The sequence below is a fragment of the Petromyzon marinus genome, chromosome 1 (assembly GCF_048934315.1).
Source record: "Petromyzon marinus isolate PM22_M1 ecotype Great Lakes invasive population chromosome 1, UKy_Petmar_22M1.pri1.0, whole genome shotgun sequence".
Lineage (NCBI taxonomy): Eukaryota > Metazoa > Chordata > Hyperoartia > Petromyzontiformes > Petromyzontidae > Petromyzon > Petromyzon marinus.
Window position 1 is genome coordinate 35,649,051 of NC_133667.1, and position 143,200 is coordinate 35,792,250.

General features: G+C 51.6%; 3 protein-coding genes and 1 non-coding gene across 9 annotated transcripts; 1 reads left to right on the forward strand and 3 right to left on the reverse strand.

The window, feature by feature from the left end:
• Positions 1 to 736: 736 nt before the first annotated feature.
• Positions 737 to 21,798, reverse strand: TRIP4 (thyroid hormone receptor interactor 4). Of its 2 annotated transcripts, none has more exons than XM_032950754.2 (13): positions 21,586 to 21,798; positions 19,960 to 20,123; positions 15,454 to 15,593; positions 12,164 to 12,397; positions 11,048 to 11,126; positions 9,366 to 9,468; positions 9,052 to 9,264; positions 7,018 to 7,147; positions 6,068 to 6,285; positions 5,088 to 5,209; positions 3,879 to 3,976; positions 2,663 to 2,759; positions 737 to 1,467 (listed from the first exon to the last, which is right to left on the reverse strand). In XM_032950754.2, exons 1-13 carry the CDS (start codon positions 21,663 to 21,665, stop codon positions 1,397 to 1,399), a joined length of 1,749 nt encoding a protein of 582 aa, XP_032806645.1. In that variant the 5' UTR covers positions 21,666 to 21,798; the 3' UTR covers positions 737 to 1,396. The 2 variants fall into 2 exon arrangements, with proteins under 2 accessions (XP_032806645.1, XP_032806636.1); XM_032950745.2 differs by having other exon boundaries at positions 19,948 to 20,123.
• Positions 13,912 to 13,983, reverse strand: TRNAQ-UUG (transfer RNA glutamine (anticodon UUG)). The gene has a single exon. It is a non-coding gene; the product is annotated as a tRNA-Gln (tRNA).
• Positions 21,799 to 24,960: 3,162 nt separating the features above from the next.
• On the reverse strand, positions 24,961 to 69,319 carry LOC116940748 (casein kinase I-like). Of its 4 annotated transcripts, none has more exons than XM_032950935.2 (13): positions 69,123 to 69,319; positions 62,744 to 63,306; positions 59,083 to 59,123; positions 58,467 to 58,536; positions 41,277 to 41,425; positions 38,908 to 39,142; positions 36,151 to 36,236; positions 34,805 to 34,889; positions 33,692 to 33,840; positions 32,994 to 33,074; positions 31,612 to 31,716; positions 28,851 to 28,957; positions 24,961 to 27,793 (listed from the first exon to the last, which is right to left on the reverse strand). In XM_032950935.2, the coding sequence occupies exons 2-13, from the start codon at positions 62,937 to 62,939 to the stop codon at positions 27,739 to 27,741; spliced, it is 1,359 nt and encodes a 452-aa protein (XP_032806826.1). In that variant the 5' UTR covers positions 62,940 to 63,306; positions 69,123 to 69,319; the 3' UTR covers positions 24,961 to 27,738. The 4 variants fall into 4 exon arrangements, with proteins under 4 accessions (XP_032806826.1, XP_032806833.1, XP_075923701.1 ...); XM_032950942.2 differs by having other exon boundaries at positions 69,008 to 69,319; XM_076067586.1 differs by lacking the exon at positions 69,123 to 69,319 and adding an exon at positions 68,897 to 68,919.
• A 31,645-nt stretch (positions 69,320 to 100,964) lies between these two features.
• On the forward strand, positions 100,965 to 138,785 carry LOC116940774 (lamin-B2-like). 2 transcript variants are annotated; one of them, XM_032950957.2, is made up of 12 exons: positions 100,965 to 101,417; positions 114,143 to 114,354; positions 120,581 to 120,737; positions 124,562 to 124,687; positions 126,062 to 126,232; positions 126,661 to 126,786; positions 127,410 to 127,630; positions 128,081 to 128,471; positions 129,845 to 129,952; positions 131,165 to 131,284; positions 131,985 to 132,089; positions 135,624 to 138,785. In XM_032950957.2, exons 1-12 carry the CDS (start codon positions 101,259 to 101,261, stop codon positions 136,077 to 136,079), a joined length of 2,352 nt encoding a protein of 783 aa, XP_032806848.1. In that variant the 5' UTR covers positions 100,965 to 101,258; the 3' UTR covers positions 136,080 to 138,785. The 2 variants fall into 2 exon arrangements, with proteins under 2 accessions (XP_032806848.1, XP_032806857.1); XM_032950966.2 differs by having other exon boundaries at positions 135,627 to 138,785.
• The last annotated feature ends 4,415 nt before the right edge of the window (positions 138,786 to 143,200 follow it).

The following is a 143,200-nucleotide window of genomic DNA, read 5'->3' on the forward strand; positions in this document are numbered from 1 at the left end:
AGCGTGCCGGGTTAGCGTGCCGGGTAAGCGTGCCGGGTTAGCGTGCCGGGTTAGCGTGCCGGGTTAGCGTGCCGGGTTAGCGTGCCGGGTAAGCGTGCCGGGTTAGCGTGCCGGGTTAGCGTGCCGGGTTAGCGTGCCGGGTAAGCGTGCCGGGTTAGCGTGCTGGGTTAGCGTGCCGGGTTAGCGCGCTGCGCGACTAACCCGAGGCAGTCCCCACCAACCCCAGTAAAGATTAGCCGAACTGGTCCTGGGCCTCCCCTAGGTCGACTCAGCCTCAAATGAGTACCTTGTGCGGTGTGTGAACATCGCCACTGTGGAGACAAAGGCGGCCGGGCGTGGTGTTGGCCACGCCACCCCCTCGTGTGTTGTGGCGGCCTTCGTAGGCGCCACTCGCCAACAGCACTTGCCCTGACAGTCTGTTAAAGGCTTGCACGGGGGAACTTTGCCTTTGTATCTGCGGACATGGGTCGCCGCAGGACGAAGCGGGTTTCACGCCTTCGCTTGTCCGGCTCCCCGCCGCCCAGCGGTGAGACGCCACACGCTTGACCTGGGAAATACTCGGGCGAGCAGCTGCTTCTCAGCGCTCAGGAGAACCCTGCTCGTGGATGTTTGGGCGCTAAATTAGATTTTGTTTTTGTTTGCGATCCTCCAAGCCAGACCAAAAAAAAAAAACACAATTTCTTTCTGGCGCCAACAATTTTCCACACTTTCAGCACAACACAAACCAGCTTCCAGCAGCATTTTCAAGTCAATTTTATTTTAATAGCGGGCGTCTGTATGATGGTGTCGCTAAACCAAGTCATTTCTTTTTTTACAGATCCAACCGTTTTTTTTAATGCCGTGACCAGAATATTTTCTATTGCATAATCATAGAATGTGAAAGGGCTAGATATTTGATTTTCCGAGTGGCAATTGCCATTTCCATTTGCAGATTTAATCCCTGCAGCAGAATTTGCAGATACTTTTGCGAGCCACACCACAACGTTGTACACGATGCTTCTGACAACGGAGCTGCTTGTGGCTGGTAGGGCTGGACAGATTTTGCGATAATCTTTCTCCGCTATAAAACTAATGCAAGTGAATGCATTCTATTGCGTCAGCTTTAACCAATAACTTCATTGAATTACAGGTTTATTTTCTATATATATTACTGTGGTTCTTCCGAGACGTCTGCCCAGCTTGGCAGGGAATGCAAAACACCTTCTTGGTGGCGCTCTCCCAAGAGCTCCCTCTAACGGAGCGCAAGCAAACCAATTATTGCAGCGCTGCTTCTTTACCTTTTTACCCTCTACGGCATCTGAGATTTCCGCAGCCGCCGCGGGTAAATCGGACAAGCGTGGTCCCCTGCGGGCGGGCGGGCGGGCAGAGCGGAGTGGAGCGGTCACCGACTCCCCCATCAGTAGTCCCTCTGCATTTGCCTCATGAGGCCCTTCTGGGCTCCCTGGTGGACGTGGGTCTCCAGTTTCCCTGCGACACAGATTTCAAACGCCCGTGAGCACCGCACGGCGAAAAAAAACCACGTCGGCAGGGGGACGAAACGTTGCCGGTCCCGCCGGGATCTGCACGCTTGTTCACTCGGTCCGTCTTCGTGGGGGGGGGGGGGGTGGGGCGTGACATTAACCGACGATGTGAGAACACACACACGGTTTCTTTTTTCAAATTTAATAAGCGTCGACCACATTGAACGGTGAATTAATACGGTCGCAAATGCCAATAAGGGCGAGTAAAAACACACACGTGCTATTTCAAATTATAAATCTATGAAAATAGAATTATAACATTGGGGCAAGGAAAGTAGAGGTGGCGGAACACATTGCACAACATATGATGAAAAGTAAATCGAATGGCTTAGGAAGTTAAAGAAAACGTGACAGTCAATCAAAACATGACTGTCCTGACTGACTGTTCTGATTGACAAAGTCCGATGTCCCGATTGACTGTTGCTATGGTTCCCGATATCCACCCCCGAAAACAAATGAACGCATTTGTTTTTAAATATTGCGACAACTGCAGCTTGATATTCTTGGTTCTTTCGGTCAAGTCACGTAGAAGGGAAACAATAAAATAATAAAAAAAAATTCTATTTTTATTATGCCATATTTATATTTTTATTATTTTATTGTTTCCCTTCTACGTTACTTTACCGAAAGAACCAAGAATATGAATCCCTGCAGCCACGAAAGCTTTAAATCAAAATTTAACTGCAGCTTGGGTTGTGAAACGTTAAAGAGGCTGTGATCCCGAAGCCAACAATGTCCGTCAGCGAAACGTCTCAAACAAAGAGCACGCAGTCAACACAAGGGCTGAGAGAGTGAGACACTCAGACTCTGAGACATAACCGCCATGCAGACACACAGGTAGACACAGGGACTAGATGCAGTCAACACAAGGGCTGAGAGGTCACTCCCACTGAGACTCAGTGACATAAACACACAACAGTCACGTAGACACACTCACGCAGATACATACATACAGTTAGATGTGCAAACGTGCGGTCTTTAACGGTCAATGTAACGTTGAGGGGGATAACTGTGGAATTAACGACAGGCTAATTCACAACACGCTAACGGAGTTGTGAGAAACGCCGAGGTGCGACTGCCATAGTCGTCCGAGAGGAGTCGCCGGGGGGGGGGGGGGGGGGGGGGTGCAGGGGCGGACTCACAGATTTTGTGGCGTCCCTTGATGGGGACCTTGACAAGCAGCTCCTGCGGGCGCTCGCACACGAAGACGAATGGAGACCCCGACTCCCCCTCGGGAAACTGGGAGTTACGATCGTAGGGGAGGGGGGGGGAGATTGGGGGTGGTGGGGGGGGGGGCGAAGTAAGGAAATGTGGAATCTCGCTGCGGTGGTGTTGGCGGTTATGCTGCACGGCTCTCCGTTGTGTCATCTCCGGTTGTGGCGATCGCCGTTCGGCACGCTGGGCGACGTTTTGCCCCGCGCGCCTGGGAGCTTTTTCTCAAAATGAACGCGAATCGGGTATCCCGAAGAAGCTCCCCCCGCACGCGGGGCGAAACGTCGGACGCCGTGCCGATCAACGTGCGACAATGCGACCCGAAAGCAGGCGAGGGCGCTGAGCAGTCGAACCTCCTGCAGGAGACTCCTCTGCCTCGCGCGGGCTCGTGCGTGCCAAAAATGGAAATCAACATAAAGGACGAGCACCGACGTTCTCAATGTCACTCACAAGCAAACGAGGCGCGTATTTATTTTTTTGCATTCGTGCCGCGTTCAATCCGAAATCGCATTGTGGAAAATTGCACCACTTGGTTTACCTTTGCGTACGTTTGTTTGGGGGAAGCTACCGAACGGTGTGGGACGTGGGAGTGTGCAGTGTGAGCTCCGTTCCAGTGGAGACCGGAATACCGGGTTGTACGCCACTCTGGCAGTTCCGCGCGAGTTGCTTTTAAGCGTCGCCTCGAGGCCACTCGTTTAGCTCAAATGCAACCCAGGCCAACGGTGCTCACTTCTAACCTATCTGGCACTGGCAGCCAAAGGAGGAAAAAAAAAATCTCCACCGTTCGCGACATTATGCGTGCCACAGCCTCGCGGCGATCCTCACGAGACCGCGAAAACATTCTGCCGTCGAGCTGAAAACACGACAGACTGCTGCACGCGGACACTTTAAAACGGCCACGAGCCGTTGCTACGCCTCGCCGGTCGCGACCCACAGGGACGTCGATTAAAGCGCTAAATGACTCGTTTCCTATCGCGTGGGAAGGCACCGCCTGCCCGTCTGCCCGTCTGCCCGCCCGCCCACGTCCCCCACAAGCGCGCGAGCCGCGACCTGAAACCCGATCTCCTGGAACGCGGCCTCGGGCAACGCAACAGTCCCTCCTCTCCCCACCCCCCACCCCCCTCCCCCGTAGCGAGCGAGCGCCACCTGCTCTCGGTACTGCTCCTGCGGGAGGCAGTCGATGACGTCCACGCAGCCCAGGAGGCAGGCCGTCGGGTAATCGGCGGGGAACTCCACTCGCTCGCCTGGGGCGGGCGACGGGGGTGGGGGGTTGGGGAGGGGCGGGGGGTGACAAACAGGGGTGGGCAGGATGGCGCGCGAGTGGGTTGACTGGTGGGCGGGGTGACGCGCGGGTGGGTGGGTGGTTTGACGGGATGGCGTGTGGGTGGGTGGGCGGGATGGCGCGGACGGGTGGGTGGATTGACAGGATGGCGCGTGCGTGGGTGGGTGGGCGGGATGGCACGTGGGTGGGTGAGCAGAGGGTGGAAGAGGGAACGGGGAGAGACAGACGCGAGGAGGTGTGGACGGGAGGCAGAGCGCGAGAGAAGGCGTGAGCGGTGACATTGCGATGAGAGTGTGAGCGTGTGCACTGTGCTTGTGAGCTAAGCAATAGGAAGGATAACTGGAACTCAAAGGGGCAGTACATTGTTTAGATGACTGACAAACTATTGCAATTTCATATAATAATAATAATAATAGGGTTTTTCCCCTTTTTTCTGGCAACAAAACTGAAACCTTTTTACAAGGATTCATGCCTGCATTAACCACAACACCTGCAGTCAAAATACAAACAAAAAACATACTATGATAATATATGCATTGTCCTTGAAACTGATTGGTGTGGACCAATCAGTTTCAAGGACAATGCATATATTATTATTACATTTTGGTACTGGCAAAGGAGGCCTAGTGATGATATTGCAATTTCAGTGATTGCTCACAAGATGATTTAATTAAATGTCTAAAACCTACCGTCTTTAAAAACAACGAAGTAAACCAAATTGTCAATTTCATTCATGACACTTAATCGAGCAGAATGCACGCGATTTATGTCGTGAATTGCTTTACAGTAAAATAAAGTCCAAAGCAACGATATCAACAACGCATGCCGGGGCGACCTTTTGACTTGCGACCCATCTCCCGACTAAAATGGGGTGCGGACTCATCGACTCATCCCTGCTGTTAGGGACCCTGAACCGACAGTGGATATTCCACAGTGCCTTGAGAGGGGCCAGTCTATCCAGACATCCGCCACACTTTAGTCCAGCGAGCGGCAAGCGGGAGCCCACTGTACAGGGCGAGGTTTTGTGTGCCGTGACGATCGATGGGCGGTGTTGGCGGCGCCGGCGTTCGCACCGTGCTTGAGGGTGCGGTGCGTCTCCTCCACCTCGGCGACCTCCTGCGACGTCGGCTGCTTTGAGCCGGCGGCAATCCAGAGCCGGCCACGGTGCGACGTGTACCACGTGCGGCCCTCGCTCCTGCAAAGACAAAGGTCCCGCGTGTAGCCTGTAACGAACCGATGGTGGGCCAAGCGCCGTTAGAGAGTCGCACCTGTGAAGGCTGGCACGGCGCACGAGGGGGTGGGTGGTCAGTGGCGTGATTGCACGTCGCACCAGGTACTCATTTGAAGTCGACCTAGGGGATGCCCAGGACGACCGGTTCAGATAATCGTCACGGGTGTTGGCCGCCAGCAGAAATCGAACTCGGGTTGGCGAGTTTGTAGCGCAGTGCCCTAACCGATACACTACCACTCCTAAACGCTCACACAAGACACAGGCTGTTGGTGCACGTGCCATCAGCGAGCACTTTATGTAGGCCGGCACGGTGCACGAGGGGTTGGTGTGGCTCAACACCAAGCCTGGCCATCTTAGTCTCCCACCAGTGCTGATAGTTACACACCGCAGAAGGTTGCGGTTAGTGCACCACACTAACAAACGATGTAACCGGAGCGTCATTTCCGGCCGCGATAACATCGGAGCTGTGCGATACGTGAACCGTTTACCGCCAGGGCCACCCAACCCTTCACCAACCCTCATCGCTGATAGAGCAAGGGGAGGCCTTCACCACCCAGCAGTGGAATCACAAAGGGGCTGTGAATTACCACGTAGGCTGCGAGCCGTGGGCTCACGACACGAGACGCCATCGGCACTTGACGGTGCTCCGTAAGCGTTCGTGATGGATGCGTTTTACGACTTCTCGTCAAAATCAAAGAGCATCGTCCGCATTCGTGTGCATGCACAGAGATGCTAGGGGTGGGGGGGAAGGGGTGGGGAGCTGCCCTGCCGTTTCCTGCCCCCACCCTGACCCCCGACCCCCAGCTCTCAGCTGCCCCTCACTTCTTGATGCCCTTGACGAGCAGAGAGGCCCAGGGCTGGTGCATGCTCAGGCACATCCCCGAGTCCGACATTTCCATCAGCTCCCGATCCTGGATCCGGATCCGGCTCCGCTCCGGGTCCGCCTGCGTCCCGGGCGCACGCCCGCCGCCCGCCGCCACGGGGTCCTTCCGGCGGGCTTTGCCGCCGTCCCTTCCCCCCCTCTCATCCTCCTGCACCCACTGGGCAATGGGGGCGGGGGGGGAGGGGAGCGCTCGCGTTACAGGAGGATCTCGGGGATGCAACGTGGACACGACAGCCAAGCTGGCTCAGCACTCGGTCGACGGTGATGTCCTTCGTCAGACGGGGAAGGGGGGGGCAAAGTCATCCGTGTTCAAGGAGAGTTCGCTGCATCACGAGAGATAATTTCCATTGCGATTAATCTCAGATTACACGATACGTAATATTGAAGAAAGGAAGGCGTCAGCTTCGTGTGCCATTCGACTTTTTGACGGCCGTACGAGCAGATCTCATCACTCCCCGGGCGTCCTCTCGGTCGCGCTACCTTCGTTCGGGGCCACGCGCTCTCTTTTCCAAATCGCACAGAACGCACCCAACGTCGCCATAACTCGGAAGCCAAGCAGGGATTAAGGCCTGGATACAGCCGAGTGACCACCACACACGCCGGGTCGCCAAAGGCAGCAGCGGGGCTGTGCTGCGTGGTGGGGTCAGCAGAGGTTGGTGCGGCATTGTCCAAAGTGGTGAAGTATGGACGACTCCGACAGGCACGCAAATGTGTGGGAGCGAGGGGGAGCGGCCACGCCGGTTGCGGATGGCGGTCCACGGAGCAGCAGCAGCAGTAGCAGCAGCAGTAGCAGCAGCAGCAGCAGCAGTAGCAGCTGCAGCAGCAGTAGCAGCAGCAGTAGCAGGAGCAGCAGCAGCAGCAGTAGCAGCAGCAGTCCGAGCAGCCTCACCACGGGCGCTGGCTGGCAGATGTTGGGGTTGACGAGTTCTCCGAGCGGGGGGTCGTCGCGCGGGGCGCCCACCTGCCCCTTGGGGCGCCCCGCTCGGCCGTGGCTGACTTCCTGCACCACGGCGTCCTCCCTGCGGGGGAGGTGGCGCGACGCCGGCGGTGGCGGCCGGGGAGGGGGGCGGGGGGGAGGGTGAAGGCAAACGTCTCAAGGTCGTCGGGGCAAACGCAGTTAACGCCACCCGCACCTCGCCGATGCTTCCTTCCGTCTGCCACATCCCGCGGCCGCTTCACGGCCGACGCCCATCCTTCCTTCAAGGCCCACGAGTAACGGTCACCACCGCCGCCTGCCTCCGGGGCCCTCCGTTGTTGCGGAGTCGACGCCGTCCTACCCGAGGACTCGTCACCGCCGCCATCTGGCTTGAGCTCTTCCGCTCGGTTACCCACTCCTGGGTGCCACTCCTCGGCAATTTCTGTTTGGCAGTGATGGATCGTGGCCGATGATCGTAAAGTGCAACGCCTGTACCCGTCTCGGTAACCCTGCCCTTCTCCATTCTTCGCACATGCCCCACCCACCGCAACCTGCTTTTCAGTCATGCCTAATATACCTTCCTGGCATGCTCCATGCCAAATGTGCAAGCTGCCTGTGCTATCCTGCCATTACACCCCGAGCATCCTACACACAAATCTCGATTCGAAGGCCAAGAGCTTCACTTGGAGTTACATCATCCAAGTCCTACCGTGGCCGTTCAAGACTTTGTTTTCGCTCTAATCCAAACCTCGCCCTAATTTGCCAATAACGAACTCAAAACCAACCCATAAAGCAGTGATGATCTCTGGTTGATGGCGTTTGTCTTTGCTAAGCCATACAGGGGAAGAGAACTTGCAAGCGACCTTACAAGAGAAGTAAGAAACACAAATTAGTGAACTTTAACATTCACTCATCATTCACCACCCTCTGTGCATGCGAGTTGATTTGACTGCTCCATCGCCATGGAGGAGTTAACTTCTGGTGTGTCCTACTTTGGCCGTCACTGGATGGCGAGTCCAGACCACCGACTATCGTCCCCTCGTCCTGTTAAAGCCCCACTCACTTAAGAATCGTATAGTTTGCACACAGGAATGCGCCGCTAAGCGGACCATGCCGGGCGCTCACGAGAACAACTCTTCCCACAATGCAACGTGCCAGCAATATTACTTATTGTAAGGGGTTGTCTGTTACTCAGTGGCTACTATTGGGCAACTATTCATAAGCCAATAAAAACAAATTGGTTATCAGAAATGTTTTTAATGGTTTCATTCTCCCCAGGCCCCATGGCGTAAACTGCACTCCGCGAATCTTATCCACCCCGTCTCTTTGGCCTCTCGAGGTGGTATGAAGAAGGGTCATTTCCCGAAACGTTGCCTATCATCTACTCTCCCTTTGAAGGCCACAGTATTATTGACGAATGTGTTGCGTTTTCTTCAATATACACACAGGGTGTTTCCCAGGCTTAATAGTTTTGAGTGTTGTAAAAAATATGTTCTTGGAGTGACACCTAGTGGTATTTGGCTCAACATGCAGCAATTGTAATGGCTACAAATCGTGTGCAGACACACGATTTGTCTATGCGTGTGCGCGAGTTTATACGGGTTGTATAAACTCTCATTAACAGGCTGAAACAATATATCGGGTATCACAGAGCTGGGGAAATTGTGGAAGTTGGCCAACCTGCATGAGTTTGCAGTCCTGAAACATTTTAAAAATGATAGCCCCTTGTGAACAAAGAATAAATTAAACATACATCGACTAAGCGTCAACAAAACAACAAGTTTGAGGGTCGCAAGGCGAGGGGGCTATCGTCCGCCCATCGCCACCCCCATTGGATCCGCCACTGTGGCTGAGATCGTGTACGTGCTGGTGCGTGCGCGCGTACGTAGGTACGTGCGTGTGTGCTCGTGCGTGTTTGTGCGTGTGTGCATGCGTGTTTGTGTGCTCGTGTGTGCTCGTGCGTGTTTGTGCGTGTTTGTGCGTGCTCGTGCGTGTGCGCGGCCGCACCGGTCGTAGACGTTGACGGGCGAGTCGTCCTCCGTGATGCGTCGCCCCGCAAAGTCGAACGTCACCTTGAGCTGCGTGCGCGACGCGTGGCGCGCCTCCCGCAGCTCCTCCTCGCGCCGCCGCAGCTTCTCGCGCTCCTCCGCGCTCAGCCACTGGTTCGAGTCCGTGGCGAAGTAGTCGGACTCGTCGTCGATCACCTGCGTGCGGCGCACGCTGCAACGCGCGGGACCAACGACAACGACGCCCGATATCAGGTGGTGAGGCGCGGTGGTGGTGGTGGTGGCGGTGCGGGTGGTGGTGCGAGTGCTGCCCACCTGTTCTTGTCGTACTCTAGCAGCTTGTCGCGGTGCTGCTGCGCCTGCTCCAGGCCTTCCCGGCAGCGCGCCTCCTCGCCTGGTAGCAGCTCTCGCCCGTGGTCTGCCGGGACGCCCGGCCGCGGAGAGGTCGCGCGCCACGCACGACCCACGGCCAGTTGGTCAGGGAATGGGGTTTGGGTCCTCACCAGTTTGCAGTAATTACAGGTTAACAATAATGTTTATGATTCAAATCCTTTGTTTTTCTAAAGCACGTTAGCTGTAGCTCTAGAGCTTGTGCTTTTTGTAAGGTCGTCGAGCGCTTTGTAAGGTTGATATTATTACGATAACCAATGCCTTGCCTTTAACCAAACTACCCAGAGTGAGGCCAATCTACTCAGATCTCGGGAGCTAGGCAGGGCTGAGCCTGGATAGCGCTTGGATGGGTGAGCCCCACGCACAAACAGGCTGTCATATGCGCCTGCCATGCTACGTTGTGTACGGGCAGCAAAGGGCAGTGCCGCAAAAACGGCATCGCTCAACTGAACTTCTACACTCCCACATCCATCCTCTCCGCCTTCACCAACCGGCATTGACCAGCACGGTGAAGTATGGTCAAACGACTGCAATGACCCATGAGATGGTGTGGAAGGGCTCTGATACAGCAGCGGATAGAGAAAAGCGCCGCTTCCGTGACCGCTTTTATTACCGATGCCTCACGGATGTCGCCCTGACCATATTTCCCAACTTCATGCATGGCGTACTGAGATCCCTGGATGACTTGCGCCTTATAAGTGTAAACTATTATTATTTGATCGGTGTTCCACCGACCGTTTGGGTTGCCAACGAGACCTTGTTTTGAAGTCCCTTGCACATGGCCCCCCCCCTTTCCCAACCCCACACACAGGCCCAAAAACCGAACGTCTCAGCGGTGGGTGCTGCCTAAAAGCGTTCTGACAAGGGGCAGGCACCCCTTCCGAGCCACGTGACCACCCCGCCAAGTTCGCCTGTGCCACAATTCCTCGCGTTCTTTTGCCGTTTCGAGACACTCCGGTCTACGTTATAAACCGGCTGGTGGCAGTAGCAGCGGGGGCGGCAGTGGCAGCAGCAGTGGTAGTGACAGCAGTGGCAGCAGCAGTGGTAGTGACAGCAGTGGCAGCAGTAGTAGCAGCAGCGGTGGCTAGCAGCAGTGGAGGCAGCGGCAGTAGCAGCATTGGCAGCAGTAATAGCAGCAGCAGTGGTAGTGACAGCAGTGGCAGCAGTGGTAGTGACAGCATTGGCTGCAGTAATAGCAGCAGCAGTGGCAGCAGTGGTAGTGACAGCATTGGCAGCAGTGGTAGTGACAGCAGTGGCAGCAGTGGTAGTGACAGCATTGGCAGCAGTAATAGCAGCAGCAGTGGCAGCAGTGGTAGTGACAGCATTGGCAGCAGTGGTAGTGACAGCAGTGGCAGCAGTGGTAGTGACAGCATTGGCAGCAGTAATAGCAGCAGCAGTGGCAGCAGTGGTAGTGACAGCATTGGCAGCAGTAATAGCAGCAGCAGTGGCAGCGGAGGCGGCAGCTGCAGTGGCAGCGGCAGAAGTGGCCGCAGTGGCAGCAGCGGCGGTGGCAGCAGCGGCAGCTTATCTCGCGTTTCGCTTTCGTCGACGGGGCGAGAGAAACGGCGCGTTTGGGAAACGCGGTGCGTTCAGGAAGCAAGCGGTACCGGTCATCAGCTTCTTGAGGAGCTTGTCGCTCTTGTTGGATTTCCGCGACAGCACCTCTTGCTCCTCTTTCGTGCACACCTGGCGGCGGCCGCACAGAACGGACGGACAGAGGGACAGCTTAGCGGAGTGTTCTGAACGTCGTGCGCGCCTTCAAGATGTTTGGGAAAGTGGCAACTTCAGAGCGGCGCTGATGACGTGGGCGGCGGCAACGGCAGCAGCAGGAGACCTCCGGATGGCTGAATCCGTTGCTGCGCTGTACTTTTCTTCGACGTACACGGCGCTTCCCACCTACCCCCACTCGGAATGACCGGAGTGGTAAAGTATGGTCGAATAACCCCCTGCCACCTGCACGGCGTGGGGAGGCCCTCGTCCGGCAATGGATTGGCATAAAGGGCTGTATAAGTGCAACTCTGAAGCATTATTCCGTGAAATAAGCTCACGGTAGATTATTTTATGATGTTTACACCGCACGTGAAATCAGTTGGCCCTGGTGGCCCGGTTATCATCTTTGTGGTCGTGATGGATTCCTTCTGCTACTAACTGGCAATCCTACAGAACAGTCCACATCACTTCACATGCTCTACACGGTCAAACATAATGTGCGCTCACCTTAACAACCATAGCAATCGTATTTTAAGACTAAACCTTAACCACATTGCTAACTGTAAGGCAAACCCAAGCCTTATTCAGAACCCCGACAACTAAAACCCAACACGAACCCGAATAGCAGCTCTCATCCTAACTCCAGCACTCATCATAAACCTCACGTTGAGCCTTATCATAACTCTCACCTGAACCAAAATTTGAACCATTACACGAACTCTAATTGTAATTTTACGATACCGCCAACAACCATAACCAGACCACTTACCCCTAATCCCCATTGTGACCCTCACGATTACCCTAAACGTAACTCGAACCTTAGCCATGATTTACACCATAACACCATTAACTCTAACCCCCAACCCTAATCCTAACCGCAACTATAACCAAACACTAAACCCAACCTCTACCTCTTCCCCAACAACACCGACGGGAACTCTCTCCCACGAATCCCCGTTGCTGACCCGCTCGCTCACTCGCTCGCACCCTCACACGCTCTGGCTCGCACTCACCAGGTTCCCGCAGAAGAGGCAGGGCCCCGAGGCCTCCTGCTCGCACACGATGCGGCCGCACGACAGGCAGTTGTTGACGAGGCCGTGCTTCTGGGCCAGACAGTCACAGGGGTGGCGTCCGGGCAGGCGCACGGTCAGGCGGTCCTCGCCCGCCTTTGTGTACAGGGACACGAACTTTGCCGATTTCTTCTTGCCGGCGGTGGCCGCAGCCTCCTCCTGCTGCTGCTGCTGCAGCTGCGCACGTCAAACGATGAAAATTGAATTCGGCGACAAGACGACTCACGGGTTTGCACGCACAATCGGCGGTGGACGCCGTTTTATTCATTTATTTAACTTATTCAACAATATCCGGCCGGGTGGCTGTAGGCGGCAGAGCGAGCGACTCGCGGTCGGAGTTCAACTCCTGGTGGCGGGCACTGACTCAGTCCAACGTGTGGCTGGGCTCGTTGAAATGAGTACTGCTTTGAAAGTTGACAGTGGTCGTCCTTTGGATAGACTCGCCCCCACCATAGAAATGTACTATTTCCACCACTACCTTACGGCTGTAGAAAGCAGATGAGAACCAACGTCTCGATGCACTTTTGGGAAGGAAACAACTCTGGAGAATTTATCAACAATAAATAATTTAGAGAACAACAAAAACAATCATTGTCCGCGTCATTCCTTGCTACATTCCCGAGGGCAATGGACGAACAAAAGAATAGAAAAATGCAAAAGCAAAATGTAACTCAAGCAACAGGGGCCCCAATCGCAAAGATCCCATTGATTATCTGAAGAAGCGGAAGCCGACGCCAATCAGCCGTCACGACGAGCGATCCAATGTCCCGTCGCGGATCGACAACTTACGAACGGTAAAATGCGACCGCCTTTAGAAAGCACCGGCAACTTCGGTCAGGTTAACCTCCAACTCGTGTGCCAAGTCAGTACGCCTACAGGACCCTCCTGATATTTGTCTCAACAAACACTGTAGGTATGCAAGGCCCGCGTAGCTAGCGTGGATGAGTAGGCCAAGCACCCGCTCTCTGGAGTGGCTGTCTAGAAGCTCCCTCTAGCGGAGACCCCTTCTGCTAGCAGTGGCGTGGTCAGGCACTTGCAAGGCTGCGCCTTTTACATTTTACAACAAAGCAGCTGTTTTTTTTTTTGTTACTATGGGCAGATTCATAACAAAGGTTTTTGTGTGAGATCGCGCAAATATAAATGTGTTGTTAAACCCGCGACCACCCGACACAGCCAACCAGTAAGGGTTGTCACGTAAACAATCCGTGGCAATTAGTTACCAGTTCAGCCCACCGGCGTGTTGAATAATACTGGTCGCAAGAAAAGCCCACATGGTGATCCGGCTCTCGGCAGGTGTTTACATCCCTCTCCTGAAACGAAGGCACGAGGATGCCTTCTCGTTCATTATCCAATGTACGTAACCAATGCCTTCCTTTCGTAGAAAAAAAAAATGACTTGGAACAAGGTACAAGGTTAAAAACGAATATTTAAGGCGGCGCGGCATTCCCCACGGTGTCAAAGTTATGAGGCCACGTGCTATAACATCCCGCGAGTGGCCACCAGAGGGCACTCGCGGGACGCGCGTCGGACCACGCACGGCAATGGAACGCGCCGGATCCGCGAACGGCAGCCTGAATGTGGGGGGGGGGGGAGTAAAAAAAAAGCCACTTATAATTTTTATCACGCGATACACACTCGTGTCCCCGGATTAAATCTCAAACGTGGATTTCAAAATGACCCGCGTCAAAGTGAGGTCCCACCGAGATTTGAACTCGGATCGCTGGATTCAAAGTCCAGAGTGCTAACCATTACACCATGGGACCGCCCAGGAAATGCCAGGGAGCTACGTGGCTAAAGACCTCAAGGCCGCTCGCGCGACTGTCGCTGTTTTATTATTTAATTAGTGATGCTGCAGCACTGGCGGGGGTCGTACCCTACCACACACAACTACACCACAAACTCAACACATTTGTCAACACTGTGGCTTTAAAAAAGAAAACGTATATGGAAGGCAACGTTATATGCAATGAACCTTCTTTTCAGCATTTGGTACAAACTCGACCTCTCTGGCCTCTCCGTGTGCTGCGCAGAAGGGCCATGGCCCGAAACGTCGGTTATTTAAAAAAATATATTTTTTCTGTTTGAGGCCACTGTTATTGACACACGTATTGAGTATTTTTGTGTATAATATTCACACTGAATTAGCAAATCCTGACACCCCGCTTGTTTGGGGCATCCAAATGCTTCTGGATTGAACTACTTTACGAGTTAAATATTTATAAAAACACAAAACAAATTATCAAAAGATGCATACGTATTTATCCAACAGTCATTACGCGTGTTAAAAACTAAATCACTTTGAAATGTATTTGTTTTGGGTACCGAACAAAGTGCTGTAATATCTATGTTTGCACGCCCAGATATCCCCCATGAACAGCTCTTTTTACTGGTAGAAACCTCCTGGTTACACCAGCCCACAGCGGATTATTGTGTCCGTCCGTCGTGCATCTAAAAATGGGAGGGGTGGGGCTGGGTGGAGAGGGGAGGGTGGGGAGGGGCTGGGTGGGGAGGGGAGGGTGGGGAGGGTGGGGAGGGTGGGGAGGGGAGGGGAGGGTGGGGAGGGTGGGTAGGGGCTGGGTGGGGAGGGTGGGGAGGGGCTGGGTGGGGAGGGTGGGGAGGGGCTGGGTGGGGAGGGTGGGGAGGGGCTGGGTGGGGGGTGGGAGGGTGGGGAGGGGCTGGGTGGGGAGGGGAGGATGGGGAGGGGCTGGGTGGGGAGGGTGGGGCTGGGTGGGGAGGGGAAGGTGGGAAGGGTGGGGAGGGGCTGGGTGGGGAGGGTGGGGCTGGGTGGAGGGTGGGAGGGGTGGGGCTGGGTGGGGAGGGGCTGGTCACCCCGTGGTGCCCTTATAAAACTCAACGTTTAACCTACTCACGCCGGCTTGTGCCCGCCCTCAAAGTCGGGCATATTTGCGGAATACACCACGCCGCCGTTGACCCTGGCCATTTACCGAGCAACCCAACGTTCCTACCAGCTCCTTCTGCAGGAATGTGTTTGTCAATCCATTGCTGGATGACAGCCTCCGCACGCCTGTGCAAAATATGGGGGTTGATTGAATATACTTCACGGCACTGGTCCATACGGGTTGAAGGTGGAAGGAGCATAGACAATTATTTTGCTACAATGCCCTGTTCTAAATGTGGTGAGGAGGCCTTGGTCCAGTAGTGGCTGACACACGGGCGCGCTATTCGTTTGTAAACATCTCACGAGCCACCGGTGCTATCCGGATGCTGCTCACCTTGGCCAAGTCGGCGGGCGTCTTGACCTGGCTCTCTGGGGTCACCTCTTCGGGAACCAGGCTATGCAGCTCCACCTTGTTCCTCCCCTTCTTCTTCCCCTTCTTCTGCTGCTCCCTGCCTGGCGGCTGCTCCTGCACCTCTGCACCGTGCCGACATCAGTGACATGCGAGACTTTGGTATAATTCAACTCTCTCTGCAGGAGAGTGCACTCTCCTGTACGATTAGCACGATGGCACCCTGGAAAATATTAAGGGAAATAACAATGAATCATATTCTTGGTTCTTTCGGTAAAGTCACGTAGAAGAGAAACAATAAAAAAATAAAAATATTGTTTTTTTTTAGTAATAAAAATATTGTTCTATATTTTTATTATTTTATTGTTTCCCTTCTACGTGGTGACTTTACCGAAAGAACCAAGAATATGAATCCCTGCAGTCACGAAAGCTTTAAATCAAAACAATGAATCACTCAAACGATCACAGCCGCGCCCGTTGCCATCTGCAATTGCACCGCTCGCGTGCATTATCACTCTTGTAGACAAGTCGCCGAAGGAAGACGCAACCCAAAACGCGGATTCGTCAGTTTTTATTTGGTTATTAAACCTACGTCTATCTACGACAATGCGACGGGGTTACATGTCCCGTAAACATAAATAACAGCTCTACCCCACAACCCGCTGCAAGAGCTGCAGTGCAAGCTTCCACAGCGCACCGCGTGCTACCATGTCCGTGGAATATTTTTTTTTTATGTGTGGCAGACAGTGTGTTCCTGTGACCTTTATTTGTAATCCCTCTCCCTCATCTATGAAGCTTCAAACCCGTGTTGGCAAGGCTGTAACAACCCATGGCGTAGGTATGCATTTACAAGAGCTGTTTTTATTCGTATCTCGTTTCTAAATAATCTCCAATGGAATCACTGCATCGAAACAAACGCACATCTCCACCACGCCTATTACCACTATTTCTTACTTTTCAGTGCCACTTTGTCAACAGTGGATTCCCGTGGAGATGCAGGTACACCAATGGAATGTGGAATTTCCACCATTGGCTCGAAGTTACCGATGGAGATGCTCACCACCCCATGCTCATTTGAGCAGGCAGCCACCCGGAATATTAAATCTTCATTTCATTAAGTTTCACTGTACTCTTAATTAAATTATGCAGCTCGTCGCTGGCTTGTATAATGGACGTTGAAGACCTTATTGCATCGTCATTTTCAAGGGCAGGACATCGTGTTCTGAATCATGTCCACATTTCCAAACTTTTAAACTGCCGGTCAACTGGCATTTCATAACTCGCATAACTCAACTCGAATATAATTATAAATATCCAAAACAAGTCTCCTTTTCTCGGGACTCAAGCATCTCAATGAGTTCTGGCGTGGTTAAATAAGGGATATCTATCAGGCATGGCTTTGGGGCATGATGTTACGTGTGTGCTCCATCCACACTGCTCACGACATGGGTGTCTGGTAATTTACTGTTAGCCTGGGTATCTACTGGCTAAATTAATAAACAAAGCACTCTTACATGCACATATTGTGAGTCATCCCAAAGTGCTTGACAATATAAAAAAAAACAACTACAACTGTTATCTAGAATGTATGAGATTAAAAGGAGGAACGTACCACATTAAAATGACAGTGTTAAAAAGCCAAACCCAGACCAATTAAGCAACTAAATGTGTGCTATGAAGAAGTGCCATTGCCCAACATGTCACTTATTTTAAAATTTTCCATTTAAGGCAGCGTCATTGCCGAATGTACCTCGTATTGTACCTTACCTAGAATCGGCACTCTCTCCGTCACATGGGGACCGTGTTCGACAATCGTCTGCCGTGGCGCCGTGCGCGCGTAACAACTTCGTTTGCATTTCAATCGAGAAAAAACCTGGAACGTGGATAGCCGCGCTGCAGCGGGTCGCAAGGAATAGCGTTTGAGAAAGCCTGGTTTTACTCAAGAGGCACGCGGCACAACGAAGACCACCAACAAGGACACCTGGGGCACCCTCTTCGCAAAGCTGGCGGAGTGCCATTCAAGCTGGGCTCAGCGCTCCACCGTCACGCACGTGGAACGCAGAAACGCGTGGACGGAGCGCTCCGCCACGCCTAAATGTCACCTCCGCCAACTTGTGGCCATGTCTCCCCCCCCCCCCCCCCCACATCGAGTTAACGGCTGCCTACAAACAACATATTTACGTTCTTCGTTTTTCCATGCGGAAATCTGCAGCTAGCAGTACATCACCCTGTGTCAGAGAATGACCCTGGAAGATGACATCAAATAACTATTTCTGATGTACCTTTAATTAGCCGACTTAATCCATACAAGTTTACCTTTTATATGCCTGACTACGAATGTCGTCAATCAAATCATTGTTTTAAGTCTTAGAACAGGAATTTAGTCAAATTAAGTGAATACCTGAATTCAATGTGATGCTTTTTGGTGTACTGCAAACGAGTCCATCAACTCACTACACTTGAGAACCTGGTTTGAGGTTTGAAGCTCAGACATGAACCCAGGATCTCAGCAGTACTCGCTCAGCATCTGTCCCAAGACACCTATTATTACAGGTGTTATAATAATAATGATACATGCAGTCAACTTCACAGTGGATGTTAAACATCCCCTGATGTAATTTGCAAGGTCCACATTTGCCACTTTCAAAAATTACCCATAAATTACTCAATTGGAGCTATATTCTGTCATTATATCCCCCTAACAGCAGACCATACATCAGCCACTCTTGCATATGAGAGTATTGTGGTCTCTTGAGAACTCCTCACCTGGATCAACAAAATAAACTTGAGACTTGGGTGCCATGGTGGCTAGGAGATGTTAACTACCTCACCCTGTAAAAAGGAGGTCGTAGGTTCGATCCCAACCCAGACGCCTGCTGTACATTTGGAGTTTGCGTGTTCTTCCTATGGTCGTGTGGATTTTTCTCCAGGTCCTCCGGTTTTCCCCTCCACATTTAGAATCAACATCACGCGTTTATCCATAAGAGGTTTTTTTGGGGTTAGATCACGTAAATATATAAAAGTGTCGTGAAAACCCACCACCATCTGACACAGCCGACTAGTAAGGGTTGTCACGTGAACAGAATATGCCAATTCGTCACTAGTACAGCACACCGGTGTGTTGGAGAGCCAAGCCACAACATTTACAATCTGAGTACGACGTTTCGCCAGTAATTAATAATTAGCCAGATTTGTGGAGAAGTCTGTTTCATTCTTTATATAGAGGCATATATGTGGTGACCACGCTTCTACGCTCTAGCGCCAAGTGTGGGGGGGGGGATTACTGAGTCAACGTACATTATGCATGTGCATTATGGAGTCCTTTGAACTTGTCCTTCCTATTTATTGCGTGTATTAAAATAGCTGTACCAACGGTAATCCTTATTGAAGTATGCTGCCCTATATAGGCATGCATTTGAATAATGTATTATTTGATGATTCGCTTCCACGCAGCACTAAGGCGGTAGCTATCCGAACTGTTAAAATAATTTGTATTTCTTTCAATTTCGACAGACTATCTAATTAGTCTTAGCCAGTAGTAGCTAGTTTTACAGAGAACTTCAACATTATCAAAATCAATTGAGTGTCCTTGTTGGCATGCGTGTTCTGCTACTGCTGACAGTTGTATTTGGGATAATTTAATATTTCTCTGATGTTCTTTTAGTCTCGTGATGATCATTTGTCCTGTTTGACCAACATAACATTTACCACACGTGCAGTTAATCCTGCACACACCTTCTGTTGATAGCTTCGGTAATACATCTTTTGTACCAAATATTAATTTCTGAATTTATGTACCGTGCCAAATCTAACTCGGATGTTTTGTTTTTCAAAACATCTGGCTAGTTTATCAGTTACGCCCGCAATGTACTGTATTTTGATCGTCTTAATTACTTGGGCAGTTTCAATGCTCTTGTTATTTTATTTGCTTTTGGCATTCAATGCCCTGTTGATTTGTGCATCATTGTAAGCGTTCATTTGCAGCACTTCTTTAACATGTTGAATTTCACTTCTCAGACTGTCACCATCTGACACTTTCTTAGCTCGATGAATGAGTGTCTTGATAAGAGCAGATTTCTGTGCGGGGTGATGGTGTGACTCTGCATTCAGATAGGCATTAGTATAAGTTTTCTTTCAGTAAACACTGTGTGTTATTTTTCCATTTCGACCCAATCCGAGCAGAATATCTAGAAATGGTAGCGTTTTGTCAGCTTTCACTTCCATGGAGAACTGGATAGATGGGTTTTGCGAGTTGAAATGATTGAGAAAAGCATTCAGCGTATCTTTGCGTGTGGCCCTAGACCACGCGTTTAGGGTATTTGGCTGCAATACCGTCCACGTGATGATAAGCCACTTCGTTGAGCTATCATTTGTTACAGCCAGGTCGCGTCTGAAAAAGAGCTACATATATCTCAGTGGGCCTTACCCTGGTAAAATAAAAAATAAAACGTTAGTACAGTTGAACAGCGCCGCACGTACCGTCGCTCTTACGGTAGACGGTGGCGACGGTGGCGACGCCGCTGGGGTCGGGCCTGCTTGGGCGCCTGCGGGCGAGCACGGCGCGGATGAAGCGTCGCTTCTTCTCGGCGTCGCCACACAGGAGGTCCTGCAGGTACTCCTCCAGCTCCTCGTCCTTCTCGATGGAGAGAATGTACCTGGACGCCACCGACCCCGCAGCGGAGGCTTACGGCGTGGACGGCTGTAAACGGCTCCCTCCAAATGTAATCGCAGCTCAAGAGTCAAAGCGATTTCTCCTCCTCAAATGAGCATTGACGCGGTAATCAATCTCCTTCGTGCAGTCCTGAGCCAGTAGTGGAAAATACACATTCCTGTGGCGGGGGTCTCTCCATGGGGCATTGCCACAAAGCGGTGCTAATTTTATCGACCCGAACAGGATGATGGGTTGAGTCAACCCCCAGCTAATATTTTAACTCGCAAACTTTCGATTTGCGAGCCGTTCCCTCTAGCGCTGTGCCATCTGGCCCGTTGTAATTACAGTTGCTAACTCCTGATCATCCGGGTGTGGGATATTCGGATTGCGAGTTAACAGGGCTATTTGCCGACTCTAGCGTTCCACACCAGTTTATTTTACTATTTACTAATTTAATTTTACCAGGTAAGGCTCACTGAGCTATAGAGCTCTCTTTCAGAAGCGACCTGGCCACAAATGATAGCTCAACGAAGTGGCTTGTCATGTAGAAAAACCAGAGGCCCCCGGAGAAAAATCCACGCTTCAACGGGGAGTGACATGCAAACTCAAAATATACAGCAGACATCTGGGTCGGGATCAAACCCACGACCTCCTGTTTCCTGGGCAAGGTAGTTAACATCTCCTAGCCACCGTGGTGATGAGAGAGAAAGACAAACTCCAAATATACAGGAAGTGGCAGGGTCGGGATCGAACCCACGACCTCCTGCATACCAGGCGAGGGAGTTAACATCTCATAGCCACCGTGGTGACGATGAGAGAGACGCAGACTCAAAATATACAGCAGACGTCAGGGTCGGGATCGAACCCACGACGTCCTGTATAACAGGAGAGGTAGTTAACATCTCCCCCTGCCCACGGCGCATGGAGATGGAGCGATGAAATCAAGCGTGGTGCGCCACGCTGGATCGTTCCCGTCGCGACACCGTACGAGGTAGCAAGACCGACTTGAGGAGGCTTTCATCTAGCAGTGGATTGATCGTGGCTGATGATGTCTATATAGATATGTTTGTATTCATGGGGGGGGGGGGGATCTTCAAATATATGACAGTGTCACAAACGCCACAGTTACAAGAGTGTCGTTAATGGGATTACAATTGCACGAGTCTCCTTTGAAGGGGACCCGAGGACACGTCCCTAGAAATGACGATGGCGGGTGCTTGAGGCTTAACGTTGATGTCATCGTGGGTGCTTGTGCCAGGCTAGGTGCACCCCGAGGGAACACGCCCGAGAGAATAACCACCGCGGAGACGGAGCGGTGAAATCGGCTCGTGCGTGCAGCAGCTGGACGGAATGCTCCGTGGCAAGGCCGCGAGAGGGCAGCAAAGCCCGGATTTCGGAGGCCTTCATCCAGCAGTGGATAAGATCGCGGCTGCTGGTGGTGGTGGTGGTTTCAAGGGGGCATTCACCTCAAGTCTTCCGTGCCGGTCTCAATGCCGAACTCATTCAGGAGCTGCTCCTGGCAGAACTGCGTCAACGCGGCGTCCATCGCGACCAATGCGCGCGAGTTTACAACTGTGATGGAACAGACAACAACAACACCACAAACAACAACACAAACAACAACGAATGCGAAACGCCCGCTCGAGCCAGGCGACGCCTTTAGCAGGCCTCAGCTGCGACCCCGGAAGTGGTTGAGTGGTGACCTTTCACCCCACACCCCGCGGTGGTGGTGGTGGGGGGGCGGGGCTCCAGACCGGAACACGTGGGCACGCCGGCCGGCCGGCGGCGCACGTGCTAACACGCTGGAGCATAATAAAGTATTACAGCATATTTGTTGCGCAACGGCTTCAGGTACATTTCGGGAATTCAGCTTGGTCCAATGTTGACAATTGCTTTTACTGCACCTCGCGGGCAGACAAAAGCGTGTCACCGGTACCGCGAGGCCTCCTACGCGTGCACGCGCGCGCGTAAACAAATTACCCCCCCCCAAAAAAAACAGCCGTTGCACCGATTGTTGCGTTGCTTTCGTGAGCCGTGTTACTCCGATGGAAATTATTGTGTGCTTGTCTTTCCCTAAAACGCAACACATTCGTCAATAACACTGCCTTAAAATAAAATCTACCAGTAGAATATATGCTGTTAAGGACCATTGCCCATCGCCTTTTTTATTGTTGCACCACTGCTAAATAATGTCAACACCATTGATCATAGGGGGGCACCATTTGGTGTCTCGGTTACCGACTCGCTCCACCACTTCTTGCCCGTCCTTCGCAGCCTTTTGTCACGTGCTTTACCGGGTCATCAGTCCCAGGTTATCTCATTTGTCATGCAGTTGATCTTGGGTCGCCCTCTCTGCCTACCACCATGTCCCTGTAATATGATCTTGTCACGTATCTAAATCATTGGGAGTTTTTCGGAGGTCGCTTCAGCGTCTGCTGTGAGCAGCTGCGGGATCTGGCGGAGCGCACAACGCGTGGGCGCGGTGCGATAATAGTGGTGGTGGCGGCAGGGCCGTATTATCAAATAGGGCACTGTGTCCAGGGCCTACTCATTCAACCACTCACCCAGCCACCCACTCACCCAGCCACCACCAGGGCCGTATGATTCAACAGGCCACAGTTGGCACTGTGCCAAGGGGCCTACGAAAAATAAAGGGCCTACGGAAAAAAATGTTTCGCCAACATATTCTTGAATAAATATATTTATATCACGTAGGCACATTGTATATACAAAGAATCAGTCATGTCAACCATAATAGAGGTTTTTGGGTTAGATCGCGTAAATATATAAATGTGTCGTTAAAACCCGCCACCACCCGACAGTCAACTAGTAATGGTTGTCACGGAAACAGAACAGATTGGTCGCGAAAGCCTACGTGTTAAAGTCATGTCGAATTTTAATCTTTTACTTCCCATAACGTGAGAGAAAATAACACCGGAGAGGAATTTTTCGAGATGTTTTTTCATTGCAAAATTAGCAATAACATCTTCAAATGGTGATTTTTCGCACAATCTCATTATCAATAGAGAGCAGTACAAGGGAAGACGGTCATTGTCATACGCGTGACGCAAGCGTGTGAAAGCGGCGGTAGTAGTAACATGGGGGGGTAGCAGTTGTCATTAAAGGCCTGGGGCTTACGAGAACCTTAATCCAGCCCTGGGTGGTGGTGGAGGCAACATCATCAGCACTGGGTTTGTGTTCTCACGCTTTTTTTTCTGAAAACGTATTAACCCCCACGATCTTGTTACGTTTTAATAGAGAACTTGTACAGTCGATTGACGAGGGAAGAGAACGATCCATCCGACAAACATTTTTACAACTTTATTTGTTGAAATAGGACACATCTAATAAAAAACGTGCCTTCAGGTGCAGTTTGCAGATTCTGCAATTTCAATTAAAGTGAAGCGTGTTCTTTGAGTTGTTTAAACAATTTAATTTAGGGACATGGCCTGTCTAAAATGTTGGATTTCCGATTTAAATAGCTTGAGCGTCATACTACTTAACTGCTGGTACCAAATGTATTCATATAACCCTTTGTCAAGTCACCGAGATGGATGAAAGCCTCCCCAAGCCACGTCAGTTATAGGGGTTGCTTGATCATACTTCCCTTCGCCGGTCAATGCTGGGTTGGCGATGGGACGCCAGTTCAGGTGTCACTCGCCACTGATGTTAGCCGGAGTTGACAAACTCAGGTCCCTGGATTCATAGGGCAGTGCGATGACCAATGTTCACCAGTGGTAACATTGCGGCACAATTTAGTTTGGATTAATAATGAAAATGTATGTACAGTTCTATTCGGTGAATTCACGTAGGTAAAAAACAAAACAAAAATCACGTTTCGGCCACAACACAAGTGGCCTTCATCAGGTGAAGGGGACCGTACTGTCACGAGGACAGCGTTGGAGTGAAGACAGTCCAGCCCAGGTCGCGTCCTTTTAAGCAACCTGGGCTGGACTGTCTTCACTCCAACGCTGTCCTCGTGACAGTACGGTCCCCTTCACCTGATGAAGGCCACTTGTGTTGTGACCGAAACGTCGTGATTTTTGTTGTATTTTTTACTTACGTGACTTTACCGAATAGAACCAAAGAGAATGTATGTACAGGTTTATGGATGAAAGGCTTTTCTGGTACTATTGAATTTTCGTTTTAAGTTTATTGAAAAAAATGCACGTTACCTTCGAATGCGTTTCCAAGGTGCTAAACGGACTGGCAGGATTGAGTCGTTTTTAATGAAGGTCGTGCTGCAACGCAACACACCATCTCCATCCAACTGTCCACATCCAGATGTTCAGGCACAGTTAAGGCTCTCCATGTACACATCAATATACAGGATCCTTGAAGACAGTAGGCCAAAACTGTCAAGGTCTGCCCTCTCATTGACAGTAACTAAAACCCTGTTGCTTTTAATAGCACCTCCGATTAGCACGGTTGGCTACGTACGGTGCGAAAGAAGTTTCAACGTGAATACAAGTAAAACCAAGGGGGAGTGGTCGAACAGCTGTTGGGAGCACCGCCCAATGAATCCAGCACGTCCTGGGTTGGATCACCAGTCTCGGCTTCACGTCAGTGGGAAACATCTGAACTAGTCCCCCGCCCTGCCATGCAAAGCAGCACCAATCAGTATGGTGCGGGTATGGTCAAACGACCGACATGGAATGAGGCCTTGATCAAGCAGAAGATTGACAATGGACCGAATATCATGGTTACTGCATACAGCTCTTAGTTTTGTACAAGTTGACTCAAGTTGTAAATTAACACCAAAAAATGAATTCTGTTGATACGCTGCACAAAGTGTAAACATTATACGGTGTGCGGATTAAAGTACAATGTGGACGAATGAGTAGTTTTATTGTAAACATCTTTTTTTAATTGATTTTAATGTAATGGAACAGTTCTACAGTATAATGCAACATCTTCGTATAGCAGCGCAATATACACACGTTTCCAAACGATTATAAAACCAAGAAAACAAACTTACCGTCTCTTGGCTACAATCAGAAATATGTCGCACCCCCTGATTTGCTTGTTGGCCGAGTGCTCTGACTATTTACCAACCAAAATAGGAGAAAGAAAGAAAACCCAAAATAAATCATTTACATTTTTTAAACTACAGTGATGTTGAAAAGCCTTGGTTTTGTCTTCGTACGCCACAACCGACACACACAATGATCCGCCAATAAGCATATGTAACTTAAACATGCAGCCAAGTTCCATACGATGTTCGTTGTATACAGGGATTCAACAGCAGTCACTTACACCCCCCACCTCCCTTCCCATGTCACTGAGTCTCTCCCACACCACCAACAGCCGCCACGCTGCCCTGCGTGGAGACCCACAGAGACGTTTCCATCCCATTGTCTTCTTTCCCCCATTGTCTTGAAGTTGCCAGCCACTTTTTGTAAAGGAAGATGTGTGAAGAATGTTATGTTTAAATAAATTCAACGTGTATCTTGTATCGTGGACTTATCAAAGATAAACTTGGTAACGTACCTTTTGTTCAGCCAGTTTCAATTGTTATTTTATTTCTGCTTTTTCAAAATGTTACTTCTCGTTCATGCGACCCTAACATCATAATTCTCATGTCAATTTAGCCACTTTTTTTTTTACACCGTGAGCAAAGACATTTCAGCCGGAGACAATTTGCCCACTTTTATCTACACGACGTATTTGGTCAAAATGTTATTAAAATGACAAACTAAAAAAAATTACGGACACAAAATGCACAGCACAAAACTTCACTATCCAGAAACTAGGGTTGTTAAAAATTAACTGGTTAAGCAACTTCTAAATGCCACGCCCCTTTAACAACACATGTAACGGACGTGCCAGATGTACTGCAATTACTGAACACAACCATCCTAAAGTGTTCAACTTAGACATTTTTGCATTTCTCTTTTTTAAAAAATTCAACTTTATTAATGCAATGTGAATGACAGCCCACAGTAAAGTATCCTCCTGCAACGCCTCTACTGCTAACATAGTGCAACAAACTGGGTTTTAGTACTCGCGTTAAAACCCGGTTCTCATACGGTGGTCACCGACACCACCCCAACTTGGTGCAAATGAACTCGCTCCAACCTGCGCCGGGCACTCAGAAACTTTTACAATTTTTTTTAAGAGGGGGGGGGGGCTCTGCCCCCTTCCCCCTCAAGGAAACAGTGGCTGAGGGGTCACGCGGGAGAGCCGGAGCCCGAGGCCGGCACCAAGAGTTCAACTAATAAAATTGCCCGAGTGCTCGGCACGGGATCGAGTTCCTTTGTACCACCAAGCCGGAGTGTGCTGGTGACTCCAACGTATGAAGAATCAGCAATTTAAGACCAGCAGTAGACGGGGAGAACAAGAAGTTGGCTCTAGAACCGGCCGTAAACCGAGCCCGAGGTTGCACGGTGACGACCGTTGGTTGGAGCAAGGTCTGCCCGACTCTTTGAATATTTTACGCGGCATGAAAAAAAAGTCAAGAAAAACAGGCGGCGTGAAGATGACGCTGGGTTTTCTGCACCGCTTCACATGCATGCCAGGACGACAGTGCTGCCAGGCACATCGAAAAAAAAAACAGTTGCTTACAAACATCGCCGGGTGTGATTGCGTGTTCCACTATAACCCGAGCCGGAGGGAGGGGGCACGTTATACCCTTCTTTACACAACAAAAGGTTTAAATAAAACTGTGACAAGTTCGTGGTGTCCTCCGCCAACATCGTAATTTACTCTCGTGCTTTCTGCAGCCTGTACTTTTCGTCTTCAGTTCAGAAACAAATTTCAGGAAAACGGAACGGCACAGCCAACAACTATAACACATTTGAAAAAGATTAAAATTAACAAAGGGGTGATGGGGGGGGGGAGTAGGGGCTGGGTCAGTGGGGGTGAGGAGTGGTGGATGGTACGGCAAAAGCAAAGATCACAAACAAAAGTAATGCAGAACGCTAGAAATTAGCTCAAAAGACACAACCCGTGGATCTCGCGTCAAGTTTCGGGTTGCTCACACGATAGCGATGGTCTAAGGTCCTATGGAAGGAGGTCACAAGCTGCGGTCCCGAGTCGGCAGGGTTTGGCCGAACCCCTGAACGTGGGACCAAACGACGCCTTTTTTTTTCGCCATCTTAAAATTATTTCAGTCTCTCCGCGTCCGTTTTCCGAGGAGGAGGAGCAGTGCCGATCGCTCTTCAGCACAAGTTAACATCAACCCACACATTTTATTTTTTCCGCACGGGGGGAAAAATAAACGAGTCAACTTGGAGTTTTTCATTTTCCCTTTTGTCCTTTTCACTTTGCCGCCTTCTCCCGTTCGGCAGGTTGGTCTTGAAGGATTTTCTAAGGCGTCTCGAGTGCGGTCCGTAGGTTTATTCCTATGCCCTGGGTCGGTCAACGCCTTTAATTTCTCTTTCCCGCGTCGCGAGCAAACTCGTGCGTCCGAGCGTCGCGTACACAACACCACCCCCCCCCCTCCTTCCAAAAACGACGAGTGAGGAAGTTCCAGAACGGCAAAGTCCAGTCCGGTTCTTGAAGACGGCCCCGTAGGCCCCCCGCGAGCGGGGCTTGGGGGGGGGGATGAGATGGCCTGGGCTGGCGGACGGCGGTGAAAGTGAAACGCACGTCCCACGGTGCGGGGCCGATGTCCGCAATCACTTGACTCGCTGGATCGATTTCTTCTTTCGCCTCTTGAAGAAGCAACAGCACCTGGGGAAGGGGAACAAGACGCAACAGTGCGGTTCTTTGTAAGGAAGATGTTAAGCAAGCCACGAATATCTCGTACCTTTACTTTTGGTTAATCGAGTGAGAACTCGAGAGACAAGGCTAGTCCTAATTTGCAAGAGCGAACTGTATTTTTACAGACACGTGTCTAGCAGATGCAACGATTAAACTCCTCCAATGATTCTACGGATCGTCACGATTTTCTGTCTTGTTTATGACGAGAGCATTTCACCCCTGCAGCCACTAGAGGTGCCTCACGCACCATAATGGTAGAACATTTAATATAGAATCGTGACTTCACGACTGGCGGGGCGGGGGTACAATTAATTGAATCGCTCGGCAGGCGTACGTACTTGGCAGAACCAGGCCACCGCATCATTGTCGGCAGTGCCGAGTACTCTCTCCACGCAGTCTGCTCGGAGGGGAGTCCTCCAGATCGTGCGTTTCAGGCTGCACTTGTACACATTTACGGCTGTGCGGGGCTGCATCTTGTAATAAGTCATTCGTCATAACCAGGGTCTTAATTTATCACTGGATATTTTCCGGGTTGCTGGCAGACTGGAGCAGGCTCAAGAGGCGGGATGTGACCACAAGCGCAGCCATATAGGGCATTGGCGTGGCTTAGCGGTAGCAGGGTTCGCTCCTTTTCTGCAGAGGTTCACGGTTGGGAATCCAGCGGCAGCCCCGTGAATTACCGTGAGTGTCATAACCACAACAACGTACGCCACTGCTTCCTTCACGGTGGATAAAAACAAAATTAACTTAATTATACAAGCAAGATATACACAGTTGCTGTGGTGTACCGGGTGTGGAAATATTTGCTGGGTTGCCAAAGCGGGACAAATTGAAGCCTTGGTCATAAACATATTCCACAAAATAACAATTCTGGCATGGGTGGCACATCCCAGGTGGGAAAGGCTGATTGAGGGGCAGGCGGTAGAGGGAGAGCTGGAGGGAGGGGAGGGGAAGGAAATAGTAAAGGGGGGGAGGAAAGAGTATAGGGGAGGATGCAAAGCGGGGTGGAGATGGAGGGGGGGCCCACTTGGTCTCGTCCACCATCTCAGGCTCGGGCTGTGCGGTGATGGGCGCGTTGGAATGTCCCGCCGTCGGGTCGTCTGTATTCAGCTCCCCGTTCGTGGAGCTCACCACCTGCACCAGGGTCCAACCCGATGGGAATCGGGCAGGAAGGGTTGTTGGGAAGTGGATGGTGCGCGCGTGGGTATGCACGTGCGTGCGCACGTTTGAGTGCGTTCGTGTGTGTTTTTGTGCGAGTGTAGAGTTTGCGTGGTTGCACGCGTGCCCGCATGTGGGAGTGGATATTTGCGTGTGTTTATGTCGGTGGGTGGGTGCGTGAGCAGTAATGGCGAGAGAGGATCGAGGCACACCTTTGAGGAACAACATAAAACAACTGCTCGCCCAACAAAACGAGAACATTGCCCTGGGGGGGGGGGGGGGTGACAAACAGCTGCTCAACCAATCTGCAGGGCTTTTACCCAACGAGGAAACTTTACATTTCTTGTTGCCAAAAGGAAACGCGGTGGTCCACGGCTGTACGGCAACGAGTCGGGGGGGCCCGACTCGAGCCGCGAGCACATTTGTCACACACTGTACACAGAAACGGCGTGAACTTCCTCGTGGACGACTATTTTTAGCTACCTGTGTCTGCGATGCGGCGGCGACGCGCGCCCGAGACAAACCGGTTTTCCCGGAGACCTCCCCACCTGCACATCGCCCCCCCCCCCCCGCCACAAGCCCAATGGCAGGGCAAGTGCTGACGCAGGGCGCCACGCGACCCTGGGGGCGTTGCTGCTGTCGCTAAACTTGACCTCGCGGGCAGCTGGTTAGGAGAAGGGGAGGGGAAACCACCCGCTTTGTTTTGACGGCTGGCTGGAATTGTCGGAAATTTCTCCCGCTCGCCTCTGTAAAGTGACGTGAGCAAGGATCGATGGCGTTCGCGCCCTGGACGAACAACTCGTCGTCGACGTGACGTCGCGATGCAATGGACGGCGCGGCTGCCCTACGCCCGGGAAGGACGACGCCTCGAGCGCCTTGGCACCCAGATTATTATTTTTTTATTCATGCCGAGTTGCAGGTTCAACTTCATCGTGCCGAAGAGGCAAATTCGTGACAACTGACCGAATCCATATTTCATTATTTTACTGGTTTTGCCGCCGCAAGCTGAATACAATTACGAGAAATCCTTCTGCGGGCGTGGACCCCGTCATGAGACTCCCACCTGTGCAGGCCAGGCAGCTGAAACATCAACCGCCCTGACTTTCTCCCAGCGGCATTAAACTTAATACTCCCCCCCCCCCTCCACTGCCACCCCCTCCAATTCCTATCAGCTGTCACCACGGTCACTCTTCCATCACCCATGCCGATGATAGCGTAATCATTTAGCATCGCGGTTTTTAAAAGCAAGCGTGGGGCGAGATTAAACTTTCTGTGGGTGCTCGTAACCTTAACTCTGCACTTAAAAATAACACGAGGAGGAGGAGGTGGTGGCGGCGGCGGTGGGGGGACTCGTGTCTACGGCCCGGCGGTGGCTGCGCCCCACTAGCGCGGCGTTTATTCGCGGCCGCCCTCCCATTATAGCGCGGAGAGGACGCGAGAGCGGAGCCAGGCGCACACGCCGACACGCGTGCCCCGCCACGCTCGCGGCGCAGTGAGCACCACGTAAGCAGGTTACAGGATTAGCCACCGCGCACCGGGGGATTTCCCACTGGAGGGCCGCGAGAGGAGTGGGGGGAGGAGGAGTTTGGTTGGGGTGGGATAGAAATTGAAGGGAAAGGGTGGAGCAAATAATAGAATAAAATAAACGCCAGCTCAAAAAAAAGTGCGGCTGGCGTGGAGAGATGGGGGGGGGGGGGGTGGAGGCGCACGGACCCTCGAGGGGCAACCGCGTGAGCTCCGAGCCACCGCCGCGCGTGTCCTGTCCGCCCCCCCACCACCAACACCCCCAGTGTGCCGCCCGTGGCAGCTGCCATCGGCCGCCCGGCGCCTAAAACCGCAGCACCAGATTGGATCAAGCCTGGGCGTGAGAGGAGCTGCGTTGTCGGGCCGCGACATCTTATCGGCCAATTTAAATCAAAAGAGCCGCACAGAATTTAACATTTGAAATGTTTACCGACGTAATTGTGTTACGTTGTCAGTTGCTCGTATGACATTCATTTTCAAGTGCTACCCGAAGTTATCTTTACTTTTGCCGCACGGAATACTTCATGCCGAGTAATTCGAAGCCAAGAATATATTATGAGACACTGTGGTCATGGCTTTCACTCGGTCAGCACAGGGGTCGGTAACGAGCGGCACATTCGGTGGTGACCGACGCTCAGGGTCTCAGAACACTGGGATGCAGGGCGGTTTCATTTGCAGGCAAGGTCTAAGGCTTCATTATCAGCTGCTCAAAATACAGTTTTATAGACTCTTAGAATTCCTGGACAGAGCACGTCCGGGTCAAACCAACTTGGGTTACGTGGCCACACAGCAGCCCTCTGTCCGGTCCACCTGCAGCCGTGCGTTTTTGCACCTTCCCCCACTGCATGTACGTCCCCCCCCCCCCCCGCTGCTGCTGCGCTTTCCGGAACGGCAAACGCCGGCGCGCATCCCCAGTGTTCCACGACCCTCAACGCTCCCCTCCGGCGGCGCAGCGCAAAGCGATGGCATGCAGCAGCAGTGGCAGTAAGCGACAGCGGAGAGAGAGAGATGAGAGGATCCCCCGAGGTTTGAGCACGATGTGGGGGGGGGGGGTCAAGGGGAAGAGAGGCGAGGGTAAAAGCGGGGGAGGGAGGGGGGGCTGGTACCTGCGTGGAACCCCCGTGCCTGTCAGCTGCCAGCTGTGCAGCCAAGTGCAAAGTGTTTGACTGTCGGCTAGGCTGGGATTCTCGCGATCCCTTGTGCTCTGGGGGCTGGCGTTTTTTGCAAGCGTGCGAGAAGAGGAAGGGACAAAAAAAAAACAAGGAACAAAAAAAGATACGAGAAAAAAATAAAAAATAAAACAGGCGAGGTGCATCCGATGAGCTGTGAATGTCACTTTCATGCGAAGCAGCAAGTCGATTAGTGGCGTTGTTAGTGATCGTAAGTTGGCGCGAGAGCACACACGGGCCTGGAACGTAAAGTTGGCAGAGCAATCGTCTCTGACCAGTGGTGAGCTCGAGCGAAGCTCGCATGCAAAACTCAATCGCAAAGGAAACGCGAGCAAGCTGCCAAACTTGTTTTTGCAACCTGCGCATTATAAGGTTCCTATGTATAGGACGACCTATAGGCAACATTACCTTCACAAAAAATATACAATTTCAAAACAAATATTCACGCTAATACCCAGACTGACAACAAAAACAACCAACAAAAAGTATATGTAGATTCATACCCTGTACTATAAAGTCCAGAAATGGTCATTCCTGTTCGGCGTATTTATTTTCCGTAATGTGTTGATTACTGCACAGTATTATGACTGTCTAGGATGTACATTTCATAGCATTAATCCATTAAACCATTTGAAGTCACAAATTCCCTGTCATGGCCCCAAACAAAAACTCATCTGAAATTCGCCAAACGTCAGACCGTAAAACCCTCTGGTTATCTGGTACAAACTCATCGCTTCATCCAATTTGTGACGCAGCCATAATCCCCGCGGGACAATTAGTAAACGCTATTTATAATCCTTTTATAAAAACGCTGTTCGCAGGCAGTACGCCCCACACGTTTCTTAGCAAATTGACACCGGAATAATCAATATTTAATGTCATCGATAAATCAATAAGCTTTATTTAGAGCACGGCGACAAGCCCGCTGCCGACACTCGAGTCTCTTCGGCCTGGGTAACACACGCAGGAAGGCGATAACAGCTCCCGCAAGATGACCGGGAGCGTTGGCACGACAGCGGCGTGCATCTGCACTTCAAACACGTACACGTGTCCGGCCGAGGGCAGTGCGGAAAGATCCATTGTTCTACTGTGCTACATTCCAACGTCTATGCGTTCCAAGCCAGCCCCTGATATCTCCCGTCTATACGAACGACATTCACGGAAGCGACGACGCTACGACGATGAACCGTTTCCACGACAACGCAGCCATTGGCGGGCAACGGCGTGAGGCGGTGGTGAAATCTGTGGGGGGGGGGTGGCGGGCGGTGCGGGTGGTGGTGGTGAGGAGACGGCGGTGGAGGCGGTGCGGCACACGGTACCTGTGTCTTGGGCACGGGCTGCGGGCGGCTCGACGGGGGCACTGCCGATGGGTCCGCGTGGATGGAGGCGATGGGCGTGGGCTGTGCGGGACAGACACGCATGCACTTTCACATTCCTCGCTGTTCGCGAGCACCTACGACCCTGAAATATCGATTTTCGTAGCCAATACAGGATGATCCATATTTGTATTTGCGTTGGTAGTTTAATGCCCTCCACCACCCAACAAGAATGTCACGTTTACAAAGATATTGATAAGTGCCAATCTAATGATCAAACTATGACCAATAATGCATCTCCTCGTCACCGGTGGCTTAATACTTTCCATGAATGCAACTATAAAGCCCGACACGGCCCGCGAGGGGGTAGTGTAGCCAGCACCACACCTGACTGCATCAGTCTCCCCAGTGCTGTTCATTTCACAGCGCATTACGTGCACATTTAAGGCCGGGTCAATCTAGTGGAGGCTCAGGACCGGTTCAGACAACAGCCACCGATGTTGGCCGTAACTGGGAATCGAACTCAGGTTGCCAGCTTCGTAGTGCAAACAAAACCCCTGCGGGCCCGCCCGGCGAGGGGAGATCCTCATCCAGCAGTGGATAAACGACTGTACACGTGCAAACTATAACATAATCACCCATTCGCTCGCTCACTCACGGCTACACCCCAAACAAATAACCGACGCGTCCGCCGTCCTTACGAGCGTTTTGCCGGTCCAGTCGTAGTTGTAGTCGAACGTGTAGCCCTTGCGCTCAAACAGGTCCATGAACAGCTTGCGCAGATACTCGTAATCGGGCTTCTCGAAAAAGTCGAGCCTCCTTACGTACCGCAGGTACGTGGCCATCTCCTCTGTGGCACGCACACACACACACAAGTTGAGCGCGTGAGAATTACGCGGCGACGTGCGTATCCGTCGTGTTGCGCAAGCATCATTGCCGCCCGCTGTCCGTGATTTGTCTCCAACTCTCAACTGTTTGTGCGGTGTTCGACTCGAGACGGAAACGTTAAGTAACGACTGTAAGCATAACCATCATGTCTTCGTTGGAGCCTTTGCGCTGTAAAAACGGCGCGAACATCAAATGTACCGGCTGATATTATTTAGTTTGCAAGCACGTGTGCGTCGTGGACACTGTGTACACCTGTGCGTCATAAAGCTATGGCAATTCTGTAGGCATCGAACGGAATTGGCAATGTCGACGCGTATGACTAATACAAGTGCCCGTCATAGGACATCGATGCTGATGGCATGCGTCACGCCACACTGGCATTGTGTACGTGCCTCGCTGTGCAGTCGTCACTTTGTACACGTGAATTGCGTAATGTGAGAGTACAATGCAAATTTATTTATGCGGCGTCTAAATGCAACTGCAAATTAATATTTTTCTACAGTCATTACTATGTTTGTTTACCTGGGAAGGCCTCACCGAGTCTCAAGACTCTCTTAACAGGAGGATCCTGCAAGGTGTTCCCAGTAGGGGGTGATGTTGCAACGTGTAATCCAAATTGAGTAATTTGCAGGTAACGATTCAGTGTTGGGATGTTTGTGCAATACCAGCCACATTATACATATTCATATTTTATCTATGAAACCGGAGAAGCTGGTGGAAGACCATGCAGAACAGGGGGAAGAACATATGAACTCCAGAGTAAAGGCGCGAGAGTCGGGAATTGAACCCAGGACATTCTTGTTGCAAGGCACAAGTGCTACCGCTGGCGCCACCCTGCCACCAAACTCAGTGGGAAACGTTGTTTTTTTTTCTTCTTCTTCAAGGCAGCCGCCCAAATTCGGAGACTTCTCACTTGTGGGACTCACCGGGGAAGCTTTCGCAGAGGACCTCGATGGGAGTGGCTCGCTTGGTGTCGCCAATCTTCTGGTACCGCTCCTTCAGGGTGTCAGCCTGTGGGGCAGCAACAAAGATAAAGACCCCCCCGCCCCGTATAGCATTTAACAGACTCTGTTGGGGCAAGTGCTGTTTGCGAGTCGCACCTATGAAGACCGGCACAGCGCACGAGGGGGGTGGTGGTGTGGCTAGCACCACGCCCCGGCCACCTTGGTCTCCGCAGTGGCGATGTCATTTACACACCGCGCCAGGTACTCGTATATGGCCGAGTCGACGTAGGGCAGGCCCAGGACCGGTTCAGATATTCGTCACGCATGTTGGCCGTGAGCGGGAATCGAACTCGGCTCGCACCAGGTTCGTAGTGTAGCACGCTAACCGCTGCACTACCGCTGGGGAGCAATGCACATAACCACGTGGATTGCGGAGGGTTTGCGGAGGGACCGAACAGCGAAATTTCACAAACACCAACGGCAAATTGTCTCTTCTGTGCTCAAACTGACATAGGGAGGTGGCTCATCCGCATCGGCGGTTCCAAGAAAATGGTGGAAATTTCTAATTCCTATGGCTCGACCCAGACCCTCCCAAGGACAATCGCTGTTCATATATTTAATCAACTCTGGGATTTATGGGCTGTGATGGCAAGGGAACTCACAATCTTCCGATTGCCGTGTCGAGTACTATGCTGCTGCAGCACCACCCAGCTGAGAGAGATATAATACTTTATATGCCCAAGATAAACTCAGCGAGTCTCAAGGTTGGTTGCATTCTTACAAAAGCCATGTACATGAAGACCATTGCTCAAAGACTGTATATCTCCACCCCTTATTTTTAAATAGCACTTCTCACAATCGACACTTTAAGAGCACTCCGTCTGTGCAGTCGAGACAGGCAGCGGCAGCAGCAAAAGGTTACCAACAGAATTTGGCGATGGGTAATTTGAAGAATTTTGAGCACGTCACGGCAAAAAATGGTCTATTTTTGAGAATGGCGGTGATGATGTCACGGCGTCTTTGTTGGCAGACTGCAGTTACACGGTAACTCACAAATTACCGGGTAGCTAGAATGGAAATAGAACCTTCGACTGCGCAAACTAGCACGGTCATAAATGCAATCATAAGTGAGTTTTTTATGGCTACCAGTTCGAATCAATGACCATCATTAATTCTATTTATCACAATTGCAGCAAGGTTCTATCACAGCCAAAATGCATGGGTAGGGTGGGGGGGGGTTGGCGGAAATTTGACTCGGGTGACAAAATCTGTTGTCACGCTGCTGAAAGCCAGCACGTGCGCACACACCGTCACTCACCACCACTCACCTTGAGACCCTGCCAAGGCAAGCTGCCTCGCAGGAAGTACATGAACATGTGACCAAGTGCTTCCAGGTCATCTCGCCTGCTTTGCTCTGAGGAAAGAAGAGTGGTGGAGGTGAGCGCATGGTTTGCCTGCATCGGCCGCGTTTCGTCTTCACACGCCCACGCCCACCCCCGACCCCCCCCAAAGGCGAGGCATTAACGTACCCCGGCAAGTGACACCGCGCTGGGCGAAACGTACTGAGTGCAACGATGCGTTTTTTTTTCTTCTTCGTAAACCGAATCTACGCAACGTGTTACGTCTCTTGCTCGCACCGCATCGTCCCGACTGGCAATGGCACACAGTGTTTCCAACCGTCACCATTCGCTCGGCGAGATTTTATATCGCGGCGGTGCAGTCCAACCCAACACTCAGTCAATTCGCGTACGCTGCATCGCTAACGAGCACACGAGCATTTGCTCCTCCCACTACACTCCCACCAGCAACCCCATCACCAGCCCACCCAGACAAATGGTCCGTTAAAATATCACGATTCAATTCTTGATCAAGAATCACACCGTGACACGGCACTATCTACAGAGTGGAGACTGAGAGGATGCGAAGGGGCCAGAGAAGCGGAGAACTTGTACAGCGGAAGAGACGGCAGCAGCGAGAAAATCAGAGAGAATGGGAGGAGGCCGCGACTGGACCGGAGCAACGAAGGCCACGTAAATAATGGGGGAGCAAATGGAATTGGGGTGGGGGAGGGAGGCCGAGCAGTGGGAGATTACAAAGGCTGGCCACAGCAACACAATCTTATTCGAGCGTTGATGGTTTTTGTATTGTAGGAGCTGCAAGGTTACAAGTTGAGAGGTGTCCTCGAAAAATCTTAATAGCCCAAAAATGTTAATGTCCAGAGATAATTCTTCTGTTGAGAGTGGGTGGATTTAGTCGATGAAAAAAATCTAATTATTAAGTGCATTGTGCGACCATCTGGGAAGAGATGAGTTCAGAAAAAAGCTATTAAAGAAAGTGTGTTCCCTTGAGGCTCACACTGGTAATTCTCAAATACATGTGGGTTATCAAGTTTTTTTAAGACACCCTGCATGTATCAATTATAAACATATCAACAGTAGCATCAGCCATGATCAATCCACTGCTGGATGGAAAACCTCCCACCCCACCCCCGACCCACCCCCAAAACGAATATAATCGATGCATGTATCAGGAGCAAAAGAATACATTTTAATCCACGAATCTCGGCATCATTATGTGTGTTAACTGCCAACGTCACCGACACGAACGATGTATGATATTAGCCAAAAATGGCCCGCTTCTTCCGCACCAGGCTTCACGCTTGCCACGGAATCCTGCCCATTGCACAATCCCTGGCCACCGCCCTCGTCAATAAACTCACACCACCGGTGGTGACATGAAAGTCACTCCTCCCCCCTTACTGCAGCCAAACTGGAGGAGGAGGAGGATGATCTCTTATCAAACAATTCCTGTTGCATTTCATCAAAGCCCGGTGGTGGGTGCGCAGCCGTCCGTTCCTGCTGCCCGCGTTTATTCACGGCCGCGCTCGCTCTGCCAGCCACTCAAGGGTCCGTACAACAATGCGAAAAAGGTTCTAAAAATAAACCTGCGACCGACCTGCGCATGTCGCCTGCCGACGTGCATCCATTGTGTAGCGTTGGCGAGTTACATCTCGAGTCCGCGAGTGGCCTTATTTTAGGATTCCATAACTGCGCTGGCGCCATCTCCGCGAGTTTTTTTTTTTGTAAACGTGCTCGTGGACAACAATACATTGCGCCGCGCGCGGTGCCGGGCTGCCTAACTAACGCTGGGTCGGGCTCCACCGAGCCTGTGCATCGATCGACTGATCCCACTCAATTTTAACTTTTGACTCAAGCGGGGAAAAGTGGGCGGTGAAATGTTGAAGGTGATAAGTTAGGATGACTTGGATAATGTGGATTTGAAGAGTTAAACCGTTTACATAATAACCCAGCGCTGGTGTCAGCAGTTTTTAAACACAAAATATACAACAATGAGAAACAGTGCTGTATATTTCCCAGCCTTCAGCGATATAGTAAACATTTTTGTCACACACACAAAGATCAACTGTTCATCATGCTTTTCCTTACACATCACAGACTGTTACCAAGCACCCAATAAACCGACACACACAAGAGGGGGTGGGGTGGTGTTGTCAGCACCACACTCAGCTGCCTTTGTTTCCCAAGTGCTGACATTTACACACCACACCAGATATACTCTGAATGAGGAGTCAGCCCAAGGGATGTTCCTATTTCACTCATCACTGACATTGGCCTGATTTTATTGGTGCCGTGTCCAGTGATGTCCCCTTGCGCACATTCCCTCCTTTGACTGCCAGTCCAACATTAGTCTTGACCACCTGCCATAATCCCTTCTTGCCACATGTCCTGCTCAAGCCAACTTACTTTTTGAACAGTCAACAGGAAACCTTTAACTTTTGTACGATCTCTAATCCACGTGTTTCTCACTTTGCCTCTCAATATGAATGCAAGAGCGCACCCCTCCGTGCTTCTTAGTGCACCTAGCAGTTTTTGCGCCAAATTGTTTTCATCAAGATGCCATTAGCGAGCACCTGTAAGATGTACATTTCACACCAACCAGCCAAGTGGCGACACAACCCAACCACGTGGCAATAAACGGGCGGTCAGTAAGTCAGTCGCTCACCCGCTCACACACACACACGAGCAGGTACGGGCACGCACGCACGCACGCAAGCGGACCCTCACCTTTGCCCAGGTGCGTGTTGATGCTCATGTAGCGCGCGGTGCCCGTGAGGCTCTTGTGCTCGCGGTAGGGGATGTGCTTTTTGGTCTCGGGGTCGATGTACTCCTTGGCGAGGCCGAAGTCGATGATGTGGATGTTGTGGTGCTTGCTCGTGCCCTGCCGTCCCACCAGGAAGTTCTCGGGCTTCACGTCGCGGTAGATGAGGCTGCGCGAGTGCACGTACTCCATGCGGCTGATCTGAGGGCGTTGGTGCCACAGGGAAACCGCGTCGGACATTTAAACGGCAAGGCTGTCTACTTTTTTTTAATCTATCACGTCTCGCGGCAAAAATACCAGGGGCTGGGTTTGAACCTGTTCTCAAAAAGGTTACGTGCATTATGCTGTAGGTATTAGCTAATCCAATGCCACAAGGTGCTTCATGAATACTTGAAATGTGCGCTCTTTTTTGTCTCAATGTTTAAGCGACACACGTCACTCGACGCACCTGTAATTGACTCAAACTTACAATGTCCAAAGGATTCATCAGAATGTGTAATTAACAAGCTTGGGTTTCGTCTGCTGCCGATGAAGACATTATTACAGAAGACATAGGTTGTTTTTCCGACAACAGACCCATCAGTCCGTAGTAACATCACCCGAGCAAAGTTAACACACCGGCCACCAAGTCAATACAAAAAAAAATACTTGGCAAACACGCACAACCACATTCATGACCTTTAAATGCTGCCTTCCCTAATTCAAAGTCAAATGGTGAAACATTATTTTTGCTCAAACAAGCAATGGGGTGGGGGGAGTAAACTTCCTATAATTTCAGTGGTGGAAATTCCACATGCACATGGCAGGGCCAGTTCTTCCACTGGATAACCACTGGGGTGAAGAACTGGATAACAGTTTAATGAGAAGTTCTTACAATTGTCCATGTACAACGATATCCTATCCTTGCTTATGGCAAGATGGTTCAGGAGCTAAATGCAAACGTTTAAGTCTGCTGGCCACGACGAGAGGGCTTCAGGAGAGAGTTAGTGTCGTTTTGCTGCTCCTCCTCCTCCTCCGCCGTCAAAACAGCACAGACAAGAATGTTTTGCGGCGTGATCGGTAGTTTTGGTCGCGCGGCCACAGTCACACTACTCGGGGATGTGCGCCGCAGGCCTGTTGATGCAACGATGCGCACGCAACGATGCGCTAACCGCAGCACTGCACCTCCTCCCTCTCAGCAGAGGCGATCGCCCAGCGTGACGCAATCCCGGCCGAGGAGGAGTGGCGTCCGTGACGCACAGGGAAAACGAATAGCGCCTTGGAAATAATATATAATTGTGTGGCCCAGAGGCTGCGCAGTTAGAATAACAAAAACCATAAAAAGCCAATGGCATGCTTTTGGATTTCAAAACACGCCAAGTGTGGGGAGTTTTAATTTTCTTTCGCATGGCCTTTAAAACTCTGACAAACCTCGAAGGAGCAGAGTCAGGGCCAACAGAGCAAGAGGTACAGTAGGGGCATATGATAGGGGCTTTATTGGCTAACAAGAGTCAAAACATAATCTGTGAGTTTGGTCCAAAGTTTAATAGATGAGAAAGATAGGATGAAGACGACAAAAGAGCAGGGGTGGATGGAGCAGCAGGTGAAGGCGACGAGAGTCAAAATCTCTCAGTGGTAAACTACAAGAGCAGACTTTTGGGGTCAAGTGACAATTGCCGAACGGCTGCGGTGGCAAGGTGTGGTAAAACGAATGGAATGGGCCAATCTTGTATTTATAAAGAAGTTTGTCTTTTTCGCAAAATTATTCTCAATCGTACCGTCAGCACCGTGTCTTTGGACAAAGGCATTTCCACTCAGAACTCCGCTAGAGCAGGGCATCGCCCCGTGTTAGAAAACAGCCCGCAGAAGGGGTTATCAAAGAACTACATCTGAACTCCCTTCGAGTGATCTCTGATGCAGGTTAGGAATTCTGCACTTTCCACGCACCTCATTGTACAGCTGTCTGTAACATGGCAGTAATAACAAAACGTATCATTCTCAGAGCTGTAATTTTGCCAAATTCAGTTAAAAAACGCATTTTATACGATAGGGTATTTTTTTTAATCAAGTCAATGGTGACCAGGCTGCATAAATCAACCCATTACACTTGACAATTCAGTTGAATGAAGGGTGGTTGAAAGACTAGCTTTGAACCCAGGATGTCAGGATCTTGGCATTGCTGAGATCCTTGGTCTGAAACCTGGAATCAAACCCCGCATCTCAGCAATACTAGCTTGATGCTCCGACTTCTGAACTATGTGGCCATATGGGAGTGGGGTGGGGGGCACGCGAGAGGTACTGCCATTTCATTCGGGGGGCGCTGCCCCCCCCCCATCACCACGTCCAGCACACTCACCAACTGCATGGCGATCATGAGCACCGTCTTGAGGGAGAAGGTGCGGTCGCACAGGTCAAACAGGTCCTCCAGGCTGGGCCCCAGCAGCTCCAGCACCATGGCGTTGTATTTGCCGCACGGCCCAAAGTAGTACACCTGGGGGACACCCTCTGCAGAGAACGATACAGACACCACCCAAGTTAAGCCTCGTATCAATCGGGGATGAAGCGCTGTTAGAGCGCGCTCGTTTTAGGGCCAGCAAATGGTGAATGAACGAACACGAATCAGGGACGTCGTACTGACACATACAAGCAAACGTGGGCTCGGGTGGGGCAAGTCGCTCGACGGGACAATGGCGGCTGGATGGGACTGGTGACAAACGACAGCCAACGAAGAGAACTCATTCCCGATAGGACGACCCAGCGTGGAGATGGAGCGACAAGATCACTTCATGTCCAGGGGTGGAGACGGAGGGGTGCGGTGATGGTTCATGAGGGATGGCGATGGAGTGTGGAGGCCTTCATCACAACAGTGGAAAATGGCTGACGATAATGATGACAACGACGATGGAGTGGCTGGCCCATATCTCGACAGTGCTGAGGTGCATAACACCACCAGGCAGTCATTTGATGGCAAGTTACCCTAAGGGAAATGTAAGATTGTTCAGACACCACCTGTCGCTGACAATGCCCGTGGCCTGGAATTAAACTCTGGTTGCCAAACCTTACCGTGGCACAGTGCAAATCTCTCCACAAAAAGCAACAAATGCAAAGATCCCCCGTGAAGCCTTCAACAGGCTGTTGAGGCAAGTGCTGCGAGTGGGGACCTATTAAGGCAGCGCAGTGCAGTTGTTCACACACTGCATCAGACATACATATACGTAAAAAAGGCAAGTCAGCCTCGGGGAAAGACCAAGGCCAGTATAGATACCATTACCATTCGATATTAACTGTGATCAGAAATTGGCCAGGTTCGCAGCACAGCGCGCTAAACCATTACACCACCGACTCCCTACAAACAGCAATGCACTCAGTCCACACACCAACACACCCTGGGGTCAGCGGGACCCCTAGCAGGCGTGCATGGAAGCAAGGGGTCGGGGGCCTCCCAACAGAGGTCAGCCTCTTTGGAATGGCCGCAGCAGCTGCGTGGGATTTCTGTTTGTTTGCTCGTCAAGACTTTACTTTCGCTTGCGGTCAGCAGGAAGCGGCGCTTGGGAGGTCAAAATGAGGAGGCAGACAAGGCACGTAAACACAGCCGGGGTTCACACAGATGGACAGGCACACACACGCAGCACTGGGGGTTGCCCCAAAGTGGCTGGGTTGCCCTTCGGGAGTCCTCCCAAGCAATGGGCCGGCGTGCAAACAAACAAAAACAGGGCACCGGGTCAACAGACGGGACCAACACACCAAACATAAATTATGCTGAAATCGGGTTTTGTTGGGAGGGCCTAGTGACAGGAGAGTACGATCTGGACGGAGTAGACGAAAAATGGTTCGGTGTTGGCAAGTCAGTGGCGACAACTTTTTCACGAGAAAATGCAAGATCAGGATCAGAATATCTATTTACACTGGAGGAATCCGGTGAGCTATGAAGCTCTTTTTCACAGATGTCCAGCGGGTTTCACAGATGTCCAGTAAAAATATGGAAACCCAGTCACTGTTCCCCTGCTCAAGTGAGTAATGGTGCAGCACTCAACCTCTGTTGATGACGACCCTGGCCCTCCAATGACTGCTGCTGCTCCCCAACAGCCGATTATATCCACCCCAGAGGGATAATGAAAATAACAGTGCCCTTTATATATACGCACACACATGCAGTGTGTATGAGCCTCGCATATTTTTCAGCATTGGAAGATTCGGCTAATTCCATTAACTAGGGTTTGACGTGCCAGGAAATCAGCGTACGGGAAGAAAACAGACAGATAAGAGGGATAACCACTTAGAGCTCAGCACAGATGGACTCGATAATCCATTGCTTGTACCGTCATCTACTTGCAGTCAAGTTGGTTTGAGTTTCACAAATAAGCTAAGTCGACCCCCAACTGGGGAATTAACCTTCTGATCGCGAGTGGAACACTCTAGACACAGTCACACCTGGAGTGTTGCAAGATCAAGATAATAAAATATCTTCGAATGGCCAAAAATATCTAGCTTCATCACAACAAATTCATAGATTTCCACACACACACTTCAAAGACAATGATCTCCTAATCAGCCAGCCTGGCAAACAAAGTATTGTTGATATCTATATTTCCAGCTGGGTAAAAACCATGAGATAGAAAAGCCCATTTAAATCTAAAGTTCACTGCTCACAAAGATCTCAGCAATGTATTTTTTACATTAAAAACAAAGTGTACTATTTTTCACCACTGCTACAAATTAAGTCCATCGAGGCGCTTATATGCCCAATGCTTTAGTGTTTCGAAAATAAAAAGTTTACATTACGCTTCGGCAATCTTCGCTGAACTGTACAGTTTGTACGCTTGCAAACGTTGAAGAAGATGAAAGACCACGAACTTGCAAACGCTAAATTTCTCTGGAAATGCAAAACGCTGGGTACGGAGGGAAAACCTTTCACCTGGCGAGGCTGTCGCGCTCTCCACTGCCCACAAACACTTCCCAGGACGACATTTGATAACCGTGCGACAACGCTTTGATCTGTCGACTACGATCGATTATTATTGTGCTCACGACTCGCACATCAAATTGCGAGGGGCGGGAATCCGTTATTTACTCATTTGCACAAATTATTATATTGCCGGACCGTGAGAGATGGCAACGGCTTGGGGATTGGATCATGGCTGATGATAATGATGACTTGTAAAGGATAACTTACGTACATTTTTGGCGAATGGCCCAAATAATATAGTACGTGGTAGAAAATTTATTGGGGGAAAAATACAAACGAGATGATAAACATGAGATGCAAAAGGAATTGAACTGTGACCCAGAATCGTGACAACATTTAGCAAATAACTGGGGGGGGGAGTGAAGGTGCAGGCAGGGTAAATCATTTTCCGAATATAAATTGAGATGCAAGCAGAGGCACATACAAAGACCCCTCATATAGCCTGAAAAGACTGTTGGTGCAAGTGCTGTTAGCGAGCACTGATGAAGGCTGGCACGGCGCGCGAGGGGGTGGGTGGCCAGCACCACGCCCGACCTTTTCTCTCTAGTGGCGATGTTTACAGACCGCACCAGGTACTTATTTGAGGCCGAGTCGACCTAGGGAAGGCCCAGGACCGACTCAGATAATCGTCACTGGTGACTAGTGGCCGTGAGCAGGAATTGAACTCGGGTTGCCGGGTTCATAGTGCAGCGCGCTAACTGATACACTACCGCTCCCCACAGGGGCACACAAAGATCCCTCGTATAGCCTTGACAGACTGTAGGGGCAAGTGCTGTTAGCGACCACCTATGAAGGCCAGAATGGTACGAGGGGGTGGGTGGCCAGCACCACGCCCGACCGCCTTCGTCTCCCTAGTGGCGATGTTTACACACTGCACCAGGTACTCATTTGAGTCGACCTAGGAGAGGTCCAGGACCGGTTCAGATAATCGTCACCGGTGTTGGCCGTGAGCGGGAATCGAAACCAGATCGCCGGGTTCATAGTGCAGCGCGCTAACCGCTACACTACCGCTCCCCACAGGGGCACATAGACACACACAGATACACTCCGCATGGCACATAGACATGAAAGCGCCCTCTCCACTCACACTGGGGCACCTGAATAAGGTCTGACACCTCCCAACATCACTGCAGTGTTTTCTTTTCATCTATTTTTTTAATATGCTCTTTTTCCCTTTCATTTATAATGTACTTATGTGTCATCCGGTTATCCTTGTGTATACCCAAAAGCTCTTTCCGGGTAATAAAGATATCAGATTCTACCTACGATGCTCATGGATAAACGTAACCAATATAAAGATATAAAGTAACCGATATAAAGATGCATTTTCAGACCGGAATGAGTGTGCTCGTTCAGATTGATGGGGAGTAAAATTTTAGAATGTGCTAAATTACTGAGGCTACTGGCCTACTTGTACAGATGTTGTTATGAGCATGGGCAAACCAGTTTTCCCCCCCATACCAACCAAAAATACACAGTAAGGAATTGTAAACATCCCCAGAAAACACACCTTCTGAAAAAACAACTTGAGACTCACTCCATGCTTTCTTTGACAAAGGACTTTCATTTATCATCATCACATCATCATCAGCCATGACGATCGTTTATCAATAACCATTATTAAGCCACTGCTGGATGAAGGCCTCAACAATCAGTCTCCATCTCCGACAAATCTGTCATGCAACAATAGAATGCAGCAACTGCGCGCGTGCTCATTTCATCGCTCGATCTCCACAGTGGACGCACGCTCGGGCACGTTGCCCTTACTTGGAAAATAATTCGTACTGCACAAAACGTATCGTCTGCTGTCACTGCAGATGATGGGCAATAGCAAATTGTTTTTTTTTATTAACCCTTTCCCATTCCTATGGCTGTACACACACCACTGCTGTGCCACGCACATGCCCGTCATCAGTTTTTCTTCCGATTCCGTTCCGATGACGTTCACGTAAGAAAAAAGGCCATGCGGGAGGGCGTGCGGCACAGTTTGGCGCCAACTATCGTAGAGTGAGGTCATGCCGCTACAGTTCTGTGAGGTGAGTTACGATGTCTTTTCAAACAGCGGCGCGCTATGCATCCGTGAGTAAAGTTAGCGCTACTAAACCGCTCGCGCGCTCCGAGATTCGACGGTGGCTGGGACCCCACCCCGCAACTTGCAGAAGTCTCAGAACGGGAAAAGGTCAATTGGTTAAGTAAGGATACATGCAACGGGGTCGGTGTATAACCACAACGAAAGTGTCATCGTTTTATTGTCAGTGGAGGATGAAAAAAAGAGCCGCGTCTCTTTACTTATTCATCGCTGTTATTATTGTTTATCCAACAGGACCATTTTTTTTTTTTCGCCTGGAGTCGCGACGACGCTGTAACCGTCACGCAGGCCACTGCCACCGCTGCCCGGGTGGGCACTGCGCATGAAAAACAACACCGCAGATCCTGGAAAACCTGCAGCCTGGCCCGGAATAGTCGCGGTCGTGCCAGCCACACACCAACGCTGGGCCGTCAGAGGCACTTTGATAACACACTTGCGTGCATTCGGTACGCTGATTAACTCCCCGTGAGAACACCTTCATCAAATTTTCCCCCACCGTTTATCAACCGGTTTAAGGAGAACATTCCACTGCATAACTGTGCTTCTGGCTTTAAAATAAAACACCAAAAATGCGTTGAGAATTATTTATCGAACCCCGAGATAAATCATCATCTAAATCGTAGGGCTGGTCATTTGTCTTTCGAGTCAAGCCAAGTCAAAGATTACACTGTACTGCACGCCACTGTTGTTATTCCACTGCTGGGATGTGCGGGGATGGTGATGGATATTGCTGTCCCACCCTCTGCTGCCCACCTATCCCCATAGCTTATAACCTGTTGTTCAAGGTGGTCACCTATCCAAGGACCATAAGACTCAATCCTGTTTATTATCCGAGATCGGGCGCATTCCGGTCGACTTGGTCACAGGAAGCCAAAGTGTTATCCCTGCTCAATCAAGTAATGCGGTTGGCTGAAGGCTCTCCATGTCGCTGGTGGAAATGCCACATCCTCAAGACACGGGCCAGACTCTCTCCATCACACGAGCACCGTTCACCGAACGTATTCTGCCAAGCTCCACATATATCATCAGGGGGGGCCGTGCAGACGAGTCGCGATTAAACGAGGATGAGCACTGCCCCCGCGCTTCGTTATTTAACGGAGATGTCACCGCTGTGCCACACGCTCTCCCCGGTGACTGACCCCGAGACTCCCCAGTACACACTGTACGCACGTAGACGCTGACGCATGCGCGCGAGTGAGCGAGTGAGCGAGCGAGCACGAAGCAGATGGGGCCCGGAGCATCAATAACGCACCGTTCAGCACCACAAGGTCACCACGCCCACCACTCGGGCCACGTTAATACCGCCACTGATCGCAACACATGCTGGCTGTTGGGAAGTGGTGGTGGTTGGTTGTGGCAGAGGGCAGGTGGTTGTTGGTGTTGGTACTTGATGGCGGTGGTGATACCAGTGGTGGCGGTATTCGTGGCGATATCGGTGGTAGCAGTTCTGAGTGTTGGTTTTTGGTGGTGGTGGTGGTGGCGGCGGTAGTGGAGATAGTGGTGGAACGTGCAATTTTGTAAAAAAAACAAGCGTCCACACACCCATGCAGGCTCACAAGTAAAGTACGTCACAATGTAGATGCACACACACCAATATTCGCAAAAACGTAATGCTCTTGGGGTGCATGCAAACTCACACGCATGCAGCACATCCACGCGAGCATGCTCACGCGGGTGCGCACGCGCTCTTGCACCAACATGCAAATCCACACTCGCTCCAAGATTATGCGCACACACACAAATACACCGCGACACAGGCTCACAATCAAGCATGCAAATTCTCAATCGCGCACGCACACGCGTGCTCTTCAACGCACGCGCGCTCTCACACACACGACCTCGCACCCGCCCACGCATGTTCTTCTCTCGCACCCGCCCACCCACCGTCGTACACACAGACACGCGCACGTGCATGCGCGCGCACACACACGCGAGCTCTCACACCCACGCGCACTCGATAAAGGGTGCGCGGACACGCTCTTGCGGAGATCAACCTGGCCGCATTCACCTCCCCACTTCCTCCGAGACCCCTCTCCCATCGCCTGCTTCCGTCCATCCCTGTCAGAGTAAAAATAAGCATCCACCATCTTCAGCGGGTCTTTAACATAATCATGAAGGACATTTGGTGTTCACGCCATTGTCAAAGCTCAGGGCTGCCACGGAGACGGTTATGTTTCACTAATGGAATACAGTCTGTAAGTTGGGAGCAGTGTTGCTTTGTATTTTTTGGGGGGCCAAATTTTGACCGTGACACAAACGCACACAACAGCCTGCTCATTTGTGAATGACGTCAGGGGACATTTAAGACCCACTGCAGATAAGTTAACCATACGTACTCGTATGGCTAGCACACCTGCAGCGATAACCAGGGTGTCCTGTCTTGTTCGAACCGCAAACCTCTGCAACCATCCGCCGGGCCATGTTACCGCCCCCAAGTAATTACTGGAGCACCGGATCCAGGGGGCGGGGGGGGGATTGCCTTTTTTTCACTCTCCTCTCCCCTCCTGCTTCTCTCTGCAGCTTTGACTTTAAAATTAAACCTTGCACGGAGAGACAAGGCGAGGCTGTCAACACTGCCTCAATGTTTCATGCGACTAACGACGGTGCCCGCCGCCACCGCCACCAATGCTGCTGCCGGCACTGCTCTCAACGTCGCCAATTTATAAAAAAGCAGTGGCAACCTCAATGAAACGGCACTTGCTTTGTGGAAAAATAACCATCCTGGACGTCTGTCCTGTCCGCGAGAAGCGCGTTTGAGCCTTCGTTAAAATAAAAAAAAATTTAATTCAGTCAGAAGCATTCCCGTGACGTCATTGCAGTGTCACTACCATACTTTTTAATCAGCAGTCACCCCATCGAGTTCCAAAGCGTTGTAGAGGCACTCCTGAAAGTCACTTCAAAGTCATTATTGGAGCCTCAAAAACCCAACGTCAGGATACAAATCCCAGGTGTGCATCTTACGAGCTCAGCGTGTTTTTATGCTTTCTGACCGTCTTAACATGACACTGCTGCGCAAACTGCAGAGCAACAACAAGAGGGGAGGGGGGAAAAGATGAAAACGGCAAAACCGCCCCCCATCCCTGCTCCGACAGACTAGCCGGTTAGGGAGCAGGAGGCTGCCGTGAGGAGGAGGAGGAGGAGTCATCGTAATAGTCTCGGTGTCCGCAGATAACTTTTGCGAACCGGGTTCGGTGTCACAATGGGAAGACGGGTGGCTGAGAGAGAGAGGTGCTTCTCGCGTTTCGCGCCGTCAGCTGGCAGCGTAAAACCAGGAGAAGCGTTTGCCTTGCACTTCCTGCGGCATGCCGTTTCGGGACAAGGGCGGTTGCGGTGAAGCCAGCGCTGCGCCAGTCGAGTTACCCTGCCGGCTCTCCCCCCCATGGCATCAACCGCCGGATTATAAATATCTATTTTTTTTTCTTTAATCTGCGATTCGCAATGCAACGATTTACATCCGCCACCGGCACACCGCCAAAATTCAATGACTTGCCATTATTAGAGGGTCGCAGTTTGATTCTGAAATCAATACAATATTTTGTACACGTGTACAGGTGTAGTCCTGTGTTAATCTGTGTTAATCCACCGATGGATCAAGGCCCCCCCCACATTGGTCAGTGCGGGTTGTTGAAGGCTGGGAACACAGACGTGGGAGCACAGAAGTACAGCACAATGGCTTTTGCTGATTTTTTTTCTGTTGACCACCACGTCTCCTTGCAGCTGCCAATAACAACCTGTTATGCATAGTGGTCACCTATCCAAGCACTTTCCTGATTCAACCCAACTTAGCTCACAAGACCTGACGAGATCAGGTGGTTTTGTCATGTGTCAGTACAATCTAGGCGTGTAAAGGTTACCCAGAGTCCCATGGTCAATACACATGCACATAATGTGTGGATGCAAGCAGCGATTCTTTATAATGCAAATAATATGCGAACCAGTTTAACATGTAGGCTTTCGCAACCAATATCATCCATGCGAACCGCATGCTAATGTGTGTTTAGGCTAATCGAGCAAATACGATGGAACTTACTGGTACGGACAGTACAAACAAGAAATAATATAAATAAAGACGTCTCATCAAATCGCCAAGGAGGTGGGGGTAAGATGGTAAATAATTGCATGCTTAGCATTAATTTATAAGGGAACAGAGATAGTGGTTTCACGAGAGGTTCTATTATATTATCCAATATGTACGTCGAAACTGGTCCAGTTTGCTTGTGTTCAACCAATTCTGCTGACATTATGCACTCCCAGAAGACTTTATTTTGTGCTATGCATTTTATCGTAAATTAAGCATATAAAATCTTTACAAGCATAAACAAAAGGGAGCTAGGGTAGCTCGCAAAATATCTGATTCTAGGGCACACAATTTGGTGCACGTGTTGCGAGCACAATAGACTTTGATCAATGATTCAATGATTCACTCTAACCCTTCTCCCCGACTACTGTATATTTAAATGTTCCTCTCTCAGCGTCACGTCGTGAGAGGAATACATTTACATCGGGCGCTCGAACGGCGGGCAGCTTGACATCGTGTCAGGTAAAAGCCCCGGCATATGGCGAGCAACCCCTGTATCCACATGCCAAGTAGTCGCTGCACTTTCCCAGGTGCCCCCGCTACAGAAATGGGGGTTCGTAACACGGGAGCCAAAAAATACATTTTTAAGCATCGGGAGATGGAATGTAGCCAGTTTAATTAAAAACAAGTGAACGTGCTTTTTTTTTGTTCTGTGCGGTCACCGGTAAATGGGGTTGATACCATGAACTCACTGGAGTTGAGAATCCGGTTTAATCACGGGGCAGCTGAAACCCGGATTCACATCCAGGATCTCAGCGACGGCAGACTTGGCGTTCTGACCCCATTCAAAGACAAAGACCCCCCCCCCCGTTTCGCCTTAACAGACTGTAGGAGCAAGTGCTGTTAGAGAGTACCTATGAAGGCCGGCATGGCACACGAGGGGGTGGGGTGGCCAGCATCACTACCGGCCACCTTTGTCTCCCTAGTGGTGACGTTAACACACTGCACCGAGTACTCAAGAAGCCCGAAACGACCTAGGGGAGGGCCCAGGACCAGTTCAGATAATCGTCACTGGTGTTGGCAGTGAGCGGGAATAGATCCCATGCCGCTGGGTTCGTAGCCCAGCGCGCTAACCGCTACACTACTGCTCTCCCCTACACTACCGCTCTTCCATTCAAGCATTCAACCACACACAATGTCCAGGAGTCATTCGAAAATATACAATCAGGTAAGTGCCCACTGATACAACAAGTCTATTTCGCAAGAGAGACCTTGGATAAAATTAAGCTGTAACGATATTCCAATGACAGTAACGCACCCAGGCGGTAGAAGCAGGGTGGGGGGCGGCCTATGGGAGTGGAGAGGGGGGGGTTCTCGGGCTAGCGGTTTCTCATTCCTGCCGTCACAAAGCACTCGGCAACGAAATCAGCTCCTGCATTCTCACGCCAACGCCCCGGAGACGCTCTTCCCTGGGCTAGCAGCTGGGTGGGGGGGGGAGAATGCTCCTCGTGAGTCTCCAGAGAGACAGAATTGGAATAAAGCGCGGCGAGAGACGAGACAACGGCCGTGCGCCCAACTCGAGAGGCGATCTTGACCTAGACATGATTTTTTTTTGTAAACCCGCACCCACCGACGACGACGGAGGAAGAGAAACCTACTGCTGTGCTCATGCATGCGTGTCATGCCGCGCGGAGGTTTTGTTTGCCGTTCACGATGACCTACAGGTCACTCGGATCATCTCCGCTCAAACGAACAAGCGAATGACTCTTCGTGCTCAAACAAGGACAAGGGCTGCTGCGCTGCTCTAGTGTTTAGGACGCTATAATTTCCACATTACCATGGTAGGGGGCCAGTCTAGCTTCATGACAGATGCTGTTGATGTCCCCACAAAGTTGTAATAATTGTATTGATCCCCAAGGAACGATGATGATTTGTAAGACTCCCAAACTTGCTGGGCTGCAGCATGGTGGCCAGCAGATGTCAGTATAGCAAACAGATTCTTGACTACATTTGCCCAGTGCCTTGAGCACTACCTGTCATATGCACGGTTTCATCCGCGTACTCCTGTTAGTTCGCAAGGGCGAAAACGCTCGTCAAAAATAACATCCAAGCATTTGTCTTTGTAAAAAAGTCCACTCGCCGAATCAACCGCGGTGGCGGGCAAAGAGTGTGGCAAGTTTTGTTCAAACAAAATTCCACTTTGAAAGAGAAAGAAAAACAAATATCGCCATGCGCAACAAGAAACGCCTTCTTCTTTCCTCCTCCGGCTCGGAGGCGGTAGGGCAAGACAAAAGGCGCATACAGATACAATCTCGGCCTGACGGGGACCCCGCACGCCTCTTCTGTGTTTACACTGTCGTGTTGCACTCCCAAATTACGCTGCCCAAACAACGCCACCATTCACGACCACGACGGCGCCCCCCCCCCCCGTCTCCTCCCTCCTCAGGCGAGCACGCGCACACGTGCATCGATTTTTCCAGCGCGGTGGGGCCGCCGTGGGAATGCGCGACGGGGAAAACCGAGCATGCGCACGCTGCGGTGACGGAACGGTGTACACGAGCCGGAGGGGAGACTGGGTACGCCCTACGCGCAAAGGCCTTGTGTGGTGTACATGATACGAGGAGGGGAGGGGAGGTCCTTGACGGAAAGGCCCAGGGGTCCACGTTGCGTATAAATGTTATCGAGCATGTAGGAAGGTATTGCGTGCATGTTACGTAGCGGGGTTTTGTGTACGCGTTACTGGGGGAGGTGTCGTATCCGTATCTTGTGCAACACGTCATAAAAAGAGCTGAGTATACACGTTAGATTGGAAATACCCACGTACACGTTACACAAAGGACGGTTTTGTGCGCACGTTTTCACTAATTCTTGGGTACACGTGACATGGCGTGGAAGACTCGATGTTACTACGTAGGAGTGTCTTTGGTATAGGTTACATAGGAAGGTCTTGCGTACAGATTATAAGTAGGTCTTGTGTATAAATTGAACTTTACAAAGGAAGGCCCTTGCAGGAACAGCGCTAAGCAGAGCCTGTGTTACCACAGGCGTGACAATCAAGTGACACCCACTGAAATACCAAGTAGGCTTCTGGGAAGGTGACACTAAATTTTAATGTACTACTTCAATCGGAGGATTTAACCGGCGTTAAAATGTGAGGACGTGCCTTGATTGTCTGTGCGGCATCAGATCTAAGCAAAGACACCATGCGGTTTCACCTCAGCTCTCCTTTAAGATCGAGGTCGCATGAATGATTTAAGCAGCGACTGGTTGCCCGGGACTGTAAGGGCGACTCCCCGTGTGTTTTACTGCCTTCAACCACCGCCCAACCCCCCCCCAACTCCCCCTCTTCCACTTCCGTCCCCCCTCCCTCCCATTCCCAGGATGAGGGCAGCCGCGCCACAAACAACTCCCCCTTCTCATCCTCAATTGCATCTCCCCAGAGACAAACGCTGCGCGGGAACTGCACCGTGACACCTCCAATTACAAAAAGGGGGGAAGGGGGGAGTTTGACGTTTTGCAACAACAACAAAAAATAACTCTTGAAACTTTTTTTTAATCAAGCGGCTCTGAACGTACTTACGCACGTACGAGCTACAAAACCTACGCGAGATTGTAACGGCATCTATTCCAATAGAGCGAGCTGTGAATCTCCGTTCGCCGTTGTCACCATGGGTGGTCTTTATAAGGACACGTCACTCTCCCTTCTGGGAACAAATACATCACTATATGTATTTCCAGCAGAGCCTCCATGCATTATTTAACAGCGGCACGAAGCCTCGCATTCAGCAGGGTCTCGAGCACAAATTGCTCCATCATTCGCCCGGATCGCGTGGCGCGAGAGCCGACATTCAGACGCCGGACGTCGCCGGGCAGGGGCTCGTTAAGCCGACGTCATCGCGCGGACACGACTCAGGCGCTCGAGAACATCCATTCCCAAAGCCCAGGCAAGATAAAACAAAAATGACCGAGCGGCGCCGCCGGCGCACGCCTTGCAGTCTAGAAATTGCCGGGCAAGACAAAGGGGAGGGGGAGGGTTTGTCGTGGATCGCATACGTTTGTGAGACTCCGAAAACCTTTGCTGGATTGGGAGGTGGCCACGGGATGGCAGCGCGAGTGGGCTTCGTGAACCTGTCTGTATGAACCCTCTAGGTGTTTAACCCCCCCCCCCCGCTATGCACGTGGGATTTTTCCCAGGTGATCCAGCTTCCTCCCACGTGAACACCACTCAATAAAGAGCAACTGGACCGTCATGTTAACCCACGGCTATCTTTAAATGGCATCCTGAGAATTCTTCAGACAAACAAACTACATGAGTATTGAAATTATGACCTGCAGCTCGCAATGCAACCAAATTTGGAGAATGTAAGCATCTAGAAAATCAGAGGAAAAAATAACCGACAAAGTTATAAAAAAATATCTAAATGTTGTGGAAAAGACACTACTAATTTAATAAAATTCTTTAAAAATCATAAACAATGCTTCCTTATAATCAAATTCACCGACAAACAAGGCATTGTTGCAGCATTCACCACCAGCTGAGTTAGTAAACATTAATTTAAAAACATCTAAAACTGAAGTTCAACACCAAAAAGCACCCCCACCTCCCACCACCTCCCATCAACGTGAACTTCTGGACGCTAAAATTCCATGACCTCAACCGCGAGGAGGTAGCAAAACCCCTCATTCAAGAACCCTGGGGCGACGGCACCGGCAAGAAGGGTACCGTCTGGCATCTCGCACACGTAGGCTGGTACGGGAGATAAAGTTGCCAGATCAGGGGCTCAAAAACCCCTACATCAGGGATTTGACACGATCATAAGTAATCCAAATTTATTGGACTTAACGAGGTGAGAACCGGAGACTGGTATCCCGGTGATGACAATTAAGAGTAGTAAAGATGAATAGATTTAAAAAAACAAACATTGGTATGCTCAAAATACAAGCGCGTATGAATAAGAATCAACCGATTTAGATGGTGTATTCAACTTTATACACGATAGAATAACGTAATTAATACCAAAAAGATTCTAAAAACACATGCACAAAAAAGGCAAAAGCGTAATATACGAGTTAATAACATCGCCCTAAAAATATACAAATATGTATATATATAATATAGGCCAATAATGTGTGTATCTGTCTATTTAGAGCAGTGTAATTGATTAATGTATTAAGTATATTGTTATGTCTTCCTATGTGCCCACTGCCAATGCAACATCACAATCAATGTGTGAATGGAATTGTGACAATTACCCAAATGGCATGTGGGGGGGGTCAGTGGGTGAATTCCTCCACCAAGATTAAGGGAACTCAACGTGCGAGCAAAAAATACAGTTTATCTTCAACATTGAGCTTAATGACTTTGAAAGAAATGGAGTTGGAGACATTTTAGAAAGGGGACGTGAAGCCTGGATAAGCGATTCCCAAATTCCAGTCCGGACGACTCCCAGTGGCGCAGAACTCTCTCCGTGGAGATCTTTCTTGTCATCCACTCGGATGCAAATCACGCCACTACCTATGTATGTGTGTAGAACTTCCTTCCCCACCGTACGTAGCCAAAACCGTGCGGGAGGGGGGAGGACAACACCATGTGCGCACCTACCGGCTGGTAATAATGGGCTTGCGAGAAGTTCGGTCAGAACAATTTGTTATACGAACAGACATACTTGTAGACGTCAACAAAAACCTCTACACTTTCCAAGAGAATTTAAACAGAGTAAAGCAAAACAATGACATACCCCCGCAGCCCAGAAAACATGCATTTGCAGTCTTTCCATTACGTAAAGAACGCTAAGAAAACGGACTTGAAAATTAATTTAAGCCCATAAAAGGGAACCTGGTATAACGTTTCCTACCCTTACATTTCCCCGAATGGTAAAAAAAAAAATTCCCTCTGTGTCGGAGGTAAAGCTTGGATTTGTCAAAAATACAGAGCTCTCACGAAATTAAACCAAAAAAACACTTGCTCCACGCAAAAACCACAAGTATGAACGTCACCCGGGTCAACGCTGCGTGACCGCTGCTCGTTTAATTTTGGGAGCGTGGGGCGTGGGAGTGTGCCAACGGTGGAGTGAGATCCGCAGAGCCGTTCCAGTAAAATGTGCGACCAGAAGGCAATCAGCTGTACACATCCGCCAAAACCACTCCAGTTGCAATGACTGCCCCCCATTACGAGTTGTATGAACCACCCAACGAGTTCCGATATCGCAGGTCGAGTTTTCGCGACTGCTACTATGAACCGAGTTTATCATTTGTTGAAGTTCTTGTGGGCAACTGTTCCTATCCTTAACCGTCTTAACGTGGAATAAAATGCATCATCCAAATCACAACACACGCTATCCTAATTTCCACAGCCACTACCGAATCGCAATAATGTGCTATCAGTGAATATCAGCATTCAAATAATAGTATTCAGTGTTCATAACTTATTGGTTTGTAGTTTGCAGCTAAACACTCAATGGAAGCCACCAATGTCGATGTTACCGTTGGAAGACACTCGGATCCTCAGCCGCACTCCCCAGCACTCTCCGCTGAGCGGTCATGCCAGTGGCTACCTGCGACTTCTGTTATCAAAGATGTTTAAGTTGCGTGTGAAGATTCATGAGCCAAAAAAACCCCAGGGGGACTTATCTTATCAACCACTGACGTACTCGTTCGCAGCCTTGATTTATAACAAGGAGGGGAACCGTGCAGACAGAAGGTGTCTATTTAAAGGCAGACCGCTTGGGGAAGTGCAAGGTACAGCATTTGCAGGACACTACTATCGAACCAAAAAAAAATATTTTAATGGTCATATTGCAGACGCGTATGTTAAACGAAGCGTTGACGCATCGGTTAATCGCAATAAATAAACTCACGATAAAGGCAATTAATTGCCACTGTAAGAATGGCTGTTTTTAGATTTGTATGCCCAAGAAGCTGCTGCAGTCACCACAATTTAAAAATATAATCAAAGCCTGCTTTCAAGTGACCCTGAATCGTGAGCGCACCTCACTATTCCCCTCCATGCAGTCTCTGTTCCACCAAACAAGGCCTTTAACATCCTATGCTGCCCTTATAGTCTGGAACGGTCTTTCCCCCCTGCCATCTGTGCTGTCGACTCCCTGCCCTATTCAACTCCAACCTCAAGACCTTATTTACCTTTGCCGATGGCTGAGCATCTCTTCTCTACAAAATATTCTCACCGTTCTGTACAGACTCTTGAAATGCAGTTGCATTTAAATGCTCTATAATTCCAAACTGTATCGTAATTAGCAATGACACCCCCTCCCGAATATGTCTAAAACGTACAACGCTACAGAGAGCTAGGTAGGTGTACATGGCATGGCCACGACAAAACTAATGCCCCGTCGGTGAAAAAACAAGGTGATTCAAAACACCCTGCGAGCTGCAGTCCAGGCCAGTTCACGTCATACAGTGCTCAAACAGGAAGTGCAAAGTCTCAAACTCGCTTATGTCACTCCACCACCCCCCCCCTGCCACGGCATATTTGCGTGCCTGTAAAATGGGAAATGCACACACGGTGAGGGGCTGAAGATGCCCCACATTGCACAGAGTAAAATAAAAAAAGCTCAAATCATTAACTCAACGCGTTTGCGCAGTGGACACCCCATCAGGACGACGATCCAAGCACCCGTACACGGAGGCTTATCCCAACACCGCTCACTTTAATGGCAATGGGAGGTCGCGCTCTTCTCATATACAGTAAAACCTTGGATTGCGAGTAACTTGGTCTGCGAGTGTTTTGCAAGACGAGCATTTTTTTAAAATAAATATTAATTTGATAAACGAGTGAGGTCTTGCAATACGAGTAGTACGTATACGCTTTGTCTGCCGAGCGTCACGTGATCACAACTGATATACGAGTGCTTTGATATACGAGTGCTTTGGATTACAAACACGTTTCCGGAACGAATTATGCTCGCAAGCTAAGGTTTCACTGTACTTCCCTTTTGACTGGGACTCACTTCCACCGTCCACGTAAACTGCTCACCCCCTATTCGCAGTTCACGCAACGCCCAAGACGTGACTCTTCGTCTTTGCTCGCTCCGGTATATAATTTCGCTTGCCGCTTTTCAGACAAACTTTTTAAGAACGCGTCTGCGCCCGCACGCACATTTCGAGGAAGCTTAAATAAGACCAAAAACAACGCTTCATTGAACGAGCAGGAATTATATTTTTAAAAATCAATTGCCGATAACTCCCCGTTGATTATTTTTAACGCAACCATTGCGGATCGAGATGTCCTACTGTGGCGCTGGCGGATTTCACGGGGAGTTAAACGCCGTACGCTACAGCAAAATACAACAAAGACACCTTCACCAATGGCGGCGCAGAATTCTCATTCCACTCAAATACTCTTCAGACAAATGCACGTTGATGTGTTCGACGTGCGTTATTTACTTAACGGATTATTTTTCTCTCCTGAAAACAGCAGAACAGGTGGGGGGTGGGGAAATCAATAAAGCGATACCTGCATTGCCGAGTTGCTTGTAAAATCTATACTCCAAGTGCAGCTGAGGCGCTCTGGACTTCATGGGTTCCTGTTGATAAAAACGCATGGAAATGAATCACAACGATGAAATGGCCACTCACATTACGGACGCTATGGCTGCGTTTAGGCGCACTCTCGGCCCGAATGCCTAGCTACAGGGGAGAGCCGCAAGTGTGAAGTTTTGAGCATTGTTCAGATGCAGCCTCTGTGACATCACACCTCGACAACATGCATCGTTTGTTTAAACAGCCAACCTCTCGACTCATCTTAACGTTCCGAGTCATCAGCAGACTGCGGCCAAGTGTTAGCAGCTTTAAAAAATGCTGCAGGGAGAATGGTCCGGAGAGACCCATAGGTTGACGATCTGATGAAGCATGGCAACAAATTGAGAGGGTCTTTATCCGGCAACTGGATAAAGCATACATCCAAATGTTGCTGCAATTACTAATGACTGAGAATCATCTATAGCATAATACGTCAGAATGTGCACCTCTGCGCAAATGCTTTACTCACACTGTATGCCAGAATTTATTACCATGACATTATGACGTGGATAAACAACAATTCTACTGATAATGATGATAAAAATACTTACCAACTTAATTGCCACGTATTCATTTGTATACAGATTTTTTCCTGCAGGAAAAGAACAAAAAACACGCGCAACATTCCAGTCAGAAAAGAACAGCAGCAGTCAAGATGACTGGATAAGGGAAACAACGGTCGAGACTGGGCAGTAGAACGTGCTGGGCTGTTCCAAGACACGGGCGATTTCCCTTCTTGACTATGTGAGTGGAAAAGAGCTGAATAACACGTGGCCCACTGAGAAGCGACAACCAACAGACAGGTTGGAGAATCCACGGTGACAGCTCACCAGGTCCCCATCAATAGAACCAACGCTGGCACAAAATGCTTTTCCGGCTCGTGGAAACGCCCACGCGTAAAATGTGTCGTGGTACAATTTCTTGCCTCGTTCAATAATGAAACCTCTCAAAGTGTCTCGAACAAGGGAAAGGGTGGTGCTCATCTCTGTGGGCGGCCTTGGGATGGTGGTGGGATCTGTCAATGACGGAGGTCGGGCTCTCCATGGGACGACCGCTGCCAACAACCTCTACAAAGCGGTAATTGTTTTATTGAACCCAGAAGGATGATGATGCCGATTCAACAATTGATCCAAACTTGACCTTGTGACCTTTGAGACACGTAGAGTCCTCTTACCACAGCAATAATAACTTGAACATTTTTGCTCATTTGCAAAAGGCATTTTGAGGACACCATGAACATTATTTCTGAAGCCTCCAGCCAACCTTCGCTCACCTGGAGGTCGTTCATTCTCCTCTGCTGCCCCCACAGTCTAGAAATACCTTCTCTCAATATCTTCCTCTTCTCCCTCTGCCTATGACCGATTGCCTCGCTCCCTCTTCCAAAGACTCGCACAGAGAGACCGATGAATGACTGCTTTTTTCTCTACAAAATAAATATGCTCACTATTTCCATACAGTGCCTTGAGATTCGGTCGCATTTAGACGCTATATAAAACCAAATTGTATTACAGTCTACTGTATTGTTAATGTTGTTTCCGAGGAAGACTGGAGGCGGCAGACAGAGCCTTGGAGGGTTTGAGCTCCCATCAAAGGGGAACTCCATCTCAGTCCTGTCTGCTCGAGGCCACGTTAAGCTCAAGGCCCTGCCCGCCCCGGGGACTGATTCTAATTACCGTAATCAATTAAATCCTTTATTTATAACCAGCCTGGAGCCTGCCGAGGTGGCAAGTGTCTCTCGCAGGGGAGGGAGACCTTAAGTCATCTCGCAAGACAAGAGCTTCCGCGGCATCTCGTGTCACAGTTAAATCAAAATGGGTCACTCCGAATCATTCTCTGTCCACCGTTTGATTTTAAGGCCTCTCGATTTCTCCAGGCACTAACTCCAGTTTTCTCCCACACATCCACACTAAATAAGGAACTGACCAAACATTTCTCACAAGACACCCCTCCGAGGGATAGCCTTGCGACTTGGTGGAGTTTTCTTGGATTCAGGGTGTAATTAAAATAATTATGAGAATGTAATATTATGTAATTTATGTTTCTGGGAAAACCCCGAGGCTCTTTGTCATGGAGGTCCTGGTTGGTAATGTTTTGCCAAAATCTTTTTAGCAAGCGCTATGACCGATGGAGGAAACTAAAATGCCCCAAGGAAAAAAAACACAACACTAAAAGGACGCACATACCAACTTGGTGTACTGCTATCTACTAGCCATCTTGCAAACTAGCGGTTATCAGAGTTTGAACCACTAACCATCATCTCCAACGTGCTAGATCACAGGCGTGAGTCACCATGCCTGACTGGTGCTAAAATTGAACAACCGGTGTGCAAAAGTCACGGAAACTGGTAACCCAGCCTGTGATTAAAATATTGGTACGCAATAAAACACAAATATAACATATGCACAGGGACTGGTTAAGAGTGCCCAGTACAGGTCTGTGCCGATGACAAAGTTGTTCGGAATGTACCCGATTACAGCAATTATAATAAACTAAGCAGGTTTTTAGTCAAGACGGTGCTTGGATGGGCAACCACCAAACACATGCCGTGGGGCTAGATTGTGGGTAAGAGGGCATTGTTGTGCTGAACTTCTCTACTCGTACGCCTATGTTCCTTGCCTTCACCAACCCGCGACCGAGCAGCATGGTGGACTATGCTCATGACGACCTCGACGATCTGCACGGCGTGCGGAGGCCCTTGCCCAGGAGTGGATTGACAAAATAACTTTACATGTGTAGATATGCACCCTGCCACGTGACCCATGTGTGGCTGAACTCACTCAACGATACTCGGACTGCTGCCTTTTGAGCCACATCAATCAATTCAGTATCGGTCCAACATATGTCCCACTATCTAACGAATTAAAGAGCAAATAGACGATACCAGCAGGGGTTGTGGCTTCAAAGGCAACTTAACAAAAAATTGCAGACCAAAGCAGCAACATACACTCGCTGGTACCCAGGAAAGCTGTGGAATTACAGGGAGCTAAGGGTAATGCGTACGATAGTTACTTATCCACCAGCCCCACGTTTATCTCCTCCCAGCGTCAAATACAGCTGAGCCGTGTGAAGCTTCAGAACGGCACGCGTTTGTTGGTGCGTGTGCGTGTACACGTGCAGCAGGGAAAAAGAAAATCAAACCAAGTGCACTGCACACTCGTTGTGTCTGAAAAATCTAGCAAAGGATTTCTATTTGTGATGGTTTTTTTATATTAATTTACACCACATTTCTAAAATCTAGTTCACGCACTGACTGAAATGGAGAAATGTGCCGACGATTTGGGGAATTGTGGAGGGTGCGTTTTGATGGTTTACAATTCGGCTTTCTTCACATTTGCCAGTGTTTTCAAGAAGCCACTGTTAAAGTGCAATCTACAACTATAAGCCGGTGAATATTTCCGTGCGAATGAAGCGTGTTGACCGAATTCATCAGTGGAGTTTATAACAAAACGTGCATTGGTGTTTGACCAATGCACGTAAACTAAGGCTGAAGCCTCCATGATGATTTTCTGTGTAAAGAAATATCATTGTATTAATAATGATAATATATTATTTATCTATAAGATCCTCTTTGCATCTCAACCTTTTTTCCGGGGCTTTCTGCAATGGGAAGTATAACCAATTCAGTAACAATAAGTATTGTCCGCGACATCAACAGCTGTGACCATGGTGACACCTCAATCCCGTGCATGGGATAAATATTAGAGCACCTGAAGAAAACCCACATCTATGAGGGTGGAGTTTAGGTTAATAGAGGGGTTCATAAACTCACTTGACATATTCTTGTCTCCTAGCCACCTCTCACTAATCTATGTAAAATCCACCAATGCTCACCACCAATTTTTTATTTTTACTTATTTTTTTGACCAGATAAGTCCCACTGAGCTATATATCTATTTTTCAGAAGCGACCTGGTTATCACAAATGATAGCCCAATGAAGTGGGGCTTATCAGGTCAAAATTTATAGTGACCAAATGCTCGCCACACATGTTTTTTAAATATCGAGGGAAAAAACGGGAGGACCCGGAGAAAAATCCACATGACCACGGGGAGAACACGCAAACTCCAAATCTACAGGCATCAGGGTCGGGACCAAAGCCACAACCTCCTTATACCAGGCGAGGTAGTTAAAATCTCGCTATCACACGAAGCCATTACATATGAAACAAAACGGCCCTCCCCGTTCTCCCGTCGCGCACTCCACCCACACTCACCGAGCCGCAGCTCGCCAAAGTTGCCGCATCCGATCTTCTTGCCCACACGGAAGTTGGGCCCCACCATGAGCACGCCGGAGCTGGGCGCGCCGCTACCCCGTGAGCTCGGCCCGCCGCGGCTCACGCTCGTCCGCGACATTCTCTTCCCCTCCTCCACCACCTTCTTCTCCTCGCCGCTCGGCCGGCTGACATCCATCCGAGCGGCGCCCCCGGCACTCCCCCTCGGAGAACGCGACGGAGCTCCGTTTGACCGTTTCCTCCGTCGTCGTCACTGCCGTTCGGCCTCGGTGAGCAAGGGTAGCCGGTGCCGGGGCGGGGGGAGGGGGGTCAGGCCCCCCTTGCCCCTTTCGTCACGACCCTCCTCGTTGCTTCTCCTCCTCGCTCGTCCTCGTCCCTCTACCTCCTCCTCCGAGAGCCGGGGGGAAAGGGGAGGTGGCGCGAGCGGAAGCCCTCTCGCTCACCGGCGTGCCACGTGAGTCATCGCTGGCCTCTCTCGTTGAGCGCTAGAGCCTCGAGAGGCATCCTTGAGTGCGGCGCGCTGGGCTGTGACGACGTGACGGACTCTGCATGCAGAGAAATAAGCGAGAAAACAAACATCACTAATCTCAGCATCACACTGCATGTGTCATCCGCGATATATTAAAATATTAACAACGCTTTGTCAATCCACTGCTAGATGAAGGTCTCCCCAAATATTCAGTCATTGTCTCCAGTGGTTATTAAAATCAGAAATATCACTGAATAGAAAGGAAGAGATGGAATTAAAAACCAAAGAGCCCTTATCTTGTAGCTACGTACCTACGCTCAAACGCGGGCTGTTGGACACAAGTGAGGTTTTGTTAATGAGACAAAAAGCCTTTCAAGTGACTTTCAGCCACACAGCTGCAGTGAGCTCGTGACATCATTACAGTGCTATTGCCATACATTCTAGCAGATGGCTGCAGTGACATCACTAAAGCACTGTGGCAGGGCACCTTAAATTCACTGTAAAGTCTGTATTCATTACCCAAAATGTAGACATGCATTAGACAGCCTGGAACACAAAGCTTACGTACATATTTACGAAATAAGAGCTAAGAGTAAATAATACAGACAAAAGTTGATACCTACACCACTGAACTGATGTGTGTCTCAAACTATGATACGATATTTGGTTTAAGAGCTGTTTTGGTTGCATTTCCTGTGATGCAACTGAAACCCCACCTTGATGCAACATTTCAAGCATAAAAAGCCTGCCCATTGAAAAGGGCCAAAACCAAACACTACTGACGAGGTCCTATACCACTGGAGCCAATGAGGTAAAAATAAGTCAGCACACATACGAAACTATCGTTTACATTCAATGCAAATCAATGCACGCATCATGGACCGCACTGGCCCTGCTGTGCTGGGGGAATGATTCCCGATGGGTTTCCCCCGAGTTGAATAGTATCAGGAGCTCAAGTGGACAGAGGTGGAAGGAGGTTCGGGCGGGCTAAGAAGAGTCCAGGCCTTGAACGATTAACATCTGTCGCGATTTAACGGACCGTCACCATTTCATTCGCGATTCAATTTGACAATTTATTACGGAGCCTCTGTTGGCTTCAGGAGTCACATTATCCAATATATAAAGCCTAAATAATTAATTTCAGAAAGTACGATTCGACTCAATTGTTGCGAGCGTAAGAATCTATTTTAATTGACGCATTGTCACACATATAATGGGCTTTGATTACGGCCCAGTGAAGGTTTCCTCTTGGCCGTGGTTCACAGCTATCTGACGTTCACATGGCAGTTGTTTTTTTCCAAAACAAATCTACATAATACAACACAGGGATCGTTGGCAACTAGATTATTTTGCAAGTGAGACATGAGGTGCAAACAAAGCACGTAGAGTTCAATAATCTATTCTAGGTTGTTGACGGGACCCCACAGGGGTACAGTGTATGATACCTTGCAAACGGAACCTTTGCTCTACAGTACAAAGGTTCTTTTTGCAAGGAGCACCCTTTATTAAAATGATAAGGCAATTATTTTTAATGATTGCACTTATACATCTACCGCTGGGGGGGGGGGGCGGCACTTGATGTGCCGTACACGGAACGACGCTCCAATAAATCACATCCTTATTCTAATCCAGGTGAGAATCCACCACCACCACCGAACGAGGACAACATAGACAGCTGATACAACGATTTGCATGAAGTCACGTTGATAAAACATGGCTTTCTCGCCAACACCGAGCCCATGACACATCCGTCTAACAAAGCAACAGCTCTCAAGGTACGCTGCAGCAGCAGCAACAGCATCGGTCTCGGGATATAACCTGGAGCACGTAGGGCATGCCCTAAGGTGACCTCCGCAGGCTGCATCGATGCGAGGAAATCTGGCAGTCGCGATGGCGCGGGCTCTCGACAGCTGCGCGGGTGCAGGCAAGGTCTTCGCTTTACACGGATCCTGATATAATTCCCCAAGGTGAACTTTCATTCGGGGAAACGTCGACTCGGATGTTCAGAATCACAATCTTTATTTATACTTGGGGGGGGGGGGAGGGGGTGTGAAGCAAGCTCCTTGCCGCCCCCCAACCTCGAACCTATCAAAGTGAAATGTGGTAGATGGTCATGCTGGATTTGGTGTGACGCTTGTAACGATTTGTTACAAAACTAGCGTGCAGACCACAGGATTTCATTGGTTGAAATCCGTCATTATTGCGCTGCGTTAAAAGTGCAGCTTCTGCAGTGATTAACGGCCATATGGCTTCTCTAAATGGCATGCCGGGGGTTACTGGGGCAGACTGGCAACCCATTGGCGAGAGTCTTCAACTCTGCCCCCTTGGGAATGTGGCAGTCACAAGTTAAAGTTCTTTGGGCAGAAACAATGAGCAGCGGTGGAAGCTTGCCGACTCGGTGGCCATGAGAAACGGCGACTGCAAACCACAGCATTAGCACTACCCAAGACAAAACCACAGGCGGTAGGATCAGTTATGTAACAAGTCACTGTGTCCAGCGATTCGATTAAAATATATATTGTTTGTCTGTTTGCCATCTTGGTTGTATGACTTCTGGTTAAGGTCATTTGTGAACTTTGTTTTCCTCTCCATTAGCCTTAACGTTACATTTGTATATAATCTGCATAAACTGGTAAATAATCGATACTTGCATGAACAAATCCTATGCATGCGCCGCGTGTGCAAGTATACGTTTGAATCGATGAGTTGAAGCACAGTTACCTGCCTACAAGACACTGCCACACCACCAGCAGGCACAACCAACTTAAATACATTAAGAGCCGCAACTAAAACAACCACAACACTCAACATCGAACCAAAGAATGACGGCTGTTAAATCTACCACGGCCAGAGCCTCTCCTGCCAAAACACAAAAGCCAAACGAAAGTTAACGCAAAAAGTAACCACGACACAACATAAACCACAACCACGGCAACTACCACCATGAACAGTATCAACTACCAAAAATACCAAGTACAAGTGCGACGACTAGAATAGCCACAACATCAAATTACAGCAAGAACAATTAGCACTGTAATAGCCTCGACATTATTTCACCAGGCCCCGACCACTATACTCCTACTACTACTACCACCAGAGCAGTCGCAACATTCAACACCAACCACACACGTAGCGACTACGACAATACCTGCAAAACGCGGTTGTCTAAGTATGGTGCGAATCAAGTTCAACATACATACAACAAATACAACAAGCAATCTCAAACACACAATAACCCAACAAGCACAATCTCAAACACACAATAACGCAACAACCACACGCGGCACAACGGCTGTAACTGTAACAACATTCTAACACCCACAATCACTACCGTAACTCTTGCTACAACAGCCAGAGCTCAGACACACCAGGAAGAACCACTGACAACGTCTACACAAACAGCCTCAACATTAACTCAAGAATCACAACCGCACCCAGTACAGCAACAAGCAGCGCGCGAACCGCCACCTCAAACGGAGCCAAGCGCACAACAATCACAGCCTCGCCTCCTACAATCTCCACTGCAACATCCACAACTACTATGCCTACTACAGCCCCAGTATGACCACACCTAAAACCTTAAAGCCAACAACAAGCACCACAATTACCAACGTGCACTCGCCAATAATTCCAGCCAACAACCACGCACAATGCCCACCGTCACCAGGCAAGGTCCAGACAAAGCTTGCACCACCACCCCAACAACAGCAGTGGAATAATTGTCACCTCGAGACACCCAACAAACACAACCACCGCTGCCCTAACGAGAAGACAACCATTCACGGTTGAACACCGCAACTCACACAACTACGGAACTACCACAAGCACATTACACGGCTTAATTACCACACTGAACAACCACCGCCGCCAACACCCAGCACAGTAAGCAACCACAATTACAAATACCATACACTCAACAAACACAACTACCGCACCATACAACCTCCTCCACCACCACCGACACCTCAATAAACTCGATAAAACTATCACCCACCATTACAATCGCCTTACGCCCAACACAAACACATCAAGAACCACCACGCACGCAACACCGCTTCAGCCACTTCTACACGCATAGCATATCCGCCAGAGCACCCATCACGATATAATACGACAACGACAAACCTTGATACACTAAAAAACACAACCACCAACAAAGAATTCCCACGACTCCAACTGACAGTGCGTGAATCATCATCGCCACGTTACCTGAATTAATCACACTCACAAATGCATTCAACACGTCCGCCAAGACGTTACGCGACACGATAAACCACCGCAATAACACCACAACCACCACCGCTTATTGTGTAACCACCATTCCCAGCATGCTCCACATTAACCACATTCACTCAACCTTATTAACACAACCACCACCACCACCGCCACAATTACCATACTCGCTGTCTCTACACACACAACCTACGTCAGACCCACCACAACCAACAAACCAGTAGCAACCACTTCTAGGAAAAAAACAACCAGGTACTAGCAGCAGCACCACCACCACCACAACCATTCCCTTTGTAAAACCACGTCCGCCCGCATTTCTCTCCCTCATCCCTCTCTCATCGCCATCACGGGCAGCGAATCTCACGCGGAAATACCGTGGTAGTTTATAGGTAGTGGTGATGATGGCGACGATGCTGCTTGTGATTGACTAGTTGTTGGTGATTGCTCTGGAATGAAGGCGGTGGTGGTGGTGGTGACGGTAATAATTAAGACTATGGTACAGTACTGTAGTTGATAGTGGAAGACGGTGGTAGTTGTAATGATGATTTAGAAGTGGTAGTTGTGTGTAAGGGTTAACATGGGGTATGTTCATGTAATTAACAGTGGTAGTGATAGTGTTGAAGACATTGGTGCTAATAATAGTGGTGATTACGTGATATATTGTTACCATTGTTTAATTTAACCGCAGTAATGGTGATAACTGTAAAGTTACTTTTGGGTAATGGTGATGGTGCCGACAATGACGATGGTAGAGTAACATTGATAGCGTTGATGGTAATAATAATGGTTATGATTTTATATTAGCGATAATATTGACAGTGATGGTGGCGATGGTCGGTGATTGTGGCGAAGGTGACGATGACTATCGCGATGGCAATGGTGATGTGGTGAGTGTTGACGATTGGAAATTATCGTGGTCATGGGGGTTGATGGTGAAAGCGGTGATAATGGTATTATTGTTCGTGGCGATGGTCGGCATTGAGATAACGGTGATGGTATTGTAGCGGTGATGGTGTCGATGGGGGGATGCCAGTGTTAGCGTGGGCGTGAGACGCCTGTAACGGCAAGCACGACCGCACAGGGTGGGGAAGGAAGAGGCGAAGCTGCGATGCAGACGACAAAAACAGGAGGGGAAAAGGATGAGCATGGATGATGTGAGTGGTGAGCAAAGGAGGGAGTGTCAGCATGACGATGTTGCTGATGAGGCGACCGAGGTGCTGATGAGGTGACGTACCGATGGAGTAACATGAGGTGGCGATGCTGTTGACGACTAACGTGAGGGGACGGATAGGTATGACGACGGGAAGATGATGTGGTGATGATGAGGTGAGAGGATGAAGCGAGCTGGGTGATGTCGATGCTGATGTTTAGCGCTTGGCGAGAGGGTTAGCGAGGTGCATAGGTGGCGATGTGCTGAAGACGCTTGCGATGACCATGTGCTGACGTTGATGCTGGAGTGCTGCCGTTTTGCCGAAGATATTCTGATGATGATGATGATAAGGACCGCGGCCTTCCCTCCTTCCAGCAGTACGCGAGGCTCTTACCTCCACCCGCCTCCCCCGGGTATTGCACGGCTCTCCCCCCCCCCACACGTCGCCAACTAGACGCGGCGGCGGCGGCCCCCTCAAAAAGAAACCAAAACACAACCGCCACTTTTACCTTGGCGCGGCCGGTGACACGAAACAACAAGAGGCGTCGGAGAAACAGCGAGGGGAGGAATTTAACCGCAATTAGTGGGCACGAATTATCGCGATAATCGCCTCGACCGAGCGCGGAGCCGCCCCGCTCAGCGGCTGCGAACGGAAGCAGCGCGCGGCACCAGGAAGTGCCGTGACGTCAAATGGGCAGATCTGACATCACGTCCGGGGGTGTGGCCCAGTTGAGAGGCAAAGGTGGGGGGGCGGAGGGGGTAGCCCCCCCTCCGCCCGCCCGCGCCCCGTTGCGGGTTGACGTCACGTCCGGGGGTGTGGAAGGTGCGGGTACTTGAAAGGAGAGGAGGGGGGAGGGGTGGGCGATTTGGATTGCGTGATGACGTATTAGCCGGGGGTGTGGTTGTCGGGGAGTGGCGCGATCTGCGTGTTGACGTCGCCCCCGGTAAGGGCCCTGTGATGCGTGATGACGTCACTCCAGGAGGGTTTTCCCGGTGATGCGTGATGACGTCTCGCCCAGGGGCGGGGCGAATGCGGGGCTGTTGCCGGGGGAGAGAGAGGGGGGGGCAGCAGGGCGGCTGTAGTTATTTAGCAGGCAGGCTGTTGCTGTTGTGTCAAGGAGGGTGGCTGTTTGGCAAGGAAGAAGACTGTTGATTGTAAGGAAGGATGTGGGTAGGATCAAGGCTGTTGAGAAGATGAAAGGGGCTGTTGGTTAGAGGGGGGGGCAAAGGTCAATTGACTGGAAGGCTGTTGTTAGAATGAACGCTGTTGGCTGCTGGAGATGGTGCTGCTGCTGTTGTTGTTGAATGAAAGGACGGCTGTGTTGGTGGAGAGGAGGCTGTTCAGTGACGTGACGCTTTAACGATGGTTGGGGGTAGTAAAACAAAAATGCTGTTGATCGATAGGGGAAGGATGATTGTTGGGTTCCACGTTGAGACGGAGGCTGCTGTTGGCTGTGAGAGATCCTGCCTGCTATTTTATTGTCTCCAGCGCAGGGCGAGCGAGGGCCGCGCGCCCCCCACGACTGCCCGCGCGCCCCCCACGACTGCCCGCGCGCCCCCCACGACTGCCCGCACGCCCCCCACGACTGCCCGCACGCGTGGCCGGGCAGAGTGGCGGCTCCTCGCCGGGGTGGTGACTCGCCCCGCGTCACTGCCAGCGGAGACGCGACAGATGCCGAACTACAGAACTGAAGCCCGGCATAGTCCACCCACCAACCTAACAACAACAACAACCACCGCGATTCGCCACTAAGTGGCGGTGACGTCACCACGGCGCTTGTGCCAGGCTAGGTGCGCTTTCAGGTTAAGGCCACGTGCAGTGTCGGAGAGGTCACGGGACAGACCCAGCAGGTGTCATGAGTTGACTGAGATGACTGCCCTCCTACTGTGCCAACTTGCCTCCAATTGCCCATTAGCAGCGTCCTTCACGAGCCTCCTCCACAGAGGCCGATCCTGACACCGCTGGTACCGGTCATTGTCAATTCCACTCAGCTCCACGTCCTGTCGTACCACAGTCCATCTGTTCTCGAGCCCGTGCCGCGCCCGTTTAACCCCCTCTATCCGGCCGAACAAAAGCTGTTCCACGATTAGGTGGCTGGGCATGCGGGCTACATGACCCAGCCAACGCAGCCTTTCCTGCATGAGGAGCTCACCGATGGGAATTTGTCCAAATCGTCCAAGGATGTGTGAGCTCACACAATACAGCCTGGTTAAACACAGGATGGATCGTAGGCCTGCATGTTTCTGACCGGCGCAGATGTTCCATTAAGCGGATCCACGTTTCGCAAGCGTGTAAGAAGGGAGCGCATTGACTGTGGTCAAGAAGACCCGAATTTTCGGGTGCAGTGGCAGACCAGTTTGCGTCCACACAGCGTTACGCAGCCGTTAAGATATAATGCCGCTCGACTGATTCTGAATGAGACCTCTGCTGTCAAACATGCCCATGTATGGAAACCTCTGCACTCCAAAACTGCCCCGCCAATGTCGAGTTGAGGGGGTGGAGTGTCCGATGGCACAAAATACCCAGGCAGGTGCTTAGTTTTGGTGGGGCTGATGGTAAGGCCCCACCTCTTAGTAGCACGCTCCAGGTCAAGCAGCAGCGCCTCCAACTCCTTCTCTGAGTGAGCAGCAATCACCAGATCATCAGCATACGTAACATGGTTGACGATCAATCAGCCTCCCATTGTGTCTGTACTCGATGGAGATTCCTCCGGTACAGCCATGGAAGACTTCTCGAACGACGTGGTCGAAAAAGATGTAAAATAATGTAGGCGCCAGAGGACAGGGAATCACTCTCACTCAAGGACTCTGAAATCGCAATAAACATCCCAAAGCCCAGGTCTATTGATGATGTCATAGGCCTTGACCAGGTGAATAATGCAGAGATGTAGGTCTTGTTGGAATTCCCTACACGTCTGCTGTAGCAGACAGACAACATATCATCTGTCCAAGACCGTCCTGGCCTATTGGGGTTCTCGAAAGCCCCTCCTCAGCGTGCCTGGCAAGGCGATGTTGAATAATCCTTTCCCAGTACACTGAGGGAGATGCCCCTGTAGTTCTTACAATCTGTGCGGCCCCCCCTTCTTAAAGAGGGGGACCACCAAAGCATTCTTCCAATCCTGTGGAACCCGTCCAGTGATCCAGACTGTTATGATGTTATATATGGCAGTCTGCACACAAACGCCACACTCCCTCACCAACACACACACGCATCAGAACATCCAGCGCATACAAAGGCACGCATGTACCAACCACACATGTGAGCACGTGTAAACACTCACACCAGCAAGTACACTACCGCACACACCGACAATGGACAACACCATTTGCACACATACACCAGAACAGTGTATGTACACACCAGCACACACACACACACGCCAGATCCTTCACACACTCTCCAGCATGGCAATGCAAACAGCAGTGCACACCAACACACACCACCAGCACCAGCTCATTAGTGCACCAGCACACGTATCGCATACAAAAGAACACACACCAGCACGTGTCAGCACATGTATCCACACGTTGGCACGCACACCAATACACTACTAGAACAACCCCTCTTCACCAATTCGTGGCGGTGACATCACCACGGCGCTTGTGCCATGCTAGGTGCACCAACAGGGATCCCCCGTATTGCTTTAACAGACTGTTGGAGCAAGTGCTGTTAAGGGAGCACCTATGAAGGCCGGAACGGCACGCGAGGGGGTGGGTGGCCTGCACCACGCCCGGCCGCCTTTGTCTCCCCAGTGGCGATGTTTTTACGCACCGCACCAGGTACTCATTTGAGGCTGACTCGACCTAGGGGAGGCCTAGGGCTGGTTTAAGTAATCGTCACTGATGTTGACCGTGAGCAGGAATCGAACTGGGATCGTCAGGTTTGTAGTGCAGCACCCTCACCGCTGCACAACCGCTCCCCAACACACACCGACACACACCAGTGCAATCACACACATGCCGACGGTTGTACTTGTACATCCATACGTACACACACGCGCCATCTCATTGACGCACCAGCACACACATCTTCCACCAATGCAACCGTCGTATGCAATTCATAATGTTATATATAACATGTTATTTAGTGTTTTGCCATCACGAACAAAAAAAAATCTCCCCTGTATCAGGGCCCTATCGCGTTCTGCTGTGCCCTCCGTAGTTCCAGGAATGTCTCCAACACAGCCGAGAACCCCAACCTCCGTTTCCTCGGAGAGTTCCCCGTTGCCTGCGAAAATCACTCGAGCGGTGACGGGGATGGGGAGGGAGGGAGGTGGAAAGGATAAGTTCAATCAGATGCAAATGTGGTGATGGCTTTGGTGGTCGGAGCGGGTGGATGGGTGAGTGGGTGGATGGGTGTATGCCTGGATGGGTGGGTAATTTAGTGAGGTAGGTGTGTTGATATGTGGGTGAGTATGTAGGTTTGGTGAGTCTGTGAGCGTGCAACGGAATGGGTTAGTGGTTGAGCGGGTGTGCAATTTGCGGGGTGATTGAATGGGTGAGTTAGCGTTCAGTTGAGTGGTTGGTAAGTGGGTGTGTGAGAGAGTGGTCGGTGAACCAGCCAGTGAGTGTCCGATAGGGTGGATTAGCGAGTTAGTGGGTGTGCGATCCATTGGGTGCGTGAACGGGTGAGCGAGTGAGCGTAGTGCGATAGTGAGAGGCCGAGTCACCGAACTGGGTTTATTTCAGTGTTATGTGAACTCAACCGAGTGCCTGCATGCATGAGTGCGTCCATCTCATTGTACAGATGTTTATATCATTTCCGCACTCCCAGCCACCCAAATCTAGCAGCCCCCCTCCCCCCCACCGTTCCCGAGCCGCACACTCAACCCCCCAAGAGGTGCACGCTAATGCTGTATAATGCCGTCTATTTTTGGAAGAAGACGCCCATTATCGCAGAGAACAGAGATCTGTTGATGTATTAAAAATGCGTACACATTTATATATTTTTCGCCACTTCAAAGAGTGAACTGTGAAACTAGATTCGTTTGTAGTTCGATCCAACTCACGCAAAAGGCTGTACTTGTGAAGCCCACGATACATATATACGCAGATAGTTTTTTTTTTAAATCAGAATAAGAATTTTAATAATGCCGTTTAAACCTCCTAGAACATCGTCACTGAATCCCCAGGGGTCCTGCTACTACATTGGGTTGTTTGGCCAAATTCCATTCAGGAGTTTTGACTTGGTGTGGGAAGGAACGGAGGACCCGGAGAAAACGCTCAAAGCTTGGAAACAGATGGATTTTATGATGCATTGTTGAGTGACTGCTGCCCACCTTCCAGCCTGCGTCTACAACATCTGCAATTCAGAATCAGAATATTTAGTTATACCGGAGGAATCCGATGAGCTATACAGCTCTTTTTCAGAGATGTCCAATTACCTGACAGTTCCCCATCCAAAGTTCTGACCTTGCTCCAACCTGCTTGATTTTCGGGATTTGACGAGATGGGGGCTACACAACAGCGGCCATAGAATAGAGAGAGCGAGTGGCTCCTGTCATGGGAATGTGGATTTTCCACCGCTGACTTTTGACAGCGGAAATCGATGTGGGCCACTGTTGTAATGCTTATTTGAGCAGAATCTGTGACTTTACTTGATGCACAAATGTTGTTGTGAGTCAGGGTGCTGGTGCGATTTGGAGAATTAAAATATACAAATAAAACTCGAAGTTGTTTTTTAACAATGTGTTGTGATAAATCAAATGCCATAATATATTTTTTGACATAACTTCATTGTTTACAAGGGAAATCCCCCATTCAGTCTCAACAGCTCCCCTCTCGTCTCACTCAACTCCCCTCCACACACGCTCTGCTGCAGCAACAAAGGCTCGTGAGAAGTATACTGGATGCGGTGTGCCGGTGTGGATATGTAATGATGAGGAATCACACCGTTAATTAATGGACACCTTTGTAGTTACCCCTCCAAATTTGATCAATTAGGAGCCCTGACCCTCAAAGCCCTCACACCTGTGATGTACAACCAAATTCCACTTAACGCAATGTCCTTTAATTAACGAGGCGAGCCCTGGGAGACACGGCCGGCTGAGTGTGTCCTATTTATATATTAATGGTTGCCAAAGGTCACAGCGAGTGTGGTGCGGTGGTCGGGTGGCACAAAGAGGTCAGAGCGCTGAGCTGGCAGCGTTGAGCACCCTGGGTTCTAATGCGCGTTTTCTTTTTATTGGGGCGGGGGGGGGGATTTCGGCCGTTCGCGATTAAACGGCGTTCTAAAACTGCAGTGATTGCGTCAGGCCGGTCACCAGTGACTTATATAGAGACGCATAGACTTGCGTAGATGTCCATAGACTCGCGTAGATTAAGTTGTGATTAATCCGGGCCCTCGCCTATCAGTGAGCTGATGGTGTGAATCCAGTCGCCATTGAGTGCATACACAAAATCTACCGCACAAAAATGTGGTTTTGTACTTAATTTGCCAAACTTCCAGCTCTTAATTATGTAATGTGTGGTCGCTCTGGAATGAGAGTCTTGAGATTCAATGAGGCTTTACTGGATAAAATAAAGTGACAGTACTGTACTTAAATTAACCTCAATGTTTACACTCCTTCAAGTTAAAATGTAAAGCTTTGTAAGTTAATGAGAAAAAAAACCCGCACGCTTGAGGTGTTGAATACAAACCAGCCACAGACCCACACCTCACATGCAGATTGGGGCAATTTCACGCAAGTTTAACAAAGGTGACCATTCCTCCCAACCAAGTCTCGTGATGACTCTTATTGTAACCACGATGGTTTGTGCACTGCACAGTTGAACCCTTTGACCCGAGTTTGATTCCCAGCCACGGCTCACATCAGTGGCGAGTGATATCCGAACCGGCCTCTTTTGTAGTATGAACACTTTCACCTTTCACTCAACCAGACTGACCAGCAAAGGTGACATCGTGAAAACAACCCCCATGAACGAAGTGACACTGCATGGTGACGCCTTCATCCAGCAGTGGACTGACGAGCGGCTGTAAATGAATGCATTTCGTGAATCACAAGAGTCCGTTGAGTCATTAATAGTAAGAGAAAAACAAGCCGGCACACATCTGAAATCTGTCTTGTTTCACAGAGTTCATTTAGAATCAGCTCCCATGTCTGTCATGGCAGTAATTATGTGCCCTGAACTGAATTATCATCTATTCCAGGCATACCTTGCAAAGCAGATGCATGTCTCTAATCGGCCCTTACCTAATTAAATTGAAATATTAACCAAGACACCGTTCTTTCCATGTATATCTCTCTAAATGTATCTTTCTGTTTGTGTCTTCTGCATATCTGTGTGGATGTATATTTGTATGTCCATGTATTTTATCTGTCTCCTTGTTTGTCTATTTTTCCACCTATCTAAATGTCTATATACTATTTGTCTTTTTTTTAGTATCAATATCATTCTCTATCTTTTCATATTTATCGATCTGCCTGTCGACAAACATGTCTATGTATCTGTACGTCTGTCACCCGACGTATCGGTCTGTTTGTCTATGTTGTATATCTATGCTTACCAATTCTGTTTGTTCTTCATGTGCCGGCCTAAATATCCATCAGCCTGCCTCGCCGTCCGCATGTGAAGTCCACCACGCTGTGTATATTCCCCGTCGTTGTGCTCCGTCCGTCCGCCCGCATGTCCGAATATCCTCCCCCGCACGCTCAGCCCGGCCCTGTGGCTCTAATTGCCGTGAACCAGCATCGCCTCGTCAATTGGTATTCAGCCGCTGCTGCCTCTGCTGGAGTTCAATTGACAGCGCGTGGTGGGGTTGGGGGTGCCGGTGGTGCCGGGGGCGGGGGGGCGGAGGCGTTTGGGGCAGGGTGTTGGGGGAGCGGACGGTCCCAGGGGGAGCCCCTCGCTCGTCACTCTGACGTCGTCACCAGCACGGGCAGGGATGGTACCCCCCCCCCAGCCCACGGCACCGGCGGTATCTGAGCTTCGTGTAGGTGAGTGGTGGGAGGAGGGGAGAGGAAGGGAGGGGCGGGAGAGGGGGGCAAGGGGCGATGGTGGTGTGGGGGGGGAACTGCTGCTGGTCCGGGAGCCGTAAATGCTGCCTGCATTTTAAATCTCTGGTTGGGATCAGCTTATCCTGAAACGGATTTTGATCATATTTATGATTACCATTATTATTATTTGCTATTATTTGATTATTAAGGACATCAATGGGTCGACGATGATGATGCAGATAATGATCGTTAATTAATCGGTCAATGATTAAAAAAATGTCACGATATTCATAAACACGCCGATGATTATTGTGAATGAGTCGCTGATGATCGTAATTGAAGAGGTCAATTATGATTATTTAGTCATAAAGATAATATTGATGATGATATTATGTGAATACGTCGAATTTCATGGATGTCATGAACATTGATGAATGGGGATCGATGTTAATGATGTAAGATCATTGTAATTATTCTGTTAAATTCATTAACGCGTAAGTGATAACGACTGCAATGATGGCGCTGGCTTTACGAACGTAAAAAAAATACAAATTAATTACTATTATTCGGTTTAATATTGCGATAAATATGCAAATAGAACCTCACAACGCTGCACATTGTGAAATACATTCGCATTAAAACCGGAACGATTGGTGCGCGCGCGTGTATGCTGATGGTGTTCATTCAAACAGCCGTCATGATTGATGTCCAGACCATGGCACTGATGATGGTGATGTCTGGATGATGATAATCATCATCATAATTATGAGGTCCAAACGAATCTTGACAGTCATCAGCACTGCTTGGTTAAAACATATCTCATGTAAATAAATGGTGATCGAAGCAATGAAGCAGATGTTCATACTGTGCGCATATCATTAACATCGTACAGCATCAGCAGCAGCGAGCTGTTAATTGACCCAAACTGTTTATTATTTTCATATTTCACCCCCCCACCCCTGTAAACAACTTGTCACGTGTTTACTCCGCACGACTAATGTCCCGTTATTAGTGATCTGCAACACGGAACGTTCCGTACGCCGCGCTAAGTGCCCATCGCACCGTCCCCACCGTCACCACGTGGCCTCGCGCAGGGCCCATCGAGGGCCGCCCTGGTTAATAGCGCCAGTGTAAGAACCATAATAATAATATAACAATAACAGGCGCAGTCCGCTTCACTCACAGTGGACGTTAAATATCTCCTGACGTCATTCGAAACGAGTGGGCCATCATTGTGTGCCGGCAGCAGTGTCAAACATTATGCTGAAAATTAATCAATTGGGGTTAAAACTACAAACTAAAGTCTTTTTAGTGTTACCAGGTAAGACCCAGTGAGCTCTATGGCTCTTTTTCAGATGCGACCTGACCACAAATGATAGCCCAATGAAGTGGCTTATGTGGAAATGTTTAGCAGCTAAATACTCTGAACGCGTGTTTCAACCCGGAGGACCCAGAGACAAATCCACACGACTACGGGGAAAGAGAACATGCAAACTCCAAATATACAGCAGGCGTCAAGAGTCGGGGATCGAACCCACGACCTCCTGTATACCAGGCGTTGTAGTTAACATCTCGCCACCGTGGCGAGATGTTTGACACACAAAGACAAAGATCCCCCGTATAATCTGGACAGACTGTTGGGGCAAGTGCTGCTAGCGAGCACCTATGAAAGCCAGCACGGCACACGAGGGGGTGGGTGGCCAGCACCATGCCCGGCCGCCTTTGTCTCTCTAGTGGCGATGTTTTTACGCACCGCACCAGGTACTCATTTGAGGCTGAGTCGACCTAGGGGAGGCCCAGGACCGGTTCAGATCATCGTCACCGGTGTTGGCCGTGAGCGGGAATCGAACTCGGGTAGCTAGGTTCGTAGCGCAGCGTAGCGTTAACCGCTACACCACCGCTCCCCACACACAGCGGCAATGATCGCCCTCTACTGGCAGACTCACGCCCCAGGTGACCCTTACCCATGAGGTCATGCCTGGTCTCTTGGGTTCCCGCCTGGTGAAACAAAATACACTTGATAATACTTGAAGATGGAAGGAAATGGTGAGAACGTTCAGAGTAATTATACTAATAACTCTTATTTACAATCCACTGCTGGATGATGACCTCCCCACGTCGTGTCGGTTGCTTGACCATACTTCACCGTATTGGTCGCCACTGATGTTAGCCGGAGCCAAATACAGTAATTATAACTGAGATCGCTGGGCTTCAACTCTGACGTCTCTGCCTTTGTCTGTGCCGCCCCCTCGTGGTTAAACTGATTATTAACAAAATCACTCCAGCGGGGAGTTGCGCAACTGCTCGCAAATAGATTGTAAAGATGTCGCAAGTATAAGCGATGGAACAGCATGCAGCCAAAGCCGCGATGGCTTGAGGGGTGGACCCGGCCTACACGATTCGCACCTCAATATTTTATGAATCGCCACGTGTATGGATTCACGAGTGATAATGCGTATTTATTTCGCGGTGAATGTAGCTCCTTCTAGTCCAATCTGGTGGCATTCTCTAAGCCAGCGGTTCTTAACCTTCACTGCAGACTCGCACCCCATTGGTTCTCAATCCTAAAAAAAAAATGTACAGTGGCAATAAATACACACAGGGTTTGACGAAACAAAGTAGTTGTGCTCACGTGACCGTACTTAATGTGTGTTTTCGATTATTTACCTTCTAACAAAAAGATCTGCCTACGTCTCGCACCCACACGGGGTGCAGCGTGCACCCCAGGTGAAGAGGAAGAAGAAGAAGCGCTGACTCTAAACGAAGGGGTTAGTCCACGGGCCGGAGCAGAAACTGGTGCCACCTTAAAGAAAACAACATGTTCAGTCGCGCCGATGTCGTTACTCGACCAGTAATGAGAGTGGAGTGCCCGATGCCACCACTCGTGTCCCGTGGTTATCACTCAACTCGCTGCTAATGGCCACATTGAGAAATTGGAAGCCGCTAAAGAGATGCCAACGGACCAGCGAGACATCAGCTCTGGTCTCGTGGGACATTTATGGAATTTGCACCATTGCCTGTATCCGATTTAAACAACCCAAGGGTTTGTCCGTTATTCAATGGCTACTAAAAGTGTAACCACCCACATGATAATAAAAAAAACTGTTAATGAGAGAATCTTTTTAAAATGTCCCGGGTCCCTCCGGGGTTTCCCCCTCCACAATTGTAAACACGTGCTTAGATTCCACGTGTGATTAAATCAATAAGTCACTGCAATGAGCTATGATCGTGCGTGGCCATATCAGCTCTACCTGGTAAGGGGCCGTCCATAAATGACGTCACGCACCTAGGGGGAGGGGGGCTCAGACATTCGTGACGATGTGTGACGAGGAAAAGGGGGGGGGTTTGAGAAATGTGACGTCACATCAAAATGCGCAACTTTAAATAAATATAGACAACACGTTCTACTTAATTAAATACTTTTTTATTGTTTTCTCCTACAACATCAGAGTGCAGCGGCACATTAAATACGCACTACAATAGTTTAAAGCGATTTGAAGCATGTTTTATATATTTTTTGGGGGGAGGGGGGGGCAGAGTTTTGTGACGTCATATTTGAGGGGGGGGGGTCTGACTTTTTGTGACGCCGTATGACGATTGGGGGGCGGGGGTCAAAAATCGTCCAAAATCGCGTGACGTCATTTATGGACGGCCCCTAAAATAAAATACCGTAGTATTTGTGGGATGACGAACGTAACCCTCCTCGTGATTGCCCCACGCTGCGCCGCCACGCGGTGTCTCCCTCCGCACGGCGGCGCGGGGCGACGTTGCCGCTCGGGCCGAACAGAGAACGGGGACCTGTACAGGCAGGACAGAGGGGGTGGTAGCGAAACGTCGCCTGTTGTATTCCCCCTCCCGATTTTAATGCAGCGTTATTGACGAATGACCTACTGGGCATCTGTGAAAAGAGCGTTATGGCTCATCGTATTCCTCCAGTAGAGATACAACTTCTGATTCTGAATGCTTTGAGTGTTCTGTTGGCTGTGTTCGTGCACCAGTAACACAAAATAATACAATATTACGGTACAAGAGCGCTTCCGGACTCCTCTGTCGAGCAGTTCGAGCGCAAGGTGATCATCGTCATCATTGGCAGCGCCCATGGTCTATCCACTGCTGGACGAAGGCCTCCCCATGCGATCTAACAATCCACCAAGACACCGGTAAACACGCACCGGTTCCATCGCTCTGTCTCCGCGGGTGGAACCCTCCTTCCCCTCTTGCGCGCGTTCTCTCCCTCGGCTGCCACTCCGTGGTGAGTCTCGACACACCCCCCCCCCCAACCTCCTCGCGAGGTGTCCACCTCAATCCCACTTCGTTCGTTCGCGTAACCAGGGCGGCCGCTCGGATTCGAACCGTGAAACTTTGCAGCAGGCGGAGTCAACGCGATGCCGCGCCACTGCCACGGGTTGGTGTGGGGCTGTCGGGTAGAGGAGCGGTGGGGGAGCGGTTTAGCGCACAGCGCTACGATCCCGGCCACACGGGTTCGATTCCCGCTCACGGATCACCGCCAGTGACGGATTACCTGAACCGGTCCCTGGGCCTCCCCTAGGTCGACGCAGCCTCAAATTTGTTCCCGGTGCGGTGTATAGTAAACATCGCCACCGGGGAGACAAAGGCGGCCGGAGCGTGGTGCTGGCCAACCCGCGCCCTCGTGTGCCGTTCCGGCCCTCATAGGTACCGCTCGCTAGCAGCACTTGCCCCAGCAGTCTGTCACGGCTACACGGGGGTTTAAATTTCGATTTAAAGCTTTCGTGACTGCAAGGATTCATCTTCTTTGGTTCTTTCGGTAAAGTCACGTAGAATGAGAATAAAATAATAAATTAATAAAATAACACAATAAAATTCTCACGACGTTTCGGCCACAACACAAGTGGCCTTCATCAGGTGAAGGGACGAGACTGTCTGGAGGATTTTATTGGGTTATTTTATTATTATTTTATTTTATTCTCATTCTACGTGACTTTACCGAAAGAACCAAAGAAGATACACGGGGGTTCTTTGTATTGGGTGTGGAGGGGGCATCGCGTCACGGCGCTCTGTCCCGGCACTGGGAGCGAGTCTCTGTTCAGTGCGAGCTGATGGGCGTCAGCTCGTTTCATAAACAAACCCCCAATGCTTCAATGACAAACAAAACGCGAGCCCCACACAGCAGGGCACCCCGTGAAGAAGGTTCCAGAGACAGACAGGGGGGGGCGGCGCTGTCCCGGCGCTACGGGGAACCACGACAGAGAGGAGATGGGGAGTGGTAGGGAGTGAAGGGGAGTGTGGGGAGTGATGGTAGTGATGAGAGTGATGGGGAGTGATGGGGAGTGAAGGGAGTGAAGGGAGTGAAGGGAGTGATGGGGAGTGATGGGGAGTGAAGGGAATGATGGGGAGTGATGGGGAGTGAAGGGAGTGAAGGGAGTGATGGGGAGTGATGGGGAGTGAAGGGAGTGAAGGGGAGTGATGGGGAGTGAAGGGAGTGATGGGGAGTGATGGGGAGTGAAGGGAGTGAAGGGAGTGATTGGGAGTGATGGGGAGTGAAGGGAGTGAAGGAAGTGATGGGGAGTGAAGGGAGTGATGGGGAGTGATGGGGAGTGAAGGGAGTGAAGGGGAGTGATGGGGAGTGAAGGGAGTGATGGGGAGTGATGGGGAGTGAAGGGAGTGAAGGGAGTGATGGGGAGTGATGGGGAGTGAAGGGAGTGAAGGGGAGTGATGGGGAGTGAAGGGAGTGATGGGGAGTGATGGGGAGTGAAGGGAGTGAAGGAAGTGATGGGGAGTGAAGGGAGTGAAGGGGAGTGATGGGGAGTGAAGGGAGTGAAGGGAGTGAAGGGGAGTGATGGGGAGTGATGGGGAGTGAAGGGAGTGAAGGGAGTGAAGGGGAGTGAAGGGAGTGATGGAGAGTGATGGGGAGTGAAGGGAGTGAAGGGGAGTGAAGGGGAGTGAAGGGAGTGATGGGGAGTGATGGGGAGTGAAGGGGGTGATGGGGAGTGAAGGGAGTGAAGGGAGTGATGGGGAGTGAAGGGAGTGAAGGGAGTGAAGGGAGTGAAGGGGAGTGATGGGGAGTGAAGGGAGTGATGGGGAGTGAAGGGAGTGAAGGGAGTGATGGGGAGTGAAGGGAGTGAAGGGGAGTGGAGTCATGGGGAGTGAAGGGAGTGAAGGGAGTGATGGGGAGTGATGGGGAGTGAAGGGAGTGAAGGGAGTAATGGGGAGTGATGGGAAGTGAAGGGAGTGAAGGGAGTGATGGGGAGTGATGGGGAGTGATGGGGAGTGAAGGGGAGTGATGGGGAGTGACGGGAGTGAAGGGAGTGATGGGGAGTGAAGGGAGTGAAGGGAGTGAAGGAAGTGATGGGGAGTGAAGGGAGTGAAGGGGAGTCATGGGGAGTGAAGGGAGTGAAGGGAGTGATGGGGAGTGAAGGGAGTCATGGGGAGTGAAGGGAGTGAAGGGGAGTCATGGGGAGTGAAGGGAGTGATGGGGAGTGATGGGGAGTGAAGGGAGTGAAGGGGAGTGATGGGGAGTGAAGGGAGTCATGGGGAGTGAAGGGAGTGAAGGGGAGTCATGGGGAGTGAAGGGAGTGATGGGGAGTGATGGGGAGTGAAGGGAGTGAAGGGGAGTGATGGGGAGTGAAGGGAGTGATGGGGAGTGATGGGGAGTGATTGGGAGTGAAGGGAGTGAAGGGGAGTGGAGTCATGGGGAGTAAAGGGAGTGAAGGGAGTGAAGGGGAGTGATGGGGAGTGAAGGGAGTGAAGGGAGTGAAGGGGAGTGAAGGGAGTGATGGGGAGTGATGGGGAGTGAAGGGAGTGAAGGGGAGTGGAGTCATGGGGAGTAAAGGGAGTGAAGGGAGTGATGGGGAGTGAAGGGGAGTCATGGGGAGTGAAGGGAGTGAAGGGAGTGATGAGAGTGATGGGGAGTGAAGGGGAGTCATGGGGAGTAATGGGGAGTGAAGGGAGTGATGGGGAGTGAAGGGAGTCAAGGAGAGTGAAGGGAGTGAAGGGGAGTCATGGGGAGTGAAGGGAGTGAAGGGAGTGATGGGGAGTGATGGGGAGTGAAGGGAGTGAAGGGGAGTGATGGGGAGTGAAGGGAGTGAAGGGGAGTGATGGGGAGTGAAGGGAGTGAAGGGAGTGAAGGGAGTGAAGGGGAGTGAAGGGAGTGATGGGGAGTGATGGGGAGTGAAGGCAGTGAAGGGAGTGATGGGGAGTGAAGGGAGTGAAGGGAGTGAAGGGGAGTGATGGGGAGTGAAGGGAGTGAAGGGAGTGAAGGGGAGTCATGGGGAGTGAAGGGAGTGAAGGGAGTGAAGGGAGTGATGGGTAGTGAAGGGAGTCATGGGGAGTGAAGGGAGTGAAGGGGAGTCATGGGGAGTGACGGGAGTGATGGGGAGTGATGGGGAGTGAAGGGAGTGAAGGGAGTGAAGGGGAGTGATGGGGAGTGAAGGGAGTGATGGGGAGTGATGGGGAGTGATGGGGAGTGAAGGGAGTGAAGGGGAGTGATGGGGAGTGAAGGGAGTGAAGGGAGTGAAGGGGAGTGATGGGGAGTGAAGGGAGTGAAGGGAGTGAAGGGGAGTGATGGGGAGTGAAGGGAGTGAAGGGGAGTGGAGTCATGGGGAGTAAAGGGAGTGAAGGGAGTGATGGGGAGTGAAGGGGAGTGAAGGGAGTGAAGGGGAGTGAAGGGAGTGAAGGGAGTGATGTGGAGTGAAGGGAGTGAAGGGGAGTGAAGGGGAGTGAAGGGAGTAATGGGGAGTGATGGGGAGTGAAGGGAGTGATGGGGAGAGAAGGGGAGTGAAGGGGAGTGAAGGGGAGTGATGGGGAGTGAAGGGAGTGAACGGAGTGATGGGGAGTGAAGGGAGTGATGGGGAGTGAAGGGAGTGAAGGGAGTGAAGGGAGTGATGGGGAGTGAAGGCGAGTGAAGGGAGTGATGGGGAGTGAAAGGAGTGAAGGGGAGTCATGGGGAGTGAAGGGAGTGAAGGGAGTGATGCGAGTGATGGGGAGTGAAGGGGAGTCATGGGGAGTGATGGGGAGTGAAGGGAGTGATGGGGAGTGAAGGGAGTGAAGGGAGTGAAGGGAGTGATGGGGAGTGAAGGGGAGTGAAGGGAGTGAAGGGAGTGAAGGGAGTGATGGGGAGTGATGGGGAGTGAAGGGAGTGATGGGGAGTGTGGGGAGTGAAGGGAGTGAAGGGAGTGATGGGGAGTGATGGGCAGTGTGGGGAGTGGTAGGGAGTGAAGGGAGTGAAGGGGAGTGAAGGGGAGTGATGGGGAGTGATGGGGAGTGAAGGTAGTGAAGGTAGTGATTGAGAGTGATGGGGAGTGATGGGGAGTGAAGGGAGTGATGGGGAGTGAAGGGAGTGAAGGGAGTGATGGGGAGTGAAGGTGGTGATGAGAGTGATGGGGAGTGATGGGGAGTGAAGGGAGTGATTGGGAGTGAAGGGAGTGAAGGTAGTGATGAGAGTGATGGGGAGTGAAGGGGAGTCATGGGGAGTGAAGGGGAGTGTGGGGAGTGAAGGGGAGTCATGGGGAGTGAAGGGAGTGAAGGGGAGTGGAGTCATGGGGAGTAAAGGGAGTGAAGGGAGTGATGGGGAGTGAAGGGGAATGAAGGGAGTGAAGGGGAGTGAAGGGAGTGAAGGGAGTGATGTGGAGTGAAGGGAGTGAAGGGGAGTGAAGGGGAGTGAAGGGAGTAATGGGGAGTGATGGGGAGTGAAGGGAGTGATGGGGAGTGAAGGGGAGTGAAGGGGAGTGATGGGGAGTGAAGGGAGTGAACGGAGTGATGGGGAGTGAAGGGAGTGATGGGGAGTGAAGGGAGTGAAGGGAGTGAAGGGAGTGATGGGGAGTGAAGGCGAGTGAAGGGAGTGATGGGGAGTGAAAGGAGTGAAGGGGAGTCATGGGGAGTGAAGGGAGTGAAGGGAGTGATGAGAGTGATGGGGAGTGAAGGGGAGTCATGGGGAGTGATGGGGAGTGAAGGGAGTGATGGGGAGTGAAGGGAGTGAAGGGAGTGAAGGGAGTGATGGGGAGTGAAGGGGAGTGAAGGGAGTGAAGGGAGTGATGGGGAGTGATGGGGAGTGAAGGGAGTGATGGGGAGTGTGGGGAGTGAAGGGAGTGAAGGGAGTGATGGTGAGTGATGGGGAGTGTGGGGAGTGGTAGGGAGTGAAGGGAGTGAAGGGGAGTGAAGGGGAGTGATGGGGAGTGATGGGGAGTGAAGGTAGTGAAGGTAGTGATTGAGAGTGATGGGGAGTGATGGGGAGTGAAGGGAGTGATGGGGAGTGAAGGGAGTGAAGGGAGTGATGGGGAGTGAAGGTTGTGATGAGAGTGATGGGGAGTGATGGGGAGTGAAGGGAGTGATTGGGAGTGAAGGGAGTGAAGGTAGTGATGAGAGTGATGGGGAGTGAAGGGGAGTCATGGGGAGTGAAGGGGAGTGTGGGGAGTGAAGGGGAGTCATGGGGAGTGAAGGGAGTGAAGGGGAGTCATGGGGAGTGAAGGGAGTGAAGGGGAGTCATGGGGAGTGAAGGGGGTGAAGGGAGTGATGAGAGTCATGGGGAGTTAAGGGGAGTCATGGGGAGTAATGGGGAGTGAAGGGAGTGATGGGGAGTGAAGGGAGTCATGGGGAGTGAAGGGAGTGAAGGGGAGTCATGGGGAGTGAAGGGAGTGAAGGGAGTGATGGGGAGTGATGGGGAGTGAAGGGAGTGAAGGGGAGTGATGGGGAGTGAAGGGAGTGAAGGGGAGTGATGGGGAGTGAAGGGAGTGATGGGGAGTGATGGGGAGTGAAGGGAGTGAAGGGGAGTGAAGGGAGTGATGGGGAGTGATGGGGAGTGAAGGGAGTGTAGGGAGTGAAGGGGAGTGAAGGGAGTGATGGGGAGTGATGGGGAGTGAAGGGAGTGAAGGGGAGTGAAGGGAGTGATGGGGAGTGATGGGGAGTGAAGGGAGTGAAGGGAGTGATGGGGAGTGAAGGGAGTGAAGGGAGTGATGGGGAGTGAAGGGAGTGAAGGGAGTGAAGGGGAGTGATGGGGAGTGAAGGGAGTGAAGGGAGTGAAGGGGAGTGATGGGGAGTGAAGGGAGTGAAGGGAGCGAAGGGGAGTGAAGGGAGTGAAGGGAGTGAAGGGGAGTGAAGGGGAGTGAAGGGAGTGATGGGAGTGATGGGGAGTGAAGGGAGTGAAGGGAGTGATGGGGAGTGAAGGGAGTGAATGGGAGTGAAGGGGAGTGATGGGGAGTGAAGGGAGTGATGGGGAGTGATGGGGAGTGATGGGGAGTGAAGGGAGTGAAGGGGAGTGATGGGGAGTGAAGGGAGTGAAGGGAGTGAAGGGGAGTGATGGGGAGTGAAGGGAGTGAAGGGAGTGAAGGGGAGTGATGGGGAGTGAAGGGAGTGAAGGGGAGTGGAGTCATGGGGAGTAAAGGGAGTGAAGGGAGTGATGGGGAGTGAAGGGGAGTGAAGGGAGTGAAGGGGAGTGAAGGGAGTGAAGGGAGTGATGTGGAGTGAAGGGAGTGAAGGGGAGTGAAGGGGAGTGAAGGGAGTAATGGGGAGTGATGGGGAGTGAAGGGAGTGATGGGGAGTGAAGGGGAGTGAAGGGGAGTGATGGGGAGTGAAGGGAGTGAACGGAGTGATGGGGAGTGAAGGGAGTGATGGGGAGTGAAGGGAGTGAAGGGAGTGAAGGGAGTGATGGGGAGTGAAGGCGAGTGAAGGGAGTGATGGGGAGTGAAAGGAGTGAAGGGGAGTCATGGGGAGTGAAGGGAGTGAAGGGAGTGATGAGAGTGATGGGGAGTGAAGGGGAGTCATGGGGAGTGATGGGGAGTGAAGGGAGTGATGGGGAGTGAAGGGAGTGAAGGGAGTGAAGGGAGTGATGGGGAGTGAAGGGGAGTGAAGGGAGTGAAGGGAGTGAAGGGAGTGATGGGGAGTGATGGGGAGTGAAGGGAGTGATGGGGAGTGTGGGGAGTGAAGGGAGTGAAGGGAGTGATGGGGAGTGATGGGGAGTGTGGGGAGTGGTAGGGAGTGAAGGGAGTGAAGGGGAGTGAAGGGGAGTGATGGGGAGTGATGGGGAGTGAAGGTAGTGAAGGTAGTGATTGAGAGTGATGGGGAGTGATGGGGAGTGAAGGGAGTGATGGGGAGTGAAGGGAGTGAAGGGAGTGATGGGGAGTGAAGGTGGTGATGAGAGTGATGGGGAGTGATGGGGAGTGAAGGGAGTGATTGGGAGTGAAGGGAGTGAAGGTAGTGATGAGAGTGATGGGGAATGAAGGGGAGTCATGGGGAGTGAAGGGGAGTGTGGGGAGTGAAGGGGAGTCATGGGGAGTGAAGGGAGTGAAGGGGAGTCATGGGGAATGAAGGGAGTGAAGGGGAGTCATGGGGAGTGAAGGGGGTGAAGGGAGTGATGAGAGTCATGGGGAGTTAAGGGGAGTCATGGGGAGTAATGGGGAGTGAAGGGAGTGATGGGGAGTGAAGGGAGTCATGGGGAGTGAAGGGAGTGAAGGGGAGTCATGGGGAGTGAAGGGAGTGAAGGGAGTGATGGGGAGTGATGGGGAGTGAAGGGAGTGAAGGGGAGTGATGGGGAGTGAAGGGAGTGAAGGGGAGTGATGGGGAGTGAAGGGAGTGAAGGGGAGTGAAGGGAGTGATGGGGAGTGATGGGGAGTGAAGGGAGTGAAGGGAGTGAAGGGGAGTGAAGGGAGTGATGGGGAGTGATGGGGAGTGAAGGGAGTGAAGGGGAGTGAAGGGAGTGATGGGGAGTGATGGGGAGTGAAGGGAGTGAAGGGAGTGATGGAGAGTGAAGGGAGTGAAGGGAGTGATGGGGAGTGAAGGGAGTGAAGGGAGTGAAGGGGAGTGATGGGGAGTGAAGGGAGTGAAGGGAGTGAAGGGGAGTGATGGGGAGTGAAGGGAGTGAAGGGAGCGAAGGGGAGTGAAGGGAGTGAAGGGAGTGAAGGGGAGTGAAGGGGAGTGAAGGGAGTGATGGGGAGTGATGGGGAGTGAAGGGAGTGAAGGGAGTGATGGGGAGTGAAGGGGAGTGAAGGGGAGTGAAGGGGAGTGAAGGGAGTGAAGGGAGTGAAGGGAGTGAAGGGAGTGATGGGGAGTGATGGGGAGTGAAGGGAGTGAAGGGAGTGATGGGGAGTGAAGGGAGTGAAGGGGAGTGAAGGGGAGTGAAGGGATTGATGGGGAGTGATGGGGAGTGAAGGGAGTGAAGGGAGTGATGGGGAGTGAAGGGAGTGAAGGGAGTGAAGGGGAGTCATGGGGAGTGAAGGGAGTGAAGGGAGTGAAGGGAGTGATGGGGAGTGAAGGGAGTCATGCGGAGTGAAGGGAGTGATGGGGAGTGATGGGGAGTGAAGGTAGTGAAGGGGAGTGATGGGGAGTGAAGGGAGTGATGGGGAGTGAAGGGAGTGAAGGGGAGTGAAGGGAGTGAAGGGGAGTGATGGGGAGTGAAGGGAGTGAAGGGAGTTATGAGAGTGATGGGGAGTGAAGGGGAGTCATGGGGAGTGAAGGGAGTGAAGGGAGTGATGAGAGTGATGGGGAGTGAAGGGTAGTCATGGGGAGTAATGGGGAGTGAAGGGAGTGAAGGGAGTGATGGAGAGTGATGGGGAGTGAAGGGAGTGAAGGGGAGTGATGGGGAGTGAAGGGAGTGATGGGGAGTGAAGGGAGTGAAGGGAGTGATGGGGAGTGAAGGGAGTGAAGGGGAGTGATGGGGAGTGAAGGGGAGTGGAGTCATGGGGAGTGAAGAGAGTGAAGGGAGTGATGGGGAGTGAAGGGGAGTGAAGGGAGTGATGGGGAGTGATGTCTAGTGAAGGGAGTGAAGGGGAGTGGAGTCATGGGGATTAAAGCGAGTGAAGGGAGTGATGGGGAGTGAAGGAAGTGAAGGGGAGTGAAGGGAGTGAAGGGGAGTGATGGGGAGTGAAGGGAGTGAAGGGAGTGATGAGAGTGATGGGGAGTGAAGGGGAGTCATGGGGAGTGATGGGGAGTGTGGGGAGTGAAGGGGAGTCATGGGGAGTGATGGGGAGTGAAGGGGAGTCATGGGGAATGAAGGGAGTGATGAGAGTGAAGGGAGTGAAGGGGAGTCATGGGGAGTGAAGGGAGTGAAGGGGAGTAATGGGGAGTGAAGGGAGTGATGGGGAGTGAAGGGAGTGAAGGGGAGTCATGGGGAGTAATGGGGAGTGAAGGGAGTCATGGGCAGTGAAGGGAGTGATGGGGAGTGATGGGGAGTGAAGGGAGTGAAGGGGAGTGAAGGGAGTGAAGGGAGTGAAGGGAGTGAAGGGGAGTGATGGGGAGTGAAGGGAGTGAAGGGAGTGATGGGGAGTGAAGGGAGTGAAGGGGAGTGAAGGGAGTCATGGGGAGTGAAGGGAGTGATGGGGAGTGATGGGGAGTGAAGGGAGTGAAGGGGAGTGGAGTCATGGGGAGTGAAGGGAGTGATGGGGAGTGATGGGGAGTGAAGTGAGTGAAGGGAGTGAAGGGAGTGAAAGGAGTGATGGGGAGTGAAGGGAGTGAAGGGGAGTGATGGGGAGTGAAGGGGAGTGATGGGGAGTGAAGGGAGTGATGGGGAGTGAAGGGAGTGATGGGGAGTGAAGGGAGTGAAGGGAGTGAAGGGGAGTGAAGGGAGTGATGGGGAGTGAAGGGAGTGAAGGGGAGTGATGGGGAGTGAAGGGAGTGATGGGGAGTGAAGGGAGTGAAGGGAGTGATGGGGAGTGAAGGGGAGTGATGGGGAGTGAAGGGAGTGATGGGGAGTGAAGGGAGTGATGGGGAGTGAAGGGAGTGAAGGGAGTGAAGGGAGTGAAGGGGAGTGAAGGGAGTGAAGGGAGTGAAGGGGAGTCATGGGGAGTGAAGGGAGTGAAGGGAGTGAAGGGAGTGATGGGGATTGAAGGGGAGTCATGGGGAGTGATTGGGGAGTGACGGGAGTGAAGGGAGTGAAGGGAGTGATGGGGAGTGATGGGGAGTGAAGGGAGTGAAGGGAGTGAAGGGGAGTGATGGGGAGTGATGGGGAGTGATGGGGAGTGAAGGGAGTGAAGGGAGTGAAGGGGAGTGATGGGGAGTGAAGGGAGTGAAGGGAGTGAAGGGGAGTGATGGGGAGTGATGGGGAGTGAAGGGAGTGAAGGGAGTGAAGGGAGTGAAGGGGAATGAAGGGAGTGAAGGGAGTGAAGGGGAATGAAGGGAGTGATGGGGAGTGTGGGGAGTGAAGGGAGTGAAGGGAGTGAAGGGGAATGAAGGGAGTGAAGGGAGTGAAGGGAGTGATGGGAGTGTGGGGAGTGAAGGGAGTGATGGGGAGTGTGGGGAGTGTGGGGAGTGATGGGGAGTGATGGGAGTGATGTGGAGTGATGGGGCAGCCCCCGCTACCTCCAACCCTGTGGGGGACCTCGCGTTGGGGGGGGGGAGGAAGCCGGCGGGATATATCCAACGTGGCAAGGGAAGACCGAGGGTAGATGGGAAGGAGGGGGGGATTGACGTCAGCCGCTAACACGTGCGGTACCGGGCACGCCAAGAAAGGCGCACGGAGCCCCAACAAGGCACGGGCGGCGTTTGTGAGATTCCAAAGCCGCGTCAGGCATTCTCGACAAAGACAACTCGCTGCCATTAACGTGTTCTCCCGATTGTGAGACGCACTTATACCCCCCCGCCCCCTCTGTGTTTAAAGGAACACGCCTTACAATGATCAGGTCGCTGGGTGAGCGTGTTGTTGTGCCCTGGGTCTACTCAGTCTGAAATGCGTTCCTGGGCCGCTGTGTAAAACATCAGCACTGGGGAGACAAAGGCGGCCGGGCGTGGTGTTGGCCGCCTACTCGCGAGCCGTGCCGGCCTTCATAGGTGCTGCGACTCGTTAACAGCACTTGCCCCAACAGTCTGTTAAGGCTATACGGGGGATCTTTGCGCGAGTGCCCAACTTGACAGATCTTTATTTAAAACCGGGCACAAGCTTTTTTTGGGGTGCGTCTTATTTCCTGAGCGTCTTATGAGCCAGACAATACGGTAAATAATACAGATCTACACACACGGTGAAATAGCGTCTAGCTTTCACGCATGCAGGAGGCTATGCGTCACAATGACGCGTGATATGGCGATGGCAAAGACTTTCACTCAGCAGTGAATAGATCGTGGCACTGATGACGATTGATGACAAGCCATTGCTTGTTTTATAGTCGAGGGAGATACGCACGCGCGCACGCGTGTGTGTGTGTTATACTTACTGCCAATGGCCAGTGTGTGTGTGTGGGTGTTATACTTACTGCCACTGCCAATGGCGAGTGTGTGTGTCCACGTGCTGTCTTGAACAGATGCTCGCGAACAGCAATTGAACTTCTAGCGCTAACCGCTGCGCCACCGCTCCCGCCCCACACGACAGACTCGCACCACGTTGAGCGAAGCAGCCCATTGTCACCTCCTCTGCGGCAACGCAGGTCAGGTGACAATGTTGGGCACAAACTAGACAACGCGTCTAACGCTTCAACGGGGATGTCCGTCACGCAATAGCTGCCATTACCCAACTATTCATACGCCTATTTAAAAACTGGTCGTCAATACACATTTTTAAACCTATTTTATTCTCATCAGGCCCAATGGTATAATCAAGTACAGTCTCCAATTCCTGTTATCCACTATACCTCTCTCTGGCCTTTCTATTTATGTTCTGTGAAGGGCCGAATTGCCCACAGCGATTCATGTTGATATCTGTCCTATTAAGCCCCCCCCCCCCACACACACACAGTTTCGCTTATGCCGAACGTGACGAGTTTGTTTCATTATTTGTGATCGTGTATCACTGCCAAACGCAGCAGCGTCACTAAATAATGAACGCACCTGACAATAATCACCATCAGCTGCGTCATCCCCACACACACCGTCGCCTGTCGCACCTGCGTGTGGTGAAGCTCATTACCCAGACCCCTTGCCGGGCTCTCTGCAGCCTCTATCCCCCCACCTCCGCACCTGGAGTCAAACTCAGGCTGCCGCGGGCGATGACAAACGAGCGAGGCAGGTGCCACGCGGAATGCTCTGCAGCTCACCTCGAAGCTCGTCCGTTTAGCCACGGGCCAGAAGTCGTCGCTATCTGCGTTATGTACCTGGTGGCTAGTGGGACACACCTGTGTGTGTGTATATAGCTGCTGCTCAGCACACGCCTGCTATGTGTATACCTGGCCGTGACACACCTGTGCATATCTCTTAGTCGGGACACACACCCGGGTGTCTATACCAGTTTAAAAACGCGACTGTGTGCGTACCCGGTCGGAACGTAATTCGGTACGCGTATGTATTCTACTTGATTGATATATACCCTGATCAGGATACACCTGCGTGTCTACCGTGCATGGAGAGCACAACGTAGCATCCACCTGGTCTGGACACGTCGCACGCGTATCTCGATTGAAAACATGTATCTAGATTAAACCTGGATGGAACACTCATCTAGAACTGTCTTTTGCGTTTAGTTTGTCGTCCTTCGCCCGCATCTCCGATTAGCACGGTTGGCTGCGTAGGGTGCGAAAGAAGTTCAACGTACGCACCTGTATACCACTCACTCCCCCAGCCCCTCTCGCTACCCCGTCTCACCTGCTTCCCCCACCCACCCCAGCGCCTCACCTTTCAAAGCACGCACCGCTCCGGGCCAAGCGTTGTCAACGACACGGAACAACAAGAGAAGGATGCCCCCTTTTAGAAAGCCAGATGGTGGTCGTGGCGGTGGTGGTGGCTGTGGTGAGCCTCGAACAACGCTCACGTGCTCAACTCGGACACCTCTCACCAATTCACCCGGGATACGTCGCGCCTGAGCCTGGGTAATTGCTTGGATGGGCGACCACCAACAGGCGTTGTGAGCAGGAGCAGAGGGCAGCTCTACAAAATCATCCTGGCTACGTACGGTGCGACAGAAGGTCTTCATACGGATTCGAGCCCAGAAGGTCCCCGTTGATGTTGTGTAGTGCTCCCAAAACCTTTAAGGCAGAGTCGAGTCCGTGAATGTCGAGCACAGGTCCAGACAACAATCAACACTGACGTTGCGTCTTTGGTCAGCTATCGAACCCAGGTAGCCGGGTCCCTACGGTACCGTATACACAAAAATGCACCTGCCTGTGTGTGCATTTTGTCAGTGCACTCCCGGAATGAGGAGCTTAGCAAGCCGTGCGGGGGTTGATTAGGTGGTGAAGTATGGTGGTGAAGTATGCCTAATCACGGATAACTCGGGTGCGACGGGTTCAGAGTGCAGCGCGCTAACCACAGCACTGCCGCTCCACCCACGACCTTTACGTAAATTAAAGACTGTTGGGGCAAGTGCTGTTAGCGGACATCTATGAAGGCCGGGACGGTACACGAAGGGGTGGGTTGCCGGCATCACGCCCTGGTGATGTTTTTTTACACCGTACCAGGTACTCATTTGAGGCTGAGTAGACCTAGGGGAGGCCCAGGACCGGTTCAGATAATCGTCACTGGTGTTGGCCGTGAGCGGGAACCGAACTCGAGTCGCCGGGTTCGAAGTGCAGCGCGCTAACCACAGCACCACCGCTCCCCACATATATCACACACACATGTAGGGTGCTGAATAACGAAAAAACAACAATCAAATATGCATGCCATCGCACGTCACGAATGCAAAAGAAGGTGCGTCTACGAGCAAGCGTGATTATACAAACAACAACAACAATAAACAACAAATCAGACGTTGGGTCGGAGAGATCGAGCAGCAGCAGCAGCAGCAGGAGGAGGAGCAGCGCCCGGGAGTGCTCGGCGCACGGACGCTGCCTCGGGGTGGGTGCGGGGGAGTCATCCCTGCACACCGCACGCATTCTCAAACAGAGGCTCTGCTTCCTCCTCCTCCTCCTCGTCATCCTCGTCCCTTGCCCACTCTTCCTCCTCGTCGCCGCCGCCCTCCCTGGCGTTGTTGTTGTTGTGTTTCTGTTGTGGATGTCCTTGCAAGCGCACGTGCAAGTCGATTCGCTCCCGCGTCGCAGACGTTAAGTTGTGAATGCTTTTTGGATGTTACAGTACGTTGAACTTCTTTCGCACCGTACGCAGCCAACCGTGCTCATCGGTGGTGCACGAGGAAGGACAACAAACACACACACACAAACACACGCAAACACACACACACACACACGAACACACACAAACACACAAACACACACACGTAAGAGGTCCAGCCAGAGGTATTGTTGCAGGAGTATATGTGATGCGTCCCATTGGCCCTGCATTGTGTGCTAGCTGTACCGCGATGTTGATGTTGTTTAGCGTTTGCCGTCCTTCCCCCGCACCTCAGATTAGCACGGTTTGGCTACGTACGGTGCGAAAGAAGTCCAGCACACATCCATACACCACCTTGGTCATGGGGAGGGGGTTGTTGTTATTGCTCTAACCGGGTGCCTGCTGTGTAACCTGCAGTTCCCCATCGAGATTTAGAATGTATTGCCCCATGGGGTTTTACCCGCTCCAAACTAAAAACCCTAAATACAATCTGCACATCAGAGATGGTGTCGCTCTTTGCTGGCTAAAGTACGGGAACGACCGAGGCGGCGTGCAGTTGGATGGTGATGCCGCGTTCCTATCGCCGTTTACAAAATATAAACTAAGAAATCGAATTATTTAAGCTATAAAACTGAACACTTTTTTATTCTACCAGGTAAGGCCCACTGAGCTATATAGCACTTTTTTTTAGAAGCGACCTGGGCACACATGATAGCTCAACGAAGTGGCTTATCGTGTGGACATTTATAGCAGCAGTCAAACGCTCTAAACGCGTGATGTTGATTCTAATTGTGGAGGGAAAACTCGGAGGACCCGGAGACATTTTCACGCGACCACGAAGACAGCGCAGAACGACTTCTGAGATGTCTGAGATGTCTGAGATGTCGTCTTCTCTACACGCAATGGGAACTGTACTTACACACGCGCCATGCTACGGACACGTTAGTCAAGCCGTGTAGGCACAGCACAACATCGGATACTTGCACTGCCCTCACGTACGCCCGTGACAGCCTATAACACCTGTTATGCATGGCGCTCCGAGCATTGCCCTGGCTCAAACCTGCTCAACTCCCGAGATCTGACGAAATCGGGTGCATTCCGGGTCATTTATTTACAGACTTTCGGGATTAAAATCGCTTGGTTATGGCTTCAGGAACTGTCTCTGACTTGTCAACGTCTCTGGGTGTGTGCGTAAAGGATTCTGGTTTCACGTGCGAATGAGTGTGCGTGAAGTGACGGATGAGTGATGCACATGATCACAGCGAGCAGAGCGCCGGGCGGATAAAACACCAGCAATGTGGTCCGGTGGGCAGCAGCAATGTGGTGCACCTGTCAGTCGTCTCAGATCATTATCCGTAGCACCTGAGTCGGCCCCCGTGAGCTGACGATGCCAGCAATCAATCGACAGTTTAACACGTGGGCTTTCGCGACCAATATTATTCATAATAAACTTTTTGGGTTAGATCGCGTTTTTTTATAAATGTGTCGTGTTCTGGCAAATTGCCTGATGATGCTGGATGTAATTACCATCGAAACGTCGTACTCAAAAATTGTAAATGTTGTGGATTCACTCTTCAACACACCCGTGGGCTAAAGTGGTGAATTATTTGTTTTTTGTCAACGTGACACATTTTTTACTGATTGGCCGTGTCGGCAGATCATTGTTATAATTCAGTAGGCTCACATGACATTGACTTTTCCAAGACAAAGGTTATTTGTAAGCTATCTGGCTACCATGAGAGATTCGTTCATGAGGCTATCCACATATACAAGCACAGAGACAATTTCAACCGAGAAGATGGATTCTGGCTTAGCAATCATTGGAAAGATTTGATAAGCCATTTCAGATCTTAATTGATTGTTCACGCTTACAGTGGCTTTCAGACAGCATACATTAAAATTTTTCGTCTCCCCCCTCCTCTTTTCAGAACATAGATGGACTAGTCCTTCTAAATAAACTGCCAAATCGCTGCGCGTGGCGCTGACGTTTTTATAAATAAATAAATACACCGTTTAAAAATAAATAAATTTATGCAAACCGACACACCTGATGACGACCGTTTGTGTTATGGTCGAAACGTCGTGAGACTTTTTATTGTTATATATATTTTATTATTTTATTGTTTCCCTTCAACGTGACTTTACCGAAAGAACTAAGAATATGAATTACTGCAGTCACGAAAGCTTTAAATAAAAAAAGATGAGTTTTGTTTAATATTATTCATGATGCGTCGTGTTCAATATTATCATTATACACACACACGTGTGTGGGAGGAAAACCGGAGCACCTGGAGAAACCCCACGCACGCGAGGGGGTAACGCTCTATCCCCCGTACAGACGGAAACAGATGGAGATTAGTCCACTCCTGCCTTCTCCTTGCACCCCAGGGTGCAGTGGCACCTCCGAGACGTCACGTGACGCTTGGGTGTCACAGCGTCCGCGTGCGAGCCCCCCCCCCCCCCGTAAACTCCGCCCACGGAAAGCGGTAGCAGCGTTGTTGTGACCTGCCAGTGTTGTTGTTGTTGTGACCTGCTAGTGTGGTTGTTGTTGTTGTGACCTGTCAGTGTTGTTGTTGTTACCTGCCAGTGTTGTTGTTGTGACCTGCTAGTGTTGTTGTTGTTGTTGTGACCTGCCAGTGTTGTTGTTGTGACCTGTCAGTGTTGTTGTTGTTGTGACCTGCCAGTGTTGTTGTTGTTGTTGTTGTGACCTGCCAGTGTTGTTGTTGTGACCTGCCAGTGTTATTGTTGTTGTGACCTCCCAGTTGTTGTTGTGACCTGTCAGTGTGGTTGTTGTTGTGACCTGCCAGTGTTGTTGTTGTTGTTGTGACCTGCCAGTTATGTTGTTGTTACCTGTCAGTGTTGTTGTTGTTGTGACCTGCCAGTGTTGTTGTTGTTGTGACCTGCCAGTGTTGTTGTTGTGACCTGCCAGTGTTGTTGTTGTTGTGACCTGTCAGTGTTGTTGTTGTTGTGACCTGCCAGTGTTGTTGTTGTTGTGACCTGTCAGTGTTGTTGTTGTGACCTGCCAGTGTTGTTGTTGTTGTTGTGACCTGCCAGTGTTGTTGTTGTTGTGACCTGCCAGTGTTGTTGTTGTTGTGACCTGCTAGTGTGGTTGTTGTTGTATGTTGTTGTGACCTGCCAGTGTTGTTGTTGTTGTGACCTGCCAGTGTTGTTGTTGTTGTTGTGACCTGCCAGTGTTGTTGTTGTGACCTGCCAGTGTTGTTGTTGTTGTTGTGACCTGCCAGTGTTGTTGTTGTGACCTGTCAGTGTTGTTGTTGTTGTGACCTGTCAGTGTTGTTGTTGTTGTTGTGACCTGTCAGTGTTGTTGTTGTTGTGACCTGTCAGTGTTGTTGTTGTTGTTGTGACCTGTTAGTGTTGTTGTTGTGACCTGTTAGTGTTGTTGTTGTTGTGACCTGCTAGTGTTGTTGTTGTTGTTGTGACCTGCTAGTGTTGTTGTTGTTGTGACCTGTCAGTGTTGTTGTTGTTGTTGTTGTGACCTGTTAGTGTTGTTGTTGTGACCTGTTAGTGTTGTTGTTGTTGTGACCTGTTAGTGTTGTTGTTGTTGTGACCTGCCAGTGTTGTTGTTGTTGTGACCTGTTAGTGTTGTTGTTGTTGTGACCTGTTAGTGTTGTTGTTGTTGTGACCTGTTAGTGTTGTTGTTGTGACCTGTTAGTGTTGTTGTTGTTGTTGTGACCTGTTAGTGTTGTTGTTGTGACCTGCCAGTGTTGTTGTTGTGACCTGTCAGTGTTGTTGTTGTTGTGACCTGCCAGTGTTGTTGTTGTTGTTGTTGTGACCTGCTAGTGTTGTTGTTGTTGTTGTGACCTGCCAGTGTTGTTGTTGTGACCTGTCAGTGTTGTTGTTGTTGTGACCTGTCAGTGTTGTTGTTGTGACCTGCCAGTGTTGTTGTTGTTGTGACCTGCTAGTGTTGTTGTTGTGACCTGCCAGTGTTGTTGTTGTTGTGACCTGTCAGTGTTGTTGTTGTTGTTGTGACCTGCCAGTGTTGTTGTTGTGACCTGCCAGTGTTGTTGTTGTTGTGACCTGTCAGTGTTGTTGTTGTTGTTGTTGTGACCTGCCAGTGTTGTTGTTGTGACCTGCCAGTGTTGTTGTTGTTGTTGTTGTGACCTGCTAGTTTGGTTGTTGTTGTGACCTGTCAGTGTTGTTGTTGTGACCTGCCAGTGTTGTTGTTGTGACCTGCCAGTGTTGTTGTTGTGTCCTGTTAGTGTGGTTGTTGTTGTTGTGACCTGCCAGTGTTGTTGTTGTGACCTGCCAGTGTTGTTGTTGTTGTTGTGTCCTGTTAGTGTGGTTGTTGTTGTTGTTGTGACCTGCCAGTGTTGTTGTTGTTGTTGTGACCTGTCAGTGTTGTTGTTGTGATCTGCCAGTGTTGTTGTTGTGATCTGCCAGTGTTGTTGTTGTTGTTGTGACCTGCCAGTGGTGTTGTTGTTGTTGTGACCTGTCAGTGTGGTTGTTGTGACCTGCCAGTGTTGTTGTTGTTGTTGTGACCTGTCAGTGTTGTTGTGACCTGCCAGTGTTGTTGTTGTTGTGACCTGTCAGTGTTGTTGTTGTTGTTGTGTGCGGATGAGACGAACACACTCCGTCTGGTAGAACACCGAGATTACGGTGATTCCGTGGCGATCCAATGACGCACGCAAAAAAAATCCTCGTCCATCCGTTTTGTTGTTGTTACGATTCTCGATAAAAGGTTGCGTCGATGTAAGACACACATCGTCGACGTCACACACACATCGTCGACGTCAGACACACATCGTCGACGTCACACACACATCGTCGACGTAAGACACACATCGTCGACGTCACACACACATCGTCGACGTCAGACACACATCGTCGACGTCACACACACATCGTCGACGTCACACACACATCGTCGACGTCAGACACACATCGTCGACGTCACACACACATCGTCGACGTCAGACACACATCGTCGACGTAAGACACACATCGTCGATGTCAGACACACATCGTCGACGTCACACACACATCGTCGACGTCACACACACATCGTCGACGTCAGACCCACATCGTGGCAGGATTGTCAGGTGGCACTCGCTGCTGCGTCAATGACGAACACCACGTGGTGCGCGCGTGGACGAGGCCGTGACGAATTGGCAGCGCTCGGATTCCTGTTCGGACTTCGTCGTCTCTGTCATCGGGGGCAGACGTCAGGGATGACCCAACACAGACGATCCCTGGGTTCGATCTTCCACGAAGCTCGTGGTCCACCCTAAACGGCATCCACTGCACAAACCACGGCAGTAGTAGATGCGGACACCACGTTGGGATGCTGCACGGATGGAAAATAAAATAAATAAAAAATCCCTCCGGTAGCAGTGTGCGTAACTTTGGCCACCCAGAACAGACCGCAGTACAACGTGTGACGCCCCAATGCACCGATCCACAACACACGAAGGAGACGTCACAGCGATTCAACTCCGCTGCTCCTGACGCGGTTGTCTGGGCTCGACCTACCCCAATGTGAAATTGTGGTCGTCCTTGATCTGCATCGACATCAGCAGCCATGGAACCACGCGAGCAAGGCCCTCAACAGGCTGCAGAATGTTCAAAATGCGGCGGCCAGGGTGCTGTCTGGAATACCCTTCAAGGATCACGTCACATCTCTGTCTGCTGCTGTACCTTCACTGGCTCCCTGTCCGTGCCCCGTATTGATTTTAAGATTCTCTTGCTGGTATTCGAGGCCGCGCGTGGACTTGCCCCTCCCGACGTTCGTGACCTCCTTCAGCCACGAATATTCCATCATGATCATGAAGAGTCCCAGATTGCACGTTGCTCGCTGTCACCACGGTCTCTCGGCTTCACACTGCCTTGGCCTTCGCGGCAACTACACTCTGTTGTGACTTCCGATTCACTTGCAAATCTTCAAATCTCGACGAGAAACGTCTCCGTTTAAAACGGCGTTCTCTCTCCTCATTCCCAAACGTCTTTCTCACTTCTTCTCTCCTTGGTTAATGTTTCACCATTTCCGCCGTGTCCATGCACAGCGCCCTGAGAACGATTGCTCCAGGGCTGCTTTTATACATTTACATTAGTATTATTATACGAAAGAAGGAGAGATCGCAGCCAGATTTTGTCAGTGGTTGCTGCCAGAATGAAGGGGGGCGTCATTATTGCTGAGTACCAAACGGACCGGGCGTGCGACAACTCCCGGGCCAAATTCCGTCTCTTGCCACGCCGCCGACAGCCCCGCAGCAATCGCCACGGCCCCCGCCGGGCCCCACTCATCAGCACCAAAGATAAAGATCCCCCCCATAGCCTCCTTACTATCAGACAATTGGGGCAAGTGCTGAAAGCGAACACGTGTGCATATACCGGCACCGCGCCCGGCCGCCTCTGTCGCCGCGGTAGGCGATGTCTAGGCTGAGTCGACCTAGGGGAGACCCAGGACCGTTTCAGATAATCGTCACTGATGTTGGCCGTGAGCGGGGATCGAACTCGGGTCGCCGGGTTCGTAGCGCAGCGCGCTCCGCTCCTGCTCCCCACACCCCACACCACCACCACCACCATGCGCTCTCTCTTAACCCCACCCATCCTGGCAACACCCAGCCTCGACTGAAGAAATCCAGAGCCCATCCCAGTGGCTGTGAGCTGTTCGGAGCGCGCAGTCTCATCGCGGGGTAGGAGGGGACTGGCGAGAGAGCGAGCGAGAGAGACGCAGAGAGAGAGAGAGCGAGCTACAGCAGACTCATCGGGACAGGCACAGAGATACATTCGTGTCCACAGAGCCAGTGATACACGACACAGACGGCGAGAGAGACGGCGAGACAGGGCCACGCAGAGACGCAGTGAGACAGAGCAATGGGAAGCCCACGCCGAGGCCGCGAGGTGAGGGAGGTGAGGCAGGTTAGGGGAGAGGTGAGATCCTCGTCTCCGCTCAGCCCCGCGCGCATCACCCGGGCCCAGGAGAAGGAGGAACTCAGCAACCTCAACGACCGCCTGGCGGTCTACATCGACAAGGTGCGAGGCGGAGGACGCGCGCGCGCACACACGCGTACACACACACGCGGACACACACACGCGGACACACACACACGCGTGCACACACACACGCGGACACACACACACGCGGACACACACACGCGTGCACACACACACGCGGACACACACACACGCGGACACACACACACACGCGTGCACACACACACACGCGGACACACACACACACGCGGACACACACGCGTACACACACACGCGGACACACACGCGTACACACACATTCGTGCGTGTGTACGTATACGCACGGGGTACTGATGGACCCTTGCGTACGTGTACACGTGTACACGCGAGCACTCGTGCGCACGCGCGGATGCACGCGCCTGTACGCATACACACGGCTAGACACGGATGCGCGTGCGTGCGTGTTTGTTTGTGCGCGCGCGTGTGTGTACGTTCACGTGCGAGCAGCGTTCAGTCGTCATACGCGGATACACGCGGATAGACTAACGCACAAATGCGCACGTGTCTATACGTGTGCGTGTACATACGGTCACGACAGCCCCCCCCCACACACACACTAGAGCACGCGTGAATATCCGCTGAGAGATGCACAAAGTCACACCCGTGGAGACTGTTGGGGCCGGTGCCATTAGCGAACATTTAATTGACGCAAAGGGGCGGTGTTGGGGCTAGGGCTGAAGGATTAATCGATTTAAAATCGAAATCGCAATTTGAATACAATGCGATTAGCAAATCGCAAAGGCTGCGATTTTTTGCGATTTGAAAAGTCCTATTACTTTCATATTGGAATTGTTTTCTTTTTTATTATAAATTTATTTAACTTAACAATTGTTCTATGTTTGATTGTTCTATGTCAATTAAAACATTTTAATAAGTACATGTTGGAAGCAATTCATATATTTTAAGTTCTCATCCTTGCATTGGAATATATAGAGCAGTTCATATGTTGATGGTATCACGTGGTAATGCTCCATCACATGTTGTAAATCTATTACACAGTGAATATTGAACTGAAGCTTGACTTAATTTTTTATCGCAAATCAAATCGCAATGTCTGTCAGAAAAATCGCAATTCGATATTTCCCCCAAATCGTTCAGTTGGGGCCAGCACTACGCCCGACCGCCTTTGTCTCCCCACTGGTGACATTTACACACCGCGCCAGGTACTCGTTTGAGGCTGAGTCGACCTAGGGGAGGCCCAGGACCGGTTCAGATAATCGCCACTGGTGTTGGCCGCGTGAGCGTGAATCGAACTCGGGTGGCCGGGTTCGTAGCGCGGCGTAGCGCTAACAGCTACACTCCGTACAACATGTGCGGTGGACACAAACGAGCATCATCCATACATACAGTGAACTGGACTTTCCACTTGGGACACAGATGGGGCGGTTCGTGTGCCCCCCACCCGAACTGGGCTGAGCCCAGGTTCCCGCGAGCATTCGTTTCAACCATTTATTGCCCCCACTGTTTACGATCGATTTGAATTCTCCCTCGAATTTTAAACATTTGCAACCGCTGATGATGGCCCCGTTCCGCTCCGAGATCGTCACCGATCTTGTACACGTGTGCGTTCTCCCCCAACCCCTCCACAACGTATCCGATTGGCGCGGTTGGCTGCGTACGGTGCGAAAGAAGTTCAACATTCATTAACATCGTGCTGGATTGCTACTGTCGCCATATATCCCTCTTTACTGTGTAATGTTTACGAAGTTTATTTTTTGTAGTCATTTGTGCCTCGTTCAATCCGGAGGTGATTTGCCTCCAACGGATTTGCACATCTGCGAATTCTGTTGCCAATATTTTCATGTGACACACGGACCGTGGTTGTTTTCAGATGTTGCGGTGATTATATTATTCCTTTCGTTTTCTTGGTGAGTTAGGTAACTTGCAGATGAGACTTTTGTATTCCTGATCTCTTCACTTCTCTCGCCTGGTTAAACAAAATGAACATCGGGGCGCCACGGTGGCGATATGTTAACTACCTCGCCTGGTATACAGGAGGTCGTGGGGGTCTATCCCGACTCTGACGCCTGCTGCTGTATATTTGGAGTTGGCGTGTCTCTCTCTCTCTACCCGTGGTCGTGTGGATTTTATTCTGGGTCCTCCGGTTCTTTCCTCCACACGATAAGCCATTTCGGCGAGCTATCATTGGTGGCCAGGTCACTTGTGAAAAAAGAGCTGTATTATAGCTCAGTGGGCCTGGTAAAACAAAATATATATAGTTTTATATTGGCGCTCGCCTCCTGTTGGCAGCCCACGGAAGCCAGTGGTGGAAAATTCCACATTTGAATCCCCAACGTTTCTCTCCATAGGTCAGCCACTGATGACCTCTGATGGCGTCGAGTATCAACCCCCAACCAGGATTTTAACTCCGAACCTTGTGATTGCGAGCCGTGCCCGCCAACGTTGAGTCGACTTGCTTGGAGTTGATTTGAAGTTTTCGTGACTGCAGGAATCCATGCTATTTGGTTCTTTCCGTAAAGTCACGTGGGTAGAAAAAATAATATTAGATCACGACGTTTCGCTTCAGCAGTTTTTTCTTGCTGTGGTTGTCTCACCTGATGACGATTGCTTGTGTTGCGATGGAAACGTCGTGATCGCTTATTTTTTTTACCTACGTGACTTTACCGAAAGAACCAAAGAGTATTGCTTGGAGTTTCGTATTTTAAAGGTTTCGGTGAATGCTAAATACGTATCGAATGTCAGGGCTATATCGTGTGCATCATCCATATACCTCTAGTGGTGAGTGATAACCGACACCAGTCTTGGGCCTCCCCTAGATCGACTTAGCCTTAAATGAGTGCTGTACCCGGTGCGACGTGTAATCACCACCCCGACAGTGGAGAGACAAATGTGGTCGGGCGTGGTGCCGTGCCACACTGCATCCACGTGTGCCGTGCCGATATCAATAACAGCACTTGCCCCAACAATATGTGCAGGCTATACGGGGCATCTGTATATGTTTACGATCAGTTTACAAAGAACCTTCTTTCCCCTCCCCCCCCTCCCCACCACCCGTAACTACGCTCGTTGGTTTTAATTGCCGATATCTATTTAATTTTCCGAATACTGCTGCCGCTGGTAGAATTCCATCGCGATCAATGCGCACGTGGAGTCCCATTCATCGTTTGAGGCAATAGGCACGTTAGCAAGGGGCGTGAGATGGCATTGAAGCATGGATAACTTCGCTGCAGGGGAAGGCTGTGTGAGTGAGGATGTGTGATTAGTGGCATAGAGGGGGCCTTTATTTATGTCCATTGATAAAGAGCTCATTGAAACCACGAGACCCCCATCCCACCCCCTTGCAAGGGAGACCGAAATTGAATGAGGTACGACGCAGTGACCTTCACAGTACTTAAAAAAGCCTGGTGACCCGATAGTCTTGCATACCTACAGAGGGACCCATAGACTGACATCGCGACTATATGCTTATGTAGAAATACAGAGACCCATAGACTTACATAGCGACTATATGCTTATGTAGAAATACAGAGACCCATAGACTTGCATAGCGACTATATGCTTATGTAGAAATACAGAGACCCATAGACTTGCATAGCGACTATATGCTAATGTAGAAATACAGAGACCCTGAGACTTGCATAGCGACTATATGCTAATGTAGAAATACAGAGACCCTGAGACTTGCATAGCGACTATATGCTAATGTAGAAATACAGAGACCCTGAGACTTGCATAGCGACTATATGCTTATGTAGAATTACACAGAGACCCATAGACTGACATCGCGACTATATGCTTATGTAGACATACATAGAGACCCATAGACTTGCATAGCGACTATATGCTTATGTAGAATTACATTGAGACCCATAGACTTGCATAGCGACTATATGCTTATGTAGAATTACACAGAGACCCATAGACTTGCATAGCGACTATATGCTTATGTAGAATTACACAGAGACCCATAGACTTGCATAGTGACTATATGTTTATGTAGAATTACACAGAGACCCATAGACTTGCATAGCGACTATATGCTTATGTAGAATTACACAGAGACCCATAGACTTGCATAGCGACTATATGCTTACGTAGAATTACACAGAGACCCCTAGACTGACATAGCGACTATATGCTTATGTAGAATTACATAGAGACCCATAGCCTTGCATAGCGACTATATGCTTATGTCCTCTTACCGGGTATGGCAAGCAGGGCCGTCCATACGGGGCTGCAGGTCCTCCGTCGCCTTCAAACGAAACCTGGAGTATTAACGTCTGACACCGTGACGTCGAAGCGCGGGGCCCCCCAAAGCACGGGGCCCAGGGCGGTCGCCCAGATTCGCCGTACTCTAGGGACGGCTCTGACAAGTGTGTGTGTGTAAATGGTACATGCAGGTGTAAGTGTGTGTGTGAATGGTACATGCAGGTGTAAGTGTGTGTGTGAATGGTACATGCAGGTGTAAGTGTGTGTGTGTGTAAATGGTACATGCAGGTGTAAGTGTGTGTGTGAATGGTACATGCAGGTGTAAGTGTGTGTGTGATATACATGCAGGTGCAAGAGTGTGTGTGGGGAGCGGTAGTGTAGCGGTTTAGCACGCTGCGCTATGAACCTGGCCACCCAGGTTCGATTCCCGCTCACGGCCAACACCAGTGACGATTATCTGAACCGGTCCCGGGGCTCCCCTAGGTCGACTTAGCTTCAAATCAGTACCTGGTGCGGTATGTAAACATTGCCACTAGGGAGACAAAGGCGGTCAGGCGTGGTGCTGGCCACCCACCCCCTCGTGTACCGTTCCGGCCTTCATAGGTGCTCGCTAACAGCACTTGCCCCTACAGTCTGTTAAGGCTATATGGGGGATCTTTGTCTTTTGTGTGTGGTACTTGCAGGTGTAAGTTTGTGTGTGAATGGTACATGCAGGTGAAAGTGTGTGTGTGAATTGTACATGCAGGTGTACGTGTGTGTGTGAATGGTACATGCAGGTGTACGTGTGTGTGTGAATGGTACATGCAGGTGTAAGTGTGTGTGTATGTGAATGGTACATGCAGGTGTAAGTGTGTGTGTGTGAATGGTACATGCAGGTGTAAGTGTGTGTGTGTGAATGGTACATGCAGGTGTAAGTGTGTGTGTGTGAATGGTACATGCAGGTGTACGTGTGTGTGAATGGTACATGCAGGTATAAGTGTGTGTGTATGTGAATGGTACATGCAGGTGTAAGTGTGTGTGTGAATGGTACATAGAGACCCATAAACTTACATAGAGACCCATAGACCTACATAGACACCCATAAACTTACATAGAGACCAATAAACTTACATAGAGACACATAGACCTACATAGAGACCCATAAACTTACATAGAGACCCATAAACTTACATAGAGACCCATAGACGAATATAGAGACCCATAGACTTACATAGAGACCCATAGACCTACATAGAGACCCATAAACTTACATAGAGACCCATAAACTTACATAGAGACCCATAAACCTATATAGAGACCCATAAACTTACATAGAGACCCATAGACCTACATAAAGACCCATGAACTTAGATAGAGACCCATAAACTTACATAGAGAACCATAGACCTACATAGAGACCCATAAACTTACATAGAGACCCATAAACTTACATAGAGACCCATAGACGAATATAGAGACCCATAGACTTACATAGAGACCCATAGACCTACATAGAGACCCATAAACTTACATAGAGACCCATAAACTTACATAGAGACCCATACACCTATATAGAGACCCATAGACCTACATAGAGACCCATAGACGAATACAGAGACCTATAGACTATATTGAGATCTATAGACGAACATGGAGACCCATAAACTTACATTGAGACCCATAGACCTACATAGAGATCCATAGACGATATAGAGACCCATAGACCTACATAGAGACCCATAGACGAATACAGAGACCTATAGACTATATTGAGATCTATAGACGAACATGGAGACCTATAAACTTACATAGAGACCCATAAACTTACATAGAGACCCATAAACCTATATAGAGACCCATAGACCTACATAGAGACCCATAGACGAATACAGAGACCTATAGACTATATTGAGATCTATAGACGAACATGGAGACCCATAAACTTACATAGAGACCCATAGACCTACATAGAGACCCATAGACGATATAGAGACCCATAGACCTACATAGAGACCCATAGACGAATACAGAGACCTATAGACTATATTGAGATCTATAGACGAACATGGAGACCCATAAACTTACATAGAGACCCATAGACGTACACAAAGACCCATAGACGAACAGAGACCCATAAACTTACATAGATACCCATAGACGAATATAGAGACCTATAGACTATATTGAGACCTTTAGACGTACATAAAGACCCATAGACCTACATAGAGACCCATAGACGTACACAAAGACCCATAGACGAACATAGAGACCGATAAACTTACATAGAGACCCATGGACGCGCGTACATAGAGACCCATAGAGGCTTGCATAGAGACCATAGAATTTTCTATTATAGTAAAAATATATTATTGAAGATGATTATGTTTGTAAACACCAGAAGTCGGTGATGGTTTATTGGTTTGTTGGATTGTGCAAGTTATTCGCTGTGATAACTCAATCTTCATTACAACCAAAAGTCTCACTTGCATCATCATCATCATCATCGTCAGATGACGCCCGTGTTCTCCACTTTCCTCCTTTACAAAGCACTCCCCAAAAAACACAAAAATTGGCCAAACATCCCAATATAGCAGGGCCCTCCTGAAAATAACACGTTTATTTTACACGCGGTACGGCTGTGCTAGATAGCTCGAGATCATCATCATGCTCATGACCACCGATATCATCGTGATCATCATGATGATCATCATCACCATGGTCACTATCATGATCATCACCACGATCGTCATCACCACGATCATCATTATCATGGCGCTGGAGAGATGAGTTCCACGCCCAAATCGCTCTCATCTGGAACCACACCCAGCGGCGGCGGGGAGGGGAGCTGAGGGCCGGACAGAGGAGTGGGAGGTGGGGGGTGATCGGGGGGCTATGGGTGCGCGGGAGTGCAGGAGGAAGGAATGCTCGGGTGTGGCTCTACCCTGTGCCTCAACCACAGCTTCAGCGTGCCAAGGATTTTGTTTTAAAGAAGAAAAAAGTTAAATTACAAATGTTGAAATAAGCCAAATTAATGAAGGAGCCAAACGGGAACTCCGTGGCCCGGGTTCGTGTGGCGACGGAGCGACTGCGCCGAGTGTGCGAGCGTAGCTGGGTAGGTGGGCAGGAAGGTGGACGGGTCGGTCAGTTGATATGTGGGTAGGAAAGTTAATAGGGTAGGCGGATGGGTGGCTCGAAAAGTAGGTGGGTGGATTGGTGAGTGGGTGGTTTAGGTATGCAGCAAAGGAAGGCTTGGAATAATGTTTTTCTAGCGTTGGAAAAAAAACTGATTTCCCCTTTTTCCATGCAGAGGTTTGAGAGCGCCAAGTCAAAAAACGTGAACGACATCTTCCAGAATCGCACCAATACGTCCATTTGGGGAGGGGGTAGTGAGCGGGGGGGTAGGGGGTGTAGGGCGGAGGGGGGGTAGAGCGGGGGGGTGTAGGGCGGGGGTGCATTTGAGGTGTCACACATGTGGGGGTGTGTGGGGTAGGTGTGGGGTTGACATTCCACCCCTCCCTAGCACTACCCACAGGCACACCGCCTGCCCACGACACACACACACACGGCCGTCGTGACCACAGTAGGGGACGAACTGCTGTCAGCGAGCACCTATTAAGGTTGATGGCGCACGAGAGGGTGATGTCGCCAGAACCGTACATAGCCATGTACACACACTCGCAGATGCACAAACCCACAGACAACACACTCTGATCGATTACACCATTAATTAGTGCTGTTTGTTTCTGGCCTTGAGGCCTGTGCTCAGCAACCGTGATAACAATATAATAATGCAAATGTCAGGGTTGCTCTTATAACTTTTTTTACGGGTCAGCGGGCTTGCGTGTGTAGTGTCTGGAGTCACAGGGCCAACACGTGCTGGCCGAGCTCCTCGCGATGGCAGAGACAGGGCCACGGTTTTGCCAGATATTGGATGAAAAATATTGAGGCGTCGCCAATATCAGCACGCGGATCGGACCCAGAGCGTGGCTCTGGCGGTGGGGTGGAGGGGGTATGTGGGGGCAAGGTGGTGCTCCTCTCCATCGGCCTGCCCTGAGCCACCGGTGGAAATTCCACGTGCCTGTGGCGAGGATAATTAATTCGAATGACAGCATGTGGTTACTTGATGCAAAGCCGTGCTTTCTGCCAAGTTGCTCATCACTTGCTCGCTTATTTTTAAGTTCAGAGGGTGCGCATTTAGTGGCGTGGATTGAAATGACGGGAGGGGTGCGTGGAGGGGAGTCGAGTGAGAGGAGAGGGGGGAGAGAGGTAGGGCAAGGGTGTGTCCACTCCCTTCTGGATCTCTGCCCCCGAGTGAGTCAGCCTCTGGGTCTCCCCGTGACCGCGCCCCATGGCACCAGCGCCGCAGATTCTTCTCCGTGAACGCTTTCCCGACGGCAGCTTTGGGGCCTTCGTGCGCTGCTGCTTCCTCGTGCACCGCCTTGAGAAGCGATCTCGAGTTCTCCCACGTTCCTCGGGCGATGCGTCAACGAGGCGTGGGCTTATTTTAAACAAACTATTAAGTTTAATAATTATTCATCTCCCCTTCCTTCCTGACACTTTTCGTACGGCGGGGAGTCGGATCGGCGATGTTGTTTCTGTGTTCGTACCAAGGTTGGTGAGGGGGAGACGTTGGACGGTTTCAGGAGTAACCTCGTGGTGGGCGTCTGAAACGGTGCCAGCGATGTGATGGGAGCAGGCGGTGGCGTTGGCTTTGTGGTGTACAGTTTGAGACGTAAACTCACGCAGAGCCTCGTAGACGTGCATAGAGACCCATCGACGTGCATAGAGACCCCCCCCCCCCCCCACGACTCAAACAATCGAAGCGGGCTGTGCCAGTACTGTGTGGTCCACAGTTTGAGACGTAAACTCGCACACAGGCTCAAAGACGTGCATGGAGGCCCTGACATGTGCATATTGACACCCATAGACTACTCAAACAATCAAAGCGGGCGGTGGCGTTACTGTGCGGTCCACGGTTTTGAGATTGGTGGCCGTAATCGTGCTCTGGGCTATTTTTAATTACCGGCTGCCCCATTACGATTGGACGGGAGTGAGCAGCTCTACTTTTGGAGGAGCGACTGACCGTGGCAGCACATCCCAGTAATCTGTAGCGCGGTGGTGATCACGGTGGTGGTGATCACGGTGGTGGTGACCACGGTGGTGGTGACCACGGTGGTGGTGACCACGGTGGTGGTGGTGACCACGGTGGTGGTGGTGACCACGGTGGTGGCGGTGACCACGGTGGCGGTGACCACGGTGGCGGTGACCACGGTGGCGGTAGGGGCGGCAGCTCTATATGGGGACTCAGTTTAGGTCGTGGCATGGATTTCCTCACCGCCGCTGTCTCCTCCTCCTCCTGGCTGCCGTGGCCACGGTGCCTCGGGTTCGGTCGCCCAGTCCCCTCCCCTCCCACCGACACTTCTATTTTATTTAACGTCAAGCGGCCAGCAACAATTGGCACCGTCACAGTTGCAATAGATGAACGCGTTTCTTGAATTGAGCAAAGTTAATGCCGGACCTTGGGGTGGGGAGGGTGGGAAAGAGACGACGACGATGGGAGAGAGGGGATTGCAGAGTGCAGCTGTGGGAGGGATGGATCGTAGAGAGAAGTGTGCGGTGACCGGCAGGTGGAGTGGTTGAACTTCTTTCGCACCGTACGTGGCCAACCGCGCTGGTTGGACGCGATGTGGATGAGGGTGCCGTCTGGTCGGCCGGATTCCTCAACAACCGTCTGTGGAAGGCCCCCTCCCTCCCTCCCCCTCCCTCCCCCCTCCCTCCCTCCCTCTCCCTCCCCCTCCCTCTCCCTCCCCCTCCCTCCCCCCTCCCCCTCCCTCCCTCCCTCCCTCCCCTCTCCCCCTCCCTCCCTCCCCCCCTTCCCCTCCCTCCCCCCTCCCTCACCAGGCACAGTCGCTGTCAAGTCGCCTCGTTTTGCCCTTCCCTCTCATCTCCGATTAGTTCGGTTCGCGACATGCGGCGCGAAAGCAGTTCAACAAACACGCGCACATCTTGAGAAGGATAACATCGTGCGATGTTACCTGTCTCTGTCAACAGCGTCACGGTGGCGAGAAGTTAACTCCCTCGCCTGGTATACACGAGGTCGTGGGTTTGATCCCGACCCTGACGCCTGTTTATTTGGAGTTTGCGTGTCTCTCCCCGTGGTCGCGCATGGAATTTTTTTTTCCGGATCCTCCGTTTTTTCCCCTCCTCATTTATAAACACGCGTTTAGGTTATTTGGCGGCTACACATGTCCACACGATAAGCCAGGCAGTTTCATCTTCAGTCTTCCTCTCCTTCCCTCAATTATCTGTGTAAAACTCTCCACGCGCGTGCACGTGTGTGTGTATGTGATGTTTCCCTCTTCGCTGCTCACTCTGCCACCGCACGTCCGTGATATTTCACAGCTGGGATGCTAGAGATGAACTTTAAATCTGCGACCACCGGTGCATGACGGAGGGGCCGAGGGGTCGGTGCTTTTTGTGACATTTGCAGCATGAGTCTGGAGGGCTCGCCTATAGAGGGCTCATATTCTTGGTTCTTTCGGTAAAGTCACGTAGAAGGGAAACAAAATAATAAAAATATAAAACAATACATTTCTCAGGACTTTTATCAAATTTTTCTTGTTGTGGGTTTCACACCTGATGATGATTGCTTGTGTTGCAGTCGAAACGTCGTGAGAATTTCATTGTTTTCTATTTTTATTATTTTATTGTTTCCCTTCTACGTGACTTTACCGAAAGAACCAAGAATATGAATCCCTGCAGTCACGAAAGCTTTCAATCAAAATATATAGGGCTCGTCTCTAGAGGGATGTCTCTACAGGGCACGTCTCTACAGGCCACGTCTAGAGGTTGTTAGTCGTGATTCACCAGCTGTGCGCATAGCCTCCCGCCTACGCCATCTTGGGTGGGGTTCAAGCCTCCGGCAAAGCGTCCAGATAAGGTGGGAGAGAGGGAGGATTACGGAATGGTACTGAATGAATGAAATCCAGTCGATAGGATCGGGGGTCTGGATCGGGGGAACGCGTGGTAGGGTCCGGGCGTTATCAGGGCTGCGGGAAGCTGAAGGTGTTGCTTCTGTTGGTGCTCGGTGATTGACAGCTACCCAAACGCCCCCCCCCCCCCTCACTCAACACCCCACCACTTGACAGCACCCGCAGCCTCCTCCCTGTGGAGGAAACCAAACCTCTCTCTCTCTCGGTAGAGATGCGGCTGAGAGAGAGAGAAAAGTCTGTCGTGGGCAAAGGAGGACGAGGATTTCGACGGTTGGATAGGAAGTCAAAGTTGGCTCCCAGCGGTCTCTGCAAGCCCGTGTTTAAATTGAGACCGCCGGTTTTGTTGTGAAAATACACTCGGATTTGTGATCCTGTCAGATGATATCGTGACCCATGCTAAATTTAAACCTTCAGTAAAATACATCATCATCCATGATCTATCCGCTGCTGGCTGAATGGCTCCCCAAGCTGTCGCCGCCTCCTCCCAGGGTCTCACGACTTTAACAATCCATCGTCGGCACGCGAGCCAATTTCGTCGCTCCATCTCCGCATCGGGGCAAGATTTCTCTCACCTTTGGCCGCCGCACCTTCGCGAGTCTCTCTCCGTGAATCCCTTCTACAGGAGATCTCTCGACGGGGGAGCGGGGAGGGACACTCGGCCTGGGGGAGGGGAGGGAAGGGGGGGGTGGTGGTGGGCCGACATACGACTGCGATTACCCAGCGCATTGAAATACAAACATGCACGTCTCGCCCGTCGGTTGACACAACGATATCGACACACACGTTGAGCAGGTGTCACCTCTGTTATGCGAGCTCGCGTTGGCTACAGCTGCTCGTTATCCTGTGTCGTCACCATCATCATCCTCACCGTCGTCATCACCATCATCAACCGTGATGAATCCTGCGCTGGATGAAAAGTAAAGTTGCGACAACGAGGGCCCGGTCGTCGAGACTATGATGGATCTGTGGCATGGAACGTCGGTCCAACATCATGGACACAGTCCCCCCCCCCCCCCACCTGCACCCCTCCTTCCCTGCCTAGTCAGCCAATCCTCATCCCATGGCGACAGCCAGATTGGACAGATTTAAACTGGCCAAATATCCCAAAGGAATCGTAAATACGTCGCAGGACGTGGGCTGGACCGAGGTCGTTGCAAGTCGTCCCGCTGCTGGAAGATGTCGAGGCACGCCTGGGTTCACAGTTTGTCCAACGATGACATCGGCTCGAGTGCACGCGCTCGCACGCACGCACGCACGTGTTTACGTGACTCTGTCCACCTGTGCACACGTGTGTGTGTGTGTGCGCCTTCTACCAGTCATCTCAGTCATGTAACCCACAGCCACCTGGGTCTGCCATCCAGCCTTCAACACGTCACGTGACGGCCTCAGATTGCACCGAGCCTGGCACAAGCGCTGTGGCAAAGTCACCGCCGCACGGTGGCGAACGGCGGCCGTCGCCGTGCGTTTCTACCCGGCCTGTGCATAACCGTGCGTGCGTGTCCGTGCGTGCGTGTCCGTGCGTGCGTGTCCGTGCGTGCGTGTCCGTGCGTGCGTGCGTGTCCGTGCGTGCGTGTCCGTGCACAGATGCGCTCGCTGGAGGCGGAGAACTCGATGTTGCGGATGCGCGTGTCGGAGAGCGAGGAGGTGGTGACGAGCGAGGTGACCGGCATCAAGGCGTCGTTTGAGCGGGAGCTCGCAGACGCGCGCCTTTGCCTCGACAACGTGGCGCACGAGAAGGCGCGCATCGAGATCGAGAGCGGGAAGCTCCGCTCCGACTTCAACGAGCTCTACAGCCGGTGGGCATCACACGTCCCCCCCCCCGTCCCCTGGCACCCCCCCCCCCTGCCATTCACCCAGCCCCCCCTCTACTTCCGCCTACGTCGAGAGCCCTTCCGCGGTGTTGCCAATCTAACGATTTTTGTCGACCAATTTAAACGCATTTTTGGGTTTCTCCGCGCGCCGGAATTTTGTCGGAGCGACAGAACGTAGCGACTTGGTGGCCCGAGGGCATTGCGGTGATTTCAGGGTGTGATTCCAGCTGCCGCGCGTGGTGAGGATTGTGTAGCAGTCTGCTGCGTTTAATTAAATCCCGGTGGAACTCTCATGCGATTTAGGCATATTATTATTTTCTACTCGAGGGACGTCCAGGTTTGTTTTCCGCTCCAATTCCACCGTCGGTTCTCCCTTCCCCGACCGGAGGCGCTGTGCGCCGGAGCGACTTTTGGCTCGTCGTCGCGACGGCCCAGTTTTTGGCCACCTGGTTTTCCCAGTTGTTAGGCCGTCTCTCCCCCTTCTTCGAGTACTGGCCACCACGTGGCCGCACCTCCCAGAGAGGCACACGTGTTGTGTCGCGTCGTGGCTGGGTGCATCGTGTTGAGACGAGCACGTGTCGAGTTCCGAGCAGGGCATGGCTTTTAAGGGATCAGCAGAAAGAGTGGCAGCAAAGTTAGTCAAAGACTGCATTTCCTAACAATAAGAATACTAACAATGGTGATCTTGGATGGTTATGGATATAATGATCCAATTAAAATCGATCCGGATGCTCGTGATAAGATTCTGTGCGTGAGTGTAAAGAATCAGAGTCTTTAGATTGAATACCAACTTTAGATTCTGTAGAGAATTATTTACCCCACTGTAGATTATATTTTTCCCTGCCACTCTATCGCTCTATTGCTAGACACCCAGACAGGTCCACAGACTCTGTAGAGTTACGCACCACGCTACGTTACAACAGCAAAAACAACAGTCATTCCCAAATGGAATCGTCACCCAGTAATATTAATTATTCACGACAGCGTGGCTGTTAATTACGAGCCCACGCAGAAACACGCGAGCCGACTGTACAAATGGCACGGTCGGGTCTGCAGTGTACAGTGGTGCAGCGTGGTTGGCATGGGGCCCCAGTGCAAGGAATGCAATGGTGGGGCGGGAGGGGGGAGGGTATCCGGGGGGTGGTCTGGTGGGGGGGGGGGGCCCTTCTCGGCGGCCCGTGGGCCCCTCTGGCCCGTAGGCCCCCCAGTTCAGCTGCACCGCCCGCGCTCTCGACAGCTGCGCCTTGCCGCTAGCCGTGCGCGTGCGGCCGTCGGCGCGGAGTTGCAGCTGTCCCACACGCCGGGATTGACAGGAGACGCGGCGCATGCTCGCGTTACAATCGCGCTTTTATACTCCCCCCCCCCCCCCCCATCGCCCCCCCCACCCCCCCAGCTTTTGTAACAGCTGTTTATTTTGTTCATAGTTTATTTTCTTTGCTTTCGAGATGACGCTGCCGCCGCCTCCTCCTCCTCCGTCGTCATCCCTCCTCCATCATCATTTACACATTTTCACTGTTAATAATCGCGTTCAAGCTGAGCTCGCACACTTTAACCGTCGTCATTTTCATTACCGAGCGGCGTTTAATGATCAATTTCTGCAAAAACCAAACGACGGGCTGAGCGTTGGGGGGAAGGCGTCGCTGTGCGAGCGATCGACGCCCGGCACGCCCCGACCAGCGATGGCCCCGTTCGCTCTCTCTCTGTCCGTCTCTCCGCGCCGTGTGCTGTCTTACTCCTCGGCGATGCGTGGCCACTTTAAATCCCTCCTCGTGGTGAAATCCCGTCCTTCCCCCAACCACCCGCCCCGCACCTCCGATTTAGCACGGTTGGCTACGTACGGTGCGAAAAAAGTTCAACAAACGTCCGTACAAATCCGCCCCGGCTGTCCACTGTACAGTGACGATTTTCTGTGGGGTGGTGGGAGGGGGGGGGGGTGTGTGAGACGGGGTCAGACTCACGTTTCGTGTCTGTCCCCCACCACCCCGGCCCATCGAACCCCAACCTCCCGACCCACGCCACCCGTCGGTTATCGAGACGCTCCACTGCGGCGTGGCGGCGCGCGGTGCCACGTTGCCCTTGCGGCTTCCCCCTCCTCCTCAACGCCCCATCCCCCCTCGAGGGAGGCCCTGGGCCAAAGGCAGCGTTAAACCAGCGGGGCTGAGGACGCGACGCCTCATCGTTACGCGTCGCTGCGTGCACACCGAGACGCGGATCGCCAACCCCATTCATCATCATCACAGCAGCAGACATGATCTATCCACTGCTAGATGAAGACCGCCCCGAGCCATCGCCGTATCCCATAGCCTTGCGGGGCACCGTCTAGTCCGGCTCTTGCACACGAGCCGACCTCATCGCGACATCTCGGGCGAGTTCCCTCCGTTGGCCGCCTCCCCGCCAGCCGTCTCGGCCGTCTCGGCCGCCATCCCGCTCCGTTTGGTGGAGTTTGATTTGGCGATAGCCGACAGCTCGGAGAGACGTGGGAGGTCCAAATAGGTAGATGTTAACTCCCTCGCCTGGTATGCAGGAGGTCATGGGCTCGATCCCGACTCTGACGCCTGCTGCTGTATATTTGGAGTTTGCGTGTCTCTCTCTCCCAGTGGTCGCGTGGATTCTTCTCCGTACCCTCTGGTTTTTTTCCTCCATATTTAGAAACATCGTGCGTTTTAGAGCATTTGGCTGCTATACATTTCCACTTGATAAGCTTTTGAAAAGAGTTAAAATGAAAATAGTGAAGTTTAGGTGCAATCGCTCCTTGTTGGTGGGGGGAATCTCATTCGTGGCGATTTGCCAGGCACCGCACCGTGCAGATTCTCGGACACAGAGAACCCAAGCCCATCTCGGCATCCTTTATTTAACCTTGCGAGTGAACCATTCGTACAGCCGCCTGGTTAAATAAAGAGAGACCCGATCATGGCCTTGGAATGCAGGCAGCGACCACACAGGCTGCATTAATGGTCGGCCTGGTCAGCTGACCGAGCAAGGCGTGGGCTGGAGGGTGGCGGGGTGGGGGCTGGTTGGAGACAGAGAGGGTGGGGGGCATAAGGGGGGCTCGGAGGGGATGTGGGGGGGGTATCAGGGCCCGGTTTGCACACCTTTTATTTTTAGCCCCTTACCGCAATGTCCTAAAACTGTTGCTCGCTCGTGCTCGTAGTGTGGGTACGGGGGTGGGGCTGGTAGGGGTGGGTTGGTGTTCGCTAGGGCCTGGAGCGGTGTCCCCAGGGGGCTCCGGCTTGGAATCAGTCGCTCCATTGTGGCCCCACGCCCACGAGACCCTGACTCAGACCCAGATGAAGTCTTCTGTTTAGCCTTTTGCAACAAAAAAAAAGTAACTCGTGCGGCCAGTGACTTCGCAGCTGAGCGAGTTTGTCGTTTACAAAACAAAAACCATGGCGACTGCCTCCGTGGAGTTGGCGGAGAGGCGGGTCAATAAACAAACTCAACGAGAGAGTGGGAAGGCCCCCCCCCCCGCCGCCCAGCCGGGCCCTCGCTCATGGCAAGGGCGAGGAGCCCCACAGGAGGCCCCAAACCTGCCAACGATTTCTCACGGGCGGCGTATCCCGGGGCTCCCACGGTCGCCGCCGTAACGAGGCGGGGCCCTCGTTCTGGGGAGCGCCATGGGCCTGCGGACATGCCACGCCCCAACGCTCAATGCCGCTCTTCCTCCACCTCGCATCTCCTCCTCCTCCTCCTCCCACCTCTTCCTCGCATCTCCTCCTCCCCTTCTCCACCGCGGGTTCCCGGCCCACCCAGGGGACCCGACCTCGCAACCCCCAGCCGCTTGGAGGCAGCTGCTGAGGATTTTGTTGGTTGCAGCAGTTGGTGATGAAACCGGTCGAGTGGCGATGCCCTCGGTCAACCCGCCACGCCTCGCGATCGTCGCCATTTAACGTCCGCACCGCGCCTCCCGCGCGGGATATCCGGAGGTGCCCAGCGGCAGCCGTCCTCGTGTGGCACGCGGTGAACGCGGCGTCCTGCGACGAGCGGGCATTAGTCGGCCAGAAGGGGGCTCCCCACTTACTGTCCCTTGTGATAATTCATCAAATTGGGACCACCACCACCACTACCACTCACGCAGTCTCTGCTCCGTCTGGAATATTCAGGGCGCCCGCACTGCCGATATTACGGGAAGGCCGTGCACAATCATCGTACGGCCCTTGGGCCAATCCGACGCCGGACGAAAGCCTCCCCGGGCCTTGTCGGTCGTGGGGGTTGTGCGACCATACTTCACCACGCTGGTCCGTGCCGTTTTTTTTTAATGAAGGCGAGGGGAGTCCTTGGACCGTTTCTAGCACAACTCTCGTCACCGACGTTAGCCGTGAGCGGGAATCGAACTCGGGTCGCCGGATTCCTTGTGGGGTGTGCTGACCGCAGTGCCACCGCTCCTCCACGTGTATAATTATTACGCAGCGGGGGAGTGGGTGAATTCCTCTTTGAGTCAACGTAATTATTGTTTGGCAAGGGTGTAGAAATTCCACCACTGGCTTGGGGTCACTAACTAGACGAGCGTCCACCCCCCTCCCCACCTTCCACCATGCTTGCCTGAGCAGAGGAATTATCCTGCGTCCTTTGCAGTAATACATTTTATTTTATTTGAATGTGCCGCTTTGTAAGCGCTGTGTAAACGCGCGCCCTTGTGTGAGCTCACACTGCAGGCGGCTGCGGAGCTGCCGTGGGTGTGGATGTGGGTTGGTGGGTGTTCAGTGGGTTGGGTGCATCACAAAGGCCTAGAGCATTTCATCCATGGCTGAGGCAAGCTCGTATGGGGTTATTTATTTAATTAACCAGCCCCCCCCTTTCTCGTCATTGCTATCACCTAAGCTCACCGCGATGGCGAGTGTGTAGCGGCCCGCTCGCACTTCCCTTTCTTTCCCACCCCCTTTCTTTCCCACCCAGAGACTCTAACCTCCGGCCCCACGGGCTATGACCTCCTCCAACAGAAATCGTTGGGCAATTGAGTCGAGGACGCCATCCTAAGTGTCCGTGTTGCTCGAGGTAACGTGTACAGGCCTTCGAGGTGAAAACAGCGGCACAGCGGGTTGGGGTGCCGCGTGCTGTCGGCCCCAGCAACCTCGGTTCGATTCGAAGCCATGGCTAACATCCGTGGAGGGTGATCTCTGAACTGGTCCTGGGCTCCGTCTTCCTTCAACAAATCCGGCCTGATGAGCTTGGTGAAGTTTGGTTAAACAATTTGCATGACTGATACAGCATGGGCAAGGCCTTCATCCAACAGTGGATTGACAAAGGGCTATAAATTATTGCCGTTCCAAAGGAGTTTATATTTCCTGAGTTTTCCACGATCAATGCGCCTGACAATGGGCAACAGGCTGAGCCTAAACAAAATATAAATTCTGCTTTATCATCGTCATCAGTCATGGTCAATCCACTGCTGGATGAAAGCCGCCAACGCCACCACCGCCATTCGCCGCTCGTTCCGCACACTGCACGCTTACTTCAGGCGTCATCTTTTGTATGCCGTAAACGTCACAAATACTATCGTCTCGATTCCATGAACTTTACCAACATCTCATCTTCAATTGCGCGTCGTTTGACCATCCCAGCATGCGGTAAAACTTCCCACTGAGTTACCTCCCCTGTCGGACATCTCTCACTTCCATTTTGCCGAGTTAATTTTTTCACATTCAGTTTTGAGTTTTTTACTCTCCTGCCTTCTGAATAAAACAGAAAACGCCGAATGTGTAACGTTCAATAATTACTCGCTAGGAAACGTCACATCGTTACACATTAATCAGTGGCGGCAATGGTGGTGTCGGTCGTAGAGGCGGCGATGCAGGTGGTGATAAGCAGTGGTGCAAATTCTTCTGGCAACGGTGGTGGCGGTAGCGGTGAGAGTGATGGTATTGTTGGTGCAGTGGTGGATGGTAGTTGTCGCTGGTATTGATGGCAGTGTGGCGATGATTGCAGCATTGTTGTTATTGTTTGTGTAGCGATGGTGGTGATGGTTGCGGTGCTAGAATTGATGATGGAGCTGATGACGGTGGCAGTTGTATTGGCAGTGCCGGTTACATCGGCAGTGCGTTTTCCGGCGATGGTGCTGATGTGGTGATGACGGTGTCCGGTTAGTGGCGGTGCGGGGCGGTATTGTGGGTGTCATCGAAGGTGATTCTTGCCGTAGTCGTGATGGTGCCCGTCGGTGACCCCGCCGCGTGTCTCCCCGCGTGCCCCCCCCGCGTGTCTCCCGTGTCCACCCCAGGATGGCGCAGAAGGAGCGGGACCTGGCCACAGCGCTAGGGCGCAACAAAGACCTGGAGGCGCAGCTGGGCAGCAAAAGTCACGCGCTGGGCACCGCGCTGGCACAGCAGCGCATCCTGGAGGACGAGCTGCGCTCGCTCAAGGCCAGCCTGTCCTCGGTGAGCTAAGGGGCGGGCGGTGCGGGCTGCGCGGGCGGTGTGAGTGTGTTGGTGGCACTGGCGGTGTGTGCGAGGTAAACCGTCGTTCTGGTGGGGCGAGTGGTGAGCGGTGGTCCTGGCAGAGGGTGAGTGAGTGGTGGAGCGGTGGACACGCCATGCTGTGGTGGCCGCTCCTAAACCTCGAGTGATGCTTCACGTTGATTAATGCGAACTTCAAACGACCAATCGCGGGGAACATTCCACTCTGGGTGTTTTACGCGGATGTCCATTGACCGTTAGAAGCGAGGGAGAGCACATCGAGACGGCCGTGTCTCAGCCAGGGGAGACCTGCGGTCGGTGACGAGGAGGAGAGGGGGGGGGGGATGTTCATCGCTTGCTAAAGTAATCGCCTACGAAAACAAACAAAAAACTGAGCCACAGAAAATACAATTGCATCGACGAGTTCCTTTTACAGCCCGTTGTGAACCCACGGCCTTCTTCAAGACCTCCCCCACGCCGCCCCGGCGATGGGTCAGGCTGGCTTGGTGAAGCTGCGCTGTCCAGGGTCCACCACCGATGTCAGCCGTGGTCCGGGAATGAAACTCCCATTGCTGGGTTCAGAGTGCGGTGCGCTAACCACTGCATCACCGCGCCACCCCAAACCGTTAAACGCCGCAAGAAAATAATTTAAGTGGAATAAGTTGGTATTTTTAAGTGGTGAAGTCTCTTCTCCAAATGTCTCCTTTGCAAAAGAGACTTAAGAATAATGACGAGACGTTTCAAGAACGCCCCGTCACTTGGAGGCATCTCTGATGAGCGCTTGTTGCAGCGGTGGACCTTCACCGGGCCGTGTGGAGTGCAAAGTGGCTTCCCATTCAAGCGAGCGTTCACATCCGCCAGCCCCTGCTGTAAAATTCCACATTCCGGTGCTGGCGGCTGGCCACATGAAGGCAACGACTACTATCTATAGCACCTTTTATACGTACGTACCAGTGTACGCACTTACGTTGAACTTCTTTCGCACCACACGTAGTCAACCACGCTAAGCGGAGGTGCGTGGGAAGAACAACGAACTAAACGCAAAAAATAAAAAGACGACAAAACACAAAAAAATTACCTAGAGGACGGCAGAGCTTTGTAGTGGGGGGGGGGGGAATTTGGCAGCGGCTCATCGGGTGGCTGCTGCTACCACGCTGCCTGCTTGCCCCTGGTTCCTCCCTGCACCTCGGAAAGTCGTCCTCTCTGTGTGCGTCTCTCTCTCGGAGAGCGAGCGAATACGGTGTGGTGTGTCATTAGTATGTAATTCGTCTCGTCGCGAGAAATGCGAATGACCTCGTGAAAAGATAACGACCGTGAAGTGGAGCGGTTACATTTTTGTTTTCGGCCGGTTGGGGCACTGTTTTTGGCAGAGGTCACGGTACAGTTGGAAACGTGATCTCATCACCCGAGCAGATTAAACCGCAGAGTGCCCATCGGTGTAAACGTTGGTTTGTGCTGCTGCTGCCGCTCCTGCCGCCGCCACTGCCGCTGTAGCGGGAACTCGTACATCCTTGGTTTCACTTCAATTAAAGCCCGTCCCATAAATACTTTGCGATTTCAAAAAGGAAACCACCAGTTGACTCGTGGTGACGGTTTTAAATTGGAGTAGGCAGCCAGAACAGACGCGATTTTAAAAGTTTTAAACGTCTCGGGGGAAATTCGACAAATTTATGGAACTACTTTTTCGTCCAATAAGCTTTCCTGTACGCTGTTAACATCTTAGAACTTTATAATCTATATTCACATGTGTTTAATATCATCTTTCTGCTATTAACGTCCTAAAATTATCTTCGTTACAAAATTAACTTGTTCAATATCGTATTCTGCACATTACATGCGTATTTATATTTAGCATCGATAGTCACGATTAAAATAACCGCGTGAACAACCTCTTTAACATCCACACACAGCAATTCTTTAAATCCCAATAACCTGTGAATCACATTCACTGTAGCCTTCAACCTTTTGAAAGTTTCGGTACAATTCTTTAAAACACCGTCCTTCAAACCTCGCCCCACTATTCTGCACGATCACCGCATGGCATTTCAGTGAAGCTCAGGCATTTCCATCCGGCCAGGCGGGGAGTCATTTTACGTTGCATTTTTGCAGCATTACTTTGTTTCTTTACGAGCGATTGACCCAAAAATAAATCACGAGAGCCGCTGCCACTGAGAGTGGGCAGGCGTCAGAGTGGGGGCGGGGGGCGGCAGTAGTTATGAGAGCAGAGGGGATGAATGAAAGGCCTCTTTGTGTCGACAACGGTGCTTGTACAAGGAGTGAATTTGACGTCGCTGCTCGCTGCAGAGACGCCAGGGTTGGGCCTCACCGGGGTTGGGCCTCACGGGGTTGGGCCGCACCGGAGTTGGGCCGCAGCGGGGTTGGGCCTCACCGGGGTTGGGCCTCACCGGTGTTTGGCCGCACCAGAGTTATCAGACGTCTGTCCGAGTGTGGAATAACGGCCCGACCTCTGCAAAGGAAAAACCTAAAGCGCAGCGGTTTGCCCAAGTGGACCCCAGAAAAGACCGCACCTTGTAAAAAAAAATGTTATTCTTCTGAATCACGTAAAAAAAAGGAAAAACATGTTTAATCTTGCCTGTGACTCAGTTCCAGGGAGTTATGTGGGCGATAGTGGGAGTCCCTGGGTGGCAGGGTGGGGGACGGCTGGCTGGGCAAGTTTGAGCAAAGGCCGGATGAGAGCGGGAGCTGCTGGCAGTCTCGGCACGCCCTGAGAATTTGTGCGCAAGCCGCAGGGCGGTGGCTGCCGACGCTTCCCACCCCCCCCCCCCCCCCCCCCTGCGCAGCACCGCGCGCTGCAGCCGGATCGTCGCCCACAGCAAAGTCTCTCTGAGCGAGTGCGAGCCCATGGAGACAAACGGTGCGAGAATCGGACCCGGCAGAGAAACGATAACGGACGTTGAAATGTGCGGTGACGAACTGAAACCCGCATAAAACTCCAACCAACACGGGAAACGATTCAACAACAGCTACGCATAAAATGTACGCAAAAGAGAAATAAATCGGAAGATACGATCTCATGCGGTCGGAAACTTGTCTCTGCCTGTAGGTGGCTAGCGATAGTGGGGGGGGGGGGGGGGCTGTGAATGGGGTCGTTGCCGAGGGTGCATCGGATCCGGCATTGCTCCTTGTCACTGGCGTCAGCCGCTGGCACGACTCGAACCGAGGTCACCGGGGTTCTTAGCACAGTGCGCTAACCGCTGCACCACGGCTCCATTCTCGGCTGATTTTCACAAAATGCGTTTATCCAAACAGTCTGATCACTATAATAATAGAAGAGACATGCAGGAACTGTTACATTATCTACCAACACACACGTGTTATAATATGGAGCTTGTGATGATTTTTAAGTTCATCAGTGTAATCGTCACTTGGAAGCAGTGGCGTGCGTGCGTGCAGTTTGCATCCGGAGAGAAACCTGCTGTGTGTGTACATACACTGGTCGGGAGAGGTGACGTAGCGTTTGGTGCACTGCGCTACAAACCAGGGGACCCAAGTTCAATTCCTAGCACAGAGTCAACTACAGTAGTCATGGGCCTCCCCTAGGTTGACTCAGCCTTAAATGGCTACCATGGTAATGGCCACCCATCTCCTCGTGTGCCGTGCCGGCCTTCATTGGTGCTACCCGCGAACAGCACTTGCCCCCAATAGTCTATTGAGGCTGTTGGTTAGCACGGTTGGCTACGTATGGTGTGAAAGAAGTTATAATACAAGTCTACACAGGTGACCTTTGCCATTGCACGAACGCTAGCGCGCGTGTGTTTGTGTGCGCCCTGCATGTGACCGTGCAGCTGGAGGGGAACCTGCTGAACCTGAAGAAGCAGCTGGAGGAGGAGACACTCGCTCGAGTCACCGCCGAGAACGCCGCCCAGAGCCTCAAGGAAGAGCTCGAGTTCCGTCGGTCGATGTTCGAAAACGTGAGCTGCCCCCCCGCACCCCCCCCCCATGCACCCCCCCCCATGCACCCCGCCCCCCATGCACCCACACCCCCTCCCCCCACCCTGTCGTGGTGGTGTATTGGTCAGCACGCTGGAACCAAAGATGGCGGTTCAATTCCATCTCCCTGCCCGGCAGTTGAAACAACGGTGCAGGTTTCTCAAATCTCCCCCCCCACGCCCTGGCGCCCTCTGCCCATCCACCCGCGCGGCGTGAACGCGTTCACCATCCCGCGCCCACGTGAACGCGTTCACCATCCCTCGTGAACGCGTTCACCATCCCTCGTGAACGCGTTCACCATCCCTCATGAACGCGTTCACCATCCCTCGTGAACGCGTTCACCATCCCTCATGAACGCGTTCACCATCCCTCGTGAACGCGTTCACCATCCCTCGTGAACGCGTTCACCATCCCTCATGAACGCGTTCACCATCCCTCGTGAACGCGTTCACCATCCCTCGTGAACGCGTTCACCATCCCTCGTGAACGCGTTCACCATCCCTCGTGAACGCGTTCACCATCCCTCGTGAACGCGTTCACCATCCCGCGCCCGCGTGAACACGTTCACCATCCCTCGTGAACGCATTCACCATCCCGCGCCCACGTGAACGCGTTCACCATCCCTCGTGAACGCGTTCACCATCCCTCGTGAACGTGTTCACCATCCCTCATGAACGCGTTCACCATCCCTCGTGAACGCGTTCACCATCCCTCGTGAACGCGTTCACCATCCCTCGTGAACGCGTTCACCATCCCTCGTGAACGCGTTCACCATCCCTCGTGAACGCGTTCACCATCCCGCGCCCGCGTGAACACGTTCACCATCCCTCGTGAACGCGTTCACCATCCCGCGCCCACGTGAACGCGTTCACCATCCCTCGTGAACGCGTTCACCATCCCTCATGAACGCGTTCACCATCCCGCGCCCGCGTGAACACGTTCACCATCCCTCGTGAACGCGTTCACCATCCCGCGCCCACGTGAACGCGTTCACCATCCCGCGCCCACGTGAACGCGTTCACCATCCCGCAGTGCGAATGCGTTTGCCGCCACGGCGTTCACCACCGTAACGTTCACCCCCGTGGCGTTCACCACGGCAACGTTCACCATGGCAACGTTCACCACGGCAACGTTCACCACCGCAGTCAATGATCGGCAGGGCTGCGTGCGGCGGGGCTACAGACATTCCGGCCCGCCCGATCGACGTGGGAAGAGGAGACCAAAAACTCCACAGAGTTCACTCGAGTGGCGGTGCTTTTTCTCCGGCAGCGGGGTGAGCAGGCGTTTGCAGGCCTGCACCTTTAAACTTTATTTTTAAATGTTACGACCGCCCCGCCATCGCGTGTCCGCCGCAGGAGGTGAAGGAGACGCGCAAGCGGCATGAGTCCCGGCTGGTGGAGATCGACGCCGGGCACCAGCAGGAATACGAGAGCAAGCTGGCGCAGGCCCTGCAGGACCTGCGGGCCGAGCACATGGACCAGGTGCAGCTCTACAAAAATGAGCTCGAGAACAACTACAAGACCAAGGTGAGGCCGAGAGGCGGAGAGCAAGAATGTTTTTATTGCTCCTTCTCGCTTCTGCTACTTCTTCTTCTTCGTGCGAGCGTATGGCCCGGTGTGTAGCGACTTAGAGGTCTGTGTCCACGTTTGAAACCCACTCCGGCGGCCTCACGTGAGGCCCGAATCAACTTCTGCCGATGCCTCTGTGGACTTTGTGAAGTTGGCGGTGGCTCTCTGTGCGCCCCCACGGTTCACAATGCTCGTCGCCGCTTTCCAGTGGCGGTTCCCGAAGGTGGGGTTGGGTGCACAGGCTGCGCTGTGATTAACGTGCAGGAGGTGTTCTCTATCGTACGATGTGCGGGATTCGCGAAACGTGTGAGTGGTGGTGGTGGTGGTGGTGCTGATGACGACGACGATGATGCTGATGATGCTGCTGGCCATGCACGCCGGATCAGATGGAGAACGCGAAGATGTCGCTGCAGCAGAACTCGACGATGTCGGGCGTCGTGCAGGAGGAGCTCACCGAGTCTCGCATGCGCATCGAGACGCTCAACAACCAGCTGGGCGCCCTGCAGCGCCAGGTGGGACCCCCTCTCCCCCCCGCCCCCCTCACTCCCCCGCTAGCCCCCCACTCGCACGCCATGGTCGCAATCGGCATGGTTATCATCGTAATCCTCACCGTCATAGTTGATGTCGTCACGATCGCGATCATCGTCATGTTCAGTTATCATCCTCATCAATCATAATCATCGTCGTGATATCCATTAACATGGTCATAATCGTCGATTTTCATCATCACCCCACCGTCATCAATCATGTTTGGTGGCATGATAAACTATCACGCAAGCTCGAATCATCCTGGCAGCAGCTTTTGGCTAACCATTGAACAGAGATGGTGACCACATTGCATGTTTTCGGATGCGCTTCTGCGGCCGTCTGGAACGCGCTCCACCTTCCGATCTTGGGAAGCGGCTGGGAGCTATGCACTTGAAGATGATCTCGACTGACAAACTAATTCCTTAGCAACTGCTCGTTGTGTTAGGTTTCTTGTCCCTTCCCCGCACCTCCCGATTAGCACGGCTGGCCACGTACGACGGTGCGAAAGAATTTCAGCGTACATCGGTCGTCGTCACCGCCACTGTCGTCGTCGTCGTCACGGTCACGGTCACGTGTTGTCGTTTCGTGGCGGCGCCCCCGCACGCAGGTGGCAGGGGCGGAGGCGAAGATCCGCGACCTGGAGGAGACGCTGCGGCGCGAGCGTGACTCGCACTGGCGCCAGCTCGCCGACAAGGACCGCGAGCTCACCGAGATCCGGCAGGCGATGACGGCGCAGATCAACGAGTACGAGCAGCTGCTCGAGGTGAAGCTGGCCCTCGACATGGAGATCTCCGCCTACCGCAAGATGCTCGAGGGCGAGGAGGAGAGGTGCGTGGTCGTCGCCCACCGGCATCTTGGCCGTCGTCGTCGTTGTCGTCGTCGGCATCATCAGTGTCATCGTCGTCATCGTTCACAATGACCGTCAGTGTGTTTGAACGAACACGCGTGTGCCTACACCCACACATAAGCGCTGATTTGTAATCGCGCACGGATGCGCGGAATGCGCACGCACACATGCACACGTGTGCATATTCACTTATTGCTCGGAATAGTAAGTCGGCTTGGGCAGTGCACGTCGCGTCGCTAGTGGGGACGATCGCTCGTGGTCAAAACGAATGACGGAGTAGCGGCCAAACGAGGAAACGGCCAGGGACTGCATCGTCCCGGTGAACCGTTCGCCCGGTCGCGGATAGCTCACGGCAGCTGACGTCGATGACGGATGCCGACGGTCGCTCACGTCGCCCCCCTCCCCCCGCCCGCCCGCCCGCCCGCCCGCAGGCTGCACCTCTCCCCGAGCCCCTCGTCCCGCGTGACGGTCACTCGCTCCTCCGAGACCGTGCGCACCTCGGGCGGCGGCGGCGGCGCCGTCTCCCGCTCCGCGTCCGGCGCCGGCTCCGCGTCCGCCGCCGGCGGAGCCGCGTCGTCGCGCTCGTCGGTCGCGTCCTCCCGCGTGGCCGTGGTTCGCGGCGGCGCCGCCGCCTCGGGCTCCAACTCGGGCGGCCTGTCGCTGTCGTCTTCGGCGGCCAAGCGCAAGCGCCTGGACGTGCAGGAGTCGGAGGCGACGAGCAGCGTGAGCGTGACGCAGCGCGCCTCCGCGTCGGGCGTCATCGCCGTGGACGAGATCGACGCCGGCGGCAGATTCGTGAAGCTCATCAACGACTCGCAGCAGGCAAGGAGGCGGAGCCGCGCCGCGCGCGATGGCGACCCCCGCTCTTTTTTCCCATCGCGGTGCCCGACGTTTGGTCGCGCATGCCAACAGAGTGTCCGACGTTTCGCTCCCAGCACATTGTGCCGGACGGCACGCGGCATGACCCGCAAACGCATCGGGAGAGCCGGACAGCGGCGCAACCGTTTTTTCTACCGTGGCACCTCAACATGATGTGGATTCGTGCAGCTTTTCATTGAGTCTGCGTCTCAAGACGCTGTGCAAAAACAATGGCCGAAATATGTTCTATAGAGAGAAAGGAAAGTCGGTCATAGGCAGAGGAAATGAGGCCCTTGGGCTTGGACTTAGGCATGGAGTCGACAGCACAGATGGCTGGGGGAAAGCAGAGGCTGTCGCCTGATGATGCTGGTTGTTATTCCCGTCAAAATGTCGTACTCCAAGTGTCGATGTTGGTTTACTCTCCAACACACCGGTGTGCTGGACTAGTAACGAATTGTCATGTTTTGTTTACGTGACGAACCTTACTAAAGGGCTGTGTCGAGTGGTGGCGGGCTTAATGTAACGACACATTTATATTTACGCGATCTCAACCAAATTTTTGTCGAAAAAGCCTACTTCGTGTTCAACTAAGAATGAGCAACCCTCCCACTGGTCGAAGAAAGCCTCGGGTTTCGACAGAAGGGATAGTCTTTCACTTTTATGGGCAGGCACCACGGCACATGTAAGGAATTCCTTCCAGTATCTTCTCGCCAAATCTGAACGGAAGAAATTTACCACGCGCGGAACACTTTTACAGGTGCCTAGAATTTTAAGTGTTTCTCTGCCCCATGGGGCCCCAGTGAATGTTGCCCCAGACAGCTCGGCCAAGTGCGGGGCAAAACATAATGCAGCGATATGAATGAAAACAACAATAACTTGCAACTTGTATATTTAAAAACTCCTTTTAAACGCGGCCTATTCTTTGAGCAGGTCAAGTCTGAGGTCAAACGAGCGTTTGCGCGCTGTTCGCCTCCTGGTTGGCGGGGCCTCTGCCGAGCATTCCACATTCCTCCGTGCAGGCACCGATCTGGGAGTTGCGTGCAGGACAACCACAGAATGCTTCCTATAAAAGTCGCACCCCATCTTGATGACCCCAAAGGGTCATAGGCCGGAGGGTTATGGCCTCTAACTTGGATTTTAACTCCGTTTGTGGGTCGACACTCGAGCCCCAGTGATTTCAAGGCGGCAGCTTTTTAATTGTTTTGTTTGTGTGTGCGTGTGTCTGTGCGATTTGTGTTCTCTCGTCTGCGTGCGTATTTGTGTTGCCCCGTGCCCGCACGCGTGTGTGTCGCGTGTTCCCGTGTATGTGTTCCCACTCGCGTTCCCGTGGGGAGCAGGACCAAGCGGTTGGCGGGTGGACTGTGAAGCGCTCGATCCACGGCCACGCCGACATAGTCTACAAATTTACGGGCCGCACAATCGTCAAGGCCGGTGACAGCATCACGGTGAGCTGCCCACGTGACTACCCATGCCCCCATGCCCCCCCCCTCTCCCATGTTTCATGCAACACCAATCAGCCCATGCTGGGGGCACAAATCTCTCACTGCCTTGCTGCACAAGTCTCAAGACTCTTTCACAAGGAACACTTGACTAGTCATAATAATATTTCTTTTAAACAAATTTCCCAAATTGCTCTCCAATCCAAAATACAAAAATAACGACCATCATTGGAGCGGGGGGGAGGTGGGAAGAGGAGTTTGTTGAGCAAGTTTGGAGTTAGCTGAGCAAGTTTGGAGTTTGTTGAGCTAATTTGGCGTTTGTTGAGCTAATTTGAAGTTTGTTGAGCAAGTGAAGAGTTTGTTGAGCAAGTTTGGAGTTTGTTGAGCTAATTTGGAGTTAGTTGAGTAAGTTTGGAGTTTGTTGAGCAAGGTTGGAGTTAGCTGAGCAAGTTTGGAGTTTGTTGAGCTAATTTGAAGTTTGTTGAGTAAGTTTGGAGTTTGTTGAGCAAGTTTGGAGTTAGCTGAGCAAGTTTGGAGTTTGTTGAGCAAGTTTGGAGTTTGTTGAGCAAGTTTGGAGTTTGTTGAGCAAGTTTGGAGTTTGTTGAGCAAGTTTGGAGTTTGTTGAGCAAGTTTGGAGTTTGTTGAGCTAATTTGGAGTTTGTTGAGCAAGTTTGGAGTTTGTTGAGCCAGTTTGGAGTTTGTTGAGCTAATTTGGAGTTTGTTGAGCAAGTTTGGAGTTTGTTGAGCAAGTTTGGAGTTTGTTGAGCAAGTTTGGAGTTTGTTGAGCTAATTTGGAGTTTGTTGAGCAAGTTTGGAGTTTGTTGAGCTAATTTGGAGTTTGTTGAGCAAGTTTGGAGTTTGTTGAGCAAGTTTGGAGTTTGTTGAGCAAGTTTGTTGAGCAAGTTTCGAGTTTGTTGAGCAAGTTTGTTGAGCAAGTTTGGAGTTTGTTGAGCAAGTTTCGAGTTTGTTGAGCAAGTTTGGAGTTTGTTGAGCTAATTTGGAGTTAGTTGAGCAAGTTTGGTATCTCCCGCATCTCTGTCATCCACCAACCTATGTCAGCAGAGATCTGGATCACACGACGAGGATTCTCATGTCAACCGCGTGAGTCTGGAGAGGTCACGTGGCTCGTTTCCCTCGGTTCTCCTCTTCTGCATAATCATCCTCTCTCCTCCTCTTCCTTATCCTCCCACTTCCCCTCCTCCACTCTGCCACCTGCAGATCTGGGCGGGTGGCGCAGGAGTGCAGCACAACCCCCCGCGGGATCTGCTGATGAAGCAGCACTCGACCTGGGGCTCGGGCGACGAGGTCAGGGTCGTCGTCCTCAACGCCAACGGAGAGGTAATGGCGGGGAGCAGCACGTGCCACTAGCGGACCTCGCCTCGTCGCGGCGGTGACACGGGGACCATTTGTTTACCTTGCAGTGATTGGTCATCAGGGGTTGCCTTTTTTAAATAAATATAAATCGGTATAAATAATGGCAGTGTCAACGTGCTCACTTGAGCTGCCCTGAGCCAGCGGTGGAAATTCCACGTTCCCCCCAGTGGAAGTGGTTTATTCACAGGACGACCGCTTCAGAAAAATCGACTGGAGGAGCCCGAGTCACAGCCGTCGCAAACACACAGCCGCCGCAAAGACACAGCCGCCGCAAACACACAGCCGCCGCAAAGACACAGCCGCCGCAAACACACAGCCGCCGCAAACACACAGCCGCCGCAAACACACAGCCGCCGCAAACACACAGCCGCCACAAACACACAGCCGTCGCAAAAACACAGCCGCCGCAAACACACAGCCGCCGCAAACACACAGCCGCCGCAAACACACAGCCGCCGCAAACACACAGCCGCCACAAACACACAGCCGTCGCAAACACCGACGGCTTGCGGAGAACGTGCCGGGGATTATTGTCGAAGTTACTGTTTTTTAATCTGAGCACTGTGTGTGTACGTGTGCGTTTGTGTGTTTGTATGCATGCACATGTGCGTGCGTGTGCCCGTGCATGTGCCCGTGCGTGTGCCCGTGCGTGTGCCCCGAGCAGGAGGTCGCGATGCGTCAGATTCTGCGCCGGCAGGGCGCAGCTGGGGAAGACGATGATGAAGATGAAGATGTGGTAGAGGCCAACGAGGCGCTCTTCCACCAGCAGGTATCGCGCAGGAAGTGAACCGCGCGCTCTGCCCCCCCCCCACCGCCGTCTCTCTTCTCCTCCATCATGGCGTCGGTCCTCACTCCGACACAGGCGGGGGGCGGAGGGAGCTGAGAGGCGTGCGTACGTGCGAGTGAGTGGGTCGTGCACGCACGCAGGCACGTATCGCGCGAGCACAAGGCCCTGGGGCCTTCTCGACTCCTCCGGTCGATACCAAAGATTCGTGTCCTCGCATGTTTGAAACATTTGCTTTTTAAAAAAAAAAAATATGAAAACGTTGGTAGTACAGTAGTAGGCTTAATGCCTTAGTGCTTTTTTTTGTAAACGGGCCAACGGTGCTTTTGCAAAGGGCTGCAATTCCCGTCCTCCTGCTCCTCCTCCTTTTCCACCTTCGCCGATGAAGACGGCAGCGGTTTAGTTTTCTTCTCTGCTTGCTGTGTCGCATGTTTCTTTATTTGACGGATCTCCGAGGCTTCTTCGGGTCTTAGCTGCACGCGAGCGGTGCTCGGATGCAGAAGGAGCATTCGGGCAATCGTCCTGTCGAGTTGCTTCGGCCAAAAGCTGGATGTAACAAAAATAATCCATCCCCTTTTGCTGCTCAAGCGATCTCCCGTAAATATCCAAGATTCGCCCACCCTGCTCAATGCCCACCAAGTTTTAGTCGCTCCTGTGTTGAATTTGGAACACAAACATGGTTAAAGAACGACGCAAGGAAAATAAACAAGGGCGCTTACTTCGCAAATATGTACTTGTGTGTAGCGGGGCGGTCTGACACAAGATTGCAGCTTCGTTCATGTGAAAAAAATGTAAAAAATTCTGAGGTCACTAAAATCGTAGGGCTGTCGCAAATATGTTATTTGCATACCGTTTGCATGACAACCACCGACCCAAGGTGACTCATTCAAGCAAATTTAAAGCGTTTTATTTTTGTGTCGAGCACAGCCTGCAACTTGTGTTGGGCAGCCCTGAACGATGCGGCCTGGGCTACGCCCATGAAGTTGGGGCTTGTTTGGTTTGTTTTGGGTTTCCGTTTTCGCTGTCCGGTTCAAAAAGGTTTTTGAGGTCTGTGACATCGCTAGAATTGTGGCGCTTGGATGATGATGGGCTTCCGATAATCTACCTCTGCAACTCGAAAAGGTGTGAAGGTGGAGAACTCGATACTCAGCAGGAGTAACCACAACTCTACGGTCTGTGTAAAACGTAATCAATAATCTGGGAATATTAATAAGTAATTTGTTCCATTTCAACGGTAAAAATGTTTTCCGTGGGGGTGACCGCTTCATGGGTGATTTCTGGAACTTGATGGGAGGGGGGGAAGGGGGGGGATCTGTGGCTCTCGGAGATAAAGCTTTTGGTCAGAAGGGCTCATTGCGTGTATCGTCGCTTCATGCCTTTGCGACGTCGTCCCCGCGAGCGTCGGTGCCGCGTTCCATGGCTGTGTCTTGATCGGTTTCCCTCCTCCCATGTCACTTCCTGTCACTTCATGTCACTTCCTGTCACTTCCTGCCCCCGTCCGGCTCCCTCCCTCTCGCATCTTCTCAAGTGGTGGTTTAGTTTCTTCACTTTTGGAAGAAAAAAAAGCAATTGGTAAAAAGAAAAATGAGTTTTTTGTTCTCTCTATATATGAATGAGAGGAGTCATGTTTGGGGAAGGAAAAAAAAGAATGATACCATTCATTCATGGTGACCCTAATAAGCCAGCGTAGTGCAAATTCCATGTTCCCATTGCACGAGCCGGCCTTTCGACCCAACACAATTTATAATACGATTTGGATTTACAGTCTTGTCTAAAAACACACCTGCACGTGGAGACGCTGCACAGAGACGAACGTGACTCTCTCATTGCATATATCACGTGTGTACGCATGCACCAACACGCACACACACACACCAGGAGGTGTACGGTTAGTGGGCTACGCTGGAAATGTGCCAACCCTAAGCAGTGTCGCACACGCGCGTGCACGCACACACACACGTCCTGCGAAGCGCAGTCCCCTTTACCAGGATGTGACCGATTTGAAGCTGGGGGCTGAGACATCCCCTCTGTCGGGACTTGTCCCCCACTTTTAGCTTATTGTGGCTTTCACCTTGTTGGGCTTTCACCTCAGCTCACCAAACTCTTGTTCTATACAGTGACGGCTTCAAAGGGGTTGCGATACTCCGCGAAATACACCCCTAACCGCTCCCTTGCCAAGTCCCCCGTCAGCCGCCCTCGCAGCCCCAGGGCTAAACCGTTCGCGGGCCAGATGCCGCTCAAATGCCGCTCTCGCTGCGGTTTCTGGTGTCGCTGTGAATCCGAGACGAGCGCCGCCTGGATTTGATTAAACAATCGCCCGTGGATCTTACCGCAGGCTCTCTCGTCACGGTGCACCGTGCCCGGGTTCGTTCTGTTTGCGGGTCTGGTTGTGCGCGCGTATCGCGGTGCCGTGCTCCGACCACCGCCCCCGTGTGCCCGCGTGCCCGCATGCACACGGGGGCACGGGGGTGGGGGGGTGGGGGGGCACGGGGGTGGGGGCGGGGGCGTGGGGGCACCCCAGGCCTCGGCGCCGTCCCACGACCGGAGCGATCGCCCGCAAGGGATTTGCGCTCGTAGGCATCTCCTAGATGGAACCGCGGGGAGATGGTCCCGTGTCCGGGAGGCATTTATCCAGCAGTGGAGAGATCCACGGTGGATGACGACGATCGTGAGCTTAGCGGCCGTGGTGCAGTCAGAACGAGACTCGTTCTCCTTGGAATCGAAACACCTCCCACGGTGCTCACGATTTGCCCCCCCACCTCCCGCCCCTGGTTGTGGAACTGCATTTCGAGGTACAGTCGCAATCTGATTTGATTCTAATCCACCGTGCGTGTTGTCGCACTATAAATCCCAGTGCATTGCTCAAACGAGAACTGGGGATGTCATTAACTGTCAATTGGCAGCTCTGAGCCAGTGGTGGAACTTACACATCACCGTGACAGTCAGTCTGTCCATGAGACTATGGTAATGTTTGATTTTTGTATTTACTGCCCATTGTCGATCTACTGCTGGATGACGGCTTCCCCAATCTCATCACCCCATCGGACACGGGGTTCTTTGATCCTACTTCACCACGTCTGTTCAGTGCGGGTTGGTGAATGCGGTTCAGATACCTCTCTCTCTACATTATTAACCATGGCTGGGAATCGAATTCGGCTCACCGGGTTCAGAGTGCAACGCACGAGCATCTCGCACCCCTCTATTGAAGTGCGACTCGGCAATATACTGGCTACAGCGATTCAGAGGTGTGCTCCTTTCCGTGTCAAATTACAAAGTATCGCACAGCCGGCCGTGCCAGGCGTCCTTCGCTGGTCTCTCAGCGACGGCGCCGTCCGGTTTGCGCCGTGCAACTCTGGCAAGCGAAAGCTCCCGTCGTGCCTGGCACCAGGCGTGCATGCGGGGACGGCCAGAGCGGCCCGGCGTTCGAGCCGGTGTAGCCCCTTGCTCGCACCGGCGCCGCCAGCACCGACGGCCGCACGGCTTCCAAAACCAAAACCCAGGGTCGTGTCCACGCACCAGCAGGAGGGCGCCGAGCGCGGCGCCGACTCGACAGAGGAGACCATCTCGGAGTACGAACTGCGCTCCCGCACGGTGCGGCACAACACGCCCGGCGGCGGCGGTGACGGCGGCGACGGCGGCGGCGGCAATTCCTCGTCCCGGTCGAGCCGCGCCGGCTCCGCGACCCGCTCGCGGACCACCACCGCGAGGGCGTCGGCCGCGAGCCAGTCCGGGAGCAGGTCGGGCGTGCCCGACGAGGCCATCCTCCGTCTCGGCATCTACTCGGCCGGCGTGGGTTCGCCCGAGCCCCGCGGCGGGATTCACGTGGGCGGCGAGGCGGCCGTCGGCGCCGTCCGCCTGTCGACGGGGCAGCAGGCGAGCGGCGCGAGCGTGACGAACACGACGAGCGTGACCACGCAGCGCGTCGAGACCAGCCAGGTGCCGCGCGGCAGCCTCGCCGCGTTCTTGCGCAGATAATGCCTTGCGGTGGCTTTTTTTAGAAGGTGGGGGCACGGGGACTCAAACTTGGCTGGGCAGGGAAGATTGCTCCAGTAATGGCTGTTGGAGATTCTGGGTAACAATATGGGGGTGGTCATTTGATGTTTGAATGAATAGGGGGTTGTCGTAAGATTTTGGTAAGTTTCTTTGAATTTGGTCACGTTTGGATGTGGGTTCCACGTCGCAGTTGTTGGTAGTTTTGTAACCGAGTGTCAACGGAGAAGCCGACGGTGCTACCGAGTGTCGATCGGCACCCATTCTCGGCGGCGGTGGTTGTTTCGAGGGAGAAATAATTATGCGTGTAATTCCAGGACCATTGATGTAGGGGCTGTAAAGGGACATTGTGTCACCTGGCAACTTGTTCTCCGATGGCACAAATATATTCTTTGCAAAACTTTATATTTTTGGAGGGGGGCGGGGGTGGGGTGGCGGGAAATGGAACGTGAAAACAACACATTTGCTCTTAATTTTGTGTGTCCCTCCGCTCTCCGGTTCAACACAGATGCCTTATTTACACGTAGCTCTACCTGAAGTTTGACGTTCTTACCTGTGCGTGTGTGTGTGTTGGGCTTTGCCGTGCAGTGTGGCATCGCATCTCGTGGAAACTGCATGTTTTGTTTTTGAGGTTATCTAAACGGTTACATTGTGAACACAATGCGCTTACTTTTGAGGGGAGGGGGTGGGAGAATGTATACGTATTACAGCGTACACGCGGTGTGTCTGTGCGGGTGTTACAACATTGCTTCTGGATTCGTTCCTGAATGAAACGGTTTTGTTCGTTGCATTTGATTTGTCGGCGTTGCTCTGCCCACATTCCTGTGATGGATGGTGCCTTTGTTGTCAAAATCCTCTTCCAAATATCTCGTATGGCTTGGCACTTTCCAGCTTAACTCCAGCGTATAACAATGCAAAACACGAACCGCCAACACCTCCGTGCCTCGTTTAGAGAACTCGCTCGCTTTTACGAACTTTGTTTTGCTCGGAAACCTCTCCATCTGCCCTCAACCCCGCCGTTGTCCTTTGTCGTCTTCCTCCAATCCCTCAAACTCATCTTCGCCCCCCCCCCCTTCATGACTCCGCCGTGGGCCAGATTTACTCGTTGATGATTATTGTCCAATTTCATTTTTTATAAATCCTTCTTTGGAGAGAGAGAGAGATGAGTCGCCACACAGCTCCGTGTCCCCACGACTGCTTACAACCCCGAGAGAGGCGCAAATGGGCCCCAGGCAATGTGATTCGGGGTTCCCACTGGTCCCCGGTTCTCTCTCATTTTTGTCTTTCGGTAATCAACATGTCCTTGGTGAAGCCGTTCGTCTTCCCGGGTTGTCCGTCGCATAGACACCAGCAGAGACGACGCTTCTACATGGACTTATCTTCCATCAGTGTTGAGATATTTTTCCTATGGCTTATTGTTTTGACCGTTTTGCCAACCCGTGAATCTCTCCCCCGGCTCGCTGCCCCTGACCGCAATCAAAGATTGACGATCCCAGCGGCTCACTCGAGCGGACGGTGGCCTGCAGCGGCGTGTCTCGAAAGCATGTTGTCACTTTGCTCGTTGTGAATCGTGCCTCGTGGCAGGCGGCAAGCACAGGTGGTGGCTGCAGCTTCCATCCAAAAACAACAACAATAACAACAACCTCTCGTGTTTGGGAGCCCTGGTGGCGGATCGCGGGCGGATGGTGTGCTGGTTTGCGCGCGTTCGTCGCTGGAGCTGCGGTGAAGCTTCACGCTCGGAAATATGTAGACACGCTCGCTTTTGGGTGCTTCGGTAAGCTATATAAGGGTAACATATTTTATCCCACTGAGAATAAAGACATGCGTATATATAAAATGATGTGTTCGCTTTGCAACACGAGGCGATGGAGGACGGCTGTGGCGGGACCCAGCCTGGCATTACAGTTTGTGTTGACAGCTTCAGGTTTTTGTTTTTTTACCCAGGACAGTGTTGCCAGATCGGAGGTTACTTCGCTCAGGATACTGTAAGATATATACTGTATTGAGGAAACTTATCATTGGCAAGAAGTCCTATTTCGTTTTCAAGGTTCCAGCATTGAGGGTTTATTTTTACCCCCCCCCCCCTTCCCTTAGCCAGCAACAATGCTCGCAAACGTGCCTTGTTTGGTTGATTGGAGAATCATTGTTATTTTATGTGTCTCTTGAAAATGGAGATGACTCGCACATCTTATTTTCCTGGCACAATCTGGAGGTTTTGTATCCGTAGGGTCGCGATTCGAGAGAAATCTTTTCTCAACGCTTTGAGAACAACGCGAATGATGGCCTCCTCTGAAAATGCCACAGATCCTCAAACCAAACAATTTGCAGATCACAATGTTGACCCGAGTGGGGGCCTCCTCTTCTCAGTCCCCTTGATGGTAACCGACCATGACCCCTTCAGGATTTATGGAATCCCCCCCCCCCTCTCTCACATCATGCGCCCCATTTTGAGTACAACAGGCCACGAAGGGTTTTATTCTTTGTATCTGGCAACACTGGAACGGGGCTTGCGTCCTGAGGTGGAGGCGTTTGCCTCACGACTTCCATTCCAAAAGCGTGGCTGATTGTCGCCGTGGGACCACGTTCTCCGCACGCCGCCTCCCTCCGCTTGCTCGATATTATCCGCTTTTCGCTAGGCGCTACAACAATGTTTTTCTTTTTCTGGCAATTAAAAATCTTTGTTAACACCAATGCTTTTTGTAAATGTGTTTGTGCAAATCTTGCGGTGGCTCTGTACCTGTGGGTTAAGCGCATCCTAACAAGACCTTACACGTTTGAAAATATGTTTTTTTTTAAACTTTGCTTTGCTCAGGAAAACTTGACTCTCAAGGCTCATTTTCATGAGGGTTCTGCTTGGGATGGTGGGGCCCTAATTTGTTAACATTTTTTTCATGAGATAGAAAACTAAAATACCTAGAAAAAACTTCACCTAGAGATGCCAGTGATCTATTTGCCCGACAGTCTTTTAAGGTTGCCTGTTGGCCTGCAAGTTGAGTATCTCGCAGCACATTAATGATATATTTGTAGTCTACCAACTCTGTCTCACAGTCACCGGATTATAAACGCTTTCCACCACCACGCAAGTAAAGCATCCGTTTTCAAATATTTGTACATTAGCAGGCGGTTTGAAGAGAAAGCTGAATGTTGGGGTTATGTGAAGGATGAAATGTGTGTGCCAAATCATATTGAGTGGTCTTCTTGGTCCTTTCGGTAAAGTCACGTAGAATGAGAATAAAACAATAAAACAAAATAAGACAAAATTATCACGACGTTTCGGCCACAACACAAGTAGCCTACTTCAGGTGAAGGAACAGAACTGTCGGGACGACAGCGCTTCAATCGAAAAATATTGAGTGGTCTTCAACAGCACAGGATCATTCGGAATAATCGCAGCCAAGATCTCGGTAAACACCTGGTCATCTCTAAATCTCGATACAATGTGCGCCACCTTCATCGTGGTGGAGATGTTGGAGGTTTCGAGGGACGAGACTCGTCGCCCTGGCAACATCTCTTCACACTACCAAGTGCACACGCGCGTGTGTGCAGCTTTGTGGACCGGGCTTAGTGGGGAGCAGGTAGTGTAGCAGGTAGCGCGCTGCCCTATGAACCCGACGACCCGGGTTCGATTCCCACTCACGACCAACACCGGTGAGGATTATCTGAACCGGTCCTGGGCCTCCCCTAGGTCGACTCGGCCTCAAATGAGTACCTAAACATCGTCACTGGGGAGACAAAGGCGGTCGGGCGTGGTGCTGGCCCACCCACCCCTTCGTGTACCGTTCCGGCCTTCATAGGTGCTACTCGCTAACAGCACTTGCCCCTACAGTCTGTTAAGGCTACACGGGGGTATTTGGTTTGAACGGGGCTCAGAATTGCTATCTAATTCTAATCCTTTAATAACAGATCATACTTTTGTGGACACCATGTGTTATTGCAACTCCCAGGGAATTAAATGGTGGAGAAATTGTCCCGGAGTTAATGATAACATAGGTACAGTATTTTGGCCTGCAGAGGCTTTTTTCTCCCATATATCTACAGTAATTACTCTAATCCACAACCTCGCACAGCACACATCTTACAATTAAGGTATTGTGTTGGGTATAGGATTATAGCTCTTTTAGAGGTGTGTTTCGCTATACAATGAAGGTGGTGCCTTTTCAAGACTTGTATATAGGTCATGTTTCAAACAAGGTAAGTTACGTAGCATTATACGGTAGTTTAATTCCGACAAAATTGTTCTCTTCCCGAGTTGTTTCCATTACCGATATCCATGGTCACAGGCACCACAGTGTAATTAAATACAGGTGTGGGCGAGTGAGTCTGCGGATGAGTGTCCACGCGTGTGCGTGCGTGTTGCGTGCGAGTGTGTTGGAGCGGTGTTGTCGCTCGCGGCTAACGCCATGCGCTCGCTACGAACCCGGCAAACACGAGTTCGATTCACGCTCACGGCCACCGCCCGTGGCGAATATCTGAACGGGTCCCGGGCCTCCCCCGAGGTCGGCTCGGCCTCAAAGTAGTACCTGGTACCTGCTGCGGTGTGTAAACATCGCTACTGGGGAGACAAAGGCGGTCGGGCGTGGTGCTGGCCACCCACCCACTCGTATTTTGTGCCAGCCTTGCCGCAACAATATGTTAAAGCAGGAGTCGCCAACCCCCGGGCGGCACAGCAGCAGGAGGTGAGAGCGGTGAGTCCGCGCCTCTTTCCCGCACTGTGCACTTGTCTCAAATACAAGTTTTGGTAAGCCCACAAGCTAACCCCTAGTAGTCACAATGAGTAAGCCCACAAGCTCTAACCCCTAGTAGTCACAATGAGTAAGCCCACAAGCTCTAACCCCTAGTAGCCACAATGAGTAAGCCCACAAGCTCTAACCGCTAGTAGCCACAATGAGTAAGCCCACAAGCTCTAACCCCTAGTAGCCACAAGGAGTAGGCCCACAAGCTCTAACCCCTAGTAGCCACAATGAGTAAGCCCACAAGCTCTAACCCCTAGTAGCCACAAGGAATAAGCCCACAAGCTCTAACCCCTAGTAGCCACAAGGAATAAGCCCACAAGCTCTAACCCCTAGTAGCCACAATGAGTAAGCCCACAAGCTAACCCCTAGTAGCCACAATGAGTAAGCCCACAAGCTCTAACCCCTAGTAGCCACAATGAGTAAGCCCACAAGCTCTAACCCCTAGGAGCCACAATGAGTAAGCCCACAAGCTCTAACCGCTAGTAGCCACAATGAGTAAGCCCACAAGCTCTAACCCCTAGTACCACAATGAGTAAGCCCACAAGCTAACCCCTAGTAGCCACAATGAGTAAGCCCACAAGCTAACCCCTAGTAGCCACAATGAGTAAGCCCACAAGCTAACCCCTAGTAGCCACAATGAATAAGCCCACAAGCTCTAACCCCCAGTAGCCACAATGAGTAAGCCCACAAGCTCTAACCCCTAGTAGTCACAATGAGTAAGCCCACAAGCTCTAACCCCTAGTAGCCACAATTAGTAAGCCCACAAGCTCTAACCCCCTAGTAGCCACAATGAGTAAGCCCACAAGCTCTAACCCCAGTAGCCACAATGACTAAGCCCACAAGCTCTAACCCCCTAGTAGACACAATGAGTAAGCCCACAAGCTCTAACCCCTAGTAGCCACAATGAGTAAGCCCACAAGCTCTAACCCCTAGTAGCCACAATGAGTAAGCCCACAAGCTCTGACCCCTAGTAGCCACAATGAGTAAGCCCACAAGCTCTAACCCCTAGTAGCCACAAGGAGTAAGTCCACAAGCTCTAACCCCTAGTAGCCACAAGGAGTAAGCCCACAAGCTCTAACCCCTAGTAGCCACAAGGAGTAAGCCCACAAGCTCTAACCCCTAGTAGCCACAATGAGTAAGCCCACAGGCTCTAACCCCTAGTAGTCACAATGAGTAAGCCCACAAGCTCTAACCCCTAGTAGCCACAATGAGTAAGCCCACAAGCTCTAACCCCTAGTAGCCACAATGAGTAAGCCCACAAGCTCTAACCCCTAGTAGTCACAAGGAGTAAGCCCACAAGCTCTAACCCCTAGTAGCCACAAGGAGTAAGCCCACAAGCTCTAACCCCTAGTAGCCACAAGGAGTAAGCCCACAAGCTCTAACCCCTAGTAGCCACAAGGAGTAAGCCCACAAGCTCTAACCCCTAGTAGCCACAAGGAGTAAGCCCACAAGCTCTAACCCCTAGTAGCCACAAGGAGTAAGCCCACAAGCTCTAACCCCTAGTAGCCACAATGAGTAAGCCCGCAAGCTCTAACCCCTAGTAGCCACAATGAGTAAACCCACAAGCTCTAACCTCTAGTAGTCACAATGAGTAAGCCCACAAGCTCTAACCCCTAGTAGCCACAAGGAGTAAGCCCACAAGCTCTAACCCCTAGTAGCCACAATGAGTAAGCCCACAAGCTCTAACCCCTAGTAGCCACAATGAGTAAACCCACAAGCTCTAACCCCTAGTAGCCACAATGAGTAAGCCCACAAGCTCTAACCCCTAGTAGTCACAATGAGTAAGCTGACAAGCTCTAACCCCTAGTAGCCACAAGGAGTAAGCCCACAAGCTCTAACTCCTAGTAGCCACAATGAGGAAGCCCACAAGCTCTAACCCCGAGTAGTCACAATGAGTAAGCCCACAAGCTCTAACCCCTAGTAGTCACAATGAGTAAGCCTGCAAGCTCTAACCCTAGTAGCCACAAGGAGTAAGCCCACAAGCTCTAACCCCTAGTAGCCACAAGGAGTAAGCCCACAAGCTCTAACCCCTAGTAGTCACAATGAGTAAGCCCACAAGCTCTAGCCCTAGTAGCCACAAGGAGTAAGCCCACAAGCTCTAACCCCTAGTAGCCAAAATGAGTAAGCCCACAAGCTCTAACCCCTAGTAGCCACAATGAGTAAGCCCACAAGCTCTAACCCCTAGTAGCCACAATGAGTAAGCCCACAAGCCCTAACCCCTAGTAGCCACAATGAGTAAGCCCACAACCTCTAACCCCTAGTAGCCACAAGGAGTAAGCCCACAGGCTCTAACCCCTAGTAGCCACAAGGAGTAAGCCCACAAGCTCTAACCCCTAGTAGCCACAATGAGTAAGCCCACAAGCTCTAACCCCT

What these genes read in the sequence shown, in the direction of transcription:
- LOC116940748 (XM_032950935.2), bottom strand. Translation starts at nt 62,939, where the DNA reads ATGGATGTCAGCCGGCCGAGCGGCGAGGAGAAGAAGGTGGTGGAGGAG. An exon ending in CAAGCAACTCGGCAATGCAG is followed by an intron (nt 41,426 to 58,466) that starts GTATCGCTTTAT and finishes CGTTCTCTGCAG; the next exon opens with AGGGTGTCCCCCAGGTGTAC. An exon ending in GAGATGGTGGACGAGACCAA is followed by an intron (nt 27,794 to 28,850) that starts GTGGGCCCCCCC and finishes CCCCTTCCCCAG; the next exon opens with GTGCTGTTGCTTCTTCAAGA.
- TRIP4 (XM_032950745.2), bottom strand. Translation starts at nt 21,665, where the DNA reads ATGGACGCCGCGTTGACGCAGTTCTGCCAGGAGCAGCTCCTGAATGAG. An exon ending in CGTCTACCGTAAGAGCGACG is followed by an intron (nt 15,594 to 19,947) that starts GTACGTGCGGCG and finishes GGCACGGTGCAG; the next exon opens with AGGTGCAGGAGCAGCCGCCA. An exon ending in GCCTCTTCTGCGGGAACCTG is followed by an intron (nt 11,127 to 12,163) that starts GTGAGTGCGAGC and finishes GGCCGCCGCCAG; the next exon opens with GTGTGCACGAAAGAGGAGCA.
- LOC116940774 (XM_032950957.2), top strand. Translation starts at nt 101,259, where the DNA reads ATGGGAAGCCCACGCCGAGGCCGCGAGGTGAGGGAGGTGAGGCAGGTT. An exon ending in TCAAGGCCAGCCTGTCCTCG is followed by an intron (nt 120,738 to 124,561) that starts GTGAGCTAAGGG and finishes GTGACCGTGCAG; the next exon opens with CTGGAGGGGAACCTGCTGAA. An exon ending in GTCGGTCGATGTTCGAAAAC is followed by an intron (nt 124,688 to 126,061) that starts GTGAGCTGCCCC and finishes TGTCCGCCGCAG; the next exon opens with GAGGTGAAGGAGACGCGCAA.